This window comes from Rhineura floridana, chromosome 4, assembly GCF_030035675.1.
Source record: "Rhineura floridana isolate rRhiFlo1 chromosome 4, rRhiFlo1.hap2, whole genome shotgun sequence".
Classification (NCBI taxonomy): domain Eukaryota; kingdom Metazoa; phylum Chordata; class Lepidosauria; order Squamata; family Rhineuridae; genus Rhineura; species Rhineura floridana.
Window position 1 is genome coordinate 207,219,036 of NC_084483.1, and position 144,179 is coordinate 207,363,214.

General features: G+C 44.0%; 1 protein-coding gene, 2 non-coding genes and 2 pseudogenes across 3 annotated transcripts; 3 read left to right on the forward strand and 2 right to left on the reverse strand.

The window, feature by feature from the left end:
* The first annotated feature begins 2,234 nt into the window (after window positions 1-2,234).
* Window positions 2,235-58,074, forward strand: LOC133384565 (uncharacterized). The gene is made up of 6 exons (XM_061626503.1): window positions 2,235-2,349; window positions 14,752-14,906; window positions 21,650-21,716; window positions 28,464-28,527; window positions 52,646-53,403; window positions 56,800-58,074. The coding sequence occupies exons 2-6, from the start codon at window positions 14,779-14,781 to the stop codon at window positions 56,839-56,841; spliced, it is 1,059 nt and encodes a 352-aa protein (XP_061482487.1). The 5' UTR covers window positions 2,235-2,349; window positions 14,752-14,778; the 3' UTR covers window positions 56,842-58,074.
* LOC133384583 (5S ribosomal RNA) lies at window positions 32,554-32,672 on the forward strand (annotated as a pseudogene).
* A 366-nt stretch (window positions 58,075-58,440) lies between the features above and the next one.
* Window positions 58,441-58,559, forward strand: LOC133384644 (5S ribosomal RNA; annotated as a pseudogene).
* Window positions 58,560-101,864: 43,305 nt separating this feature from the next.
* Window positions 101,865-101,983, reverse strand: LOC133384596 (5S ribosomal RNA). The gene has a single exon (XR_009762634.1). It is a non-coding gene; the product is annotated as a 5S ribosomal RNA (ribosomal RNA).
* A 29,560-nt stretch (window positions 101,984-131,543) lies between these two features.
* Window positions 131,544-131,662, reverse strand: LOC133384759 (5S ribosomal RNA). Its single transcript, XR_009762688.1, has one exon. It is a non-coding gene; the product is annotated as a 5S ribosomal RNA (ribosomal RNA).
* Window positions 131,663-144,179: the final 12,517 nt, after the last annotated feature.

The window sequence follows — 144,179 nt, forward strand, 5'->3', positions numbered from 1 at the left end:
CAGAGCAGAGATATTATGTGCTGATAGGGTCTTACTCATGTCAGCAATCATGCTGCAGCATTCTGCACTAACTGCAACCCCCAGGTTGTGCTGCATGGGAATTTCTGTGACCTTGGCTGACTGGCAGCAAGGATTTTTTTAGTTTTGGTTAGGAACCCTGACTGGCTGTGGGATGCTGAGTTTTTTGTCTTACTCTTAGGAATCTGGTTGTGGTTGGTATGGTATTGCATTTAGGAGATCATCATTGTCTTTTTCTTTTTCTATTTGCATTTCATTTACCTCTGCTTCCATAGAAGCAGCAATGGTGGTTCCATTCGGTCAGTAGTGTAGCGCCATCTCTGTTATCTTTTCAACGCCTTTTGAAGACTTTCCTTTTTCAACAAGCCTTTTAAGTTGAGACTTATCCCAGTCTGCGTCTGTGTTAGAATTGCTGTTAATATGTTTTTTTAATAATATGGTTTAACCCCTTTTTAAAAGATGTTTTTAAAGCTTTTTTTTTTTTAAGTTTTTAATGTTTTGTTTTAATGTATTTTAAGGTCTGTTTTTATGATGTTTTAAAGTGTTTTTGGCGTTTCTGTTTGCCATCCTGGGCTCCTGCTGGGAGGAAGGCCGGGATATATATCAAACAATAAATAAATAAATAATGCAGAAGTGCAAGGTCCCTTCATGATAGTCACAGACATACCCCCTCTTGTCCTTTTTTCTTCTTCTGGGTTGAGATCCTTCTTAATGCTTTCTCCCACAACAACAGATGTCACAAGGAGTCAATCAGCAAGAAAGAGTCTTCTCAGTGGTGACTCACCTCCTTTATTCTGATTGGCTCCAATCAGCAGGAAAGGACAAGGACTCTTCTCAGTGGCTAACACACTCCACATTCTTTCTGATTGGCTCATAGGTTACTGGAGACATAGAGACCCAGCTGGGACCCTGCTCCCAAAATGTAAGGGGTCTAAGCCCCCCCAGTCCCTGGACGACCCCTGTCCGTATACATCTTTCTGTTAATCATTTGTCCATTCCACACTTTTCCATGCATTTCCCTGTCACTTTCCTAACTGCAGAAAGTCCTTTTTTTAAAAAAAGTGGATTTCTTGCCCCAGGGTGACAGAGTGTTCTAATCCACTTTAATTGGGCAAAGTGAAGTTTCCAGTATGAGTTTGAATCCCACCCATAGTTTACTGTTAGTCTGGCAGTGACTTTTCAGAATCATAAATGGGAAATTAAAATAAGCCTGAAATCCTGAGCATGCTTAAAAATTTATTCCAGCAAAAACCAGTAGGAATTTCTTCTGAGAAAATGTGTTTAGGATGAGAGAGCATTAATGGGGCTATTCCACATTTCCTCTTTCCTAAGTCTAACGCGTGGCACAAAGTTCCCCCACCTCCCAAATGCACTTTGACCTTCTGTGCCCCCCCCTAGAGAGCCTGAGGACATTTTAAATATAATAAATCATAGAATACATAAAGATAGTGAATTTTCAAAATGCAGCTTGTGTAAAATTGTCTTGATTTCATTTAGGGATGAAATCCAATTCAACTTGCATTTAAAGGCAAACCTACCTAATCCACACTTTCTGAAACAATGCAAGAACTGAATCATAGCCTTTCTCAAAAATTCAGACTTTTCCAAAGTTTACAGTATGGTTCTCTGGCCATTTCCAGAAATGGATAGACTGGGGCGAAGGGTGAATATGAATGCATATATTAGTGAAAGCAACATACAAGAATGCCTCATACTAGGCAAAATTGCTTTGAAAAAAATGTGTGTATTAGGATAATTTACTCTAAAATGCTGATGAATTTCCTTGAGGACTTTCCCCCATCCCAAAATCACAAACTCTTTTATGGTTTATTGAATTTATATCCTGCCCTTCCTGCCAAAGGAGCCCAAGGTGACAAGCTGATCAGGAAGCATGAAGAACTAAATATAAGGCTGGAAAAAGACGAAACAGAGAGAAGAAAATGATGAGGTCCACCCATTCCTCATCTCAGTGCAGCTTTAATCCCCGGAGGGTGACCAGAGCTTTAAGCAGTTTTTAGTTCTTTGACACTTTCACCGGCTCCCTTTTGCAGAGGGCGATTTAGTTTCCTGGTGAGTCAGGACAGTTCCACCCTTGGCTCCTTTCACCTTTCTGCAGACAGGCAGGTGGATCTTGGAGCTGCTCCGGGTAGATGCAACCAGGAAGTTGCTGCTTCCCTGCCCAGACTAGCTAGCAGCCACCCACCCACACTTCAGCTCGGGATTTGCGTCAAGGAGCTCTGAGCCCTTCCTTGCCCTGCAGAGAAAGGGCCCTTTCCTTCCTAGGGAGGCGAGAAGCGCAGGTAGCCTGGAGGATTCAGTCCCTTTCTTGCGGTGAGTGTTGCTGGCTGCTGCTGTGTTTGCCTGGACAAGGCAGAGAAAAGTTGTTTTTGTTGGAATGAATGAGAGAGCTGGCAGTCCCAATACTGGCCTCTCCCTAGAGATCTGGCTGGGTGGCATTCAGGAGACACTTGTGTGTGTCAGGGCTAGTTTGTTTTCCTCTGCAGGCCTCCTTCTTCCTCGTGGTACCTTTCGTTGTGCTGTTTGTCCCATAGCACTGTCCTGATTCCTTCTGGGTTGTTTTGATAAGACAGGAGTGACTGTCCTGACTCCTTAACTGATACAATCATGGCTGTGACTTCCGGCACCTTGCAGTTTTGCCAGAACAGAGGACACTTATACTTTACACCCAGGCAAGACTATTGGGCCATCCAGCCCAGTACTAAGTGACAGCAGCTCTCCAGAGTTTCAGAGATGAGTCTCTCCCAGCCCCATTTAGATGTGCCGGGGATTGAGTCTGGGATCTTGATGCGCTACCACTGAGCTACATCCTTTTCCCAGAATGCAAGTGCTTTCTAGCACTACTGCTGCAATAAGAACTGATCTGCGGGAACAGACCAAAAGCCCGTTGAGTCCCAGCAACTTCTTTCTCACAGTGGCCACCGAGATGTCTCCAAGATTAGAGGCTGGGAAGGAGGCAATGGGATGGGTGAGAATTTCGATTCAGTTCGCAATTTCAAGCAGAATGTATCAAACTCGCACTTTCCGAAACAACATGAGAACCGAAACACAGCCATCCTTCGAAATTCGCATTTATTAGAATTTGGGGATGCAGTTGCCAACTAAACAATATTTACAAAAATGCATATATTAGAGAAAAAGTGTGCATAAAAATGGATGAGTGAGTATAACATGCAAAAAGTCATGATATGATGAGGAATGGCTTGCAAAAATGTGTACCTTTGTCAAAACTGTCTCCAAAAATGTGTTGTTTTGGAAAAATTCGCACTAAAATGATGGATAATTTTCATGAGGATTTAAAAAAATAATAATTCATAGATTGCTGAAGAAATGTAGAGAACTGAATTTAACACTGGAAAGATAAGAAACTGAGAGAACTGAAATTGACAGATCTTTCCTTCCCAGCTGCCTTCCTCTTTTGTTTGTCCCTGGGATCTAGAGATACAGCTGTGAATGAGAAAGTTTCATGTTGCCTTTGACAGACTCATACTCTAGCCTTCCCCATCCTAGTGCCCTCTGTGCTGGCTGAGGCTGATGGGAACTGTAGTCCAGAATATCTGGATGGTACCATGTTGGCAAAGGTTGGAGCCCACTGAAGCTTGTAGAAAAAGGCACATCTTGTGGCCAGGAGTTCCACACATTAACCCTGTGTAATGTTTCTCAAATAGTATTCTGACTTAGGTAGTGTATAAAATTATGCATGGCATTGAGAAAGTGGATAGAGAAAAGTTCTTCTCCCTCTCTCATAATGCTAGAACTCGTGGACATTCAAAGAAGCTGAATGTTGGAAGATTCAGGACAGACAAAAGGAAGTACTTCTTTACTCAGCGCATAGTTAAACTATGGAATTTGCTCCCACAATATGCAGTAATGGCCACCAGCTTGGATGGCTTTAAAAGAAGATTAGACAAATTCATGGAGGACAGGGCTATCAATGGCTACTAGCCATGATGGCTGTGCTCTGCCCCCCTAGTCAGAGGCAGCATGCTTCTGAAAACCAGTTGCCGGAAGCCTCAGGAGGGGAGAGTGTTCTTGCACTCGGGTCCTGCTTGCGGGCTTCCCCCAGGCACCTGGTTGGCCACTGTGAGAACAGGATGCTGGACTAGATGGGCCACTGGCCTGATCCAGCAGGCTCTTCTTATGTTCTTATGTTCTTAAAAGATTAAAATGCCTGGGAGCATAAAAAGGTCTTTACCTGGCGCCGGAAAGATAGAAGTGTAGGCGCCAGGCGTACCTCTTCGGGGAGGCTGTTCCACAACTCAGGGGCCACCACAGAAAAGGCCCTAGATCTAGTAACCACCCTCCGGGCTTCCCGATGAGCTGGTACCTGGAGGAGGGCCTTAGATTCTGAACGAAGTGAACGGGTAGGTTCATAGCGAGAGAGGCGTTCCACAAGGTATTGAGGTCCCACGCCGTGTAAGGCTTTATAGGTCAAAACCAGCACCTTGAATCTCGCCCGGAAGCAAATAGGGAGACAGTGCAGACGCGCCAGAATAGGTGTTATATGCGAAGACCGACTGGTCCTCGTCAATAGTCTGGCAGCCGCATTCTGCACCAGCTGAAGCTTCCGAACTGTCTTCAAGGGCAGCCCTACGTAGAGCGCATTACAGTAATCCAATCTTGAAGTTACCAGAGCATGAACAACGGAGGCGAGGTCGTCCCTGTCCAGATAGGGGCGTAGTTGGGCTACCAGACGAAGATGGTAAAATGCATTCCGTGCCACCGAGGCCACTTGGGCCTGGAGAGACAAGGAAGAATCGAAAAGAACCCCCAAACTACGTACCTGTTCTTTCAGGGGGAGTGTAACCCCATCCAGAACAGGGTGAACATCCACCATCTGAGCAGGGAAGGCGTTCACCAGCAGTGTCTCGGTCTTGTCTGGATTGAGTCTCAGTTTATTAGCTCTCATCCAGTCCATTATCGCAGTCAGGCAACGGTTCAGCACATCAACAGACTCACCTGAAGAAGATGAAAAGGAGAAATAGAGCTGCGTGTCATCAGCATATTGATGGCAACGCACTCCAAAACTCCTGATGACCACACCCAGCGGCTGCATGTAGATGTTGAAAAGCATGGGGGACAAGACCGACCCCTGAGGGACTCCACAATGGAGAGTCCATGGTGTCGAGTGATGTTCCCCAAGCACTACCTTCTGGTGACGGTCCGCGAAGTAGGAGCGGAACCACTGCCAAGAACATCAGAAGAGCCTGGCTGCTGGATCAGACCAAAGGGGACCCTTCCAGTATCCTGTCCTCACAGTGACCAACCAGATGCCCATTATGGGAAGCCCACAAACAGGACCTCTCTCTGCTTGTCATTCCCAGGTGCCACTCTTATTCTGAAGCATGCTGCCTCTGACAGGGGAGGGCAAACGTAGCCACCATGGCTAGTTGCCATTGATAGCCATTTCCTCCATGAATATGTCTGCTCTTCTTTTAGAGCTATCCAAGCTGGTGGGCATCGCAACATCTTTGGGGCGGATGGATGGGTTATGAATGTGAATGTTTGAGTGATCTGAATACGATTTGTGAGGAGCACTGAAAAGGGAGTTAATTAAAAAATTATTTGCTGCAGCAGGCTGATCATGGGGGGAAAAGCTATCTAGTTTGAACCACTTTATTGCTTAATGTAGAATTACAGATTTCGGTCAATCTTGTATCTATGGCTGTAAACACACTAGTCGCCTATAGCAAAACCTTTCCATTAGTCACACCTGGAGGGGGAACTGGTTGATTTGCTGATCAGTTGCGAAATCTATTTGAAGCTGAATTTTTAAAAAACGCACTGGAACTGATCCAACAAAGTTTTAAGAGTAAAAAGGGGCAGAGTTTGACTAGTGTCATGTGCCCCCGTTTTCAGATAATTCATTTGCAATCACTCGTGGCCAAGTAAGTTTGTCTTCCAAGATAAGGTCTTTAACAGTGGGTCTGTAAGTGACTGTGGAGGCTGATTCTGGATCCACACAGCCTCCCAAGTGGCAGAACAGGGAGTGCGTCTCTACGCTATGATCCTCTGCCTGGTTTTTGTTCAAATGCTGCATCACTTGTACTTCCCGGAGTAATGAGGTGACATCACTCCTGTGTAAGGAATGCTTTGCATTCCCTTTTGAAGACTCATCAAGGCTTTGAAGTTGACAATGAGGACATTGAACTTGTCAAGGATTATCAACACCTTGGCAAAGTCATTAACTAAAATGGAGACAATAGTCAAGAAATCAGAAGAAAGCTAGGACTGGGGAGAGCAGCTATGAGAGAACTAGAAAAAATGGAAAATGGAATTGGACTGCCTTCAAGTCGATTCCGACTTATGGCAACCCTATGAATGGGGCTTTCATGGTAAGCGGCATTCAGACGGGGTTTACCATTGCCTCTCTATGAGGCTAAGAGGCAGTGACTGGCCCAAGGTCACCCAGTGAGCTTCATGGCTGTGTGGGAATTCGAACCCTGCTCTCCCAGGTCGTACTCCAATGCAAAGATGTATCACTGAGCACTAAAGTCAGGACCATTCAGACCATGGTATTCCCGATCTCTATGTATGGATGTGAAAGTTGGACAGTGAAAAAAGCGGATAAGAGAAAAATAAACTCATTTGAATTAATTAATTCATTTGAATTAATTAATTAAAATCGATATGAATATTTGATGCGGGCATGTCATGGACCACCTGAATAAAGCTCATGGGTCATTGGTGGTCCGCAGACCACAGTTTGGGAGCCCCTGATTTTGGGGGCTCTGGTGCCTCCCTGTGTGGATAGGGAAGGACCACAGGGCAGGGGCAGAGGGCACAGACTTTGCATGCAAAATTTCCCAGGGTCAATCCCAAACATCTTTATGTGGGGCTAGGAAAGACTCCTCTTCAGTAGTGTAGGGGCAAATTCAGAAGTGCAGGGCCCCTTCATGACAGCCATGCCCTTCCCCCTGTTTGCTGCTAGGTTGACAATGAGACCCTTCTTAATGCCTTCTCCTACAACAGCAGATGTCCCTAGGAGCAAGTCAGCATGAAAGGGGAGGGTGTTAGCTACTGAGAAGAGTCTTCTCAGCAGCTGACTCACCTCCTTTCATTCTGATTGTCTCCAGTCAGCAGAAAAGGACAAGGAAGTGGTTAACACTGATTCATGCTGATTGGCCCATAGGATGCTGGGAACATAGGGATGCTGCTGCCTAAAAATGTAAGGGGTCTAAGACCCTCCAAGTCCCCTGATGACTACACCCCTGCTCCCATTAAAACCTTTCTAGACAAAGAATGGTAACTATATTTATTGTAGCGAAAAATGGCTTGCAGTCTCAAGCGGACATTTTGTTGGTTTACAAGTGGAGGTTTCCCAGCTAGATGAACACGTCTCTGTCATGGGTGTCTCCTTCCTTGTTTTTCAATTCATTTGCTATTGTTTTCTGAGCTGTTTTTAACTGTAGGGGTTTGTTTTAGCTGTTTTCATTACAGAGTGTGCATCGCCGTGAGACATTTATGTGGAATGTGAACCTCCAGCTCCATCTGGCCCATGAGGCTGTTTTGACATCTTTAAAAACACATTAAAACAAAACATCTTTTTAAAAAAAGCTTTAAAAACATCTTAAAAAACAGTCCCAACACAGGCGCAGACTGGGATAAGGTCTGTACTTAAAAGGCTTGTTGAAAGAGGAAGGTCTTCAGTAAGTGCCAAAAAGACAACAGAGATGGTGCCTGTCTAATATTTAAGGGGAGGGAATTCCAAAGGGCAGGTGCTGCCACACTAAAGGTCTGCTTTCTATGTTGTGCAGAACGGACCTCCTGATAAGATGGTATCTGCAGGAGGCCCTCACCTGCAGAGCGCAGTGCCCAACTGGGTATATAAGGGATAAGGCGATATTTCAGGTATCCTGGTCCCAAGCTGTGTAGGGCTTTGCAGAGCTTGGAAAAGTTACTTTTTTGAACTACAACTCCCATCAGTCCAATCCAGTGGCCATGCTGGCTGGGGCTGATGGGAGTTGTAGTTCAAAAAAGTAACTTTTCCAAGCTCTGCTTTGTACACCAAAACCAGCACCTTGTACTTGGCCTGGTATTTTAAATAAATATTTTAAATAAGTAAATAAGAACATAAGAACATAAGAAGAGCCTGCTGGATCAGGCCAGTGGCCCATCTAGTCCAGCATCCTGTTCTCACAGTGGCCAACCAGGTGCCTGGGGGAAGCCCGCAAGCAGGACCCGAGTGCAAGAACACTCTCCCCTCCTGAGGCTTCCAGCAACTGGTTTTCAGAAGCATGCTGCCTCTGACCAGGGTGGCAGAGCACAGCCATCATGGCTAGTAGCCATGACATATTTTTGTAGTAGTCTGACAGATTTTTGCCAATGTGTCTTTCATTTGGATAGGATGCTTTGCCATCGTTTGGGGGATCTGTGAGTGGGTCCATATCTACTATGAGACAGTGACCGAATTTGCATCCTTGATTCGTCCAAGTTCAGATATGTGTGGGTATGTTTGAGAAGTGGCAAAAAAGAGTGTGCAGTAAATGCTTGTGCGAATGCAGCTGGTTAGCACAGTAGAAAGCCAGCCATATGCCATTGCCATGAAGCCTGATAGCTTCAGGACAGCTCAAAGCATTAACAAAATGTCTTAACTTTAAAACATACAGTTTCTTACTGCAGCTCAACAAGCTTGAATTTTGCTCAGATGTTAGAAATGAGACCTCCTTTTAGCATGACACCAGGGTGGGACCTTGTGGCTCTCCAGATCCAGTCTGGCCGATGGTCCAAGATGATGGAAGTTGGAGTCCACTAACACCTGGAGGGCCGTCGGAGCCTCAACCCTGCCATAATGCAGCATTTCACTCTTATCTCAACCCTGGAAGCTCATTCTTTGGAAATCAACCGACCACTAAAATTGATTTAGTGATAAAGCACCAGGCCTAGAATAGAGGACACAGTACTGGGCAGCTCCACCCAACATTAGGCAATTTGTTCCGGTAGCAAAGGAAGGGAACTGAGGCGGAATTGCTGGGTGCACTGTGCAGGTAGACTAAGTGAAAATGTGGTGCTGTCCTGGAGCTGAGACACGCGGTGACAGCATAGGCAGATGGAAAAGTGGCATTCCCTTTCTGCCGCTTAGCAATGTCTCTCCTTGCCCTGCTAGTAGAAAAGCAAATTGTGCTTCATCTAATTTCCACCTTTCTTTATTAATCCCTGTGAACCTGGCGAGCGGTGCGTGTGTGTGTGGGAAAAGGATCTATTTCAGAGCATTCAGTAATGAGCTAGTGAGGCAACTGACTGCAATTACCTGCCTGTCAAGCAGGACTTGGCATTCCAGATGTGGCCTTGGAACTGGGAAGGAGGTGGTCGCCCTGGATTGCTTGGTGATGGATCTTTCTAGGACAAGGGCCACGTTCCCAAAGCAGAGCTTGGAAAAGTTACTTTTTTGAACTACAACTCCCATCAGCCCAATCCAGTGGCCATGCTGGCTGGGGCTGATGGGAGTTGTAGTTCAAAAAAGTAACTTTTCCAAGCTCTGCCCAAAAGAGGAGGGACAAAGTGTGTTGTTGTTATGTGCCTCCAAGTCGACTAAAGGTAAAGGTGTCCCCGCACTTGTAGTGCGCGTCGTTTCCGACTCTTAGGGTGACATCTTGCGACGTTTACAAGGCAGACCATATATATGGGGTGGGATTGCCAGTTCCTTCCCCAGCCTTTCTTTACGCCCCAGCATAGGCCGGGTACTCATTTTACCGACCACGGATGGATGGAAGGCTGAGTGGACCTCGACCCCTTTTACCGGAGATTCGACTTCCTCCGTTGGAATCGAACTCCGGCCGTGAGCAGAGCTTTGGCTGCATTACCACCGCTTACCACTCTGTGCCAAGTCGACTATGACTTATTAATTTATTTATTGTATTTATATACCGCCCCATAGCCAAAGCTCTCTGGGCGGTTATGGTGACCCTATGAATCAGCGACCTCCAAGAGCATCTCTCATGAACCACCCTGTTCAGATCTTGTAAGTTCAGGTCAGTGGCTTCCTTTATGGAATAAATCCATCTCTTGTTTGGCCTTCCTCTTTTTTTACTCCCTTCTACTCCTTTCTGTTTTTCCCAGCATTATTATCTTTTCTAATGAATCATGTCTTCTCATTATGTGTCCAAAGTATGATAACCTCCGTTTCATCATTTTAGCTTCTAGTTCTGGTTTATATACAGCTTATATTTAAATAAAATTCCAAGCAGTGTACAACAAGTCAAAACAACTTAAAACAACAACTACAAAAAACAATCAATTAAATACAGTTAACCGAACAAAACATCCTCTTTAGTATCCACCTAATATAAACACTGCATATAAAATTAAGTACAAGAAATACAAGAAAAAATCATAATATACATAATAGACTAAACAGAATATTTCCTACGTTTCAAGGAAAAACAAACATGTTAAACTTGTTTTTAAACATAATAGATTAAACAAATCAGATTTCTTAATCACAGTATAATAAAAAGCAAAACAATTAAAACAGCCGGCCCACATTATAACAGAATTTTGTCCTACTACCGTTGGGGATAGGAAAAAAAATGTTTAGTTTACTCAAACACACCCTTACAAAATCAATCAACCCTTACAGTTGGGTGTCTTTTTGGCATAGGACAATAAACACTTTATAGCCTTTTATGCAATTGCTGAGGTCACCACACCCTCTGATCTGTCCACACAGAGGCAGTGATGGCTACCAACTTGGATGGCTTTAAAAGAGAGTGAGACAAATTCATGGGGATAAGTTTATTAGTGGCTACTAGCCGTGATGGCCATGCTGGGCCTCTGCTGTCGTAGGTGGTATGCCTGTGAATACCAGCTGCTGGGAATCACATTTGGGCACAGTGCTGTTGCACCTGGGTCCTGCTTGTGGACTTCCCTTTAGGGCATCTGGTTGGCCACTGTGAGAACAGGATGCTGGACTTGAGAAGCCAACCTAGCAGGGCTCTTATCTCCTTATGGGGTGAAGTACAGACAGAAGCTGAGGCTATCATACTTTGGACACATAATGAGATGACGTGATTCATTAGAAAAGATAATAATGCTGGGAAAAGCAGAAGGGAGTAGAAAAAGAGGAAGGCCAAACAAGAGATTGATTGATTGCATAAAGGAAGCCACAGACCTGAAATTACAAGTTCTGAACAGGGTGGTTCATGACAGATGCTCTTGGAGATCGCTGATTCATAGGGTCGCCATAACTCATGATCGACTTGGAGGCACATAACAACAACAACAACAACAAACAGCCTTTAAATAAGCTTCTCTTGCATTCTTGGGTATGTGATTGTTTAAATCAGGTATGGGAACATTTGGCCCTCCACATGGTGCTGAACTACAACCCATCACCCCTGGCCAATGGCCATGCTTGTTGGGGCAGATGAGAGTTGTAGTTCAGCAACATCTGGAGCCCCAAAGATTCACCACACCCGGTTTAAAGAGTCCATAGCAGGGGATGTTCCTTTTGCAGGGTGGAGTTTGCAGGTCTATAGGGAAGTACGGGGCTGCTTAATTTGTTACATTTGAGCTAATGTGCTTTTCCCACTGATACTACACGTGGCAGATAACTGTCTGTGGCCAATCCTGGAGCATGTGTCGGTATAAGAAGTGTGCCCCCAAAATGTGTTTACTGTGTACACACATTTCATTTTTAGGGGTTTACATAAAGCACTTTGCATGCATCACTTAAAAAAAATGTAAAATGTGACTGGGGAGCAAAGCAAATTGCAATGCACCTTATGCTTCTACTCAGAAATAATTCCCATTGAGTTTAATGGGGCTTACTCACAAGTGAGTGGGTATAGGCGTGCAGCCTTAGTCAGCTTAGGCTGCAATCCAGAACACACTTACCTGGGAGTAAATCCCATTGAACTTCTGAGTACACATGAATTGGATTGCACCCTTAGTCACTATAAGGGTGATATTCAGTGCTAATCCTACCTCAGAGTAGACTCATTGAAGTTAGCATGACATGACTAATGTAGGCTCATTAATTTCAATGGGCCTACTCTGAGCTGCAGGAATTAGTTGACTATTTTTATTTATTTATTATTTGATTTATATCCCGCCCTTCCTCCCAGCAGGAGCCCAGCTAGACTATAACTGTAATACTTGACTTCTTTCTGGTGTGTAGGCAGTACCTGTATGAAACACTTGTTAGTTGACTTGCAAACGAACAACGCCAAAGTCAGTTGTGTGAATGGTTCAGGTACAGCTGTCAGCCATCTGCACATCCATGAAGGGGAGACTAACTGTTCCTTGACATGGAACAAAATTTGCCTTGCACCGTGTCAGACCCTTGGCTCATATAGGTCAGTGTTGCCTATGCCGGCTGTCAACAGTTCCCCAGGGTCTTAAGGAGGCAACTTCCTGAGCCCAACCTGGAGGAGCTGCCAGTGGTTGAAACTTGAACCTGGGACCTTTAGCATGCAAAGCAGCTAGAAATCTAATCAGTCAGTTCATTGCCACAGCATGCTTGCAGAGTTTTCTTTCTTTCTTTCTTTCTTTCTTTCTTTCTTTCTTTCTTTCTTTCTTTCTTTCTTTCTTTCTTTCTTTCTTTCTTTCTCTTTAACATACAGTCTGCTCACCACCAGCAGCCAGAACTGGGAGTGACAATGAACCCATCAAGGCTGTTCAGCTGGGAGTCGTACATTGCTTCTTTTGCCGCACCCAGACTGGATTGTCCTGTTCGTTGCTTGCAGCAGACGCCACTTGGGTGACTCCAGCGGCTTCTTCCTGGTGGGTCGCTATGCTGTGCTCCTCTCTGGTGTGGAGTCCTTGGAGGAATAAAGGCCTTTTATTTGTTTGTTTGTTTGTTTGTTTGTTTTAGCAATGACGATCTCCCAAGAATGCTGCTGGCCTTAATGCATTGAGTTTGTGCCTCCTTTTCTCTGTTATTTCTTCAATACTCATTTTCATGATCGTCTGTCTTTAAAGAGAAATGAACAAGCAGCCAGTTCATATCTCCTTCTTGGGAGAATGTGTGTGTGTGTTAGTTTTGAAAGAGGCCTGTGCCAGGACCCAAAGATTTATATTGATATGTGCAAGTGTCCTATATTATTACCTCAAGAATGTCTTGATTTTCACTATCTACGTGCTTTAAATTCAATATTCTGCAGCAAAGGGGGAGGGGGGAATTTCAGGTTTGTTCTGGTTAAGGTGCTGGACTACGACCTGGGAGACCCGGGTTCGAATCCCCACATAGCCATGCAGCTCACTGGGTGACCTTGGGCCAGTCACTGCCTCTCAGCCTCATGAAAACCCTATTCATAGGGTCGCCATAAGTCGGAATCAACTTGAAGGCAGGACATACATATCTGGTTATGCAGTTTTCTTTTTATGTCAAGCAGTACTCATGTTTGGAGGCTGTAATTGATGTATAATTTGTTCATTAGATTAATAAATATTATACATATAACAAGTTTGCCTTCTGTCGCCTACTCTGAGGTGTAGCCCCCAGCATGCTGCTACAGAGCCCTGCCAATTGGGTTGATGCAGCCTGAGCTATGGCAGTTCTCTCACTGATCATGTTCACGCCTTCCTGTCCCCATAAGGGCCACTTGGCAAAAGTGTGGGTCCACGCGTGTGCTGGACAGATGAGGAGAAAGAGAGAAGAAAGAGTAGAAGATCAAATGCAAAAGCTCCATGTACACAGAGGCTCCCCAGGCGTCCCAATTTTTTACGGAGGACATGATTTTCTGTTACCAGTCCCTGGTGAATCCTGCCCTTATTTGCCCCCTAAATTTGCCTTGTCTTCTAAGGGGAGGGGTAGCTTCACAACTCTATGTGGCAGCCGCCCATTTCACAGGCTGCAACTGCTGAGGTTAATTTTGAATGGTGGCCAACAATTCTAAGTTTCTGTTAGCCAAATGAACAAATAGCTTCTGGACATTTAAAACCAATGGAGGAAAGAAAGAAATGAATATAACACAGAGAGAAAAGCCTTTAATAAGCAATTACTCAAAGGGTGAAGAGAGGGTCACAGGCAATGGCCCCTCTTGTTAAAATAGGAAGATAGGCAGCTGCCTTATACTGGGTCAGACTACATAACCTCAGGGTAGCCAAGATGCTGCCCTCCTGATGTTGCTGGACTCCATCAGCCCCAGCCAGCATGCCCAATAGGTAGGGATGATGGGAGATGCTGTCTAATGACATCTGGAGGGCAATACCTTGGCTACCCCTAATCTACTCCATCACTTTCTACTCTGACTGGCAGTGCCTGTCCTGATCTATTATAAGGTATTTCCTTATCTATTACTTCAGAACCTTTTAAATGGAGGTAGCACCAGTGGGTAAAGCTTTTAGAGGGCTTTCTGCACACACACAGGAGATGCTCTGCCCTTCTAAAACATGTAAGCGAGGGGAGTAACTCGGCTTGTGATTCCGGGTGTGAGAAAAGGGGTGTTAAGTACACAAGAGGACCCTTGTTGTGTAAGTACACAGCAGCGCAGCCCCAGTTTTCATCTGTGAAATGTCTGCTGGTGTGCATTTGTGTGCATTTTTAAAACCTCTTATTAATTTTAAAAAACAGATACATAATGATACATGACATGACAATTATCATATTACAATAATGTAAATAAGTTGTATGGATTACGTGTATATTCTTCTGAAATGCATTGTTCCAAAGCACAGGTGGGGATGCATTTGTGTGGATTGAGAATCTTCCTTTGGCCTGTGCCTTATAACATTTTATTACAGCCATTCTTATGTCTCTGTTTCCCCTTTCAGTTCCCCTTTCCTTCTCCCTGTGGGCGTATGGCTCCGACACTGGTAGGTACAGCATCTCCCAGGCTCCCGTCTTCCCCACTGCTGCGGGGCTTGGGGTCTGTGGCTCCCGTCGTCCTCCTGATCCTGATGCTGCTGCTCTGTTTTCCTTTTAAGAGGTATGTGGCAGCTTTGGGATGCCAGGGTGGGTGTTGTGATCAGAGGCCCATGACTCCTAGAAATGAGGCCCTCCAGGCTGGTGGGGAGTTTTGCAGGCAGATTCTGCAACATCTCATGGACGCATCAATAGTGCGTTAGTGGTGAATTCATACTGGACTGCCCACACCATCATTGTGCTTTATTAGTTGTTCTGTGATGCTTCTGCAGTGTTCTGCATTATTGCTATCTGGAAGGTCATTCTTGTGCTATAGCGCAGCAAAAGCAGCAACGCACACACACACCAACGCATGCAGCGTGAAAAATGGCAGGATTTCAGAAGAGAGGTTCAAGACATGCTCTGATCGGAAGCAAAGCAGTTTGTCTGCCCTGAAACTTTTGCAGCCAGCAGCAGCCGTGAAAGTGGGTTTGCTTATGACTACCCTGGTACCATCATGAGCTCAAATCATCATGAATGCCCAATGAAATGCACATCTGGAGAGGCCCTCAAACTATGCTTAATAGGTGAACAGGTTTATTGTAGAGCTCCTTCTTACTTAAAGTTCCTTGCAGACTCCTGTTCTTCCTTCCAGAATTCTCTTTTTCCCTTGTCTGCCCGCTCTAAGAAATGAGGTGGGCTAGCTTATAGTTAGCCTAGGTCTGGGTGAAAAAAATTGGTCAGCCGGAAAGTTCCAGTGGTGGCTGATGGCTCTAATGTGAGTGGGGCAGTGAATCCAATCTTGAAGTCCAAACTTTCAAGGTGTTTTTTTGGGGGGGGCGGTCTGGCAGTGAGGAGAGGAGTGGGGGGTAAGAGACATGCAAGCAACCTGCATGTGCTGCTTCCTTCCTCCCAGACGATACGACTGTGGAAGGCCTAGGATCCAGGCGCAGGCGAGCCCAGATAATCCCTGGTCAAATCAGGGCTGATCTGAAGCACCGTCTGTGCACAGCAGCCCTACTCAAAAGTCTTGTGTTGTCCAGAAAATGTAAGCCGGTTCAGCCGGGTGTCAGTGAGGAGTGAGCTCTTTAACTTGAAAATAGCTATTAACAGCTCCTTCAGATGTCTCTTATTCTTCTTTTTGCTGCAACTAATTTGGTCGTGCCTTTGATTCTGTCTTAGATGAAGCTTACGGACAATTTTCATGGGCAAATCTACATGTTGTCAGTGGCACCTGGTCGCTCCCTGCCAGTGACGCTTTGTATCTGCTCTGACTTTTAGTCCAAACTTTCAAGGAAAGTTTCTGAGAGCCATCAAAAAATTTACAACACACACACACAGACACCAGCTATATTTCAAATTGCTACCCCAGGAGCCTTTATATTGTGCTGACACCTTTGATGGAGAATTTTTTTTGTTTCTATCATTCCGGGGTGGGGAACCTCCAGCAACAGGCCATTTCCCCCATACCACACCCGCCTGCCCCCACACCTGACAGCAGATGTAACATCACATGTGGGGCAGACAAGGAAGTGCCTTCCAAGGAACCGTCTGGAGCTTAAAGTGAGCTCCCAGTAGTTTCTTTGCAAGCAGAGCTTGCTGATAGAGCGGATCAGCTAATTGGCGCTGACAGGGATCCCAACTGTGAGTGGTTTGACTGGGGAGTAATTGTAGCTAAAAAATTGTCTGGTTTTGGCTGAATGCTGGCCAATATTTTGAGGTAAACTTCATTCCCATGTTTGGCTGTTCAGCATAAAAATGTCTCTTTTGCAGATTTGTCTACTAACCAATATGTCTTTAGCTACATGTGTACCAAATATCAGCTTTAGCTTGTGGTTCACTTCCCATCTACTGTTTCGGGGAGATGCTTACAAATTGTACCCCTTTCAGATTTTCCAGCTATCAGTGTATCTATGAACACACATGCACCAAATTTCAGATTTGTTGGACATCTGGGAAAAATTATTTTAGGGTTCACTTTGGCCTGATTTGGACAACCATATCCCGATGTACTAAGTCACATCATGCACAAGCCTTTTTGCATGTCCATTCTGACCCTCCATTCCCACAGTTTGTTGTGAGTCCCAATTTATTTGTTTGTTTATTTGTTTGTTTATATCCCGCCCTTCCTCCCAGCAGAAGCCCAGGCAAAAGCACCCACAGACTACGGACCTGCTCTTGCGACCCCATCCAAAGGAGGCAACCAACCAATTATCCGAACTTGGGAACCACCAACCCACAGTGCCTCCGTCTTGCTAGGATTCAGAGTCAGTTTATTGGCCCTCACCCAGCCCACCATCGAGTCCAGGCAGCCGTCCAGGGCTTGCATGGCCTCTCCTGATTCAGATGTTACAGAGAAACAGAGCTGGGAATCATCAGCGTACTGCTGACACCTCGCCCCAAATCTCCTGATAACTACTCTCCAAGGTCGTTTTCAGAAAATAGCATTGGGTGATTGTCTTTCAGCCCCTTGGCAGTTGTGCTGTGGGGTGCCGCAGGGTACCATCTTGTCCCCCATGCTGTTTAACATCTATATGATGGGGGACAAGATGGTACCATGCAGCACCCCACACCACAACTGCCAGGGGGCCGAAAGACAATCACCAATACTATTTTCTGAAAACGACCTTGGAGATAGGATCGGAACCACTCTAAAACAGTGCCTCCAATACCCATCTCTCCAAGTCGGCCCAGAAGGATACCATGGTTAATGGTATCAAAAGCTACTGAGAGATCAAGTAAGAGTAACAGGGTCACACTCCCCCTGTCCTTCTCCCGATAAAGGTCATCCATCAGGGCAACCAAGGCTGATTCAGTCTCATTACCAGGCCTGAACCCAGGCTGGAATGGGTCAGGATAATTTGTTTCATCCAAGAGTACTTGCAATTGCTGCACCACAACCCTCTCAATCACCTTCCCCAAAAAGGGGATACTTGCAACTGGGCGATACTTGTCACAAACCAATGGGTCCAGGGTGAGCTTTTTCAGGAGTGGTCAGATCACTGCCTCTTTCAGGGCAGCTGGAACCACTCCCTCCCGCAGTGATGCATTGACCACACCCTGGATCCACTCCGACAACCCCACTGGGCAATCTTAATAAGCCAAGAAGGGCAAGGGTTGAGAGGACACATTGCTGGCCTCATCATCGCAAGCACCTTATCTTCGTCATCAGGCCGCATCAACTGAAACCATTCCCAAGAAGTTGCAGCAGACATTGCACTGGACACCTCATTGGGGACTACAGTAAATGTGGGTGGGGCACCAAGACTGCTACGGAGGCAAGTAACTTTACCCTCAAAGTGCCTTGCACACAATTCACAATGGGCCTCCGAGGGGTCCTAAACTCCATTTCTTGGAGGTGATGTCGACAGACCCCTGACAATACAGAAAAGTTGCACTGGATGGCTACTTGAGGATGTGATCAAGGCAGAGAAGTGGGCCTTCTTCGCCACCCTCACCACCACACAGTAGGCATGGTTATGATGTTTTACTCTTGCCCAATCAGCCTCACAGCACTTCTTTTGCCACTTGTGCTCTAGCCGTCATCCAGCCTGTTTCATTGCCCTTAGCTCACTGGTGTACCAAGGTGCAGACAGGACTCCACAATGCCGGAGAGGGCGCTTGGGGGCAACCGTGTCTGACGTGCCTCACTGTTCCACAGCGTGACAATGGCTTCAACAGGGTCACCTGCTCTATCTACTGGGAACTCCCCCGGGGCATTCAGGAATCCTGTGGATTCCATTAGGCTCCAGGGGCGGACCATCTTAATCTGTCCACCCCCTGCAGGGAAGGATCGGAGCCATAAGTCTAAACTTCACCAGGAAGTGGTCTGACTATGACAATGGGGTGACATCCACCACCCCCATTTCCAGACCACCCAAAACCAAGTCGAAGGTGTGCGCTGCCCTATGCATCGGGCCGGTGACAACTTGAGACAGCCCCATGGTCATCATGGAGGCCATGAAGTCCCGGGTTGGAACACTAGAGACAGCCTCAGTATGGACATTCAAATCACCCAGCACTATCGTTCTGGGCTCCTCCAATACTACAGCCGAGACTGCCTCTGCCAGCTCAGTCAGAGAAGTTACCGGGCAGCAGGGTGGATGGTACACCAGCAGCGACCCTAGTTTACTGTCTCCTCAGCCTGACACCAGAGAGCCAGTGTGGTGTAGTGATTTAAGGTGTTGGACTATGACCTGGGAGACCAGGGTTCAAATCCCTACACAGCCATGAAACTCACTGGGTGACCTTGGGCCAGTCACTGCCTCTCAGCCTCAGAGGAAGGCAAAGGTAAACCCCCTCTGAATACCGCTTACCATGAAAACCCTATTCATAGGGTTGCCATAAGTCGGAATCGACTTAAAAGCAGTCCATTTCCATTCCCATTTTGGCCCGACAACAGTTGCAGGCCCTCACAGCCAGCTCCAAGACAGAGTGGTTTCCTGGTGACAGAGATGGACGTTCTGTAGACCACAGCAACTCCTCCCCGCCCCCCGTCCCTGCATCCTGTGCTGGTGTTGCACTGAGTATCCAGGTGGGCAAAGCTGGATCAGATCAACTCCTCCCAGTGCATCCACCCAGGTCTCGGTAATGCACACCAAATTGGCACCTTCATCCATGATCAAATCATGGATGAGAGTGGTGTTATTGTGTACCGATCTGGTGTTAAACAACAACACAAATAGGCCATTGGGCACAGCAGATGAGCAATGAGGAACCCATCCATGAGAGGAGTAGGAGCAACGAACAAGGTGCAGATAGCCTTGCCCTCATCTTCTATGGTAATTCACTACCTCCCCATGGCTATACTTCCCTCTACCCGTGATCACCAAAATTGGGGTGACATCTCCCATGTTCCTCCATACTAAGACTCCTCCTAAACACCTGATATGGACCCAACAAGAGCCCACCAACAAAACCTAACTGAACCAGTTATCCCAGTAGGCCTCTGAGAGAATTGGGAACAGTCAGACCCACTCAATATTTTTCACACAGGGCACATCTACTCCCCCTCTGTCTCACACCCAGGGAGGTCCAGCCTTCTGCCAGTTGCAGACATCTGTGAAGGCATCTGGCAACTTTCTCCTATCATTCAGTTCACTACACAGGCTCTCACCCTGCACAGGAACTACACATGCGCCATATGCCCTCCCCACTACCAATCTCCTCCAGATTGTTTTTTTCAAAAAAGAATTAGAAGGTGGTAGTGCCCTCGCCCCTAGGACTCCCCAAGGGGCGACCCTGCCAGTGGCAGCATATCTCTAGGATATCTAGCATATCTCAAATGAATCATGGTTTCCCATTTTGTCCAAACCAAAAACGGTGGTTACCATCTTTGGAATAAGCCAGGATATTAAACCATGGTTCGATGCTGGCTTACAGTGCAATCCTTTACATGTCTACTCAGAATTAAGCCCCATTGAGTAAAATGGAATTTACTCCCAGGTAGGAGTGTATTGGATTGCGGTCTTATTCTGAAGCTGATAATCATAATAAATCTCTAGAAGCACTGCTAGCACTTTGGCTAATTTATCCTATACCCATTTTCCTGGTTAATTTATCCTAAAGCCAGTTTCCTGGGAGTAAGCACCGTTGAACTCGGGTGTCTTACTTTTCAGTAGACAAGTATAGGATTGTCCTTTTAAAGTGTTTAAGTTGGTTTATAGCCTAAGCCTGTCCCATTCCTTCTTCTTGGTAAATGTCAGAAGTGAGTGTGTGTCACATGAGATTTGTTGTAAGCATTTGCTTGCAAATGACAGAAAGAAGGATGAATTTTATCGTTAACCGGAGGATTTTCAAATTTTATTTTAAAAAGAGTCTTTCTGTTTAGACGTTAAAGCTTCCCTCCCCTCCACCCCATGTGCAGAAGATTTTACATTGCTGGTAAGCCTTTTAATACAATTTGGCATTCCCATCAAGCTGAAAGCACCTTGGACAGGTCCTTGAAATGTCAAACTAAAACCCGGAGCAGATTCACTGCCCCACTGACACTAGAGTCACCAACCCCCACTGCATGCTGTGTCGCAGTAGGTCTTGCTTAGAAACAGCCACTTACTTAGATGATGGATATTAAATCAAATAAAATTTTATTGCTTATCGACAGAACAGGCCATACAGGTACACAGACATAATAATAAAATCAGTAACATAAAACAGTGATAAAACACCAAAATAAATACCCATAAAATGTGTCACTGTAATAAAAAGTGATTACCAACATTCTCCCACAAGTTCTGGGCAATGGAGGAAGTACTTCTTTACTCAGCGCATAGTTAAACTATGGAATTTGCTCCCACAAGATGCAGTAATGGCCACCAGCTTGAATGGCTTTAAAAGAAGATTAGACAAATTCATGGAGGACAGGGCTATCAATGGCTACTAGCCGTGATGGCTGTGCTCTGCCACCCTGGTCAGAGGCAGCATGCTTCTGAAAACCAGTTGCCAGAAGCCTCAGGAGGGGAGAGTGTTCTTGCATTCGGGTCCTGCTTGCGGGCTTCCCCCAGGCACCTGGTTGGCCACTGTGAGAACAGGATGCTGGACTAGATGGGCCATTGGCCTGATCCAGCAGGCTCTTCTTATGTTCAGTGTGGATTTGTATATATTCTCTTCAGAAACAGTCAATTACTTCCTTTTGCCCAGGGCCAGTTTAGCAAATTTGGCAGTTCTGTATGATACATAGTAGTCTGTGGATATCCAAAGAGCCTTCCCGAGCTGCTCTGATTTCAGGGCCTTTAGAGTCTGTTTTCCCTGTAGGGTAGTTCTCAACAGCATCACGATGCATGGAATTTCTTGAATTGAAAGGCACATGAATTTCTCTCTCTGTTCCAGGAAGAAACGGCAACTATCAACCAGAACTCTTAAGAGGGACTTAAATGCATCAGATCTCATCAGCGTGGTGAGTCTTTTCAGCAGCTATCTCTGAGGGCAATTTGGAAACTTCAGCCAGATGCTGCCCACTTCCTAAACCAGCCTTTGCCAACTTGGCACCCTCTAGAAGTTTTGGACTACAGCTCCCATCAGCTCCAGACAACACAGCTGGGAAAGTGTTCTGCCCTATGCTGTCTGGGCTGATGGGGGTTGTTGCCTCAAACATCTGGAGGGTGTCATGTTGGGGAAGGCTGTACTAAGATTCTGAGCCCAGTCCAAAGTACTGGCTTTAATCTTTAAAACCCTACACCAGAGGTCTTCCATTTTTATTGGCCCGTGGACACATTTGGATTTTTGAGTGAGTGCCTCCATGGATGTCACACTTTCTGGTCACTTCTCCCCCTGCACCAGATCAGCCCCCAGAGAGATAGAGAGAGAGTGCATGCACCCCCAATTCAATTTCCCGGGGAGATCTGGATGAAAACTGGATCCTGAATAATCAATTTCTGAGCCTTGAAAAGCACATAGAGCTGAAAGAGGAAGTGGGAAAGAGTGTCACACTTTCAACTTCCTCTTTCAAATCTATGTACTTCTCAAGGGAGGAAACGGTAGCCACCCTCATCACTTCATGGTCAAGGGGGCAGTGACTGGGGAGTTCAGAGGCCTCATGGAAACCAGGGAAAATATCAAGGGCCCTATTGGGCGGCGTTGGTGAGACCTGTCCTACATGCATTGGGAGAAGCTACATATCCCAAGTATGACCTCTCTTCTGTATGAATGAATAAGGGGGAGGGGACATGAAAGAGGTGAGTAAAATTATGCACAGTGCAGAGAAAGTCATAATACTAGATCCCAGTGGGATTATCCAATGAAACTGAATGTTGGTTGATGATTTGGGACAAACAAAAGGAGGTACTTCACAAAGTGCAGTGATAAACTATGGAATTTGTTACCTCAAGATTTAATGAGGGCTGCCAACTTGGATGGCTTTAGAAGGGGATTAGACAAGTTAATGGAGGCTGCCATTGGCTACTACTCATTCCCTGGTGATATATTACGTACACTGTTAGAGGCAGTATACCTCTGCATGCCAGCTGGTGGGCATCGTGCGTGGGAGACATTTGTTGCACTCATGACCTGCCTGCGGGCTTCCCAGAGGAGACTTACTGCCCACTCTGCAGGAGCAGGGTGCTGGACTAGATGGGCCTTGGGTGTGATCCAGCAGGTCTTTATGCAAAGATGACAAGGGGTCTGCTTGGAGACGGAGGCATGAAAGACGCTGGAGCAGGCCAGGACCCCAGTTACAGAACAAGATTCCCAGTGCACTTCCAGTTGCTTTCTTTATTTTGACTTTTGTGTGGAATAGTGTTGTTTTTTCGTTATATTCAGGTATGCATCTGTGAATTATTTTTTTTATTTTTAGTTAGGAAGAATTATAAACTACTTAATCAAAGAGCCCTCTAAGCAGCGTACCTAGTGAAATTGTACCTAATTATTTTAACACAGTTAAAATCTACAAATCTGTTAAAAATACATAAAATAATTATTAAAACAGATAAAATCAGCAAAGCTTTTTCAAAACATATATAGGTAACTAAATTATCTGTATGGACATTTTCAGCAGGTATCTAAAAATTACTGCTAGGGGAGCCTGCCTACTGTCAATAGGCAGGGAGTTCCAAAGCATAGGTGGTGCCACTCGACAGATTGACTCCATAAAAGTGTGGAATGAACATGATGTGGCACTTGTAAAGGTCTTAAGTTCTGCAGATTGAAGTAGTCAAGTAGGAATGTGTAGGGCATAAAGAAAGAGGCATAAGAAGCCACCTTACACTGAGTCAGACACATTGGTCCATCTAGCTCAGTATTGGCTACACTGACTGGCAGCAGCTCTCCAGGATTTCAGACAGGGGACATTCCCAGTCCTACCTGGAGATGCAGCCAAGGATTGACCCTGGGAACTTCTGCATGTAAGGCAGATGCTGTACCACTGAGCTCTGGCCCTTCCCCTAAATAAACATCCTTAAGTGAGTTGCCCCCAAATAAACTATGATCCCTAAAGTAAACTCATCCCCAGCTATTAATGGTTTGTTAGTTTGTTTATTCACCATGCATGCAACTTATACAGTACCTGATTCTTCAGTAAAAATATTCTCATTAAAAAAATCTCACTAAGAATGACAATTAGCACATCAGCAACAACAAAGAAAATAAAACAGCAGATACTGAGTAAAACCTAAACAGCTGCTAGAAGGGCAGAGTAAAAACAATCCAGTTGCTACTTGTTTAAATGCCCTGGGAAAATGAGGATTTTCACCTGGTATTAAAAGGACATAAGAGTTTGGGCCTGGCAAGCCTCCTGCAGATGAGGGACTTCCATTAGTGGGATGCTACCACCAAAAAGGCCCTTTCAGAGGCAAGATCCCCTGGAGACCGCACTCTGATTATGATGATCTTACTATGCAGGAAGATTTATGTAACTTTAAAGTTGACAATGAGGACATGGAACTTGTCAAGGATTATCAATACCTAGGCACAGTCATTAACCAAAATGGAGACAATAGTCAAGAAATCAGAAGAAGGCTAGGACTGGGGAGGGCAGCTGTGACAGAACTAGAAAAGGTCCTCAAATGCAAAGATGTATCACTGAACACCAAAGTCAGGATCATTCAGACCATGGTATTCCTGATCTCTATGTATGGATGTGAAAGTTGGACAGTGAAAAAAGTGGGTAAGAGAAAAATCAACTCATTTGAAACGTGGTTGGAGGAGTGCTTTGAGCATACCATGGACTACGAAAAAGACAAATAATTGGGTGTTAGAACAAATTAAACCAGAACTATCACTAGAAGCTAAAATGATGAAACTGTGGTTATCATACTTTGGACACATAATGAGAAGACATAATTCATTAGAAAAGACAATAATGCTGGGAAAAACAGAAGGGAGTAGAAAAAGAGGAAGATCAAACAAGAGACGGATTGATTCCATAAAGGAAGCCACAGACCTGAACTTACAAGATCTGAACAGGGTGGCTCATGACAGATGCTCTTGGAGGCCACTAGGGTCGCCATAAGTCCTAATCGACTTGAAAGCACGTACCAACAACAAAAACTATGCAGGAGGCTGGTATATGTATACTGTTCTATACCACTTTTTTTTCTTTGAGCAAGCGGTTTGTACATTTTCTGAATAAATTAATAAAATCTGTTGTCCCTCAAGCAGCCAGGTTCCAAGGGCTTCAAAAGTCCGTGCCAGCATTCTGAATTGTGCTCAGAAACTTATAGGCATTTCAGATTTCCTCTCCTCTCTCTAGGGCACTGTTATGTATTTAGTTTGCTGAATACTTCTATACTGTGTCTTATTAGCTTTGAAGCTGACATGAGCTTTGGAGGAGATGGGGATAGAAAACAAAATGTGTGCCTTTCTGAACAGGAAGGCCACTTGTTCCTTTGATAACCTGAACAAACAAAACATTAACTCTTAGGGCCGACCTAGGCAGTATAATGGCTTCATATTTGTGTCCTTAATTGCAGTTTTTTTAAAAAACACACAAATTGCCAGTTTCTTGTGTGTGATCCAGACCGTAGGGGGCTTTAGCCCTTTGCTCCCTACTATGGTCCCAATTCAGACAGGCCCCCTATTCTGGGACTTTGGGTGCAGAAAAAAAATCTGCAGTCAGTGGGAGCTTTTTCCCCTTTGTGAATTGCCAGTATAAGGACTTGGTCAGGATCAGGACCATAGAGGGGGCAAAGCATTCAAGCCCACAATCTCCATGCTAGGGTCCCAATGAGAATCAGGCTCCCAGTACAAGAAATTTCTGTATTCCCCTGTCCCCCGGTGCTTAATTTGTTTATATGCCACTCTTCCTCCCAGATATGGGACTAACATATTGGACATATATTTGGACATCCTGGAGAGTGTTGCATCTTCTTTTTTAACCGTGAGGCTTAACATGCCTGATTCTAACGTGGCTGTGTGTGGATTATTAAGGGCACCTTCAGATGTGGCTCTCTCTCTCTTCCTCCATGGCCCAAGCACTGCTTCCTAGGATCTCTTGCAACATAGGAAGCTGACTTATACTGAGTCAGACCATTGCTCCATCTAGCTCAGCATTGTCTACACCAACTGGCAGCAGTGGCTGTCCAGGGTTTCAGGCAGGAGTCTTTTTTCAGACAAAACTGGGGATTAGGGATGAGGTAGAATATCCAACAAAATCAAACCTGGTACCAGATCATTCATTCACATCAGCGACCTAAAAATTATGCAATGTTCTTCTCGGCCGCAAAAAAACTACGTGGAATACTGTCATTTACATAAGTATCTATGAAAACGATTACATAATTTTTGCAACCCGAAAAAAAACACCTGCAGATCGAGTCACCCAAAAACGTGTGCAGCAGATCGAATTGGCATGTCAATGGGCACCATGCAGTGAACTCCATCCCTACTGGGGATGCTGGTAGTTGAACCTGGGACCTTCTCCATGCAAAACAGATGCTCTGCCACCAAACCATCTCCCTTCCAGGGATGATGGGATGCAACTTTCTGACCCCACACGGCTGTGCTTGGTTCCCCTTCCTAAAGGTGACCCAGGCTCCATAGTTTCCACTGTTCCCCAGTAGAAACTAATGTTGGCCACTAGGTGGCAGCAGATACTCAGCAGCATGGTTTCTTTTTCCTTTTGCCTCTGATTAATAACAGGCCAGGCTAAACCAACCTGGTGACTTTCTCTCTCTCTCTCTCTCTCTCTTTCTCTCACACACACACACACACACAAGCACCAGCCCAAGGTGCAGATCGGAAATGTATAAGTCCTTTGTGTCGCTATATTTTAAGTGGGATTCTGTTGCATACTGCCAAATGCAAGTTGCCCAGTTAAAATGGATTTGGGCTTTTGCACAACAAAACCGCTTCCCAAAAACCAGACTTTTTGCAATAAGGAAAGTGCACTGGAAAGTGTGCAATAACAATTGCTTGACGTGATGTTGCCTAACCTCACCACAAACAAATGAAATGAATCAAATAATAATAATTCAAACAAATAAGAATAAATGCTTCAGCCGAAATTGTACGACCCCCCTGCAACATTTGTGCAAATAAATCAGGATGAATGCTCAATAATCAGGGCATCTGGAAGCTATTATCGATGCAGAGTGTCTTGCTGTATGGACTGAGGCCAGAACAGCCTCCCCCAACCTGGTGCCTTCCGGATGTTGTTGGACTACAACTCCCTTCGGTCCTGCCCATTGGCTGTGCTGGCTGTAGTCGTTTAAAACATCTCGAGGGCACCAGGTTGGTGAAGTTTGGATTAGGGGATCAAATAACGTGTTCTCCACTCCAGCAAATCTGTCACACAATATAGTGATAAATGAATGCTTGGTTGATAATTCAGCCTAAATGAAGCAAGGATGGTCTGATCTATGGTCTGATTTATTTTGGCATGGCGACCTTTGTCCCCAAGATGTAGCCTCTGGACTCCAAAGTCATTGGCCCCTCAGCCTCTTGTATTGGCACTAGCAGGAGATAGAAAGTGTGCCAGGAGGAGCCGCCTTTTTCCTTGATGAATTATTTCAGGATGGTGCCATCTTGTAAAAGATGGCCACGGGGTGAGGGCTTCCACTTGGTCTAGGAAATCAAAATTATGTATTTATTAAATTTATATCCCGCCCTTCCTTCCAGAAGGAGCCCAGGGCGGCAAACAAAAACACTCTTAAAACATCTTAAAACAAAAGACTTTAAAATCAATTAAAAACAAAACTTCTTTAAAGACATTAAAACAAAACATCTTTAAATGTATATTCAAACAAAACATATTTAAAACCATCTTTTTTTTAAAAAAAGAAAAGAAATAGTTTTAAAAAAAATCTTAAAAAGCCATAACATCTTAGAGGCATCTTAACATTTTAAATGCCATACCCCATTCCTGGTACCGTGTTGGAGGCCCTTTACATGAGCAGGTGCAGGGAGAGAGTGGCAGGGAGGCTGACTGGGGAGCTGGTTGGAGTATGGATGGAAGTCCCTTGGCCCCTCATCACTTGATGGCTCTCAGCTAGATGGGTGAACTGTCCCTCCCCATTGACAAGCATTGGGTTTATGCTGAAACCAGTTCTGGTCTCCGCACTTCAAGAAGGATGCAGACAAACTGGAACAGGTTCAGAGGAGGGCAACGATGATTAGGGGACTGGAAACAAAGCCCTATGAGGAGAGACTGAAAGAACCGGGCATGTTTAGCCTGGAGAAGAGAAGACTGAGGGGAGATAATGATAGCACTCTTCAAGTACTAGAAAGGTTGTCACATAGAGGAGGGCCGGGATCTCTTCTCGATCGTCCCAGAGTGCAGGACCTAGAGAGGTAGTGGGCTCTCAGACACGGGAGGCATTCAAGAGGCAGCTGGACAGCCATCTGTCAGGAATGCTTTGATTTGGATTCCTACATTAAGCAGGGGGTTGGATTTGATGGCCTTATAGGCCCCTTCCGACTCTACTAATCTATGATTTGAAGTGATGAACCGTGTGCTGGAACTTAGACCTATTAATATTATGTAGATAGATAGACAGTTTTATTACGACCATATGGTCAGCAAATAATATTATGTAATATTTACCAAAGAAAATATGCCACAGCCTCCTCCTTCCCCAAAGGAAATCCAGAAGTTTTACCTCTGGAGGGAGACACAAAGGGCTGATTTCATCTGGACACTCACTGCAAATGTGCTGAGGGCCACAGAGGCTTCCACCTTGGCCTTCAACTTTTTCTTTCTTTCTTAACACAGACCAAACTTGAAGACAGGCTGAACCCAGAAGAGAAGCCCCTTGAAGAAGGAAAGTTGCACGAAGGTAGGCGGGCAGGGTGTGATGGGCTTTTGATGCTGAAGCATGCCGTATCTAAGAGCAAAATGTGAATGAGTCCTCTTTCTGCAAGAGGTTCCAAGAGAATCCCATAAGCTCACAGTTCCCCCCAACCCCTGTTGAGGTTAAGACATTGAGAGCATCTCAGCTTTTTTCTTGCTGCCTCCTCCCTTCCGCCCACAAACCAATCCCGAAGGTCTCCCAGTTGCATTGGATTTATCCACAAGGCATGCTCTTCTGTATGTTCCTCCCTGCCGTCTTTAATATACTGTGCATGTACCAGGTCCCAATGTTGTGTAACATCCTGGTTCAGCCTTCGCCAAAGTGGTGCCCTCCCAATGTTTTGAGCTATAACAGCCATGACGGACATAATCACCACGGCTGTGTTGGCTGGGGCTATATAAATTGTAGCCCAAAGCATCTGGAGGAGCACCAGGTTGGCGAAGGCTGTCCCAGTGTGATCAAGGAACACAAGTGAGGTGGAGCTATGCAGATGAAGGGGCGGAGTCATGCAAATAGCAGTCAGCTTGATGCTTAGTAGGGCTGGGGTCACTGGGGGTTGAGAGAAGATTGAAGCCCATTATTATTATTATTATTATTATTACTGTATAAGTGATTTAGCTGCTATTCGTTTCCACAGGGAACAGCAGTATTTGGCAATTTGCTCGACGTTTACCTGCTAAAAGATAAAATAAAAAAACTTATCTTCCATTCCTGCTATGCTGGACCAAGGCCACTGAGTTCAACTCCCTCCTGAGCCATGGGAGAGTTGCTATCTCTCAGCCAAATCTACCTCACAGGGTTGTTGTGAGAATGAAATGGGCAAGGGGCTAAATCATGGAGGGACAACTTTGCAAAAGGGCAGGTTCACTTGAAACACACTTATTGGGGAAACTTAGTTCGAAATAAACATGGATGGGATTGAGCTGTACATTCTGCTGGAGGTTCTCAATGCCCAGAGCAGGCAGAGGGTTTTGTTTATGTGTGTTTGTGTGTGTGTGTATGTGTGTACCCATCCTCCATCGTAAGGACAGGTATTTTGCTAATAGTATTACAGACCTCTACTGAGTCTCTTCTTTTTGCTAAACAAAACTGCTCCAGCCTCTTGACCTTTTTATTGGGAGGAAATGCACTCAGAACCCCTTGGGCACAATTGTGCATTTCCATCAGTACAGATAAGATGATATAAAACTATTGTGTATGTTAACCTTGATTTTTGGCTGAGAAATTCTGCCTCTTCTAGAACTTCAGGACATAAACAGCAGTTCTTCCCATGCTCTGAAACAACAGGGCGATTCTAGCCTTTTTACAGCAGAATTCTTTAAAAAGAGACAGTGTCGATGTTCTGCTGTTGGGTTGCCTGATCTCTCTGTGGTTGCCACCCATCTCGATAAGCACTTCCTGCTGGGGACTCTTTCCGTTCTGGAACGACTTTTTTAATGATGATGGCAACAGCCCAAGTGTATCATTATCCTGTCACATGAATGGGTGAACATTTAATCTCGCACACTGCCAGCCACGTGGATGTTAATTAGAGATGGTGTAGAATATTCGCAAAATCGGATTTGGTATCGAATTCTGGGATAATCCGCAAGTCCATCTCGTCATCGAATAGGCTCCTACTCTTCGCGTGCGTTCACAGGTGTCAGCGACACCGTACTTTTTTTAAAAAAAAAATCTGTGCCTAGAGTTACGTTATTATTTACGTAATTATTTTTGTAATCAGCTGCTGGTGTATACATTATATAAATTATACAGCAGCATAAGGAATAATGGAAAAATATGTATTTTTCTGTAAAATGAAAAAAGGGAGAACCGGGAATTGTGATAACTAGCAGAACATAATTTATGGCGAATCGTAACTGGCAGCCCATTTGACGAACTGAAAATCAAAACATAATCAGACAGTGAACCCCATTCCTAGCGTTAATCAGGCCATGCCTGACCCAGAACAGGGGGTCAGGATTTACCAAATCTGTCTGTTGCTTTGCAGCCATTTCCCTTGTACTGCTAATCTTCTGTAACCCCTTTGGAAAGGCACTATAAACATTTTGGCTGGTTGTGGCTTCATTTCACTGTAATACACAGGACTTTCCCCAATGAACTCTGGCATGGTGGTCATGGGCGCGCCTTCACCCACCTGTGGCTGATGGGAAATTGTAGCCCAAAATTTTTTGGAGGGCACCAGGTTGGCGAAGCTTGGTGGAGTGGGATGGGCCGTGTGGAGGATAGTGACTCAATCTTGCAGCAAACAGCAACTTTTTGGCCTTTTGAATATGGTCCAACATTCGTTTCTAACTACAAAATGAAGATATGTTTCAGCTGGAGGTATTTTGCTTTCTCTTTGGCTTGGCTTGCTGGCTTGAGGCATCGGAAATAATGTACAACGTTCCTGACTTTTGGAGGGGAGGTGCTCTTGCAGAGTTTAAATCTGAGCCAAGCTCTGTTCCCAGACCTTTTCTGCCCCCTAAGGCATTTTGGTGACCTAGACAAAGGGAGGGGGGGAATCCAAATGTCTCCCCTTCCATTCAGTAACATGGAGAGTATTCCACTAGGACATGGAGAGTTCCCAAACTCTTTTTTCCCAAGGACCACTTGAAAATTGCAGACGGTCTTGGAGGATCACTTGATGATTTCTGTCTCTTACAGCAATTTCAATGCACTGTGCTAGGTGCTGTATGGTTTTTAGTTGTGTAGTTATTGCTTCCTTTATTGCTTGTTGTTGTTATGTGCCTTCAAGTCAATTACAACTTATGGCGACCCCATGAATCAGAGACCTCCAGTAGCATCTGTCATGAGCCACCCTGTTCGGATCTTGTAAGTTCAGGTCTGTGGCTTCCTTTATGGAATCAATCCATCTCTTGTTTGCCCTTCCTCTTTTTCTACTTCCTTCTGTTTTTCGCAGCATTATTGTCTTTTCTAGTGAATCTTGTCTTCTCATGATGTGTCCAAAGTATGATAACCTCAGTTTCATCATTTTAGCTTTTAGTGACAGTTCTGGTTTAATTTGTTCTAACACCCAGTTATTTGTCTTTTTTGCAGTCCATGGTATGTGCAAAGCTCTCCTCCAACACCACATTTCAAACAAGTTAATTTTTCTCTTATCTACTTTTTTCACTGTCCAACTTTCACATCCATTCATAGAGAGAACTTGCATTCCATAGAATTCAAACTGTAATACCATAAAATACAAAATAAGAAATAAAAAAGTTCAAGGCTAAGTTCAAGGTGCTGGTTTGGTGTACAAAGCCCTATATTGCTTGGGACCAGGACACCTGAAATACCCTCTTATCCCTTCTATACTCAGTCGATCACTACGCTCTGCAGGTGAGGGCATCCTGCAGATACCATCTTATCAGGAGGTCCGTTCTGCACAACACAGGAAACGGATCTTTAGTATGGTGGCACCTACCCTGTGGAATTCCCTTCCTTTGAACATTAGACAGGCGCCATCTCTGTTATCTTTTTGGTGCCTATTGAAGACCTTCCTCTTTCAACAACCTTTTTAAGTTGAGACCTTATCCCAGTCTGCGTTTGTGTTGGAATTGCTTTTTAAGATCTTTTTAAAGATTTTTTAAAAGATGTTTTTAAGATGTTTTGTTTTTGAGATGTTTCAAGATGTTTTTAGTCTTTTGTCCTTTGTTTATCACCCTGGACTCCTACTGGGAGGAAGGGGGGGATATAAATGTAATTACTACTACTACTACTACAACTACTAACAACAACAACAACAACAACAATAATAAAAGAAGAAGAAGCTATGCAAATAGAATTAAAAATCAATATGTATGATTATTTGATGCAAACGTGCTGCACACCATCTGAATGAAGCTGGGGACCATTGGTGATCCACGGACCTCAGTTTGGGAACCCCTGCACTAGGAGATGCTCTGTGCAAGCCCCACTGAAATGAGCACTAGTGCTCATGCATAGCTCCCGTTAGGACCACAGGAAGTTGTCTTATACTAAGAAGCCACTTGTCCATCTACTTTAGTATTATCTATGCTCAAAGGCGCCTACAGCCATATTACCCTAAACACGCCGGATCTCGTCTGCTCTTGGAAGCTAAGCAGGGTCAGGCCTGGTTAGTACTTGGATGGGAGACCGCCTGGGAATCCCGGGTGCTGTAGGCTTAGAGGAAGGCAATGGTCAACCACCTCTGAATACCTCTTACCATGAAAACCCTATGAATATATATATAAAAAGAGATTCATAGGATCGCCATAAGTCATCATCGACTTGAGGGCATATAGCAACAACACCAATGTTCAAAGGCAGAGGCTCTCTGGGGTTTCAGACAAGGAGTCTTTCCCAGTCCTACTTGGAGATGCCATTGGGGATTGACACTGAGACCTCCTTCTTGCAAAGCAGGTGCCCTGTCACCCTCCTCCTTCATGTGAATGGGGCTTGCACCAGGGATCTTCCCAGTCGCCTTTTCCTTACTTTGCTGCTCTTAATAGTGTTCCACATCTGTCACTTCAAATGCCAGGGCTCAGTCCTGGAGTTTGTGAGGGCTGATGCCATAATTGGTGGGTTAGTCTATAAGGTGCCACAAGACTGTGTGTGAGAGTGTTTGCTTTTTGTGGGTTTGTGGTTTTTTTTGCTGCAACATACTAAGAGAACGACCCTTCTGGAAAAAAACATAGTCAAAGCAAAGGTTTCCCCCTAAGCTTCTGGGCTCATCATCCCAGCCCGGTGGCTCTTGGGAAACCTACTGAGAAGGCCTGGTGACCCCACAGACCTCGCTCTGTGGTGCTGTCCCCTCCAGGATGGTTTTTGTTGGGTTTGAAATGGAGCTGGGCTGATGTTTTCCTGTCTCTGGGAGCGTGAGAAAGTGTTTTCCTTGTCCCCCCCCACCTTTGGCTGGGAGCGTAGGGGCAGCAGGCAGCAAAGGGGGAAGCGCGCTTTCCTGTTGGAACAATAGCTCCCCATCCGTGAATAGCTTTATGCCTTGTAGGCAATGCTGTGTGGAGAACTATCTGTTTCCCTCCCAGCCCTGGAGTTGGCTGTGCAAGGTTGTCAGACCAAAAAGCCTCCGATTTAATCTTGCCCCCTCCTGACTCATTTGCTTAGCCTGTGATTAAGGTGGAAACAAAACTGCCTGCTTCAATTCTTCAGTTAGCTCAGATAATATTCTTTAATGTATATTGAAAGGAAACAACAGGGTGCTCCACATTGCAAGTATAAAAGCTGAATGGCAGGTTTAAATCTGCACGTTTACTCAGTTTATAGAGCCTAATTGAGGCATCTCCTGTTTAAGCTCAATAAAGATAACATTTGCTAGACTCCAGCTGAAAGAGAGCTCGCATTTGCGACCAAATAGATCTCTGTAGTCTTTTAGGTAAATTTTGCTAAACCTGACCTGCTTTGGCTTTCTACTTTGATCAAGCAGCTCAAGCTTTTCAAGGGTTCTTTTCATTATTTGACCAAGGCTGCAATCCTAAGACATGTCCAATGGAATTCATTGGCTCTTACTAAGTAAGGGTGCAATCCAACTCACCCTTCCACTGGGCTGAGGTGAGTTGGATGCCGCAGATCCCCAGTGGTGCCGGGAGGCCCCTCCACTGCGGCAGAGATGTGGCTCCTCCAGGAGCCTCCCGGTGCTGCCGGGGGTCTGCCAGGGATGGCCAGCCCAGTGGACGGAGGCCTGCCAGAAGCCGGTGGAAGGCCCGAAAATGGGGCATCCCGGAGGCATGGCAGGGGAGGAGCCATGGCAGGGGGATTTATGCAAGATCCTTCTCACATTCAGATCCCTCCCCCGGGTCCCAATCCCCCATTCAGGCCTACAGGGAGTGCTTACTCTCCAGGAGTCTTGTTGGCCGGAGCCAAAGCTTTTCAGCCAGTTTGTGCATGCGGCTCCCGACAGAGCTGACCTTCAGCTGGCCCAGCAGCAACCAAATGAGAGGAGGATCACAATACACGTCTGCTCAGAAGTAAGCTCCATTGGGTTCAATGGGACTTACTCCATGGTAAGTGTGTATTGGATTGCAGCCTGACTTGGTTTGTTTGGTCTAACATAGGGATGGGCAAATCTGTCAGTTTTGATTTCTCTGAGATTCTCATTACTCCTCAAGTTCAGTTCTCTACATTTTCACATCAGGGTGGTGTAGTGGTTAGAGTTTATGACCTGGGAGACCAGGGTTCGAATCCCCACACAGCCATGAAGCTCACTGGGTGACCTTGGGCCAGTCACTGCCTCTCAGCCTCAGAGGAAGGCAATGGCAAACCCCTCTGAATACCGCTTACCATGAAAACCCTATTCATAGGTTGGCCATAAGTCGGGATTGACTTGAAGGCAGTCCATTTCCATTGTTTTTTTAAAAAAAATATTCCTCATGAAAATTCATTAGCATTTTAATGCAAATTTCAAAGCAATTTCCCCTATTATTATACATTTTAAAAATATTATTTTCACTTATATATGCATTTTCATACACACTTTACCCCTGAATTTGCATTTTCGTAGGCTGTACAGTAAAGTAAATCCTAACCCACGGAAGATGTGATGAAAAAAGATTGGGATCAAAAACGTAGCTGTTATAAACTGACAAGAATGAATGTAATACATGAAATAATTTCACCTAGACTCTGATAGCAATTAAGCAACAATGTGTACCTAGTGGTATCAAGGGCAGAAAGAAAAAATCCAAACAGAAACAGTCTATACTGACAAAACAATGACTCGCAAAATTTCGCAAAACCCTAATGCTTGGACTTCCTCAGTGTGCTATGTGCATGAAAACTATTTGGCATGAAAACACGTGTAAATTTACAAACAATAAAACAAGTTTTACATATATAGAAATCAAAGGTTATAGCATCTGCAAATACAAAATGCTTGGTTGGAGAACTGTGTTGCAAAATTCAGAGAAACACAAATTTTGAAGGGTGGCTTGCGGTTCACTTACTGTTTTGGAAAGTGTGGATTTGGTAAGTTTGCCTTTAAATGCAAACTTGAATTTCTCCACCATCCCTAATCTAGCAAGTCTCTCTTCAGTAGTGCTAATCTGCACAGTCAAAATATACCTCTACTCCCTATACCTGCTTTGATTTAGAACACTTTTATCCCATCTTATTTTTTTAAAAAAATTCAAGGTGGCGTACACATTTAAAAACAAGTCCAAATTACACACAGTAGAATTCCAAAACAAAATAGAACTGTAAAGGTCATAAAAACAATAAATGCAGCAATAAACTGAGAAAACACTGCAGCCAGCAGATAAAAAACATCCTGTTTTCAAAAGGCTCAGCCAAATGAATCTGTTTTCACTTGGTTCCTGAAAGGGGAGGCGCTGGGGACATAGGGTGGAAGAGGCATTTTCAGAACCAGAGCACCAACACTGAGAAGGCCCAGTTTTCTGGCACCACCTGCCTGGCCTCATTTGGGGGGAGGCATCCCAAGAATGACCTCCCCAGATGACCCTCATGCATGGGGCAGCTCACATGGATACAAGTAGTCCTTGGCTCCTTCCAGACTGCAGGCTTGCTCAGATGTTCGCACAAAACTTGCACAGAGGTTCTACAATTTCCGTTGTTTCTTGGGCATTCATCCTGATATGTTCACGAGGAGGTTATATATTCAGCTAGTGGCTGTTACCTAGTGGTATAGTGGCAAATTCAAAAGTGCAGGGTCCCTTCATAATAGTCAGAGCCACGCTCCCTCACAGTTACTCACCCTTCTAAAATTAAACAACCTTCTAAGGTTTATAGAATAATCTGGCCAGGCTTGAATACTGCTTGAGAAGGCTTTTTGCAGTGACCAACACTCCCCCCTTTCATGTTGATCAGCTGATAGGACACCAGAGACATAGAGACCCGCCTCCCCCTGAGACCCTGGACAACGACACCCCTGTTGTCATCCTACAATTTCCAGGACAATTTTATTTATTTATTTATTTATTTTATTTTATTTTATTTTATTTTATTTTATTTTATTTTATTTGTATCCCTCCCTTCCTCCCAGCAGGAGCCCAGGGCGGCAAACAAAGCACTAAAACACTTTAAAACATCATAAAAACAAATCTTAAAATACATTAAAACAAAATGGCATTAAAAACATTAAAAAAAACTTTACAAAAGGGTTAAAAACATTATTAAAAACATTAAACAATTCTGACACAAATGCAGACTGGGATAGGTCTCAACTTACAATGCTTGTTGAAAGAGGAAAGTCTTCAAAAGGCGCTGAAAAGATAGCAGAGATGGCGCCTGCCTAATATTCAAAGGGAGGGAATTCCACAGGGTAGGTACCACCACACTAAAGGTCTGTTTTATGTCACTTTCTTTTTCAGACTTTTTTTGCAGTTTGTTTGTTTATTATTTGATTTATATCCTTCCCTTCCTCCCAGCAGGAGCCCAGTTTGAAAAGTTATGGGCAATGGTGGGTGGTGGCTCCATGTCACTAGGGCAGTGAAATCTGTTCCAGGGTTTAGTCCAAACTTCCAGGGGGCTGTCCAAGGTGCTGAGGTTTGGACTAAAACCCTGAGTGGATTCCACTGCCCCACTAACACAGAGCCACCAGTCACCACTGGTGACGGGATCATTGCACTAGAATGTTTGGGATAGCAGCCATGTTTTGTATGGATAAACAGCCCTCTGGGGAGCACCCAGAGTGCAGCAGCATTTCTTGCCGTACATCTCAATGAGAGAAGCAATGCTCTCAATGAGCAGAGGGCCATTCACGCATAGATCACATCAGGGAGGCTTTGGGTTGTATCTAATGTTGGTCCTACTCAGATTAGACCCATTGAAGTTAATGGCCATGACTAACTTAGCTCGATTAGTTTCAGTGGGTTTACTCTGAGGTCACATCCACTCCATACATATAAAGCATAGTGTTGTTGTTATGTGCCTTCAAGTCGATCACAACTTATGGAGACCTTATGAATCAGTGACCTCCAGTAGCATCTGTCATGAACCACCCTGTTCAGAGCTTGTAAGTTCAGGTCTGTGGCTTCCTTTATGGAATCAATCCATCTCTTGTTTGGCCTTCCTCTTTTTCTACTCCCTTCTGTTTTTCCCAGCATTATTATCTTTTCAAGTGAATCATGTCTTCCCATTATGTGTCCAAAGTATGATAACCTCAGCTTCATCATTTTAACTTCTAGTGACAGTTCTGGTTTAATTCGTTCTGACACCCATTTATTTGTCTTTTTCACGGTCCATGGTATGCGCAAAGCTCTCCTCCAACACCATATTTCAAATGAATTGATTTTTCTCTTATCCGCTTTTTAAACTGTCCAACTTTCACATCCATACATAGAGATTGGGAATACCATGGTCTGAATGATCCTGACTTTGGTGTTCAGTGATACATCTTTGCATTTGAGGACCTTTTCTAGTTCTGTCACAGCTGCCCTCCCCAGTCCTAGCCTCCTTCTGATTATAGTTTCCCCAAATAATCCTGGGAACTGTAGTTTAAGGGTGCTGGGAACTGTAGCTCTGTGAGGGGTAAATTAAAGTTCCCAACGCTCGTTGGGGGAAGCCATGTCCTTTAAAAGTGTGTTATATGTGCTTTAAATGTCTGCTGTGGATGTGAACTTAGTAGGATGCAACCTGGAGATGGCATTGGGAGTTGGACCTGACCTTCTGCACACAAGGCAGATGCTCAGCCACTGAGCTGTGGCCCTGCCCCAAACGAGGTGCAGAGCTGGGTGTGTCTGACTCTATCGCTGGCAGCCTGAGGGCACCACTGTCCCTTAGCAGGGCAGCCCAGGACTGTCGTTCTCCCACATGTTGCTGTTCAGTCTTCTGTTAGCATATAGCAGGGAGTTTTTCACTGCCACACATCACTGCCTGGTGCTCTCCCAAGCTGGCGCCCATGAAAGTAGTTTCCTGACCTTGGCCAGCGGCAGGGGTACCTGCCGATCCTTGCGGGAGGGCATCTGCTGCAGAGGTGTGCCAGAAAGGCAGCTGGCATTGAGGGCGTCCTCTCGTTATTCGCCTGGGGAGTCGTTCAGAAGCCTCTTGCAAGATTGGTGTTGTTGTGATTGAAGAAGAGAGCTGAGAAGGGAGGGGAGGCGTGTGCATTCAGTTCCTGGAAGGTGATGAGAGATAAGACAGGGTTCTGGCAGCTGTGGAGGGCAGGCTGAAGCCGGCTTGGAAAGCTGGTGATTGCCGGAGGAGGCAGCGGAGGCTGTCCGGTGAACTTTTCCAAGCAGTCGGAGCTGAGGAAATGCTTTGTCTCCCTGCATTTCCCACCCTGGAAGCTCCAAGGACCCGGTTTGAAATCCCGACACATTTCATTTAGGAGTTGCTTCCTATGAAGCACCAAGAAGCAATTTCACATTAAAGAATAAGGGCATTAAAAACACCTGCAAGAAAGCATATATAAAACCTTTGCAAATATATCTAAAAGTTCAAATCCAGTCAGTGTCGGCTGGTGGCTCTATGTCAGTGGGGCAGTGCTGAAGCACCTTGGACAGCTCCTTGAAAGTTCGGACTAAAAGCCGGAGTGGATTCCACCGTCCCACTGACATCGGAGCTACCAGCCGCCACTGAATGCCCACTGGGATCAAAATCACCACTTAGAAGGCTTGTTGGAAGAGATCTCCAATAGGCACTGAAGAGATAATAGAGACGTGAAGCAGAAAATCTAAATGGTGTCCCTTCCCATGGATTTTTTAAAAAACCCTCCAAGATCTGTTCTGTACAGCATTTTACCACAGACTTGGTGCTGGTTCCATGTCTGTATCTTTTTTGTAGCATCCACACAGAGTCATCCTCATCAAAATGCCATCCCATATTATTTTCCCATTTAATCTAGACTGATAGAGTGGTATTCAGGGGGCTAGCCCCACTCAGTGTAGTAGATCCATTGACGTTAATAGGCATGCCTCACTTAGGCTCATTACTTTCAGTAGGCCTACTCTGAATAGGACTTAGCTGAATGCAACCCATAGTTTCAACTATAGAGAAAGAGAGAGAGAGAGAGAGAGAGAGAGAGAGAGAGAGAGAGTTGATCAGATGCAGAAACAGTAAATCCAGACTAACTGGAAAAATAGTATGGGATGGCATTTTGATGAGGACAAGATTGTGTGTATGGTGTGCAAAACCTGCAGGCCTGAGCAGCATCGAGTCTGGACTCCTACTGGGAGGAAGGACGGGATATAAATCTAATAAAATAAAATAAAATAAACAAACAAGTAAGTCCACAATAAATTGCCATGCAGAAGCATCTTAACATCCTGGTCCTAAGCATTATACGGAAGCAAGCCCTACTGATTTCAATGGGTCTTAATACCAAACAAGCATATATGATACTGTAGCCTAAACTAAATAATTGACCTTTTATTTATTTATTACATTTATACCCTGCCTTTCTTTTCAGGATAGCAACCCAAGGCGGCTTACATATGGTTCCCAGGCGGTCTCCCATCCAGGCACTGACCAGACCTGACCCTGCTTAGCTGCAGCAGGGGGCTGGCCTCATGTGCCTTTGGACCATAGCCTGGGACCAGGCAGGTGTGGGGAACATAAGAACAGAATAAGAGCCCAAATGGATCAGGCCAGTGCCCCATCTACTCCAGCATCCTGTTCTCACAGCGGCCAGCCAGGTGCATCAAGACCTGAGCGCAAGAGCACCCTCCCCTCCTCAGTTTCCTTTGTCCCTCCAGAAGTTGCTGAAATACAACTCCTGTCCCCCTGACCATTGGCCACTGGCCATGCTTGCTGGGGCTGATGGGAGTTGTAGTTACAGCAACATCTGGAGGGCCTAAGGTTCCCACATCTGTTTTAATGGCAACCTGAATGTGTTCAATACAACTGCCACATTCTCCCTCCATAGTTTAAGGCCGCCTCTGGGAGAGGGAGCAAATCCAGGGCAAGGTATAGCCGTGTCGTGTGATGCAGCCACTTGGAATGTTGTGTAACGAAGACTCCTGTGAAGTTCTGGGGTGGGCCTGCCTTTACAGCGAAGCCTTTGATCCGCCCCTGTCATGTTCTCTTTGATTTGGCTTGCATGGCTCTGCGGCGATACTTACCCTAGTGGAGTGCTCCCCACTGGGCTGATGGCCTTAATGTGAGTGCTGTGGTGGGGTTCCCTCTCTCTGAGGGTCCTGAAATTGCACTCTCTGCTGAGTGCATAAGGCACCTGGAATCTGTTTAACGTGGATTATCCGCCAGATGGAGATGGTAGCTTTTAGGGGACATCTGTGGGATTCTGGCTATGCTGATGCCAGAGAAGAGACTATGGCAGCCTTCCCTCAATGTGGAGCCCACTGGCCCCAGCCAGCACAACAGATGGGAATTGTAATCCAATCCACCTGGAGGCACCAGGTTGGAGAAAGGTGGGCTATGGGTTGGGGCGGAAGGAGTTCCCCTGTAGGGCCGAGGAGGAGCTTTCCTTTTGTGTCTCCTGGCCCCTACCTCTGAGGAGCTCCAAGATCGTTTTGATCTTTATTCCTGAGCTCCACAGAGAGCAAAGAGGACACACTGTTTCTCCTCCGCAGCCACTTTAATACTCAGGGTGCAAAGCGACTATGGATGGACCTCTTTGCAGGTGGAGGGTGGCAAGGCGGAGTTTCCTGCCTTCACTTCTGAGACTGAAAAAAACACCTTGTGTGAGATCGACAGCCTTTGCCAACCTGGTGCCCTGCGGATGTTTTGGACCACAACGCCTATCAGCCCTAGCCAGCTGTAGTCCAAAACATCTGGAGGACACCAGGTTGGCAAAGGCTGGAGAGTAAGGTGCTGGAGGTCTTGCCAGGTTGTTGAGAGGCAAAGAGCAATGGATCCTGTTCTCTACTCAAAGACGCCCAGAAGGAAGACAAAAGGAACATCTGCTTCTGCCCTTTGCCACAACACATTGCATAAAATCAAACCAACGCTTCCAGCTACGCCAGGATTCAGTTAGAACAAACCGACATTGCCCACAGTGACTATCTGACAACAAACTGAACTTCAGACATCTTGGGGGAAAAGTTTAAACAATGTTTTTGCCAGGTGCTGATAGCTCCTCAGTGTTGGTGCCAGCCTAGCCTCCAAGGGAAGAATGTTCCACAAGCAGGGCGCCACCGCTAAGAAGGCTCTCCTCTGAGTTCCCGTCATCCAGACTTCACTAGGTGATGGTACAGCTAAAAGGGGCCTCCCCAGCAGATCTGAACTCACCGGCAGCAGGGCATGCCTTCGCAGTGCTGTGACCCCTGTGCTGTTCTCTTCTCCTTGTAATAATAATAATAATAAATTTAATTTATGTGTCGCCTATCTGGCCAGTGGCCACTCTAGGCGACGTACATACAATAAATATAGCAAAATACAATACAAAAATACAGTGTAATAGTATAAATTATAAAACAAACAATACATAATAGGAGGCATGTAAACAAAAAATATTAAGCCTCCCCAGAAATCCCAAAAGCCTGTTGAAAGAGCCAGGTCTTTAAGGCCTTGCGGAACATATTCAGGGAAGAGATGTGCCGAAGATCTTGTGGGAGGGAGTTCCAGAGGGTGGGGGCCGCCACTGAAAAGGCCCTCTCTCTAGTACCCGCCAATCTAGCTGCTTTGGTTGGCGGGACTGAGAGAAGGCCTTGTGTGGCCGATCTTGTTAGGCGGCATGATTGGTGGCGTTGTAGGCGCTCCTTTAGATAAACTGGGCCGAGACCGTATAGGGATTTAAAGGTTAATATCAACACCTTGAATTGGGCCCGGAAAACAACTGGCCTTCCCTTTGCCTGTGCAGTGGCCCTGAGGTGGGGATCACAAACCCATAGCCCTGATTTTAGGCCAGGCTGCCCAGCCTTTTTGCACTGAGGAAAGGACGAGTCTCTATTTGGGGGAAAAAAGTGCTCGATTGGAGTCTTTCATAGTAAACTGCTTTAGATTCGCCATTGGTCCATTTAGCTCTTTGTTTCCAACACTGACCAGCTGTAGCTCTGCAAGGTTTCAGGCCGGAGTCTTTCCCTTTGTGAGCCAGGCCCTCCCCTTTACCTAGAGATGCTGGGGACTACCTGGGACATTCTGCGTGCCAAACGTCTGCTGTCGGGATGGGCAAATATGTCAATTTCAGTTTATCTCCATTTCTTTCTTTAAAAAAAAACCTCATGAAAATATTCAGCAATTTAGTGTGCATATATCTTAATATGCACATTTTTGTATTTGGTTTTCCCTAATGTGCGCCTTTTTGTATGGTGTTTTCACTAATGCATGCCTTTATATGCACACTTCCCTCTAGCATGTGCATCTTTGTCCATGTTTCTTGACTGGAGAACCACATGGCAAAATTCAGATAAGCATGAATTTCAAAGGATGGCTGCTTCAGTTTACATGTTTTGAAAAGTGTGAATTATGTAAGTTTGCCTTGGAATGGGAACTGGATTGAATTCCTCCCCCCTGTCCTTTGAGCTACACGGCCCCCTCTCCCCATCCCTTTAGTGTGCTGCTGCATGAGCCCAGTGCAGCTCCTCGGATAGCAACAGTTAACGCTGCACTCCAGCACTGGCCACATTTCATTCTTTGCTCCTGCTGTTCCCCCCAGGGACACTAGATCTTCCAGCAGTAATTCAACACCAAACTGCTGTTGGCTGTGCGCAAGGCTAAAAACTGTGGGCTCATGGCCAACAGTGTCTCCAGCGGTGCGAGAAAACCCTTTGTACCACGGTTGAGTCCCCAACTCCCTGGGCATGCAGGCGAGGTCTGCAGAGAGTAAGAAGGGGAGACTTTGTGACTCCTCAGCCTGGAGTTGTGGTGTGCTCCTCTGTGGGATGCAGACGTGAGGTGTGTGTGTGTGGGGGGGTGGGATTTGGACATCCAAAGAGCCATGCCTGATGAGTCATTGTGGTTTCCTCGTGAACAGCTCTGCTGAGAAGCCAGCCAGGCCATTTGGAGAGTTGAGACCGCACTGAGTTGCAGGCAAGCAGGCTGTGCGTTGACACGACTTCCCCACCCTGGCTGGAGATCAAGAACAAACATTTGAGAATGGTGCTCACTGAGCACTTTTTAATCCTGGGGAAGAGAGCCACAATCCCTGTTTGCAAGAAAAGTTGTGCTGGAGGTAGGGCAGGGGAAACAAATTTGGTTCAGTTCACATTTAAAGGTGAACCTTCCTAATCTGCACTTTCCAGAACAAGAGACCCAAAACACAGTCATCCTTTGAAATTTGCACTTCTCTGAAATTTGCAATGCAGTTCTTCCAGGCAAGTAACGTGTGCACAAATGCATATGTTGGGGTAAAGTGGACACAAAAATGCATATATTAGTGAAAATAACACCCCAAAATGCATTATAATAGAGGAAATTGTTTGCTTTTTGACAAATTTGTAGGGCAGTCCAATATCTCAGAGAGGAGGGCGGGTCTCCTGCTCCCCTGGTGCATTCACTATAGCTGCCCAATTTCTCTGCTTTTTAAAGTTTGGTAGAAATATCTGTTGCCTATAGGTACCTTCTTAAACCACTAGGTTTTTTGCCTATTAGTGAACAGAGTGTAGACTCATTGACTTGGAAACAACCCCAAAGGTCAGCTAGTGTAATCCTCTGTGGATGCAGGAAGCTCACTGCTGTAGCACCCCTGACAGGTGGGCATCCAGCCTCTGCATAAATATCTCCTGGCAGCTATGCTGCCTGAGACTGATGGGAGTTGTAGTCCAAAACATCTGGAGAGGGCCATACTGGCTGGGGGCAAGACTGCATAAGATGTTTTTGTTCTTAAATCCCAGTTGTAGATTTAATCCAATGTGAGGATTTAAAGGCTTTGGTAAAATTGCATGTGAAAGAATCAAGTTTGGCAAGTCATAGTATCATAGAATAGTAGAGTTGGAAGGGGCCTATAAAGCCATCGAGTCCAGCTCACTGCAGAAATCCAAATTAAAGCATCCCCGACAGGTGCCAGTCCACCTCTATTGACTATCAGCACAACTTTGAAATATAATTGAAGGGTGGGAACCTATCCTAGGGAAAAAAAACTGGATTTCAGAATTTGAAAAGAATGGTATTCTCAATTTCAGGTTCAAACTTGGGAGAAGAGCATATGTTTTGCAGCCAAAAAGTCCTGGGTTCCATCCTTGCCAGTGTGGTGTAGTGGTTAAAGTGCTGGACTACGACCTGGGAGAGCAGGGTTCGAATCCCCACACAGCCATGAAGCTCACTGGGTGCCCTTGGGCCAGTCATTGCCTCTCAGCCTCAGAGGGAGGCAATGGTAAAACCACCTCTGAATACCGCTTACCATGAAAACCCTATTTGTAGGGTCGCCATAAGTCGGGATAGACTTGAAGGCAGCCCATTTCCATTTTCCATCCTTGCCATCTCCAGGTGGGGTTACTCCTCTGAAGCCCTGGAGAGCTCTTGCCAGTCAGTGTGGAAAATACAGAGCTAGATGGATCAGTGGTCTGACTCAGTATAAGGCAATTTTTTATATTCCTATTTGGGAAGGAGCACAGCTTTGCATCCAGATCCAATCCTGGATATTCACAGCTAGGGCTGGGAGGATGTCTGCCTGATAGAATGGAGAGCCTCTGCCACTCAATGTAGACCATGGAAAGTTACCTGGAAAAATTACCTCATTGTGAGGCAGCTTCACATGTCCATACGCCCAGCTTCACTACATTTTGAATTTGTGCAGTGTTGAATCGCAAGCTGTGTGTTCACATATGTGCCAGCATGTGCGCATGGCATTACAAACTCATCTGTGGCATGCACTTTGCAGCAACAGCAGCTGGTTTGAAGCAGCAGTTTTTCTTCTGGTTTGCCCAGCTGTGGGCACTTCGTCACTGTTGCTACTTTTGGGTAGGATTCAATCACATACCAGCAAATTCAGGCTGCACGGTTATAGCTGATAGGGAGCTCTTGCACAACAAACCCGCTTCCATAAAAGATTGGACTTTCTGCAATGAGGCAAGTGACCAGGGAAATGTGGGATAACACTTGCTTTGATGCACCGTCATCTAACCTCCCTGCAAACAAACCAGAATAAATGCTCAATAAACAGGTTGTCTTGATGTGTCGTGTGATACAAAGGGTGTGTGTGTAGCAGAATAAGCAAGCAGGGATTGCTGGTGTTAACTAGGGATGGAAGGATCTGTCTATTTGGGTACTCTCAGTGCAATTCTGTGCACCTACACCTTCCCTCTGGTCTTTCAGCCTTAGTCCTCGCTTCTCTGCTTCTATCGTTTTTTTTTGGGGGGGGGGGAGAGGAGATTTATTTATTAACTAAATTTTTATTCCGCCCTTCTTCCCAAAAGGAGCCCAGGGCAGCAATGGCGTTTATTATTTATTCATTTAGAATTTTATTTTTTTATGAGAGCCAGGGTGGTGTAGTGGTTAAGGTGTTGGACCTGGGAGACCAGGGTTCGAATCCCCACATAGCCATGAAGCTCACTGGGTGACCTTGGGCCAACTGGTCAAGAACATAAGAACATAAGCAAAGTTCTGCTGGATCAGGCCAGTGGCCCATCTAGTCCAGCATCCTGATCTCGCAGTAGCCAAACAGATGCCCCAATGGGAAGCCCACAAGCAGGGCATGAAAGCAACAGCGCTCTTCCCTCCTGCAGTTTCCAGCAACTGGTGTTTCGTCTTTGGCCATTGGATGGGGCCAGGTTGCTCTCCCCCTTGCCTTGACATCTTTCCAGGGAGAGGGGGGAGGCAGCCTCCCAGTCAGTTTTGGTCCCTTGGCCCAATGACAACAGCCTTTCTCTCCCAGGGCAACACTGAAGCTGGTAGTCACTGTTATGTCAAACTTTAATCAGATCTATGTTTTTAAATTCTAAATGAAACATTGAATTCTTACGGGGTGAGGACGGAAGAGACATTCTTTCAAATAGGGCTTCTCTAGGGAATTGTTGGCGGGATGTTCAAACATCTTGCCGTGACACTTAAAATTTTGTTTAACTGTGAATGTTGAAATTGGGGGGAGGTAGGGAGCGTGTCCAGAAAAACACGTTTGTAGAGAGTAGGGATGGAAGGATCTGTCAGTTTCTCTCAGTTTCTCATTTTTCCTGTCTGAAATTTAGTTCTCTACATTTGCTTTTAAAAAAAAATCCTCATGAAAATTCTTCAGCATTTTAGTGCAATTTCTCCTAATAAACACGTTTTTGTGTGGAGTTCTAACTAATGAACATATTTTTGCAACCAATTTCTCCTAATACAATGCATTTTTGTGCGCTATTTTCATGAATATGTTTCATTGTATGCACACTTTCCCCTACGCGATGCATTTTTGTAAATTTTGGTTGAAGAATTGCATTGCAAAGTTCAGATTTAGCCGGCTTTCAAAGGATGGCTGAGGTTTGGCTCTCATGTTGTTTCAGAAAGTGAAATTTGATAAACTCGTCATTAAATAAGAACTGAATTGTCCTCCATCCCTAGTATTATTTATTTTTTATTATTAATAAAATTAATATATTTTATTTATTTATTAGATTTATATCCCGCCCTTCCTCCCAGAAGGAACCCAGTAGGAGCCCATCTGTTAGTATTAAGAGATGTCAGCACAAAGCAGAAAAATCCCCTTCTGTGTAAGGAAGCCCCAGAGTCCTTGTGCCTTCCTTCCTTCCTCCTTTCTTGGACATCTCCATCCTGTTTACGTTTTTAACATAAGAGGCAGGCGCCTATTTTTAGTTCCTCTTTTAATAATAATAATAATTATGGCTAGTATCAAATCAGCACTAGCAAATCTTCCTCCTGCTAGATAGCAGGAGATTCCCATCCCCTTCTCTTGGTGTGTGTATATATATATGCACATAACACCTCACAAGACTAGAGCCAAACCATTTGAGCCCATAGGACTTGCATAGGTCCCGTTCCTTCCAATGGGGCTTAGGCAATGTCTCAGTAGACGCAGAAGTGGTGACTTCTGAGGTTCTATCACACTGCTTGTTTTCAGAATACTAGAAACTTGAGGGCTAGAAACTTCCTCTTTAAAATGAAAGCTGTGATTCTCAGGATGGTAATGGTTTGGTTGTTGTGTTACAGGCTCCTTTTTACTGAAGGGACAGGATGTGAAATGCATTCAGATGCTGGGATGCCCCTGCCCCTCCTCCCATAGTGGGTTTTACCATCTTGGGGGCAAGAAGGAAATTAGCATATGTTGGTCCAAATACAGGAAAGGCTATTGCTGCTAGCAGTCTTTGAAGGTGTGTGGCCAATCTCAGCTACTCTGATTACATCAGAAGAAGCAGGTGTAGCTGTTGCTGCTGTTATATTCTTCTTGGAATATATATATATATATATAAGACAGTTTAGAAAGCAACAAACAGAACTTCACTCAAGCTAGCTCTGGATCCCTATAAGGATTCCGTTAATCACCTAATATATATATATATATATATATATATATACACGTAATTGTGATTAACCAAACAGAGGTTTTTATTATATTAACAAAACGTTTCAGCTTCCGCCTTCATCAGCTGCCGACATACAAATGCTGTTGCCAAGGTGGCAGTTATAGAGCTTTGAGGATGGAATGCTCAGAGGGGCTTCCTTTGCAGAATGTTTGGTTAATCACAATTATGTTTATATATATATATATAAGGTGGATGGGATGAAGTGTTGGTGAATGATCCTCTTGTAATTATTCCATGTTTAGCACTCCACATTCAATATCATATATATCTCTATTAATATGGCTTGGACTCGATGGCCTTATAGGCCCCTTCCAACTCTATGATTCTAATATTCCCATTTTATAGATGGGGAAGTGAGGCTGAGAAAGAATGGTCTGCCTATTGCCACCCAGAGCTAGGAAAAGAATGAACCAGGATTAGAAATCAGAATTCCTGGCAACACAGCTGGCATGGTGGTGTGGCATACAGGCTGGTGCAGTTTGCACAGGAGAGACAGAACCGAGAAAGATCCAGGCCAGGCAATAGTTTAACTGTAAACTGTTGATGTGTAACCATTATAGTTTGTCCTGAAGCCCAAGCTAGGTTGTCAGTTTTTTGGAAGACACTGACCAGAGATTTGGCCTGCTAAACTGAGAGGGATTTGGTTGCAATGGGACATGTGAGGTGGTACTCCCAGAGCAGAGCGCTAGTGAAATTCATGAATACAATCGCAAATAGCTTCTCTTTGTTCTGTGCAATTTCAGCAAGAGCCGGTGGTTTGTGCTTTACACCTTTAGGAGGGCAGTGCTCTTTTGCTGCCCAGACCTTGGTGACTTTGGGTTTTATGGTTTGGCATCGCTCTTTTCCGCTGCGCCTTCTTTCAAGGGAGCCAAGGGCTGTCACCCCCTCCTAGTCCTTAGGGTGGCCTTGGATCAAGCATGCTCTTTAGCTCAGTGGGAGAGCATCTGCTTTGCATGCGGAAAGTCCCAGGTTCAATCCCAGCATCTCTAGGTAGGGCTGGGAAAAGACTCCCCATCTGAAACCTTGGAGAGGAACTGCCAGTCAGTGTAGACGATATAGGGCTAGATGGACCAACGGTCTGCTTTGGTATAAGGCACTTCCTAGGTTCCTAAATAAAACCAGAATAACTAAGGCTGTGAACCCACTAGTGGCCTACAGCAAAGTGTTTCCATTAGTCACACCTGGAGGGGGAATGGGTTGATCTGCCGATCAGTTGCAAAATCTCTTTGAAGCTGAATTTTTTTTAAAAAACCGCACTCAAGCTGCTTCCATCAGGTTTTGCAGGGGTTTGACTAGTAATGTGTGCCCCCGTTGTCAGAAAAGAAAGGCAGAGGTGCATTGGAACTGGCAGAACAGGGAGGGTGTCTCTATCCTAAGACTCTGCTGCAGTCATTTTAAAGTGAACTCCACGTATGACATGTGGGGCCGGTTCTGTGGTTCAAGGCAGCTGCGAGCCTTTCTGAATTGGAGCCATGAGGAGGAGGTGAGGGGGTTAACCTCCCCCCCGTGGTGTCTCCTTGATCAACGCCCCCCCTCTCCCCAAACTAGTGTTAGCTCCATGGGGTGGGTGGGGAGGGAACTATAGTCACAGCCTCTAAAGTCTCTCTGGTTCACAGCCAACCCACTAGACATAGGTGCTCTTAGTTATTTTCTCTTTTGGAGAGAGAACCTGTTAGGCAAGTATCTTTGCCAGACACTCCAATTGACAGCTTTTGCAAACAGTGTTGGAACCTGCTTCTTAGCTTAATACTTAGCAAAAGGAACAGACTTATTACCAGCCCTGGCACTCCGCCAAATGAACATTGATCTTGCTGTGATAGGAAGAATAGCCTAGGTACAAAAAACGGGGGGGGGGGAGAGGAAATAAAAGGGTGGATTCTGCCCCTCCCACTCTCAGGCGTTCCTTGTGGAGTGTGAAATAAATGGGGGCAACGCCCCTCTTGAGGCTGCTTGCCACATTGTGGGGCCAGAGTTTGCTTTGCAGAAAACCTGAATTGTAACAGCAGGATCAAAGGCTTATGTGCTCTTGGAGATGATGGTGGGAAACGGCTATAGAAGCTTTGCAAGTATAGCTGCTTGATCCTCTGTCCACCCACCTTCCCCTCCACCCCCAGTGCCACACCTTACGTCCGTCCCTCATCCTGCCTAGGTGATGGTCCCCACAGCGCTGTTGTGGTTGAGCACATTGCTGCTTATAAAGCCTCGATGCTCTTTTCTGTCACGCATTCATGAGTATTGCGCAAACGTGAGAGTTTTGATTGAAGAAAATTATTATTGATCTCAAAGGGGACTATCCCCTGGTCATGGAGATGTATGGCATGGGGCATTCCAAAGCTTATTTTGGGGCTCAGGGGTGTATAAATCTGAGCTCTAGTTTATGATTCCTGCATTTCAAACATTTGTGCAAACATTTCAGACATTAGTAACCAAGTTCAGAACTGACTGTCAGGAACACCTCCCCCACAATTGTCACTTAAATGACAACTTAAAATATATTTATTTATTCAGGCCTTTGGTACAGAGCTAGAGTGGAGTTTATTATTCATTAAAGAGATTTCTTACCTGCCCTTCACCATCAGGTCACAGGAGGGGTTTCGCGTTACAACGGAGGTTCCCAGACTGTGATCTGTGGACCACCGCTGGTCCATGAACTTCCTTCAGGTGGTCACCACTATGCCCACATGAAATATTTATAATTTTAATTGCATTGTTATTGCTTCTTTAATTTCTTACATGATTATATCATATTTTATTGTATTTCAGTTTCAATTCTTTGGAATGCAAATTGTAATACAATAAAATACAATATATAAGAAAGAAAAGAAGCAATTAAAATACAATTAAAAAGCAAATAGCATCTAGCACAGCGCATCACAACAGACAGAAAAGCCATTCAGTGGTCTGCTAAGACCCTCAGCAATTTTCAAGAGGTCCATTAGGAAAAAAGTTTGGGAATCATTGAGGTACAGCTATATAATCATGTAACATCAAAGTCCAATCAAACAATGTGTGTCAAACAATAGCGGAGGGGCCACAGAAACCACACAAATCTTACCGTATCAAAAGGCCAGAGGTGGACCTTCAGCAAAGGACGGAGACTATATAAGAGGATACTTGGCTTATCTCTACACCTGAACATCAAAAAGACTAAAGTAATGACAACAGAAGATTTATGTAACTTTAAAGATGACAATGAGGATCTTGAACTTGTCAAGGAGTATCAATACCTTGGCACAGTCATTAACCAAAATGGAGACAATAGTCAAGAAATCAGAAGAAGGCTAGGACTGGGGAGGGCAGCTATGAGAGAACAAGAAAAGGTCCTCAAATGCAAAGATGTATCACTGAACACTAAAGTCAGGATCATTCAGACCATGGTATTCTCGATCTCTATGTATGGATGTGAAAGTTGGATAGTGAAAAAGCTGATAAGAGAAAAATCAAGGCATTTGAAATGTGGTGTTGGAGGAGAGCTTTGTGCATACCATGGACTGCGAAAAAGACAAATAATTGGGTGTTAGAACAAATTAAACCAGAACTATCACTAGAAGCTAAAATCATGAAACAGAGGTTATCAAACTTTGGACACATAGTGAGGACATGATTCACTAGAAAAGGCAATAAATAATGCTGGGAAAAACAGGGGGGAGTAGAAAAAGAGGAAGGCCAAACAAGAGATGGGTTGATTCCATAAAGGAAGCCACAGACCTGAACTTACAAGATCTGAACAGGGTGGTTCACGACAGATGCTCTTGGAGGTCGCTGATTCATAGGGTCGCCATAAGTTGTAATCGACTTGAAGGCACATAGCAACAACAAAACTATGGGAAGGAAATATGGGGAAGGGCCATCGCTCAGGGTCAGAGCATCCACTTTGCATGGAGAAAGTCCCAAGTTCAATCCCCAATGGCATCTCTGGGTAGGGCAGGGAAAGAGTCCCTGCCTGAAATCCTGGAGAGCCACTGCCAGTCAGTGTAGGCAATACTGAGCTAGATGAGCCAATGCTCTGACTCAGTAGAAGGCGGCTTCCTTGGTTCCTATATTCCACAATTTGGAAGCTGCTATAGTTGGAATCGTTTAATATTCCAAGCTTGCTGCTTTGTATTTTATTGTTGATGATGTTTTTATTGTTTTATACTGACTGTATTTTTATATTTATTGTTAGTTGCTCTGGTTCCTGTGAGAGGCAGGGCAGGAAATAATAATAATAATAATATTCATTCATTCATTGGTGATCACTCGAGGCCGAGTAAGATTGTCTTCCAAGATAAGGTCTTTAACAGTGGGCCTGTCAGTGACTGTGGAGGCCAGTTCTGGATCCACACAGCCTCTAATAATAATAAACAATAACAAATAATAATCACCCCTCCCTCAATGCATCCTTTGATATTTGCATACCTGGAATAAGTCAGAATTGCGGGCGGACGCACGCACGCACACACAGACACACACACAAAACTCTGGTTGGCAGCTCATTATATAAGTGACATGCTGTGAAGATGAAGCATGATCTCATTCTGTTCTTCTCTTGCAGCTGCACGTGACACTTTCTCAAATTCTTGCTCAGTCTGCTCTTCCAATCAGACAGCAGCCAAGTTCTGGATTTCCCATCCTGAGCTGGCAATATCACTCTGGCCCGATATGCACATTTCGCCTAAAAGTTCTACTTCAGCTTCCTGCTTGTTGTGTTAGCTTTCTTCTTGCAGTGAGCTTTTTTGTTTCAAGGGGTATTTACGTATGAAATGCATTTATAAATATTGGGTACATTTCCTAAATCTCCCCCCCCCCAAAAAAGAGCATTTAAAGTACAATTAAAATGTCTTTATCCACAGGTACCTCCTTGCCTGGACATCATGCTAAGAGGGAAACAAATGGTTTGGCTGCACACCTTCAGCACGGAAATGCAAACTCTCCAAAAGGCATGCACCCAGTTAGCCAAAACCTTCAAAGGCTGGACAAGACCAGAAAATTTGATACGGACCATCTGGGAGTCTTGGGACCCTCACAAGCATCATCATGTCCAAACAAAACATCTCCGAACTCGCTGCAGTTCCGGAAGCTCCCTCTGACACCGAAGGAGGCCCATGTATCTAGACTGGAGCCACTGAGCCAGAGCACAGAGAGCCAAGTTTATGAAAGCATCCGTGATGAAGAAAGGGAGTTGCGTACCAGGGACTGGTCACAAGGGAAGGAGAGCTCTGGTTTGCCAGCCGAGAGCAGCTCAAGCTGTGTTGCAGCAGGGGATCACTTGGCAGGCTCTGCTGAATCAGGTCGGAAGGATGCAAGGACTGCAGGGGCTAATGTCATGCCTAGCAGTGGGCCAGGGCAGCTGGCTACAGCCCTGCAGGGCAGGGTGTCACAGGGCCAGTTGTGGGAAGCTACACCCGAGGGAGAGGCTCCGGTCCAGCCCGCCTGTGACATGGAGAAGAGGCTAAGCGCCATGTATGCTCGAGTGTGCAAGAGGCCGAAGGCGTCGCAGCCTGCGAACCACAGCAAGCCCACGGAGCAGGAAGAGGAAGAGCCTCCGCCCCTCCCAGAGAAGCACTTTGAGATTATCTATGAGAGCCTGAACCTTGACGCCGAGATGCAGGTAGGCTGCCTTGTGGGAGCAGGCCCCACGATGCCCAAGGGTACGCACGTGTGAATTGGCCATTGCAAATAATATTGTTGTTTTGTTGTTGTTATGTGCCTTCAAGTCAATCACGACTTATGGCGACCCTGTGAATCAGTGACCTCCAAGAGCATCTGTCATGAACCACCCTGTTCAGATCTTGTAAGTTCAGGTCTGTGGCTTCCTTTATGGAATCAATCCGTCTCTTGTTTGGTCTTCCCCTTTTTCTACTCCCTTCTGTTTTCCCCAGCATTATTGTCTTTTCCAGTTAATCATGTCTTCTCATGATGTGTTCAAAGTAAGATAACCTCAGAATGTTGATGCGTTCCATTTCTTGCTTGACAATTTCTAACTTTCCCTGGTTCACGCTTCTCACATTCCATGTTCCTATTGTGTGTGTTGTACAACTCCGGATTCTCCTTTCACATCTATGCGCATCAGCCTCTTGGCTTCCTTTTGGCTTTGACCCAGCTGCGTCATTAGTCACAGCGCTACTCGTACTTGTCCTTTGTTCTTCTCCAGTAGCTCAGTGAGTGTCTTCTGACCTGGGTGTCTCATCTATCAGCACTATCTCGTGTTGCATTTTGGATACTCTGTTCATAGGGTTTTCATGGTAAGAGGTATTCAGAGGTGGTTTACCATTGCCTTCCTCTGAGTTTGGATGCATCTTAGTCTGGTGTCTCAGCTTTGACCATTCCGCCTTGGGAGTCTAGCCTCTTGGTCTAGACTCCTGACGGCATTGCTCTTAGCTTCTACAACACTCTCAGTCTGTGAGTTCAAATCCCCGCTCGTGTCTCCTGGGTGTCGAGGGCCAGCTAAAGATCACCCCACAGCGAGTGGCGAAGGGGTTATGTGCCCTGCCACCTGTGCAGCCATGGGCAAGTTGCATAGTCCCAAGGAGCCCAGTTGCCCCCCAGTTGGCAGTTACAGATGAGAAAGGGGCTGGCTTGTGCAGCTGTGGCAAGCTGAGCAGGCCCTTGCCAGCTGGGGAGGACTAGCCTCAGAGAGAGGCAATGGTAAACCCCCTCTGAATACTGTTTACCGTGAAAACCCTATACACAGGGTCGCCATAAGTTGGGATCGACTTGAAGGCAGTCCATTTCCATTTTTCATACAAATTTTAACTGGCGTTGCCATCTAAGCCAAAAATTGTAGTCACCAGCCCCCATATCTGGGGAGGCCTATTTAATTAATTAACCAAATTTATATACTGCTTGTATAGTACAGTGGGGAGGACAGCCTGGCTGGGAGTCTAGAGTCTGCAAGTTCAAATCCCTGCTCTTGTCTCCTGGGCGTCAAGGGCCAGCTAAAGATCACCCCACAGGGAGTGGCCCAGGGGTTAAGCGCCCTGCCACCTGTGCAGCTGTGGGCAAGCGGCATAGTGCCAAGGAGCCCAGTTGCCCCCCAGCTGGCAGTTGTGGACAAGAAAGGGGCTGGCTTGTGCAGCTGTGGCAAGCTGAGCAGGCCCTAGCCAGCTGGGGAGGACTAGCCTCAGAGGGAGGCAATGGTAAACCCCCTCTGAATACCACTTACCATGAAATCCCTATTCATAGGGTCACCATAAGTCGGGATCGACTTGAATGCAGTCCATTTCCATTTTTCCAATAGTTATTATGTTCCCCATATGTTAGTTGTGTCAATATTGTACCGTATTTAAGAGGACATCTTATCTAAGTACTTTCTGTTCTGCTCTAAAATAAGAGTTTTTTTTAAAAAAAATGTATTTAACTTATATTTGAAATATGAAATGGTATATAAATTACATAAATATAATAAAATAAATAAGCATGCTGCTTGTCTTGGGATAATACCCCTGAGCTCATTTCAACCTCTGTTTTGATGGATATTCAGCATGTGACTCAGAGGCTGAAGTGAGCTGATAAAAGGCTTGACAGCTTCTGGTGAAACGAAGGAGGTCTTGACTCGCCCACCTTTCACCTTGGAATTAAGTGATTAACTAAGGTAACATTGTCCAGATTTCTATCAGTGCAGGGTAGAGCTCACAGCTGCGTAGAGAGATGCCGTGATCTGTAAGCAGTATTTTTATTTATTTGATCATTGTTTAGAAAATGCCCTGCTTTTCTTTATAAAATTAATGGATGGACAGATAGCTGGATAGACAGGAACCACAATGTACGAATTTTTACAGAATGAATGTACTATATACCAGTGCAATCATAAAAATAAACCAAATATATATGATATCAATTATTATGTGTTTTATCTGCTTTAAAATATTGTAATTTTAAAGGCAACAATGGAATTAAAATAAAACGTACATGAAATCCAGCTTTAAAACCAGCATCAACAAAACAATTTAAATCTTAAATACAAGTTGTTAAGTGCAGAAACCAGCAAGACAGTAGAGGGAGGGGGAACCTTTCTGCCTCCATGAGCCCTGTGCATGCCATGGTGGAGTCCTTTGCCCCCTGCGTGTCTTCCAGGGCACACACTTGGTCTAAGCAGAGGACTGGCCAGGTCTTTTGACCTCCTGTGGTAGTGAAGACTGAGACCAGACCAAACCACATAGTGCTACAGAGAAGACTGATTGTGGTGTGTGTAGATGCGGCTGCTTTTCAGGCAGAGTTGTCCGCCACTCCTGATCTTCCCAGTGGAGAATGCCAAGTTCCCTGGAAGACAACTTAACAGCCGCTTCTCTAGCGTTTTTCGTAGCTCTTCACACTCCTACCGTAGCAAGCCATGTGTTGTTGTTTTTATGGGGGCCCCTTACATAATACCCTGTGGCTTGGGGAAAGGGGAAAGGGAGGACCCACAGCTCAGTGGCAGACCACTTGCTGGGCATGCAGGAAGGTTCAGTCCCTGGCATCTCCACCGAGAATGATTTAAGGCGATAGACCTGGTGGTAGGTCTGCTTTCTCCAGCGCCCTGGAAAGGTGCCACCAATAAGAGAACACAGCGGTGGATTAAATGAACCAAGAATCTGACTCTGGGTAGGAAAGCTTCATCTACTATGTATTTTTGGAAATTTATTTCTCTGTTTGTCTATGCATTTGGACACGTCTTTAGACATTGTAACCAAATTTTGCACAATGGTTCCTGAGATTAAGGAGCAGGTTTTTATGTTGGGGTACATTTGGATACCATTTTGAATCAAGATGGCGGACTGAGCCTTTCAAAATGGGGCTGATGTTAACCAAATATAAGTTGTCGTAGCCAAAATCTGCATCGTAGTTCCTGAGACGAACTGTTTTTTAGCGACTGATTTCAAAACTGCACTGATTTGTTGTTGTTGTTTCTTAGCATCCCTGAGCAATGCTGGACACTTCCCACAATGCAAGGGAAGGCCGGCAATGGATGACAAGCAGCAGGCATGACATAAAACCTCGGGCTTTTCTTCTTTCTCTCTTTCTGCAGGGAGGTGAGATGCCAAGTGTTGGAGTCCCAGCAGAGGCATGAACCAGGGTAGCCATGAGGGAGGACCAGAGTGGGAAACCTTTTGAGGCACAAAAAGCATTTCAGGAGCTGCTGGACCGTCTGCTGCTCTTCAACCTGAGAGAGCCAGTGTGGTGTAGTGGTTCAGGTGCTGGACTACGACTTGGGAGACCAGGGTTCGAATCCCCACACAGCCATGAAGCTCCCTGGGTGACCTTGGGCCAGTCACTGCCTCTCAGCCTCAGAGAAAGGGAATGGTTACCCCCCTCTGAATACCGCTTACCATGAAAATCCTATTCGTAGGGTCGCCATAAGTAGGAATTGACTTGAAGGCAGTCCATTTCCATTTCCAAAGCTCACCAATAACAATATTGGTCAAGGAACAATATCCAGTCACATCACATCCAAATGTAGCCCCAAGGATGACATTACTACCTCCCTTGCAACCACTCTTCTCCGCCCCCCCCCAGTATTTTATACCTAAATGCAAAAAAGCCAGATGGTCCCTCAGAGTTCTTCTGGAAGCAGCTCCATTGTGAGGGTCCCAGGGCTGGAGGGGGAGGGAAAGCAGGTGGAAACAGCGCCCCCCTGATGGCAAATCCAGAGTCTCTTCCCCCACCATGGGACATATCTGCATTGAGAAATGTGCCCTCTTGCAGACTCTGCTATGTCTTGAAAGTCTTTAAAGTAAATGTTGCAACCGTTTTTAAGAAATATTTTCTGTGGAGTGTATTAAAACAACTGCAATGCAGCAATCATACATTTTTTCTTCTTCTTTGTTTTTTAAACGTTTTGAACGGGCAAGGAAATTCCATGTTGCAATCAGGTGTCGGCCCTGCAGTGACTCTGAGGGGGAGTGACTGAGAGGGACAGAGAACACAGGAATGCCCCTGAAACCTTGGAGGCTGCCTTGGGCCAAGTCAAGCCATCTGTCCTTGTAACTCCGTTTTCACTGCCTGGAAGTGGCTTCAGACAGGGGTCTTCCTTCCTTGCCCCACCAGAAATGCTAGTGGTTGACCTTCACACCTTCTGCATGCAGAAAAGATGCTCTGCCACTGAGGTGTGGTTCTTCCCTGAGAGGGAAGAGTGAGATGCCGCAGGAAAACAAGACACAGGCTGTTTGGGACATAGGAATGGAGGAGTAATTCGATTCGGTTTGCATGTGGAGCTGAATCTATCAAATCTGCACTTTCTAAAATAATATGAGAGCTGAAACATAGCCATCCTTCAAAATTTGCACCGATCTGAATTTTGCAATGCAGCTCTTCAACCAGGGTTTACAAAAGTGCGTGTAGTAGGGGGAAAAGTGCATAAAAATGAATATATTATATATTTATTCAACCTATATCCGATTCCCGCCCTTCCTCCCAGTAGAAGACATGGGCAGCGAACAAACACACTAAAAACACTCTAAAACACCATGAAAACAGACCTTAAAATATATTACAACAAAACATCCTGAAAAACATATTAAAACAAAAAATCTTTAAAAACAACTTTTAAAATATATATATATTAGTGAAAGTAAGATACCAAAATGCAGTACATTAGGAGAAATTGCTTGCAAAAATGTGTACATTAGTCAAAACTGCATAGAAAAAATGTGCTTATTACAAGAAATTCACCTATGAGCATACTACCCTGAACACGCTGGATCTCGTCTGCTCTTGGAAGCTAAGCAGGGTCAGGCCTGGTTAGTACTTGGATGGGAGACTGCCTGGGAATCCCAGGTGCCGTAGGCTTAGAGGAAGGCAATGGTCAACCACCTCTGAATACCTCTTACCATGAAAACCCTAATTCATAGGGTCACCATAAGTTGTAATCAACTTGAAGGCATATAACAACAAACAAGAAATTCACTCTAAAATGCTGAAGAATATACATGGGGATTTTTATTTTGTTTTTTGCAAATTGTTGCAGAAATGTGGAGAAATGAGTTTAAGATGAGAAAAATGAGAAACTGAGAAAACCAAAATGGACAGATCTGTCCATCCCTGTCTGGACACCTTCAGATGACAGAACATACAGCTGCCCGTGAATCAAAGCAATAGCCTGCTGTTGAAACAGTCTCCTTGCCCTAGGTTTAGGAATGAATGGATTTGCGTGTGAGAGAAAGAGAGAAGCCTTTGGAACTTTATTCACTTATGTGATCTCAGGACAACAGTCCTGTGTTCAAGGCCTACTTCTCATTGAGGTGGGCTACCTCTTCAGGCTGCAGGTGGGTGGCCACATGGCTGACTGCTCCTCCGTGCAAAATCAAGTGGCCAGCTCCCTGCACATTGATAACTAGCATGAGGAGAATTAGGCCTGAATCTGCCACAAATGTTAAAGTATTTGGGGTGAAGGATTCCAGAGGGTTCTCTCTACCAGGCCATAGGATGGCCACTGAGAGTAATAAACGTTTGGGGAACATATTTCTACCCATGATTAGGAAAGGTATAAGAATGTAACAGCAGCCGTCAGGCCAAAGGGAGCCCATCTAGTCCAAGAGTGTTCTTGCACTCGGGTCCTGCTTGCGGGCTTCCCCCAGGCACCTGGTTGGCCACTGTGAGAACAGGATGCTGGACTAGATGGGCCACTGGCCTGATCCAGCAGGCTCTTCTTATGTTCTTATGTTCTTAACACCCTGTTCTCACAGTAGCCAAGTGGGAAGACATGAGCACAACCATACTCTCCACACTTGTAATTCCTTTTAGCCGTCCATTTATATGAATAAAGGCAAGGGAGCCAAGGCCAGGTGTTACCACATCCATGCCAACAGTAGCTCCCTCTACACCAGAAGAAGAGCCCTACAGCTAGATCAGGCCAGTGGCCTATCTAGTCCTGCATCCTGCACCACTCACAGTGGCCAACCAGATGCCCCAATGCGGGGCCTCTAAGCAGGACCCGAGTGCAACAGCACCTCTCCCCATTTGCAGTTCCCAGCAACTGGTAACTGCTTCAGACAGTGGAAGCAGAACATGGCCATTGTGGCTAATAGCCATTGGCAGCCTCACCCCCCAAGAAGAATGCCAAGACTTACGTTACATGAGTCATGTGGTCACGGTAGTCTTTCAGTTTGTGAAATGGCTGTTATCAGTCATCATGTGAGAGATTAGCATAAGGACATAAGATCAGGCTGATGTGGCTCAGTTTACAGAAGATATTTCAAACCTTGGCTTGGCAGTGTACTCCCTGGGTGATCTCAGGGAATTGAGTCTCAGTTCACATCTGTAAAATAGGCACAACACAGGCCTGCCACATGAAGTTGTGAACTGTCATACTTTTGTGTAGCTTGAATTCACGTCAAGCGGTTTTGCACAGAAGAACTTCCCAGTGGATTATGCTCCTGATACCAAATTTGTAAATATTTGGACTGTGTACACACCACACATTTAAACCACATTTAAACATCATGACTTCCTCCAAAGAATCCTGGGAATCGTAGTTTACTCCTCACAAAGTTACAGTTCCTGGCACCCTTAACAAACTACAGTTCCCAGGATTCTTTGGGCTCCAAACGTGCTTTCAATGTATGGTGTGTTCGTAGCCTTGGTTAATGATTCACAGACCATCTTATTAAGCTTGGATGTTGAGATGAGAGGCGCATGATTATTCTTTAACATTTTATGACCTTTAGTCGTAAATAAAAATCATAATAATAATTTGTTTTCAACAGCTAGTTGCACTCTAGGAATCAAATAAGAATGCATTTGAATTGCAGGCGGTGTCCCCCCCATGTAGCCCTTCCCTCAATACTCTGACATCAATGAGGCCATTGTCTTCTGCCCCAATTTCGCTCTCTCCTCTCCCCTCCATCCCAAACACTTTTTCTGAGCGCCGGCTGCTATCTGTCTTGCAGACCAAGAAAGGGAGACTATGTTAAGGCACTGTAGGCTGGACCCTGTCACAGAAACAAAGGGAGGCCATTCAGAAATGGGCTCCTGGGTACCCCAGACGTTATGGTCCTTCCTGGGTGACTGGCTGCCCCAGAGCACAGGAAATGGGGGGGGGGGAGACAGGAAATGGCTGAATCTGGCAATTACAGTTTCACATTCTCATGTTTCCACTCTTAAGTTCACTGCCCCACATTTTCACACCAGTTTGCAATTTTTTTAAAAGAAAAGTTCTCACAAAAATTTGTCAGCATTTTAGTGCAAATTTATCCTAATATTAACATTGATGTATGCAATTATATGCACATTTTTGCAAAGCCATTTTCTCCAATGTAATGCATTGTTGTATGTTATTTTCACTAATATAATGCGCACTTTACCTCAGTACATGCATTGTGTACACATTACCTGGCTGGAGGCCTGCATTTCAGAATTTGGAGAACTGCAAATTTCAAAGGATGCCTGTCTTTCGCTTCTCGTACTGTTTTGGAAAGTGCAGATTCTGTAAGTTTGCCTTCAAATGTGAGCTGGATCCAATTTCTCCCACGTTCCTAACTGGGGACAGACAGCAGATCTTAGGAGAGCTAAAAGTGAGACGACAGAACCTCCATCCTTCTCTTTGCCATGGAAACTTGTTCCCTGTCTTCCAGCTCTTTGCTTGGGACTTAAATGGGTTCTGCAGGTTTCTGAAAGGGTACAAACCCCCAGATCCCCTCGTCCACCTGAGATGACAATGGGATGAGTACCTGGACCGCAGGTGATGATGCCTCTTTCATATCAGCCTTTGACACTCTGCAAAGCTGCAGTTTGTCCCCAGTTTGTGATGGGCAGAATCTTGATTTTGGGACATGCAGCAGAGCCTGTTCGCACAAGCCCCTCTAAACAATATGGGACTACCTTACAGGGTGTTTGCGTCAAGATGACTGGGATTACTCATACACCTGAAAAGGGTTAGCGAGCATGTAAAAATAAGAACGATCTCTTCTCCAATGAGTCTACCCTGTGTGTTTCTGCACGAGTCATGCATCTGGACATGAGGTGAGCCCATACATACAGAAAGAGTTCCCTGAGGGTAAGTGATTTCTGTGTGTTTCTGCAGCTACTTTATCATTCAATCTCACCTAACACATAGAGGCAGTGGAACTAACTGTCTCCACAAGAGGTGTGAGAGATACCATGCAGAGAAGCAGCAGGCAGCTTCGTCTGCGAGTAGGTCATTTTTGGCTGGCAGCAGAACACTGCTAGTGAGACATGAGACACTAATGAAATCATGAAAGTGTCTTGCAGGCCAAAGGGGGGAGGAAGCGGAGGCTGCTGTTTGCTGTGTCTCTGTGAGATGTACAGCTCTGACCTTGCCTCTCTTCAGTCTGCCTTTACTGGAGGTTGGTAATTTTGAGGAGACTTTGCATGATGCTCCTTACGCTGAGACACAGTAGAACTGTCCTCCAAGGAGGCTTCCTGTTGCGTCTCTGCATGAGTCATGATTAAGTCTCATTTGATGAGGAACTGTGTCAGGATCGGTGTCTTAGAATAAGTCCAACTCATTGCTTGATGCCAGACATCCAGAGTTACGGCATCCACAGCAAGTCCAGCCTCTGCTTGAAGAGCTATGCAGAAACACTTTGCCCTGCTCCTAGAAGGTGGTCCTAGAAGGTGGCCCTTCTCTGGCTGCCCCTCCTGCCTAAGTTATGGCAGATGGCAACCGCGGTATGGGCCTTCTTGGATGTGGCACCCCATCTGTGGAACTCTCTCACCAAGGAAGCTTGCCTGGTCCCCATGTTGCTCTTTTGACATTAGGCAAAGACGTGTTTCAGTCTTTCTAGCCCATAAATTAAACATGAAAAACAGGAAACAAAAGCAACAATAAGGGGTCACTAGTAATGAACCTCTGTCCCAATGGCTTGGATGCACAGCATGTATCCACTGGGTGCAGTGCATTCAGTATTGTGGGCCCAGTTTTGTGGCACTTCCTTCCAGTGTAGATTAGACAAGCCCCTTTCCTTGTTGAACTTTCCTGCTGAAGACCCTTTTGTTCCAGCAGGCATTTAAAGTCATTTCTGATGTTACAGTTTTTAACTGATTTTATTTTTCTTGTATTGTTGAGTGTGATGTACGCTGCTTGGAGACCGCTGTGATTAAGTGGCATATAAATCTTCTAAAAAAATTAATGAACAAACAAATGAAAATATAAAACCAATCAATTTAAGGTTTTAAATGTCCTCTGAGCCCCCTGAAATTGACTGAGTTCTTATGGCTTTTGCTTGCTGTTTTTCATAGTGTTAGTATTTCTCCTTCCACTAGCCATCTCAGCTGCTGAGTGACAGGCAGGGTTGTAGCTGAACGGAGCGACTTGAGAAAGAAGAGGGAGGTTTAAGCATGCTTGGGGAAAACCCCAGAGGCAACGTAGACCGGTGGCTCTGATGTCAGTGAGGCAGTGGAATCTGCTTCAGGTTTTAATCCAAACTTTCAAGGAGCTGTTCAAGATGCTGAAAGCAGCTTGGGCCACTCCTTGAGAGTTCGGACTAAAACCTGGAACTGATTCACTGCCCCATTAACATCAGAGCCACCTACCTCCACTGCATAGAGGTTTGCAGAAGTGCAAGACGTATTTGTGGGGGTGGGGGAACCATCAGGGGGAGGGCAAACCTCCTGCTGGAAAAACAGCCTGGTGAAGACTGAGCATGCTCAATGGCCACAGAATGCTGAGTGTTGAGGGGTGGTGGTGGACTGAATAGAGTACCCTGGAAGTGGGCATGTCTGGGTGGCTGGCTGACACCTGGAACAAAAACACTCCATGTTGCAACATTTAGGCTTAGTACTTGCCATAAAGGACTCCCCAGGAACTCAGCACCCTTAATAATTATAGTCTGTGAGAGGTAAACTATAGTTCCCAGGATCCTTTTTTGGGGGGGAGAGAATGTGCTTTTAATGTATGGTGTATACACAGCCTTAGTTGCAACTTTCACTTATTTCTGTTGTATTTTATAATGTTGATCATTTTATTTTATGTCAGCTGAGCAATTTCATTTGAAGGGTGGGATAATTGTTGTAACCCGTCCTGGTCCTCATAGTGAAGGGTGGGTAATAAATCTATTATTATTATTATTTATTTATTTATTTTATATCCTGCACTTTCTCCCAGTAGTAGTAGTAGTAGTAGCAGCAGCAGTAAAAGATGTATTAAAATTAATGGAAGGGTAGGCTGTTCTAAGGCAGTTAATCCTTACAATGACCACTTTGAATATAAACCTTGTTTGCTGTAAGAATGAAGTCTGTGCCACCTCTGAACTTTGGAAAAATCACCATCCTACTAGTGAGATTGTCCACTGGGTTGCAAAGCAAATAAGCTGAAAACATTGACTGGATAGCCGTGCAAAACATACAACTGCAGCGTCTGAGAATCAGCCACATGGCCTGAAAACAATGGCAGACAGACAGATGCCGCTCCACAATTCTCTCGTCCATCCATGGTTCACTGCCCTGAACTTCAGCCTGAATCTGCCCTTTTGTAATTTAATAATTGCTGGATTTGAGCATGGGGATTATGGTCAATTAGTGTTCAGTTACATTCTTCTCTCTCTCTCTCTCTCTCTCTCTCTCTCTCTCTGTCTCTCTCTCTCTCTCTCTCTCTCTCTCTGTGTGTGTGTGTGTGTGTGTGTGTGTGTGTCTTTGAATGAGGATGACCATAATTCTCATGCCTTCCTTCCACATGGCAGGCTCTGCCACATCAAATGACAGAGATGGCAAAGCTTTCAAAGAGGAAGACACCATCTCCCCCAATATGGACTAACCTAGGCCTTCAGATAGTTGGGGACCTCTTGCTGGTGGCACTGCCAGTGGATTCAGCTTGTTAGGAGTATCCAGCAACAGGGCCTTCTTTGTGGTGGCAACCCGCCATGGAACTCCCTTCCTGGCGAAATGTGTGTTGAATAATTGTTGTGTTTGTTGTATATAATTTTAAATGTGTTTTAAAATTTTGTTTTAAATTTTGTAATGTTTCGATTAGGATATATGACCACCCTGGGAACCTTTGGGAGGAAGGAATGGATAAGAATTGAATAAATCTGCATCATCTCTGGATGAACACTCCCCCCTCCAGCAATACTACAGAGGAAGTTGCCTTACCTTGAGTCAGACCGTTGGTCCATCTGACCGGCTGCATCTCTCCAAGGTTTCAGTCAGGGGCCTCTCCCAGCTCTACCTGGAGACTCCAGGGATTGTGATGGGGGAGTTCTGAGTAGGCTATAGGCTATATAGGGTTTTGGAGGATTTGGTTCTGGACCCAAGAGGAGTTCCTTTTCTGCTGAACGTCAGATTTCACTGCAAGTTGGAAGCCTAAGCCTTTCCTCGCTTGCAGGAGCTTGTTTTTGCCCTCCTGGCCAGATACGAAGGGCCACAAGTCAGGGGCAAAGCATCTGCTTTGCATGCAAAAGGTCTCACGTTCTATCCCCGATGGCATCTCCAGGTGGGGTTAGGAAAGACCCCCCTGCATGAAACTCTAGAGGGTTGCTGCCAGTCAGTGTAGACAGTATTGAGCTAGATGGGTCAGTGGTCTGACTTGATATAAGGCAGCTTCCTATGTTCCTAAAGAGCACTCGGCTCCAGTTGCCCTCAGACTGCAGAGCTGAATGGAAGGAGGTGCTGCCACTGATCAAGAGCCCATGGACTCTCCGGTAGTGTGGGTTTGTGCACGTCTGTTCTTTCAGTCTGTTGAAGGCAGTGCCTGCCATACCACTAACCAGAGTGAGGTGAGCTGCAGCCAAGGCTTGTTCTACGGCTCACTGCTTGTTTGCGCTAAGCCATGGTTTAGCTGAGTGTTACATGTGTACTGGGCCATTGAGTGCTCCTGGGCAAGTAACTTTCACTCACTGTCAATTCCCCTGCTGTGTGCATGATTTGGACTCCAAGCTTAGACTGAGAAAACACAATTGTTTATGAACTTTTGCACTTTAAAATGCTCCAGACATGATTTGTATTTTTAAATTGCTTTTTTAAAAATGTGTTTTTACATTTGTATATTTGTTTTTAACGTTTTTAATTGTTGTAAACCACCCAGAGAGCTTTGGCTATGGGGGGGGGGTATACGAATGCAATAAATAAAGAAAGAAACTAAACAGAAGCAGAATGTGGCAAGGGACCATTGACTTTGGCTGCAATCCTATGCACACTTAGAAGTCCAAGCCAATGCATAGGATCATACTGAGTCAGGCCATTGGTCCATCTAGCTCAGTATTGTCTACACTGACTGGCAGTGGCTCTCCAGAGTTTCAGGCAGGAGTCTCTCCCAGCCCTACCTGGAGATGCCATTGGGGATTGAACAGAGACCTTCTGCATGCAAAGCAGGCACTCTACCACTGAGCAATGGTGTATTCACGAATAGTTAGCACTGAATTCAAAGGGCCTTATTGCTCCCAAATATGCATGCATAGGATTTCAGACTTCATTGGAGTAATCCTAACTGAACACTGTGGGACTTACTTCTGAGTGTAAAATAACTTTACAGTCTGCAAAGCCTTTTTGGTTGGCATTGAAAAGGATTCCTGGACTGTGGTGCTATGATAGGAGTAAGTTGTATTACAACTGGTGGTGCTTAACTCTGAGCAAATATGCATAGGATGAGGTTGTTGAACTGAACAGAAAGAATCCTCGGTTTAAAGGAACCCAGGTAGCAGGGCTATGCCAGACATCCCAGAGATGCATTTATCCTGCAGTAGATGAAATCCTGAGCTACATTGCCTAGTGGTCTGACTCAGAGCAAGCAGCTGCACATGTTCATACATATAACAGAATCATAAGAACATAAGAAGAGCCTGCTGGATCAGGCCAGTGGCCCATCTAGTCCAGCATCCTGTTCTCACAGTGGCCAACCAGGTGCCTGGGGGAAGCCCGCAAGCAGGACCCGAGTGCAAGAACACTCTCCCCTCCTGAGGCTTCCGGCAACTGGTTTTCAGAAGCATGCTGCCTCTGACTAGGGTGGCACAGCACAGCCATCACGGCTAGTAGCCATTGATTCATTCATTGATTCATTCATTGGCGATCACTTGTGACCGAGTAAGATTGTCTTCCAAGATAAGGTCTTTAACAGTGGGTCTGTAAGTGACTGTGGAGGCCAATTCTGGATCCACACAGCCTCCCACAGTGAGGACATAGGTTTCCAGATGGAAGATGGTCACGATGAGGATTTGCTTGATGTGCCTTCCACTTAGCTCTTTTGTCCCTTTCGCCCTGTACTTGTGCTTCTTCAAAGTCCATAGCACCTTTGATATTGGCCGACCTCCAATTGGGATGCTCATGGGCCAAGGCTTCCCAGTTCTCGATGCTCATGTTACATTTTTTTAGATTAGCTTTGAGAACATCTTTAAACCTCTTTTGCTGTCCACCAATATTCCGTTCTCCATCCTTAAGTTGGGAGTAAAGTAGCTGCTTTGGAAGACGGTGATCAGGCATTCAAACAACGTGGCCGGTCCAGCGAAGTTGATGTTGAAGGATAATTGTTTCAACACTGGTGGTCTTTGCTTCTTCCAATACGCTAGCGTTAGTCCCAAGTAATTAAAGCTGAGTAATTATCTTCCCAAGTAATTAGAGTTGGAAGGGGCCCTCCATGCAGGGATCCAACTTAAAGCATCCCCAACAGGTGGCTGTCCGTATGTTGTATGACAGGAAATAGAGGTAGCAACAATTTGTGTTCTTTGGCATAGATTAGCCGTTGAGCCTTACAAATGGCCTTCCACTGAGTCAGACCATAGGTTCATCTAGCTCAGTACTGTCTGCACTGACTGGCAGCGGCTCTCCAGATTTCAGGTAGGGGGTCTTTCCCAGCCGTAACTGGAGATACTGAGGACTGGACCTGGGACCCTCTGCACACAAAGCAAATGTTCTGCCACTGAGCTATGGTCCTTCTTCATTTTGAAAAAGTAAAAAGTGAAATGTATGTCTCTATGTGCAAAACTGCCCTTCGGTCTTTCAAAACGCTTCTTCTTGCCCAGGCAGCCTTGTGTTGTTTGCTCTGTGCAGGAGTTCTTTTGTAAGATCTTTCGTGTGCCTGATGCCAGCCACATGCCAGGGTTTTTGGCCATGGGAAGCCTGAATGGGGTTGACATTCCAAACTTTTATCAGGGTTGCTGAGTTGTAAATGAATAAACGTCTGATAAGGACAGTCAATAAAACAGCAAGCCAGGGAAACTCTGAGATATTTTGTGGCAGGGGCTGGAAGTATATCATAGCCCTGCTGTTTGCCACAGTCCAGATTGGTGCAGTGGAAAAAGGGGGAAGGGTTACCTATCAGCCTGATTTAAAAACATTATTCCACTTGCAGAAACGGGGGCCTAGCTCAAAGAACTGAAGCATTTGGATTTTTCTACAGCACTGAATTGCCAAACTTAAATGCTAATAACTAACTTCTTTCACGCCTTGCCTTTTGAAACCTGCCTTCCCTCTTTTGAATTTAAAATCCTTGATGCTTCCCCCAACACTGTTATGAATGTGGTGCGAATCAGTTGTGTGTGCACGCATGTGGTTTTTGCCTCTTGGATGACACTCTGGTTTGTGGTTTGAAAGAGCAGCTGTCATGGGGTGTTTCGGAACAGGGGATTGCCCTCTATATTCCTGCGCTGCTTATCTCCCAGCTGAGCAAAGGAGAAGGGAGGTGGGCCAGTGCAGAGAACTGGTTGAAAGCAGGGAGGTGGGGGTCATTGTCATCAAGGGTGTGTATGTGAGCAGCCTAGAAAACAAAGCAAAATCTTGAAGGACCAGTTCTTGGTTCTCTTAGAAACTCTGTTTGGATTTAAAAAGTAAACACAGGAAGAATGCACTGATTAAGTGATAGCAGAGAGCATGCAGCAGAGCTGTATGCCAAGAACCGCTCTGTGTGTGTGTGTGTGTGTGTGTGTGTGTGTGTGTGTGTGATTTGCAACACAACCTATTTTGCTAACCAACCGTCCATTGCCTGCATGAGAAATGTTCTCTCCCCTGGTCAACATTGTTGTGAAAGCTAAGGCAACTGTAAGCACGAAGACACTGTACTCCATATTTATGTGGGGGAGGGTAAAAGAGAGAGAGAGAGAGAGAGAGAGAGAGAGAGAGAGAGAGAATGTTAATGGTTCAAGAATGGTTGGAAAAAACAGCACCACCCTGAACTGGTCCCACCTACCCAGGCTGGCCAATGGGCTCTGCTATACAAGAAGAGCTATAAAAGGCTGCCGATTTGGGTTGTCATCTTGCACGAGCATCACTAGTCTTTGTGGCTGTGGTTTGTTTCTGTGTATCCCTTGGCTTAGACACGCTGGCTCAACTCCTGGCTCACCTCTGACAGGTGCACACTATGGCTTAGCTTTGAGAGTGCCTGGAAGCTCTGTCAATGTCTACAGGGGTTTGGGAAGAATGAAAGGGAACTCCAGATAATCACAGAATTGGAAGAGATGTTGGAGGTCAACTAGTCAAACTCCCTTTTCATTGCAGCTACAGTGTCCCTTCCAGGTGCCAACCTCTCTGTAAATACCTCCAGTGAAGGATAGTCCACCAGTTCCTGAAGCAGTCTGGCCAACAACAGCTCTTACCTTTAAGACATTTCTCCTAATGTTTAGCTGAAACCTGTTTCCCTGCATTTCCTACTCATTCAGAACATAAGAAGAATCCTATAGCAGGATCAGGCCAAAGTGGGCCTATCTAGTCCAGGATTCTGTTTTCACAGTACCCAACCAGACACCCCAAAGGGAAGTCCATTAGTTGTACTCCTGCTTTCTGGAACAAAAGAGAACATCATCTTTCCCCTGCGTTTGTTGACCTTGTCTTCTTAAATGAACTAGGCTTCCTATGGTGAGAATTCCTAAAAGTTATTTTCACTCATATATTCATTTTTGTACACAGTTTCCCCTAATATATGCATTTTTATAAATATCGTTTAGTTGGCAATTGCATCCCAAAATTCTAATAAATGCTAATTTTGAATAATGGCCATGTTTCAGTTCTCATATTGTTTCAGAAAGTGTGAATTTTATAAATTCTGCTTGAAATGCAAACTGAATTGAAATTCTCACCCATCCCTAGTGAAGACATGGCAAAAATTAAGCCCTATGAGCAGATAGCTGGATGGGATCCTTGAGTTACCTGCAAAGGTTTATGAAAAGCAGAAGTGGCAGTGAGCAGGGATGTCGTCAAAACTTTTAGGAATTCTGATCATAGGAAGCCTACGTTTTGCTAAAATCTCAGTATAGGCAGCCTGCTTCTACTCTGTGTATTTGCTTGGAAATGGAAATGAACTGCCTTCAAGTCGATTTCGACTTATGGCGACCCTATGAATAGGGTTTTCATGGTAAGTGGTATTGAGAGGGGGTTTACCATTGCGTCCCTCTGAGGCTGAGAGGCAGTGACTGGCCCAAGGTCACCCCAAAGGGAAGTCCATTAACATGCAAGAAGGCATGATGTCATGAGAAATGGCTTGCAAAAATGTGCACCTTTGTCAAAATTGCCTACAAAAATGTGCTTATTTGGAGAAATTTGCACTAAATTGGTGGAGAATTTTCATGATTTTTTTTTACATTGCAGATTGCGGCAGAAATGTAAAGAACTGAATTTATCATTAGAAAACTGAGAAACTGAGAGAACCGAAATTGACAGATCTTTCCATCCCTAGTCTTCACACATCTCAGTTGGATTTGCTTTAGACATATACATATACCCCTTCTCTGATTGAGAAAATGAGCCATTTTCCTAAATGTTGCTTTTGCAGCAGTAGAGGGAGAATGTCTGCCCAAGCAGCCCTGTTACAGCTGCTCAGTGCAAAATTTGCATGGCTCCATTTGGCACCTGCCTGGATATAACTGCACATTGTGGGCAGGCAGGGAAAAAAGGAGGCTTCATTACATGTTCTGGTTTTAAACAAGATTGTTGTGTCATATATATTTTACTGGCGCGGGTAGGTATTTGGAAGATGCACACACAGACCCCTTCATAATATGAAAAACTCAGAACACATTCTCCTTTAAAGTAATTTATCAACGGTATTTAACACCACACAGGTTAAGCAAAATATTTAATCAAAATATGTACTGCTGGAGATGTAGAAGAAGTAAGGCAGATTTTATACATGTTTTTTGGAGTTGTGTTAAGATAAAACCTTTCTGGAACAAAATTTTAGATGTAATACAGGAAATTACAGGTCAAACGATATCAAAAAATCCTAAAACAACTCTTTTGCGTTTATTTCGGGAAGAAGTTATTAAGATTCTCAATTAGTAGCAACTCTGCTCACAGTGGTAAAAATATGTATCGCTCAAAAATGGAAGAATAACAAACCCCCAACATTGATAGATTGGTTGAAAAAAACTTGGGAAACAGTATTAATGATAAAATGACTTATAATTGAAATGCTGTGGATTATAACCATCAAAATAAATTTTTAGAGAAATGGGCTCTGTTTATACAATTTTGGAATGAAAAGATGTTAGATGAAATAGCCCCATTTAATTTATTTACTTTAATATAGTAACTTATTGTATCTTATTAGTATGTTTAAAAATATAAATGTGTAAAGAGCTAAAAAAAGAGAACACATTGAGACCTATTTTTAATAATAATAATAATGTTGCAAATTTACATAGTGGTAGAGTTGGGAAATGTGTCATGGTGCACCAGAGGGAAAAAAATGTCTGCTGTGTTTCATGCTTCCGCTTCCAAACAAGGCCTTATCCCAGGTACCTGTCTTGTTGTGAGGTGTAGAGATGGGGTGGTGTGTGTGTCATAGCCGAAGTGCTGTTACCATTGTACTTATGGGCCCAATTCCAGGACTAGTCTTCACAGGTCATCCCCGTGGGGAAGTGGAGCAATCAAGCGATTTGTTCCTGATGTTGACTCCAAGTTTCACTTTTACAGGGGCTACTGTGGTACAGTTTGGCTGGTAAGAAAAAGAGAAGTCCATTATCTGATTTACTTTAAAACTGTAAACAATAATTTTAAGAACATAAGAACATAAGAAGAGCCTGCTGGATCAGGCCAGTGGCCCATCTAGTCCAGCATCCTGTTTTCACAGTGGCCAACCAGGTGCCTGGGGGAAGCCCGCAAGCAGGACCTGAGTGCAAGAACACTCTCCCCTCCTAGGCTTCCGGCAACTGGTTTTCAGAAGCATGCTGCCTCTGACTAGGGTGGCACAGCACAGCCATCATGGCTAGTAGCCATTGATAGCCCTGTCCTCCATGAATTTGTCTAATCTTCTTTTAAAGCCATCCAAGCTGGTGGCCATTACTGCATCTTGTGGGAGCAAATTCCATAGTTTAACTATGTGCTGAGTAAAGAAGTACTTTCTTTTGTCTGTCCTGAATCTTCCAACATTCCGCTTCTTTGAATGTCCACGAGTTCTAGTATTATGAGAGAGGGAGAAGAACTTTTCTCTATCCACCTTCTCAATGCCATGCATAATTTTATACACTTCTATCATGTCTCCTCTGACCCGCCTTTTCTCTAAACTAAAGAGCCCCAAATGCTGCAACCTTTCCTCGTAAGGGAGTCGCTCCATCCCCTTGATCATTCTGGTTGCCCTCTTCTGAACCTTTTCCAACTCTAGAATATCCTTTCTGAGATGAGGCGACCAGAACTGTACACAGTATTCCAAATGCAGCCGCACCATAGATTTATACAACGGCATTATGATATCGGCTGTTTTATTTTCAATACCTTTCCTAATTATCGCTAGCATGGAATTTGCCTTTTTCACACCTGCTGCACACTGGGTCGACATTTTCATCGTGCTGTCCACTACAACCCCGAGGTTGTAGAGCTTGGAAAAGTAACTTTTTTTGAACTACAACTCCCATCAGCCCAATCCAGTGGCCGTGCTGGCTGGGGCTGATGGGAGTTGTAGTTCAAAAAAGTAACTTTTCCAAGCTCTGATTTTAACATAACTAGATAAGCAACTGCTGTGACATAAACATCCAGTGGTCATTTGCCCTGTTCCCAACTGTCCTGCAGAGTATGCTAAACTTGTGAGTCTAACTGTCTCTGAGCTTCTGCCCACCACTGCAGCATTTCCAAAACAAACAAATGGGTGTTGCATTCGGAGAGGGTTGCCCAATTCCAACCTAGAAAGGGAGTGACAAAGAAAAACGATATAGAAGACACTTTCAGCATACTGTAATTGGAATGACTGTACCTTAACGTTTAAAAAGTATTAAAATGGTCTTTCATTCTAAGAGGTATTTAAATTGTAGTTTATCTCACCTTTTCTTCATTATCTTAAAAAGACACACTGTCTTCAGGGCATGGTGTCTGCTATAAGGATGGGCAAATGTCTCAGTTTTGGTTTCTCTCCATTACTCATTTTTCAAGGCTTAAGTTTAGTTCTCCACATTTCAACATAAATTAGAGGATTTTTGTTCTTTAAAAAGTCCTCATGAATATTCAGCAGCATTTTAGTGTGAAGTTCTCATAATATACACATTTTTGTATGCAATTTCCCCTGCTATAGTGCATTTTTGCATGTTATTTTTGCTAAAATATGCATATTATGCACACACTTTATCCTAGTAAATGCATTCTTGTACACATTACTTCGCTTGTACAACTGCAAACATTCAGAGAAGTGGGAATTTCAAAGGATGGCTACCTTATGGTTTGCTTATTGATTTGGAAAGCGCAAATTTGATACTGCACTGTCCATTCGCTGCCCCTGAGCAGCTGCCATCTGAGGCAGGTGCCTCATTCTGTCGGGCCAAGCCCTCTGCAGGAATCCTGTCTTTTTACCTGGTCATCCTAAGCCCCATTGAATACAGTGGCCTGGTTTACACATGATGTTAAATTATGGTTTATCATAGAATCGAGCTGATTCGAGCAAGATGGAGGCTGGCATGCAGCGTCGGTGTGAGCTCCTCAGCAAGACGTTAGTATAATCCTTTTTATTGCCTCCGGCAATAATTTTACTTTTTATTTTAAATTTGAGGGGATTCCTGCTTTATCTTACTGGAGTGATAGCTCCTAATCTTCCTGCCTTTTTCTTCTGGAGGTCTGCAATCGTAAATTAGTTATATTGGCGAGACGCTTACTTTTGACTGATACTGAAGAGCCCTGGGTAAGGAAGAACATTATACTCTACTCGACCTTGAGCTAGTTAAACTCCTGCTCAAGCGATATAGACTGTGTCTTCTTCTTGGAGGTTATTTATGTAAGTGTTTGGCTGGCTTAAATAATGGTTCTAACAAGGAAAAAGCTTAAAGAACAGAAGGCTAGCCAGCCAGTACAAACTTTATTACAACAAAATTTGCAGCCTAAAATTACAAACTTCTTTCCTCCTACGTCAGAATCTTCCACCCAGGAGAAGAGACATTCTTCAGCATCTGACTCTGCCTTGCTTCTGCCCTCAACCTTGGATAGGTCGGTAGATTTTATTAAGAACTTTCCTACCCCGAAAGAGGATCTCTACACTATCCCTTTAAGTGTTGAATTAGCAGAGGTGAATTTGTTACATAACACAAGTCTCCCCAGAGCTTGGAAAAGTTACTTTTTTGAACTACAACTCCCATCAGCCTAATCCAGTGGCCTGCTGGCTGGGGCTGATGGGAGTTGTAGTTCAAAAAAGTAACTTTTCCTTTTGCTTCATCTCCGACGCCTCCCCCCTTCTCTCCCCCCACCTCCCTTGAGTCTATGGAAAATGCCGAGGACACTCCCATCTTACCATCTGCCAGCTCCTTAGCTCCATTTCTCATGGTCTTGGAGGAACTTAATTCAATGAAGTCTTACCTTGCCGAATGCAATGACTTATTGAAAACTTTGGCACTGACAGCCAAAACGCTACTGACTAGTAACTTGATCCATCAAAAAAGGGACAACAATAATAATAAACAACGGGAGGAGGCGACTACAAAACAACGAAAGCCTGCTTCTCAACTCGACCATCGGAAGAAACGTAAAAAAGGCAAGAAAGAAGTCAGGAAACCTAAGAATATCAAGAATTTTAAACTTCCTCATTATAAGTAATTAAATTTTAAACCTTTATTTGCTATTTTACAAGCACTAGCCAGTGCTCCTTCTTATTCTCCAAGCAAGTCCTCTCTCCATATGGAAATCGCAACCCATGATAGAAAATCGCCAGCTCGCTTGCAGACCTTGACCTCTAGTGCCTCTCCTCCGAATTCTCTGTTATCAATTTCACCCACCCGCCCTCTTATTCAAATCACTAAAACGTCCCCAGACCCAGCAGTACAAAAACTAACACAGGAAGGGGCAATAGAACCCATTTACTCGAAGAATAACTGGAATTTACCAACTCATTGTGAAGCCCGGAGGGTGGTTACCAGATCTAGGCCCTTTTCTGTGGTGGCCCCCGAGTTGTGGAATAGCCTCCCCGAAGAGGTACGCCTGGCGCCTACACTATTATCTTTTCGGCGCCAGGTAAAGACCTTTTTATGCTCCCAGGCATTTTAATCATTTTAATCATTCTAATCTTTTTAGCTTCTTAATCTTGTATACTAAGTCTTTATTTTTATTTTCTGTCTAAATGTATTTGTTTTTAGGTCATATATGTTTTTGTGATTTTACCCTATGCTGTTTACCGCCCTGAGAGCTATTTGCTAATGGCGGTATATAAATGCAACCAAATAAATAAATAAATAAATAAATAAAATAAAATGTAGTTCTAGAACAAACTAAAGTGGTTCTTCTCAACTATCCTAACTTTTTGAGAAGACGTGGCTATTATCCTAATCAGTTTTGTGATTACCTGAGTCCATTTCTACCAATTCATTTTTTTCATTCTGATATAATAAACATCCTTTTTTTACATAGTAATCAAATTTCGACAAGAGTTATTATAACCTTTAGGAATCGAGAGATAACTCAAAGATTTTACAAACTAAAGCCACATCTCGCTGCGAGGGACCTTTTGATAACACATTGTTTTAAGAACGTGGCCCCTCCATTCCCTTTGGTTAAGCACAAGTCATCTCCAAGACTACTCAAGAATAACTACACCCTTGGTCCCCCCACTCCCCCACCTCGGCTCCAATCTCCCACCTTGCATCAGAGAAGTTCCTTGGCCACCTCATGCAACGACCCACGAGAATTAGAGGATTTACAATTGTTTTAAGTTTTTACTGATCTTCCTAAAGAGGAACAATTTAAAATAATCAACAGGATAGACCGTCTGAAAGCCGACTTACAGTCTTTACTCGTAGTCTCACCAGAATCAACCACTAGAGGTATGCCAATCTTCCATTCAGAATCAGATACAGCTACGCAGGGAACAGCTATACCATCGCCTCCAACTTGGACGGACAGGCGACTACTGGCACCGGAGGAGCTGGGCTCTTCTCCCCAGGCTACCCAGTTATCCCATTTGATACCTTGCTTGGGAAAATTGCCCACTTCCAGTGTCAGTGTCCTTCTACCAGAACTTGACCAGATTCACCCTCTAAATGTTTCAGGGAACTGATATGCTAATACCCCAACTCCCCACCCTCAGCCCCGATCTGGGGCATTTATGTCCAATGCACCTTCTGTATCATCTATTTCAAGCATTTTATTTTGGAACATCGCCGGTTGGAATAACAAGGTGGCGGACAAAGAGTTTTTTTCTTTCTTACAATCATCTGATATTTTATGTCTCCAAGAGACTTGGCTAGTAGAGGAAAACAGTTTATGGGTAGATGGATTTAAAACCTGGTCCAAGCCAGCAAGACGCCTGACCCTGAGAGGCCGTGGCCGTGGTGGCCTGGCAATTTTGATATCCACCAAGATAGATGTTTCAGTATCAGAGGTATCATGTCCAGTTCCGGATTCATGCCAAGCATTGTGTATAACACCTAACGTTGCACTTCCGGCATTTATATGTATAAACGTCTATTTTCCGCCCTACAATACCTCGCAAAGGGTTCAAATTTGGCAAGAATTCGATGACTTTACTGACTTGCTGTATCGAGAGCATCCCTCATGCTTATTGATCGCAGGAGGAGATTTTAACGCCAGACTGGGCCCAAATTACCCGGAGGCTTTTGACGCTCTGGATTTTTTCCCTCTGGAATCGGCCCTCTTACCCCGTTCGTCTCGGGACAATCTAATTAATAAAAATGGACATGCCCTGTTTAGGACCCTCATAAAGTCTCAACTTTTGTGTCTGAATGGCTCAAGGTTTGATATTTCTAAGGGCTATTACACCTTTATTTCTAAAAGAGGAGCCAGTGTAGTAGACTACATCTTGGTCTCCCCACAATGGATAGACCATTTAAAAGAGTTTTGTATTGGCGACAGACCGGACAGCGATCACCTACCCTCGACATTAACTATTTCATCTTTATCCATACATTCGAATCAACCCAAGTCGATGCCGATCCTAGATGCCACCTATGGTCTCAGACGTTTAAGATGGTCTTCAACGACAATGGAAGCGGTGAAGCAACTTTTAATATCTCCGAAATTAATGGAGCTGCGTCAAAAAGCTTTTTCTTCCTCGTGTGATATTTTGCTTATATATGATCAGATTATTTCCCTTCTACAACCGCTAGTCGCCACATCTAAACCTCCCTCTACCAGTGCTCACCCAGGCTTTAAGCCTTGGTACGATAAGATCTGCATGACAAAAAAAAGCAGCTACGTTATCAAATACGATTTACTAGGCTCCATTACTTGGAAGTAGCCATCTCACGACTCCAAAGACTTAAGAAGGAATATAACAACCTCTTGAAAGAGAAAAAATCAATGTATATAGCCACAAACTGGCGATGCTTGGGTACAGCGGTCCTTCAGGGTAAAGATGAGGAGTTTTGGCATCTGGTCCACGGCAGATTGTCCTACAAATTGCCTATAATGGTTCCCCCGATCCTTCCTGAAACGTGGGTTACACGCTTCTGTGCTATTTTTGGAGAGTTAGCTCCCCAACACCACCTCTCACTAGTCCCACCTGCTGAACTCCCTCCTGTCTCCTGTGCAGAAATCAGTAGATTAATTTCATCATTACGCACAGGAAAAGCCCCTGGTGAGGACATGCTCCCTCCAGACTTATACCAAATGGACCCTGTATGGTGGAGCCCCATCTTGGCAGTGCTGTTTACAAAAATTAATGACACGGGGAGCATTCCCCAGGGTTGGCGAATAAGCATAGTCGTGCCGATACTAAAAAAAGGCGATCCTTCAATTCCTACCAACTATAGGCCAATTAGCCTATTAGATGTGGCTGCCAAGATATATGGACGCTATTTAGTACACAAACTCCATGATTGGGAAAAGGATCAATCTATAATAGCCGAAGTACAGGCCGGATTTAGAGAGGGGAAAAGCATGTTGGACCAAGTGTTTATTCTAAAACATTTCATTAAGAAAGTTAAAATGAAGTCAATCCAATCATTATATTTGGCCTTTATTGACTTTGCGGCTGCTTTCGACTCCATCGATAGAACTTTACTGTGGAAGAAACTGGAAAAAGCAGGTATCGATAAAAGATTACTGTGGCTACTACAAATACTGCATCATGATACTTATGTAAGAATTCGATTAGGCCTCAATGGACTTCTTTCCCACAAAGTTCCAGCGAAAAGAGGAGTGAAACAAGGATGTATTTTGGCTCTATTTTTATTTAATTTTTTTATTAATGATATTGTTGAAGTAATGGCCTTTCCTTCCTTTTTTCCCCCCTCGATCAAGGGAAAAAATGTCCCGTCCCTTCTTTACGCTGATGACTTAGTCCTGCTGTCACTGAATAAGGTCGGCCTAAGACGTATGTTACTATGTCTCCAGGAATACAGTGACAATCAACGTCTCCAAATTAATTATTCCAAATCAAAAATTATGGTTTGTGGGAAGAGTAGTAGATCCCTATCCTCCTGGTCCCTAAAAGGCCAGTGTATTGAACAAGTAAAATCTTTTAAGTATTTGGGTATCCATATTAATAATAACTTGTCTTGGTCCCTCCATCTGGAGCATATTAAGTTACAAGCAAACAGGGCCTTAGGCCAGATGAAGAAATTTTTTTACTCTTGGGGTGGCCAATTAGTAAGACCCCTGATTAAGCTGTATGTTGCAAAAATCCTCCCTTCAATTATATATGGAGCAGAAATCGGGGGGCTTTCCTCCCTTTCCTCTCTTGAGTCATTACAAAACTCCCTTCTTAGGCAAATTTTAGGATTACCTAAAGGAACTCCCTCTGCCCACCTTAGAGCAGAACTAAATCTTCCCTCCATGGCAGCTAGGATGGATCTTGCGTTTATACGCTATTGGAAGAAGCTATTATTAGCCCACCCCGAAGTTCTACCAAAGCTGTGTTGGGAAGACCAACTAGAGAAGGGGGGTTGGGCCACTAAATTTCATGACTTAGCATCTATTTACGATCTATCTGACAATTTGCTTAAGAGTCTTAGCCCAATTGAATTGCGTAATAGAATGTATAACTACGACGCACAACAAGATAGAGCGACTATAGCTACGTCGCCTTTTTCTACTTGGTACCCTCTTATTAAAGTCAATCATGCATGGCCTTCATATCTAGACATTTTGACATCTGCTCCCTTACGAAGAGCATACACTGAACTAAAGTTTCAGACCATGCCTTCAATGATCTTACAGGGTAGATACTGTGGCATTCCTTATGTTGACCGCCTGTGTATCAAGGGCTGTACGGCCCTTGAAGATTTAGTACATTATATGCTCCACTGTCCTTTATAACATGCCCCAAGAGCAAGATTTATAACTCCTTTTTTACTAAAAAGCAATATGGCAACTGAGACTCAGACAGTGGTCACATTACTATCAACTCCCCAGGTCCACATAATAATATCAGTGGCAAACTTTGCTCTTGCCGCAAAGAAGCTTAGAGCTAATTTTGTCAAGAAATTTCCCGATAATTAGTTGTTGGGTTTAATATTACTTCTCCGGATTTAATTTGTATTGTTAATTCATTATGTATGTACTTTGTATTTTATGTATTATATTTTGTAACAGCCTATGGCTATATATAATTTAATCAATCAATCAATCAATCATAGAATCATAGAATAGTAGAGTTGGAAAGGGCCTATAAGGCCATTAAGTCCAACCCCCTGCTCAATGCAGGAATCCAAATCAAAGCATTCCCCACAGATGGCTGTCCAGCTGCCTCTTGAAGGCCTCCAGTGTCAGAGAGCCCACTACCTCTCTAGGTCATTGGTTCCATTGTCGTACGGCTCTAAGAGTTAGGAAGTTTTTCCTGATGTTCAGTTGAAATCTGGCTTCCTGCAACTTGAGCCCATTATTCTGTGTCCTGCACTCTGGGACCATCAAGAAGAGATCCCGGCCCTCCTGTGTGTGACAACCTTTCATGTACTTGAAGAGTGCTATCATATCACCCCTCAGTCTTCTCTTTTCCAGGCTAAACATGCCCAGTTCTTTCAGTCTCTCCTCATAGGACTTTGTTTCCAGTCCCCTGATCATCCTTGTTGCCCTCCTCTGAACCTGTTCCAGTTTGTCTGCATCCTTCTTGAAGTGTGGAGACCAGAACTGGACGCAGTAGTCAAGATGAGGCCTAACCAGTGTTGAATAGAGGGGAACTAATACTTCACGCAATTTGGAAACTATACTTCTGTTAATGCAGCCTAATATAGCATTTGCCTTTTTTGCAGGCACATCACACTGTTGGCTCATATTCAGCTTGTGATCAACGACAATTCCAAGATCCTTCTCACATGTCGTATTGCTGAGCCAAGTATCCCCCATCTTATAACTGTGCATTTGGTTTCTTTTTCCTAAGTGTAGAACTTTGCATTTATCCCTGTTGAATTTCATTCTGTTGTTTTCAGCCCAATGCTCCAGCCTGTCAAGGTCCCTTTGAATTTTGTTTTTGTCTTCCACGGTATGCCCCCCAATTTTGTATCATCTGCAAATTTGATAAGCATGCTCTGTATCTCCTCATCCAAGTTGTTAATAAAAATGTTGAAGAGCACTGGGCCCAGGACAGAGCCCTGTGGTACCCCACTCGTTACTTCCCCCCAGTTTGAGAAGGAACCATTGATAAGCACTCTTTGAGTACGATTTTGGAGCCAACTGTGGATCCACCGGATAGTTGTTCCATCCAGCCCACATTTAGCTAGCTTGCTAATCAGAATATCTGATTATCAAACCATGGCTTACCATTATGTGTGAACCCTGCCCAGCAGCATAACTTATGGTCTATTTATTGCTAACAAACTATGATCTGAAGCTATGGTTTATTGTTGGCTTTAACTATGACTTGGCATTACATGTGAACTCAGCTCACTTCCTGAACCATGGCTTGTTTGAGCACCCCACCCTAGACACTCACCAAGCTACAATCTGCCCTGGTTGCCAATTTGTTACCGGGCCAAGTTCAAGGTGTTATTACTGGTATATAAAGCCCTTAACAGTCTGGAACCAGTTTACTTGCGAGACCACCTTACCCCATACATGCCCTCTTGAGCACTTTGATTTGCAGAACAGGCACTGTTATTTATTTATATATTTATTGCATTTATATACCGCCCCATAGCTGAAGCTCTCTGGGCAGTTTACAACAATGTTACAGGTGCCACATAATACTTGTTCCACGCTTGGATGAAATGATGCTTTCAGTGTGGCAGCACCTACTCTTTGAAGCTCCCTGCCTATAAAAGGTAGGCATATTCCTTTTGGCTCCTGCTTAAGACGTTTTTGTGTAGGCAAGCCTATCCAGACATATAGATATTGATCTGTTTTAATTTTTTTAGTTGGTAGCTGTTTTAATTGTTTTAAATATGTTTTCAATTACTTTTTATCTCTTTTATTGATAACTTTAATGTTTTTAAAAAACTGCTTGGAGGTCTTTGCATTCAAGCAGTGTATCCATTTTGTTAAATAAATAAAATAAAAATACAAAGGCATGAGGCAAGAACAGCTGGAAAGCAAGCCAAGCTTTGCAGAAACAAGCCTTGTTTGGTTTGATCATCTGTGTTAACTCATGATTTGTTAAACAAGCCATGACTTGTACAAATCATACTGTAAGTATAATTAGTGTTATGTACGAACCAGGCCAATGAGTACACATGCAGGGCTGTGCTGCACTGCCCATCGATTAAATAATTAGTTAATTGAAACTTTATACAATCAATTGTTATTTCTTTAGTGACATGACAGTCCTGAAAACAAGGTATTAAAGTCATTTGCTTAATTTGCACAATATATTCTAGTGACAGAATTCAGACATTTTTGGCACAGAATCTGGATTTTTGGACTCCTAAACAAATACACGAGAGCCAGTGTGGTGTAGTGGTTAAGGTAGTGGGCAATGAGCTGGGAGACCAGGGTTCGAATCCCCACACAGCCATGAAGCTCACTGGGTGACCTTGGGCCAGTCACTGCCTCTCAGCCTCAGAGGGAGGCAATGGTAAACCGCCTCTGAATACCCCTTGCCATGAATGCCCTATTCAGAGGGACGCCGTAAGTCAGGAGCGACTTGAAGGAAGTCCATTTCCATTTCCAAACAAATACACAGAGTAGAAGCAGGCTGCCTATACTGAGGTTTTAGAAAAACATAAAATAATTTTAAATATAATTAATTATATATAATTATTTTTTTAAGCACAGATCCATTTATTTTGAAAAGCAAATATATTGCTTTGGAAATAACACATGGGGAGGAAGAAGGGTGGAACCTATCTTTGAGGCAACCTTTCCCCACATGATCTTCAACAAGCCTTTTAGGTTGAGACCTATCCCAGTCTGCATCTGTGTTAGAATTGCTTAATATATTTTTTAATAATGTTTTTAAGCCTTTTTAAAAAGTTGTTTTTTTAAAATATTTTTAACTCTGTTTTGTTTTAATGTATTTTAAGATCTCTTTTTATGATGTTTTAAAGTGTTTTAGCGCTTTGTTTGCTGCCCTGGGCTCCTGCGGGGAGGAAGGGCGGGATGCAAATTAAATAATGAATGAATGAATGAATGAATCTTTAAAGCTGCTTGTGTTCCACAGGCCAGCACATTGTGCTGCATGATGTGAGGACATCTGCTCAGGAAGGAACAGGGTCTTAGCTGCAATGGCCCTAAGGCAGTAGAATTGCCTTTGTACTGAGGTTTCTAGTTGTTCCTGTCTTTTAGATCACTGAGGTTTAATTTTTCTTGCTGCTGTTGCTGCTGATAGAGATTTTGTGGTTGTTTCTAACTTTCTATTGGGGTTGTGGGTGTTGCATTTACATTTTACTGTTTTTTAAAAAATAGTTCTGTGGTTTAGTTGCTATAATCTTTGCCATAAGCTGTCTGGGGCTTTGGAAAGGCAGGGTATAAATGGTATTAAATGCATAAGTGCCATGTATTTATTCAAATTATCCAGTCAAATCCTTGGCTGCAGCTCTTTAGTGACAGCACAAGTGGCTTCTCTTTGCTTGTTGTGTTTGGCTGCTGCTGCCCAAGCTAGCTCGACTGAGACCGCACAACAGCAGCTCTTCTGTGTGAAAATTACCCATGTGTAGAATACACAGAATCCCTTGGTGTCTGATGACTCTAGCAAGAGTTGGCCTGAGTCTTGGGTGCAGATCAGTCAAAATGCACGTACCTGCCTTGTAGCAGTGACACAACAATGAGTAAGCCAGCTGTAAATTTCCTAGACCCCTTATCCTGGTGTGATTCATCTGCTTTGCCCCTACCAACCCTGAAGGTATGTCACAACATCCTCAAGAGTTACAGAAAACTTCCATGTCTTGTGCTCTCTGCATGGAAGGGACCTGCACTCAGTCACACGCACGCACGCACAAGTGCACCTACAATCTGTTACGTCTCTTCCTCTTAGTCATGAGAGGATGTTAATATCTTGAATCGGCAAAAAAAGGGCTTAGGATGTTGTCACCACTACCAACATGAAGACTGTTCTGGCTGATCATTTATGAACACGGGGGGCTTGTGTGTCAGCTGGTGAGGGAAGGCAGCTGATGGTGATGTAACATGAGACTTCATGCCTAGGAATGTGGGAGAAATTTAATTAAGTTTGCATTTAATTTGCACTTTCCAAAAAATAGAGAAACAGAGCCATCCTTTGAAATTCGCAGTTCTCCGAATTTTGAAATGCAGCTCTCCAGTCAAGTAATGTGAGCAAAAATGCATATAATAATAATAATAAATAAAATTTTATTTTTAGGCCGCCTATCTGGCCGAATGAACGGCCACTCTAGGCGGCGTACATAGTTAAAAAACAACATATAATACAGTTTTCACATATAAAACAATGTCAATCCACCAACCTACATCTATACACTGTAAACTAAAACTATCTAGGAGACCTGTATGCCCGCTGAAATAACCAAGTTTTCAGTCCTTGGCGGAAACTAACCAGGGAGGGGGCATGGCGAAGATCGTATGGCTTTAAAGTGTAAATAATGCTAGTAATAATTTGTTACCCGCCCTTTAGGGCTGGTTGCAGCAATTTAGCGTGCATCCTTAAAAACAATTTAAAACAGCTTACAATAATAAACATCACAAAAATAGGAGGGATCCTAAAAATATACATCTCAGGTGTCAAAGGCCAGGGTAAAGAGGTGTGTCTTCAACTTTCACTGAAAACTGTATAGTGGAATTTCCAGATGCACCTCTGGTGGGTGGGAGTTCCACAATTTAGTGGCTGCCACAGAGAATGTCCAAGAAGTACACATATATGCTGTCCTGGGCTCCTGCTGGGAGGAAAAGATGGATATAAATCAAATAATAAATAAATAAAGAAATTAGTGAAAATAATATAAAACTGCATTACATTAGGGAAAATATAAATTCTACAGAAAGCATGCTTTGCAAAAATGTGTATAGTAGGCAAAATTGCATACAAGAATGTGTGCATTAGGAGAAATTCAAGCTAAAATGCTGATGAAACTTCATGAGAACCTTTAAAAAAAAAAAAACCCTGCAAACCCAGGTGGAAATGTGTAGAATTGAACTTAAGACTGGAACAATGAGAAGCAGATAAAAAGCAAAATGGACAGATTCGCCCATCCTTACGCATGCCAAATGCACTACTGAACAGTGTGAGAAATGTGCTTCTGACTGAGTCAGGTCCATAGGCATAGAAGGCGTAGTGCGAGGATCACACCCTCAGGGAATGGACAAGGGTGGGGCAATGGTTTATAGTGGTGTTGTACAATAACCCCCAGGGGACCCCCCCCTTTGTCTTTGTGTCAGGCTTTCCCATCCTGGGACCGTCCAGAAGTTCTGGAGTACAACTCCCATAAACCCCACCCAGCATGCTGCATGTGGGGGGGAGGCTCTGATGGGAATTGTAGTCCAAAACATCCAGAGGGCACCAGAATAGAGAAAGCTGCCCTGAACCTGATTATCACACTCCTTCAGGTGCCCCATGTAGGCAATATAGTCTGTGCTTCAAGATTAGGCAGGACATCGTGTGCTTAAAGGGTCTTTCTTTGTCCTGCTCCCATAATTCCCATGTCCTCGAGTCCCACTCAAGTCTGAGTATTTTTAAAACTGCTGTAATGTTTTGGTAACTGAGTTAGGTCTTGCTAGCTGCATCTAAACTGGCTGGGGATGGGATTTTGAGTGATTGCTTTAATCTGTTTGTACATAAATAAACTACTCTGAACATGCCCGATCTCATCTGATCTCGGAAATTAAGCAAGGTCAAGCCTAGTTAGTACTTGGATGGGAGACCGCCTGGGATTACCGGGTGCGGTAGGCTTAGAGGAAGGCAATGGTCAACTACCTCTGAATACCTCTTACCATGAAAACCCTATGAATATATATATAAAAAGAGATTCATAGGCTCGCCATAAGTCATAATCGACTTGAAGGCATATAACAACAACAATATATATAAAATCGTACATATTTAAATAAATGTATAATCTATATTCACTAATAGGCAAAAAACCTTGCGGTTTAAGAATGTACCTATAGCCCACAGATATTTCTACCAAACTTTAAAAAGCAGGGAAATTGGGCAGCTATAGTGAATGCACCAGGGGAGCACGAGACCTGAACTCCTCTCTGAGATATTGTACTGCCCTACAAAGTTGTCAAAATGCAAACACAATTTGGGTTGGTCTTTCACAGTCCAATCCACTTGCTGTGTAGCTTGGAAGAATTTGGTAACATGTGCCTCTGAGCATATGGTGAGTGGTGGCAACACCTGCCATCTCCAAAGATGGAGAATTATATTTTTGTATGTTTGTTGGTGTACTTCTTACTTTGCTTCTTTCCTGTGTTACTAATGTTTCTACAGAGAATCTAAACTAGAAAATTTTATTTCCCTCATTATTCATCCTAGAAATCTGTGTCAAATTTATTTTTATTAATTTCAAAGCCTTTTTATTGGTTAATGTCATATGATGGTGAAGATAGCCTTTTTTGTTTCAAACTGGAGGTTATGGTCTATTTCTATTTTGGGTGCATTAACAGTTGGACCTGAAACTGCAGTTTAATGTAAAATCAGACTGATTACAATATGCTGCTACTTTAGCAATGGCTCTAGTTGTTGGAAAAAAGAGGATGCATGTTTTCAGCCTGCTATGTTTAAACCACTTTAGTTAAGGTAAGGTGTTCATGATCAATTAAAAACATAGAGCACACCTAGAATTTTGCTAGAATATATTTCACCTCCCACTGTTTTATCTTGTGCAAATTGAGACACTTCTAAGGTCCACTGGAGATTATTTTGCAGAAGTCAGTGCCATTATTCCACAATTATGTTTGGAGTTTTTTTAGTATAAATTTTGCAAAGTGTTGCTGTACTTCACATATTCATAGAAACAAAAGCAAAAGAAAATGATTTCCTATAGAAAACTTCACTAAAATTGCAAAGTAAATCAGACATATTTAAAGTGACCATCTGAACTATATCAACTGTCTTAATAATGTTGCTTCCTCCCGGCTAAAACAAGATCAGCACAGGACATATCTTCTATTATTTGGGCTGATTACAGGTGTTGCCACCACTCACCATATGCTCAGAGGCACATGTTACCAAATTCTTCCAAGCTACACAGCAAGTGGATTGGACTGTGAAAGACCAACCCAAATTGTGTTTGCATTTTGACAACTTTGTAGGGCAGTACAATATCTCAGAGAGGAGTTCAGGTCTCGTGCTCCCCTGGTGCATTCACTATAGCTGCCCAATTTCCCTGCTTTTTAAAGTTTGGTAGAAATATCTGTGGGCTATAGGTACATTCTTAAACCGCAAGGTTTTTTGCCTATTAGTGAATTTCCCTGCTTTTTAATCTGGGAGGTAAGAAATGGGATCCTGTGCAAGTCTGCTGAGAATGGATTGATCATTTGCATGCTTATTGAGTTAAGTGGGATTTACACACACAATCATGCTTAGGATAGGTGAAACTGACCACAGGGGATGGGGAAGGGAGGAGAGAGAGGCGGGAGGGGTGGAAAGGCAGAGGGGAGGACTGGAAGGGGAGCAGGCAGGAGGGGGAGGGGAGAAGAAGGACAGATGTGGTCGTTTGCATGTTTATTGAGTTCAGTGGGATTTACTCCCGTGCAATCATGCTTAGGATAGGTAAAACTGACTGGGGGGGAGGGACGGACGGCTGGAGTGGGCAGGGAAGGCGGAAGAAGGAAGAGGGGAGGAGAAAGGGAGAGGAAAGGGGAAGGAGGGAAAAGGCAGGTCTGATCATTTGTATGATTATTGAGTTGAATCGGATATACTCCTATGCAATCATGATTAGGATAGGTAAAACTGACCAGGCTGGGCCTGCCAACCAAGACGTCTTCTGTATCTTTCACAGTTGGGCAGGGGGAAGGGACAATTCTACCTTGTGGTTTTTCCCATTACAATGTTGCAAGAACACCTGCACTTGGCTGACTTTCTCTTCTCCTAAAGATACAGGATCAGTCTCAGGCGCTGAACCTGGCAACCCTACCTCCCACCCAAATTTAAAACAAAGCTGTCCCTGGCCACATCCACACCAGGCCTCTATTACACTTTGGACAATCATTATTTATTTATCTATTTATTTAGTGTATTTATATACCGCCCCATAGCCGAAGCTCTCTGGGTGGTTTACAATAAATAAAAACATTAAAAACAAATATACAAATTTAAAAACACATCTTTTAAAAACAATTTAAAACAATTTATCATGGCTTCTCTCAAAGCCATGGCTCAAAGCCAATCATGGCTTCTCTTAAAGAATCCTGGGAAGTGTAGTTAGTGAAAGGTGCTGAGAGTTGCTAGGAGACGCCCTGTTTCTCTCACAGACCTTCAATCAGAGTGGCTGACTGTTAACCATTCTCTCAGGGGAATAGGAGTCTCCTCTCAGCACCCTTCACAAACTACACTTCCCAGGATTCTTTGAGGGAAGCCATGACTGTCTCAAGTGAAATCAAGTCTGGTGTGGGTGTGGCCCTCTGATTAGCCAAGCCCAGCAGCTGTGAGGCTTTTAGAACTCTGACAGTTGGTTCTTACTGAGCATGCTCCGCGCTATGATTGGGTCCCAGCCAAAATTTATTAAATTAATTAAAAATCAGCCAGGCATTTTTTAAACTTTTAAACTGCAGCAGATGAAGGTCAGAGTATGGGGCAACGTCAGTATTAGGATTACAGGTACTCTGTGAACATGGCTGATTTTTAATAAATGACAACAGATTATAACTCTCAGAGAAAAAAGTCCAAAAGGGCTATGAGGTTTCTCTCTCTCTTTTTACACTTTGAACTGTCTATTCTCTCTGACTGTTTTGTGTATCGCCATGAAAATTGACAGGGTTGTTAAGCAAGCGTTTCTGAGTCGAGGACTATAAGTTTTGTAAGGTTTTGTTTTGAAATGAGTTTATGGGAAGCATCAGAATGGCATGGGGGGTATTTTCCATTTAACATTGCGGAATGCAAAAAATCCCCGCTGACTATAGTATACAGCCACTCTTGTGGCTGTATAAAAAGTTTCCACTTGCAGAAAATTATAAACAGCTCACATAGAACGCCACCTATAAACACATGCACACAGAGAGCCTTTTAAAAATGATCTAAAATTAATAGGAAGGTGCCAAATCCTCCTGTATGCCAGGAAGGGGATCCTAATATGGCATAACTGAACATTAGGGAAGGTTCGTAGCTTGGAGGTAAAGCACCTGAGTTTCATGCAGAAGCTCTCAGGTTCAGTCCCCAGTAGGGCTTGGACTGGGAGTGACTCTTGCCTGAAACTCTGGAGAGCCGCTGCTGGTCATTGCAGACAATACTGAGCTAGATGGACCAGAATGGTCTCATTCAGTATAAGGCAGCTTCCTGTGTTCCTATTCCCCCCCCCAAAAAAATTCTTGCTTTGTTCTTCCCGCAGTGGGAGCAGGAGCAATGAACCACAATCCCTGGCTTAGCAGTACATCCAAACTGGGGATTGTGGTTTGTTTTGTTCCAAACAAGCCATGATGAGAAGCCAAGGTTTGTTTGAGTGAAGAAACCCACAATCTCTGGGGGGATTAACAATGGTTTATTGCAGACTTCCCCAGCCTAGAGCCCTCCAGATGTTTTGGACTTGATCTCCATGGTTTGAGGCAGCACACTTCTAAATAACAGTTCCTGGAAGCTGCAGGAGGGGAGAGTGTTTTTGCGCTCAGATCCGGCTGTGGGCTTCCCATAGGGCACTATGAGAACAGGATGCTATACTAGATTTATTAATTATTTGATTTATATCCCGCCCTTCCTCCCAGTAGGAGCCCACTGGTCTGATCCAGCACAGCTCATAACTCCCGTCAGCTCCAGCCAGCACTGGAGTTGTAGTCCAAAAATCTGGAGAGCACTGGAGACGTCTGGTTTATTGTGATGTTGTGACTGCAGCTGTTGTATCCAGACATTGCCTGGAATAAGAAACTCCTTGCCTACAACTGGGCAACCACTCATGTATATGTCAAAGGGAGACGAGTGATATGCCCATTCCATTACATGCCATTTTGTTGTTGTTATGTGTCTTCAAGTCAATCACGACTTATGGCAACCCTGTGAATCAGCGACTTCCAATAGCGTCTGTCGTGAATCACCCTGTTCAGATCTTGTAAGTTCAGGTCTGTGGCTTTCTTTATGGTATCAATCCATCTCTTTACATGCCATTAATAACAGTAAAAGACCACATGTGGGTTTTGTACTCTGATGTCTAAGAGTACACAACCTTGTGTGTGTGTAGAAATACCCAGACTTCCTTACCACCAAGTGGGCCCAGTTCTGGCAAATGCATGGTAGGGGTAGGATAACTTTTTTAAAAACATTATTTAAATCTCTTGCAGCCAGTGGAGTTCTTTGCTCCCACAAGTGTTCAGCAGAGACTGTTTGGAGGCAGGCAGAAAATATTAGGAGGAGGAGGTAGGAAGACTGGTAGTGTAACATTCCAGAAATAGAGCCAGAGGGAACGTTCAGTGTGCCACAACAGGATTTCATGACTGCTTTTGCTTCAGAACGAAAGGGGAATTGGGAAGGGGTTCGTTTTTCACTCCGTTGCTGCTGCTGATCTAAAGAAAGGAATGCAGGAGGTTCCTAAACTGTAGGGCTCAGTCCAACATCCTAGGCTGCATTGTTTTTGAAATGCAAGACTCATTCTGTGTGTGTGTATTTACAAAACGGTGTCAGTGGCTGTGGGTTAATTTGGCCTCTAGAGAGGGATCAATTTAGCATGTGGCCAACAAATGTCCCCGAGCGAGAACCGCAAGGGAAGATTTGGGAAGGAGGCCAGGAAACTGGAAAGGGGGTGGGGGTGGGGGTGGGGAGGACTCTGACCAAGATTGCTCAATCTGGGAGAGCGAAAGAAGAGGAAGATATTGGGGGGGGGGTAGGGAGGAGTTACCAAGTTCACCCTTGCACTGCCAGCCTTGTGTTAAAGCTGGAACACACTTTGGCTTTGGCTTTCTATGATGCTCAGCCAATTTTGCTAGGATTTGAAGGCAAGGAGTTGTGGGTGGGTGTTTTTTTTAAAGGAAGGAAACGTGCTGCAGTTCTGTGCAATCCCTCCATGCCAAACACCACAACTGCACACAGCACACACATTCCCCAGAGTCCACAGACCGAAGAAAACACAAGCCAGGGGGCGGCCACATGGGGGAAGGATGTTTTTTAAAAAAAACCCAAAAACCTGTAATGAAATACCGACTCTTTGTGCAAGTGCTGCTCTCCCTGTCCTGAACAGGGTGTCTTCTAGAAAATAGTAGTGCAGCTAAGGTGGGGAACAAAGCCCCAGGCATAGCCTGGACAGTGTTGCAAAAAAAGAGGAATGGAAGGATATGTGATAATACTGAGTGATCATTAGCTGCCTTTGCACTAGTAGGACTTGCTTTTCAGAGCTGCCTACCAGGCTTGCTCCTTATTAAAGATTTTTTAGGCAGGATTTTCCAGATTAATATATAGTCTGTTCCCTACACCCACAGTAAACAAGGAGTTGTTTTTATTGATTTGTAATGACCTTTTGTAACTGCTTTGAGAGCTTTGGGAGGAGTGATAAAGCAGGCTAGAAATCTTTAAATGAATAAAGTTTTATTTTATTTAATTATATCCTCCCTTTCTTCAATCATGGAACTCAAGGAGGAATCCTTGAGAGTTCTTAAACGGTCTTCTGTCCAGGTACTGACCAGCCCGGCTTAACTTCAATAAAGTGAACATCAGCATTATCTGTCCTCAGATCTTGGAACATTTAAATGTATTTTACCTATTTAAATATTTCTATCCCACCCATCACCAGGGCAGCATCCAATGTTTTAAAAGACATCAGTGTACCTTTCTAAAACCAATTAAAACATCAATACAAACTAGAATTAGTATAAACAAATGTTGGGAATGTTGTAAGCAGGGGTGCAGTCATCCACGTTCTTGGGGGGTCTGAGACACTTTAATTTTTGGGGAGCTGGGTCCCCCATGTCTCCAGGATCCTGTGAGACAATCAGCATGAAAGAGGAGTGTGTTAGCCACTGAAAAGAGTCTTCTAACATGTCTCCTTGACCTTTCCTGCTGATTGGAGCCAATCTGAGTGAAAGCAGGTCAGTCAGCCACTGAGAAGACTCTGCTCAGCAGCTAACACTCTCTCCTTTCATACTTATTGGCTCCTAGGGATGTCTGTTGTGGGAGAAGGCATTAACAATGATCTCATTCCCAACTCAGCAGCAAAAAAGGGGGAGGGGGCATGGCTGTGACTAACATGAAGGGACCCTGCACATCTGAATTTGCCACTACACTACTGGTTGCAAGTCATTCTGAGTTTCTTTTTTGGGGAAAAAAGACCAATAAATAGAATAAATAATAATAATCTAAAAACCGAAGACAATGTAATATTTTAACTAATGTAATAATGTAATTAAATTATGCAGCATTTTTAATTAAATAATGTAATTTGTTTTACCTTATTTTAATACTGTATTTTTTAAATAGTTGTAACCCTCCTGGGCCCTCTTGCAGCAGCAGGCAGCATAGAGCAGCTGTTGTGCTTACCTGACCTCCCGGCAAATGAGTCGGTGCTGCTTACTAGGAGGGGAAGGGGCAAGGCACTGGGGAGGGTGGTGCATTGTAAGCACAACAACAGGAGTGTTGGATTAGCTCCACTGGAGCGTTTGCGCAGTGCTAACCACACCCCTCCTAGTAAGCCACAGCAACACACCTGCCAGGAGATCAGGTAAGCTCCTCTGCCCCAATACACCATGTGTTAAAACACTAATTTTAAGCATGGAGAAATTATGCTTGTATTCCACAATGGCAGGTGACAGATGAAGTCAGGTATCAGGTTGTTCAGAGGCTTAGTGATGACAGACAGCAAATCAGAGTATTACAGCTTGGAATTAAAACCTGACAAGGTTGAAGGCTATGGTCCCGGGTATTCTGCTTGAATATGGGAGGTACTGTGGGTATAAAACAACATTCCCGCTCCAAACATAGAAATAGGTAGTTATTGTGGTACTGCTAAAAAATTGCACTGCACATTCTTGATGTTCCCCTCGCCCCCATCAGGAAACTAAAATGACACACAAATGTAGTTTCTGGGAATATTTAGCATTTTAATTGGAGAGAAATGTAATATCTGAACTGCTGCAGAAATGGAATTTTGGCCAAAGACACAAGTTCTGCTCCTAAGATTTGAACATGGGGACTTTGCCAAAGCTGAAATCCACGCTGACAACCTGGCCATGTAACACTCAACTGTATAATTTTTCTGACATTCAAAGACAAAACTGATTTTTTTTGTTTTTGGCTTGGGACTGGATAAAAAGAGTATAAGCAAAGTCACACCTGTGATTAGAAGGGAAAGAATGATCTGATATAAACATACTTGCTATGAAAACTGGAGTTTTGTTACAAATTGGAACAGTTGATTTTAATCAGAACTTGTCAGCTGAAAATTTGCTCTTCTGATTTTGTCTTTTTACATGCTTGTCCTCTTATCTTTTTGTGGATTTTTTAGTCTACTTTGCTGCACTCATATTGTTGTTAACAAATAACATTTTAATTTGATCTGTTCAATAAGATTTTTTAAAAATTAATAATCACATTGTTAAAAATACAAAGACCGTAAAGGGCAGTTCCCTATGCCTGTACAATGTTTCTCAGGAAGGGAATCTGAGAAAATGCAGCAAATAGTGATAACAAGAGACAAGGTTCTATGCTTTATTGCCAAATTAAAACTGACAGATTTCTGGATCTGGATGGTGTCCATCTGATAGTTCTTAAATTGCTGTTCTTCTAACAAAAATATGTATCTTATCTGTAAGATCAGCCTCCATACCTGTGAGGAAGGGCAATAATAATAATAATAATAATAATACTCTTGGAGGAGACCGATTATCTGGATCCATTTCAGTCGGATTTCAGGCCTGGTTTTGGCACGGAAACAGCCTTGGTCGCCCTGTATGATGACCTTTGTCAGGAGAGAGACAGGGGGAGTGTGACTCTGTTGATTCTCCTTGATCTCTCAGCAGCTTTCGATGCCATCGACCATGGTATCCTTCTGGGGAGACTGGCTGAGTTGGGAGTGGGAGGTACTGCATTGCGGTGGTTCTGCTCCTACTCGGCAAGTCGCCTCCAGAAGGTGGTGCTTGGGGAACATTGCTCAGCACCCTGGACTCTCCAGTATGGGGTTCCGCAGGAGTCAGTTCTGTCCCCCATGCTGTTCAACATCTACATGAAACCGTTGGGTGTGGTCATTCGGAGCTTTGGCGTGCATTGCCATCAGTACGCTGATGGCACGCAGCTCTATTTCTCCTTTTCATCTTCTTCAGGTGAGGCTGTCAATGTGCTGAACTGGTGCCTGGCTGCAACAATGGACTGGATGAGGGCTAATAAACTGAGGCCCAATCCAGACAAGACTGAGATGCTGCTAGTGGGTGGTTCTTCTGACCAGATGGTGGATATCCAACCTGTCCTGGATGGGGTTGCACTCCCCCTGAAAGAGCAGGTTTGTAGCTTGGGGGTTTTCCTAGAACCATCTCTGTCACTTGAGGCTCAGGTAGCCTAGGTGGCACGGAGTCCCTTCTACCAACTTCAGTTGGTGGCCCAACTACGTCGCTATCTGGACAGGGATAACCTAGCTTCAGTTGTCCATGCTCTGGTAACTTCTAAATTAGATTACCGCAATGCACTCTACGTGGGGGTGCCTTTGAGGATGGTTCGGAAACTGCAGCTTGTGCAAAATGCAGCGGCCAGATTGGTAACAGGGACCAGACGGTCCAAACATATAAACCGATTCTGGCCCGCTTGCATTGGCTGCCTGTATGTTTCCGAGCTCAAATCAAGGTGCTGGTTTTGACCTATAAAGTCATACACGGCTTGGGACCACAACACCTGATGGAACGCCTCTCCCGATATGAACCCACCCGTACACTACGTTCAAGATCAAAGGCCCTCCTCCGGGTGCCTACTCCAAGGGAAGCTTGGAGGGTGGCAACAAGGGAGAGGGCCTTCTCAGTGGTGGCCCCCAAATTATAGAATGACCTGCTTGACGAGGTGTGCCTGGCGCCAACACTGTTATCTTTTCGGCACCAGGTCAAGACTTTCCTCTTCTCCCAGGCATTTTAGCATGTGTTTTAAATTTTTATATTGTTTTAAATTTTAAAATTGTGTTTTAAATTGTATATTTGTTTTAATGTTTTTGATTGCTGAAGCCCAGAGAGCTTCGGCTATGGGGCGGTATACAAGTGAAATAAATAAAGAAATAAATAAATAATAACCTTTTAAAAAGGGATCCTGTAATTACAGGCCAGTAAGCGTAACATCTATTATGTGAAAACTGGTAGAAAACATTATTAAAGATAGAATTACCAAGCATATAGAAGAACAAGTCTTGCTAAAACAGAACCAGCATGGATTCTGCATGGGTAGGTCCTGTCTCACTTATGTACCACAGTTCTTTGAGAGTGTAAATATGCTGAAAGATAGAGGAGGTCCAATTAATACTGTGTACTTAAGACTTTCAAAAAGTACTTCACCAAAGACTCCTGCCTCTGCTGGTCTATGACCGAAATAAACCATTCATTCATTCACTCCTGCCTGAGTAACCTCAGCAGTCATAGGATAAGAGGAAAGGTCTTCTTATAGATCAGTGACTGGCTAAGGAACAGAAGCAGAGACTAGTAGGCATAAATGCACAGTTCTCCCGATGGATGGATGTAGAAAATGGAGTCCCCCAGTGACTGGTACTGGGACCTGCATCTTTTAACTTGTTCATAAATAATATAGAATTTTGGGTGAGCAGTAAGATAGCCAAGTTTGCAGATGATACCAAATTGTTCAGGGTGGTTAAAATGAAAAGGGATTGTAAGGAGAACTTCTCCAGACTGGCAAATGGTAGGGTTGGAAAGATCTCTCCATATCAGTTCTCTCAGTTTCTAATTTTCTCAATCTTCAATTCAGTTCTCCACATTTCTGCAGCAATCTGCATTTTTTTTTAAATCATGAAAATTCTTCAGTGTTCTAGTGCAAATTTCTCCCAATAAAACATATTTTTGTAGGTAGGTTTGCAGAGCTTGGAAAAGTTACTTTTTTGAACTACAACTCCCATCAGCCCAATCCAGTAGCCATGCTGGCTGGGGCTGATGGGAGTTGTAGTTTTAAAAAAGTAACTATTCCAAGCTCTGGGTTTGACTAATGTACACATTTTTGTAAGCAATTTCTCATCTTATAATTGTATACTATTTTCACCCATATATTTATTTTTATGCACACTTTCCCCTAACATATGAACATAAGAACATAAGAACATAAGAAGAGCCTGCTGGATCAGGCCAGTGGCCCATCTAGTCCAGCATCCTGTTCTCACAGTGGCCAACCAGGTGCCTGGGGGAAGCCCGCAAGCAGGACCCGAGTGCAAGAACACTCTCCCCTCCTGAGGCTTCCGGCAACTGGTTTTCAGAAGCATGCTGCCTCTGACTAGGGTGGCACAGCGCAGCCATCACGGCTAGTAGCCATTGATAGCCCTGTCCTCCATGAATTTGTCTAATCTTCTTTTAAAGCCGTCCAAGCTGGTGGCCATTACTGCATCTTGTGGGAGCAAATTCCATAGTTTAACTATGCGCTGAGTAAAGAAGTACTTCCTTTTGTCTGTCCTGAATCTTCCAACATTCAGCTTCTTTGAATGTCCACGAGTTCTAGTATTATGAGAGAGGGAGAAGAACTTTTTTCTATCCACTTTCTCAATGCCATGCATAATTTTATACACTTCTATCATGTCTCCTCTGACCCGCCTTTTCTCTAAACTAAAAAGCCCCAAATGCTGCAACCTTTCCTCGTAAGGGAGTCGCTCCATCCCCTTGATCATTCTGGTTGCCCTCTTCTGAACCTTTTCCAACTCTATAATATCCTTTTTGAGATGAGGCGACCAGAACTGTACACAGTATTCCAAATGCGGCCGCACCATAGATTTATACAACGGCATTATGATATCGGCTGTTTTATTTTCAATACCTTTCCTATTTATCGCTAGCATGGAATTTGCCTTTTTCACAGCTGCCGCACACTGGGCCGACATTTTCATCGTGCTGTCCACTACAACCCCGAGGTCTCTCTCCTGGTCGGTCACCGCCAGTTCAGACCCCATGAGCGTATATGTGAAATTAAGATTTTTTGCTCCAATATGCATAATTTTACACTTGTTTATATTGAATTGCATTTGCCATTTTTCCACCCATTCACTCAGTTTGGAGAGATCTTTTTGGAGCTCTTCACAATCCCTTTTTGTTTTAACAACCCTGAACAATTTAGTGTCATCAGCAAACTTGGCCACTTCACTGCTCACTCCTAATTCTAGGTCATTAATGAACAAGTTGAAAAGTACAGGTCCCAATACCGATCCTTGAGGGACTCCACTTTCTACAGCCCTCCATTGGGAGAACTGTCCGTTTATTCCTACTCTCTGCTTTCTGCTTCTTAACCAATTCCTTATCCACAAGAGGACCTCTCCTCTTATTCCATGACTGCTAAGCTTCCTCAGAAGCCTTTGGTGAGGTACCTTGTCAAACGCTTTTTGAAAGTCTAAGTACACTATGTCCACTGGATCACCTCTATCTATATGCTTGTTGACACTCTCAAAGAATTCTAATAGGTTACTGAGACAGGACTTTCCCTTGCAGAAGCCATGCTGGCTCTGCTTCAGCAAGGCTTGTTCTTCTATGTGCTTAGTTAATCTAGCTTTAATAATACTTTCTACCAGTTTTCCAGGGACAGAAGTTAAGCTAACTGGCCTGTAATTTCCGGGATCCCCTCTGGATCCCTTTTTGAAGATTGGTGTTACATTTGCCACTTTCCAGTCCTCAGGCACGGAGGAGGACCCAAGGGACAAGTTACATATTTTAGTTAGCAGATCAGCAATTTCACATTTGAGTTCTTTGAGAACTCTCGGGTGGATGCCATCCGGGCCCGGTGATTTGTCAGTTTTTATATTGTCCATTAAGCCTAGAACTTCCTCTCTCGTTACCACTATTTGTCTCAGTTCCTCAGAATCCCTTCCTGCAAATGTTAGTTCAGGTTCAGGGATCTGCCCTATATCTTCCACTGTGAAGACAGATGCAAAGAATTCATTTAGCTTCTCTGCAATCTCCTTATCGTTCTTTAGGACACCTTTGACTCCCTTATCATCCAAGGGTCCAATCGCCTCCCTAGATGGTCTCCTGCTTTGAATGTATTTATAGAATTTTTTGTTGTTGGTTTTTATGTTCTTAGCAATGTGCTCCTCAAATTCTTTTTTAGCATCCCTTATTGTCTTCTTGCATTTCTTTTGCCAGAGTTTGTGTTCTTTTTTATTTTCTTCATTCGGACAAGACTTCCATTTTCTGAAGGAAGACTTTTTGCCTCTAAGAGCTTCCTTGACTTTGCTCTTTAACCATGCTGGCATCTTCTTGGCCCTGGCGGTACCTTTTCTGATCTGCAGTATGCACTCCAGTTGAGCTTCTAATATAGTGTTTTTAAACAACTTCCTTTTTTTTTCCAATTAATTTTTATTCTAATTTTCAAAACCAAAATAATACAAAAAGAAAACAACACAAATCAATAACTAATACAATACAAAAAAAATACATATATATAAAAATATTGACTTCCGATTTGTCATCGTTCAGCTATAAATCTATAATATATAACAAACCTATCTCTTAATAGATTATAAAATCACCTTCCTCCAGCGGTTATCTTAGTTGGTTTCAAATCTCATTAACATCATATCATTTTAATATTCCACAAAAAGTCAAAGAGAAGTTTCCAATCCTTGAGATATATATCAATCAATTTTTTTCTAAATAAACATGCCAATTAATCCAGCTCATCAAATCTACTAAATCCAGTAATTTCAAAACACTATAATTCAACTATAAATCTATAATATATAACAGACCTATCTCTTAATAGATTATAAAATCACCTTCCTCCAGCAGTTATCTTAGTTGGTTTCAAATCTCATTAACAACATACCATTTTAATCTTCCACAAAAAGTCAAAGAGAAGTTTCCAATCCTTGAGATATATGTCAATCAATTTTTTTTCTAAATAAACATGTCAATTAATCCAACTCATCAAATCTACTGAGTCCAGTAGTTTCAAATCGCTCTTCTGTCATTATCCATATTGGGTCCATCTTCCATCTTTACGCACCCAAAAATCTTGCTGTCATAGTCATATAATAAAAGTCTGATAGGAATTTCCTCCATCACAGATATTTTCTTACCATCAAATCCAAACGTAACACTGAAGTATTGTTTCAAAGCCGCATCTCTGCTCCTCTTTTCCACATGATACACTAGTACATTTCTTGAAGGTTTTTCCATTGACACAAAACAGGGATTAATTCTATTAACTTTCTCCATTTCAAGTTCCATCAAATCCTTCCAGTCCAGGAATTTTTTTGAACCGATAATATCTTTATCTCCAATCTCTTCAATTCCTTCAGAGACAGCGCTGTATTCCAAACTGTAATATTTATCTCCAGGATCCGTCACAACCAGGAAATCCAAATCTTTTTTCATGTCCATATTTAAGCCAATCTCCATAGATTGAACCTTGCCTTTAATTTCTCTTTCATCCTTTTTTTGTTTTCCAGATCTATCTTTATTCTCCTTTCTCATAGAATCCTGAGTTTCTTTCAGCTCCTGTCTCATTTCATGAAATTCAGTTCTCCACTCTTGTCTATTATTTCTCAGTTCTTGTTTTATTGAGTTAATCCCATCCATTATTTTCTGAAGCATGTCTAGAAATAAAGTCCCTTCTTGTACATCCATGATCTTCTTAATTGCCATTCTTAAAACCAAAAGAACAAAACTCCTTCAATTTTCAATGTCCCAAGCAAAGAGCAGTTTATTTCTTTATCCAGTTACAAAGGAGTTAATCTTTCCAACCAACTAACGTCACACGCTAGACAGTCCTTATCTCTTAAATGTCCAGAAGTGCAAAAACAGCTTTTAGTTCACAGCGTTCAAATAACTAGTAGCAGAGAGAATGAGCAGATTCGTCAACAACAACAACAAAAAAGTAGATCAGAAAAAATAGTCCCTTATATATATTACACAAGTGTCTTGTAAATCAAAAAGATTTCTTATCTCTCCCAATCAGAAAGCTCTCATCCATTGTAATCTTTAAAACGCAATTTTCCATGTCAGCTTTTTGCAATAAAAAAAAAAGATAAGCTATTTATATTTTCTTCCCCCTTAGTTCCGTAAATAAAGAAGGAAAGTCTTACCTCATCTAGGTTATCTTAATTGCTGTTACTTTGACAAATCTCTTTAGCTATATAGATAAGAAAATGATAAATGTAGACAGGAGGTTTGCCTGCTAGTCCGTTAAAAAAAAACGGGTCACTTATCCATCTGAGCTAGCATAAAATCCTCGCTCTGTCTGAACTGCTGGAAGACAGACAATTCTGACGAATTCCAGGCTCCAACAATCGAAACAAAACTATGTGGCAGATCTCACGCTTCTTCCTTATCCAGAAGAAATCATCCCCAGTCAGAAAAAACCCTTCTGACTGAATTTAAAACTGGATAAGTTTCATCCAAGACGGGAGCCCGTCTCAGAGGCAGCACAGGCGGAGGGATCCTCCTGGGAAGTCTGTTTTTAAACAACTTCCAAGCATTTTCGAGTGATGTGACCCTCTGGACTTTGTTTTTCATCTTTCTTTTTACCAATCCCCTCATTTTTGTGAAGTTTCCTCTTTTGAAGCCAAATGTGACCGTGTTGGATTTTCTTGGCAATTGGCCATTTACATGTATGTTTAATTTAATAGCACTGTGGTCACTGCTCCCAATCGGTTCAACAACACTTACATCTCGCACCAGGTCCCGGTCCCCACTGAGGATTAAGTCCAGGGTTGCCGTCCCTCTGGTCGGTTCCATGACCAACTGGTCTAGGGCATAGTCATTTAGAATATCTAGAAACTTTGCTTCTTTGTCATGACTGGAACACATATGCGGCCAGTCTATGTCTGGGTAGTTGAAGTCACCCATTACTACCACATTTCCTAGTTTGGATGCTTCCTCAATTTCATATCTCATCTCAAGGTCTCCCTGAGCATTTTGATCTGGGGGACGATAGATCGTTCCCAGTATTAAGTCCCTCCTGGGGCATGGTATCACCACCCACAACGATTCTGTGGAGGAGTCTGCCTCTTTTGGGGTTTTGAGCTTGCTGGATTCAATGCCTTCTTTCACGTATAGAGCGACTCCGCCACCAATACGTCCTTCCCTGTCCTTCCGATATAGTTTATATCCAGGGATAACCGTATCCCACTGGTTTTCTCCATTCCACCAGGTCTCCGTTATGCTCACTATATCAATGCTCTCCTCTAAGAACAAGCACTCCAGTTCTCCCATCTTGGTTCGGAGGCTCCTAGCATTAACGTACAGGCACTTGTAAGCAGCGTCTCTCTTCAAGTGTCTTTGGCACTTGTGGTTTGGCCTGTGGTAATTTTGCTCTTCTGAATTTATATCCTGTGCCCCTGCTCTCACAATGCCTACTTCTAGGCCTACCCCTTTTAAAATTTCATAATTTCTTTGGTTTTTATCCCAGGGGGGAGGTTTATTCCGAACCGGACTTTTCTCAGCTCCTGTCGGGTTTCCCCCCTCAGTCAGTTTAAAAGCTGCTCTGCCACCTTTTTAATTTTAAGTGCCAGCAGTCTGGTTCCATTCTGGTTCAAGTGGAGCCCGTCCCTTTTGTACAGGCCTGGCTTGTCCCAAAATGTTCCCCAGTGCCTAACAAATCCGAACCCTTCCACCCGACACCATCGTCTCATCCACGCATTGAGACTGCAAAGCTGGGCCTGTCTGGCTGGTCCTGCGCGTGGAACCGGTAGCATTTCAGAGAAAGCCACCTTGGAGGTCCTGGCTTTCAGCATCCTACCTAGCAACCTAACTTTGGCTTCCAGGACCTCACGGCTGCTTTTCCCCATGTCGTTGGTGCCAACGTGCACCACGACCACTGACTCCTCCCCAGCACTGTCTACCAAACTATCTAAACGACAGGCGATATCCGCAACCTTCGCACCAGGCATTTTTGCATTTATGCATTTTTGTTATCATTATTTGGTTGGTGAACTGCATTGCAAAATTCAAATAAGTGTAAATTTCAAAGGATGTCTGTGTTCCGTTTCTCATATTGTTCCAGAAAGTGTGAATTTCATACATTTAGCTAGATATGCAAACTGAATCAAAGTTCTCACCAAGGCAATTCAATTTAAGCAAGTGTAGTTCTGCACATGTTGTTATATGCCTTCAAGTCAGTTGCAACTTATGGCAACCTTATGAATCTTTTTTGGATATATTCATAGTATGTATTCAGAGGTGGTTGACCATTGCCTTCCTCTAAGCCTACGGCACCCGGTATTCCCAGGCAGTCTCCCATCCAAGTAGTAACCAGGCCTGACCCTGCTTAGCTTCTGAGATCAGATGAGATCAGGCATGTTCAGGGTAGTATGGCCATAGGCATAAAAGTTCTGCACATTGGAGCAAAATATCCTGATTTCACATATACCCTCATGTGGTCTGAAGTGGCAGTGACTGAGCAGGAATGAGACTTTGGGATCGTAGTGGATAGCTCAATGAAGATGTGAATCCAGTGGGCCGCAGTTGTGAAAAAGGCAAATTCCATGCTAGGCATCATTAGGAAATGATTGAAAAAAACTAACAATATCATAATGCTGTTTTATAAATCTATGGTGCAACTGTCTACAGTTCTCGTCATCTCATCTCAAAAACAATATTGTTTTACACCACAGCTGCCATCAGCACAGCTGTGCTGGCTGGGACTTATGGGGATTGTAGTCCAAAACATCTGGAGGGCACCAACTTGGCGAACACCTAGGCTAATACTCAGTGTTCAGAACAAGGCTGAGAGGAAGTGTGGGATGTGATTAATGTTTAGAAATGTGAATTCTTCTATCTAAATACAGCTCGGTCACTGACATCATCTGAGAGTCAGTTATGTGTTTACAGATCCCTTTTCCAGCTTCCCTTAATAGGTTTTCTGTGCTGCATCTTTAAGGGAACAAAACTTCACTCCTCTCTCTCTCTCTTGGCTTCCATGTGGGTGTCTTTACAGCAGAGCGAGCCAAGCCAAACAATCCAGATCCCCTCCCTCCCTCATCACGTTTATATATCCAGCCTGCTGAGACTGGATCTTTCTGGCTCAGAAAATATTTGGCAGCTGTGGTGAATGAAAAAAGAAAAGAGGCCATGTGGGTTTGGTTCCTATTTCTCTTGTTAACCACAATGGTGGTGAAAGTTCTCAAGTCACATTATAGAATGCTCTCCTTAAAATAAAAAATGAAGCTTTCAGAAAAAGAAAAAGCAATTCCAACAGTGTTTAGAAGACAGAAGTGCTAATGGCATTCACTCCTCTCTTGCACAAAGTCTGGTACAGTTTTTTTAAATTACCTTGTCCACAGGTTCAAAATATATTTCATTGGATGGATTATGCAAGCTGCCATTTCTCATGGGGTAACAATAATGTGAATGCTGCTGATAAACTATGTGAAGAGCATGGAGAACTTAAGAAAAAGTTTGTATATGGATTAGTATTGCTGAGAGTGTGTGTGTGATGTAAAGCCATTATTGAACAATCTGGGTTCAAATCCTTGCTCAGTTATAAAGCTGAATTGGGTGGCACTGGGAAAGCATTACCTCTTAGACTAACCTACCTCACAGGGTTCTTGGAATTATAAAATGCTCCTCTAAGGTCCTGGAATGAAGGGTGGGATATAAATGCAACTCATGCAAAATGTTTACTTTATATTATAGGCTGGTTCACACATGCGTGTACACCAGATGACTCTCAGCCTAATGTGTGAATTGCCTAATGTGTGAGATGTATTGCATGCTGAACTGATACTGCGCGATATAAAAGTTTTACTTTGATTAATCTGCAATGGTTTATTCATACATGTAGACTTGCCGGGCCCAAGATACCTGAAACTCAGGTCGTAAGACTTGGGGGCAGAGCAGGGATAGTTAACCTCTGGCTCTCCAGATGTTGTCAGAATCCAGGTCCCATCAACCTCAGTCAGGGTTAGGGTTGCCAGGTTCCTGGCCTGAGACTGATCCTGTATCTTTAGGAGAAGAGAAAGTCAGCCAAGTGCAGGTGTTCTTGCAACCCTGTCATGGGAAAAACCACAAGGTGGAATTCTCCCTTCCCTCTGCACAACTTTTAAAGATACAGAAGACCTCTTGGTTGCCAGGCCCGGCAACCTTGTGGTTTTTCCCATTACAGGGTTGCAAGAACACTTGCACTTGGCTGACTTTCTTGTCTCCTAAAGATACAGGATCAGTCTCAGGCCAGGAACCTGGCAACGCTAACCCTGACTGAGGTTGATGGGACCTGGGTTCTGACAACAGGCCAGGGATGGTGAGAGCTGTAGTTCAACAACATCTGGAGGGCAATAGGTCTGCCACCCTGGAGTAGAGCCTTAGAGCTAGCAAATGGAGCCTCGAGGAATAGGGGCAGGTTCTAGTAGCATATGGCAGGTGGTGGGTCAGGGGGCAGAGCCTGACTGCACCTGGCAGCTTAGGGGTAGAGCAAAAACACTCAAGCCAAGCCAGAGCTTGGAAAAGTTACTTTTTTGAACTACAACTCCCATCAGCCCAATCTAGTGGCCATGCCGGCTGGGGCTGATGGGAGTTGTAGTTTTAAAAAAGTAACTTTTCCAAGCTCTGAGCTTCCTTGTATCTGGCTGCTCACCCTGAGCATTCATTCCTCCTAGAGCCCCTAAGAAAGAAACTAAAATATCGACCTTGAGGTCAACCCTGAGACCCGCCAACCATAGATACAAGCAAATCATCATTTGATATTACAGTCAATGGGCAATGAACATGCATGTGTAAATCAGCCGGTCCAGCTAATCTTTAACATCTGTTTATCATCAGTACGCAACTACACATGCATGCTGCAGGCAAGAGTAGCAATTCCATGGGGCTGCCCTCCCCGCACCCCCCACTAGGACAGCTGTGCTGGTGTGAAAATTGCCCAAGCCCCTAGGATCAAAACATCCACATATCACTGGAGTTATGTGGGAGCCAATGACAATTGAGTGCCCTTGCTGCAGTCGCCACACCTTAAAATGGTAATGTAAAAATTGGGGTCTAAACAGTAGAATAAGCAACGTGGAAGTGCTCAGAAAGTAACTGTAACTTGGAGCTGCAGTAAGTGCTGCTGGCTATCAGCAGAGCGTCAGTTTTGCATGCAGAAGGTTCCAGGTTCAATCTCCATTATCTCCAGGTAGGCTGGGAGCGTCCCCTGTCTGAAACCCTGTAGAGCTGCTGCCAGCCAGTCAGCATAGCCAATACTGAGCTACGTGGGCCAATGGTCTGACTCAGTATAAGGCAGGTGCTTGTGTTTCTGAAATCCTTTTAAAGTTTTCCAGAGGCCTCTGGCTGGTCCCCAGAGAAAAAGAATGCTGGTCTCTCTCAGCCCTATCTGGAGATGCTGGGAATTGAATCTGAGGCTTTCTGCATGCAAAGCATATTCTCTACCAGAGCTATGACCCTTCCTCATCTTTGTGTTGCATTCGACCTTCTGCCTTACGTCTCCTCACCCACCAGTTCAAGCAACTGACAGCAAGGACCTTGAGATGGAGAGCACCTGACCTGGCACTGATATGGATTTGTTTATAGCCTCCCCAGGGTTGGCCTTGACAATGGTACTCAGGTCTTTCAGTCCAGCTCTCCACTTCCGGAGATTACAGTGATTCTCACAAAATTTGGCATGACTCTGGCCCACTTTCATTGTGAGCCTAGCAGCTTTTTGTAGCTCCAGTTTAGAGCTAAAGGCCAAAACCAACAATGTCAGGAAAGCCACCAGGACAAGTCTCTGCTGTGATAAATGCACACCGTCACTGGATGGATGTAGAAACACACTGTTTAAGCAAAGTTTTAGAAGAGATCTCTACAGGGTTGCTGTTGAGCCATCCTGGCAATATATATATATTTTCCTGTTGACCCCGCTCCAGACTCTGCCCTTGATCCATCCACTATGTTCTGTCTTGTTTCCATTCCTTCTCATTCTCTGGTGCTATCCCAGAGATTAGGAATCAGAAGCTGGTAAACTTAAACTTTGGAATGAAGACATGAGAACTCCAGTTGAACACTGATTTGTGCTGAATGTGTAGTTAAGTGGAATGAAACTATTAATGGTGTTTAAGGCTTCTGTTATTATACAGCCACAAGAGTGGCTGTATACTCTAGCCGGCATGGGTTTTTCACATTCTGCAATGTTAAATCGAAAATACTCCCCATGTCATTCTGTTGCTTCCCATAAGATCATTTCAAAACAAAACCTTACAAAACATATAGTCCTGATCTAAGAAACACTTGCACTAGACCGGGTGGCTCCGAAACGTCCTCTCCCCCTGAATAGAACTCAGACCGCACCATGGTATACACCACGGTTGCGGGGTTTGAGGTAGGAGGTGAGACGGCTAGAACGCCGGTGGCGGAAGTCTCGCTCCGAGGACGATCGGACACTGGTTAGAGCAGCAATAGCAGCCTACCAAGTGGCAACAAAGGCAGCAAAGAAGGGCTTCTTTGCTGCCTCTATTGCATCCGCAGAATGTTGTCCCAGGAGGTTGTTCCAAGTGGTCCGAAGCCTGGTCGGTCCAGCTGCCCAGGAACCCATGGAGCACTCTAAAGCCTCCTGTGACGCATTTGCAAAACATTTTGCTGATAAAATCGATCACCTGAAGAGCATAATTCCGCACGCCATGGACACAGGAAGCGGGCCAGAGGCGATCAGTTGCGATCCGGTCCGGTGGGATCGGTTTCAGCCTCTTCCCTCTGAGGAAGTGGACAAGGTGCTGTCTACTGTGAGACCGACCACTTGTTTGTTTGACCCTTGCCCCACGTGGCTCATTGTGGGCTGCAAAGAGAGACTGAGCGAAGGGATCATGTCGGTGGTAAATGCTTCCTTGGAAGAGGGTGCATTGCCATCCGCCCTCAAGGAGGCGGTAATAAAGCCCATCTTGAAAAAACTCTCCTTGGATCCCCAAGATTTAAACAACTTTCGCCCAGTCTCCAATTTACCATTCTTGGGCAAGGTGATCGAACGTGTGGTGGCCAAACAGCTACAGACACACTTGGAGGAAACAAATTACTTAGATCCATTCCAATCGGGCTTCAGGACTGGATATGGAACTGAAACAGCCTTGGTCGCTCTGGTGGATGATTTAAGGAGGGTGTTGGATAGGGAAGAACACTCCTTCCTCGTCCTCCTGGATCTCTCAGCGACTTTTGATACCATTGACCACGGTATCCTCCTGGATCACCTGGAGGGAATGGGAATTGGGGGGACTGTTTTACAGTGGCTCCGTTCCTATCTCTCTGACAGGCACCAGAGGGTGGCATTGGGAGAGGAGGTTTCAGACCCTTGGCCTCTCAATTGTGGTGTGCCACAGGGTTCTATCCTCTCCCCCATGCTGTTTAACATCTATGTAAAGCCGCTGGGAGCTATCATCACGAGATTTGGGTTGCAGTGTCACCAATATGCAGATGACACTCAGCTCTATCTCTCATTTAAGTTCTCACCGGAGTTGGCTGTGGAGACTGTTTCCAAGTGCCTGGAGTCTGTAAGTGAATGGATGGGAGGAAACAGGCTGAAACTGAACCCTGACAAGACCGAGGTACTGCTTGTGGGAGATAAGAGAAGGATAGGAGATATTGACCTGACGCTGAACGGGGTTAGATTGCCCCTGAAGGACCAGGTTTGCAGCCTCGGGGTCATTCTTGACTCCCAGCTGTCCATGGAGGCTCAGGTGTCAGCGGTGAGCCGGGCAGCTTGGTATCAATTACATCTGATACAGAGGCTGCGACCCTACCTTCCGGTCCATCTGCTCCCATGGGTGGTGCATGCCCTGGTCTCCTCTCGCTTAGACTACTGTAATGCGCTCTATGTGGGGCTACCCTTGAAGACGGTCCGGAAATTACAACTGGTACAGAATGCGGCGGCACGGTTGATTAAAAACAGCCGCCGCCGGGATCATATCACCCCAGTGCTGGAAGATCTGCACTGGCTACCAGTTGTGTACCGAGCCCAATTCAAGGTGTTGGTGTTAACCTTTAAAGCCCTATACGGTGTCGGTCCAGTTTATCTCAAGGAGCGCCTCCAGCATCACCAAATATGCCGCCTGCCGAGATCTGCCTCACAAGACCTTCTCTCGGTCCCACCAGTTAAGACAGCTAGGCTGGTGCGGACCAGAGAGAGGGCATTCTCAGTTGTGGCCCCCACCCTCTGGAACTCTCTGCCATACGACCTTCACCATGCCCCCTCCCTGGTAGGTTTCCGCCAAGGATTGAAAACTTGGTTGTTTCAGCAGGCATACAAGTCTCCTAGATAATTTTAGTTTAAAGTGTATAGATGTAGGTTGGTGGATTATAATTGTTTTATATGTTAAAACTGTATTATATGTTGTATTTTTAATTATGTACGCCGCCTAGAGTGGCCGTTCATTTGGCCAGATAGGCAGCCTAAAAATAAAATTTTATTTATCATTATTATTTGCTTAACCCTCTACGTTTTCATGGCAATACACAAAACAGTCAGAAAGAATCAAGAGTTCACAATGTAAAACAAGAGAAAAAAATCCAGATCCCTGTTGGACTTTTTTCTGTCAGTGGTCTCATAATTTGTTGAAATTAATTAAAAATCAGCCATGTTCCGAGAGTACTTGTAATCCTATTACTGACCTTGCCCCATATTCTGACCTCCATCTTCTGCAGTTTAAAAGTTTAAAAATCCTGGCTGATTTTTAATTAATTTAAGAAATGTAACATTGTAGTCAATGATAGCGCAGGCATGCTCAGTAAGAACCAACTGTCAGTGAACTAAAAACCAGTCTCACAACTGTTTGGCTTGGCTAATCAGGGCCACATCCACATCTGTCCTTTATTCCAGTGTAGACAGTCCTGGCTTCCCCCAGAGAATCCTGGGAAGTGTAGTTTGTGAAGGGAGATGTAAGAGGCTTCTATTCCCCTGACCGAGCTACAATTCCCACAGTTCCCTGGATTGGACTGTGAAAGACCAACCCAAATTGTGTTTGTATTTTTACAAATTTGTAGGGCGGTACAATATCTCAGAGAGGAGGTCAGGTCTCCTGCTCCCCTGGTGCATTCACTATGGCTGCCCAAATTCCCTGCTTTTTAACATTTGATAGAAATACCTGCTGGCTATAGGTACATTCTTAAACCTCAAGGTGTTTTGCCTATTAGTGAATAAGAATAAAATCAAGTGCATACTTTCCCTGTTTAAAGCATCTCTCCCGAGCTGGAGTTAAAGGGGAGGGCGGCTACCAGTGTTTCACGTTCCAGTACATCTGCTTTGCAAAATGTACTGGATGCTTGCGATGCGCTGGCCAAATAGTACAAATAGAAAACAACGATCCAGAACATTCCATCTGTCCAAAAGAACACACACCATCCCGTGTGAATTTATAACTTGGCCTTTTTGAATGAAATTTGGAGGGCTTTCTATCTGTAATGTGGAGTGGAAGGGTGCCTGAGAGTGTTTTGAAGACTCTGCAAACAGCAATTATATAACCAGCTGTAGCTACAACCTCTCAAAATTGCCACTTTCAATAAAAATGCAGTTGTTACATAACAGGAGTGTGAGATGAGAAAATTAGGGTACATGAACAAGACCATGAAATGTGGATTACCCTTCCTCACTTGTGTTGTGCTTACCATCAATAGTTAAAAAATAGTGCTAAAAGAAATACATTTTCTCCACCCATACAGTGCATGTTTACTAATAAAATAGAGATCCTAATCTGTTAAGCGTCTAGAATGAGGGGGTGGAAGATTAGTTAATGTAGAGTATTTGCCCAGAACCTCCAGCATTTCAGTGAGCAGGTTTTGATCTGCTAATTTTGTTGTTGTTCTGCTGTTTTTTAAACTTGGTTTTATCTTGTGTTTTACAATATTATTTTCATTGGTATGCTTTTATCTTGTTGATCCTGCTTTGTTTTTGTAAGGCACCTGAAAGCATATGGCTGAAGGGCACCATATGCAGTTATTAATTAGGATGGGAAATTAGATTCAGTTTGCATTTAAAAGTGCACCTAGCAAATTTGCACTTTCCAAAACTGTAGGCGAACCAAAACACACGCATCCTTCAAGATCTGTACTTCTCCAAATTTTTCAAGAGTTCTTCAGCCAAATAATGTGTACAAAAATACTATAGTAGGATAAAGTGTGTGTAAATAATACACATTTTACCAGGCATTATATTAGGGAAAATTGCTTTGCATAAAGATGTGTATTAGATAAAAATGCATAGAAAAGTTATGTATATTAGGAGAAATTCACTCTAAAATGCTGATCAGTTTTCATGAGGGCCTTTTTTAAAAAAATTGCAAACTGGTGGAAAACTGAAGAATGGAAAAATGAGAAACTGAGAGAAACCAAGATTTGCCCATACCTTTTGTTAATAAACAACCCCCCTTTTGCTGACAGCATAATCCTATTGCTGGTTATTTGGAAACAAATCTCATTGAGTTCAGTAAGGTTTCTTCCCGGGTAAGTGGCTATAAGATGGTAGGCAGTGACAACAAATACAGCATGGTCATACACAACAAACTACAAAAGTAAAAACCACTTTACAAGCCAGTGTGGCGTAGTGGTTAGAATGTTGGACTATGACCTGGGGGACCAGGGTTCGAATCCCCACGCAGCCATGCAACTCCCTGGGTGAACTTGGGGCAGTCACTACCTCTCAGCCTCAGAGGAAGGCAATGGTCAACCCCCTCTGAATACCACTTACCATGAAAACCGTATTCATAGGGTCACCATAAGGCAGAATTGACTTGAAGGCGGTCCATTTCCATTTTCAAGGGATTTCTCGTCATTTAAAAAGTAAACATTTCGGTCCCATATATTCACCATCAGTAGAAGTTTGAGTTCATATACCCACATTATAACACTGTGTTTACTGCCAGCGTTTAATATTTATGATAGGTTGTACAAAAGAACTCTCCGAGATGCGTTGCACGTGCTAATTTTTTTACTTTAGAGCACAGAATGTTGGCAGAGATTCAATTCTCATTGAAAAGCACAGGGGGAAGTTGGTCATTGATCTACTACTAGAATGCAGAAAGTCTTAGCTCATAGGTAGGCTTGTATTGCTGTTGTTTCGTTTTTAGATGTTACAAAATTAGCTGGGAGGGCCCATAGCTTCGGAGTGGTCCACATGCATTGTGTACAGAAGGTCCCAGATTAACTCCCTGCCATTTCCAATTGAAATGATCTTGTGTGGCGGGGCTAGGAAAGACATCTGCCTGACACCTTAGACTAGAAACTCTGCCAATGAATGGTAGGACCAAAAATCCTCCAGCCTTTTAGGTAAAAGAGTTAATGTGTTTCCACTTTCACTCATGCAACAAAACGCATGGACACTTTAAGTTAAAGTACTCACATCAACCTCTGCATCATGCAGTAGAAGTAAATACATTCTGCAATCATGTATTGTTTCACATATTGTTTTGCTTACAAATTCACTTCCATACATGAGGCTCTATAGACTAGAGCCACTACGAGACAGAATAGGCAGTAGTGGACTAGATGGACTGATTATCTAAGGTTACTTGATGACCTTAGACCTTGCACAAATTAATGCTGTTAACTGGGCATTTATCCTGATCTGCTTGCAAAATGTTTGCAGGTAGGTTTATACAACATCCAGTTTACTGAGGATTCATTCAGATTTGTTTGCAGCCAGGTTATGTGATGTCTCATCAAGCAATTGTCGTCCCACTTTCCCCAGTGCATTTTCATGCCACTTTCCTTACTGCAAAAAATAAACATAAAAAAAATCTGATTTTGGAGGGGGGGTGGGGAAGTGAATTTGTTTTACAAGAGTGCCAAATCCACTTGAATTGCGCAACCTAAATTTGCCGGTATGTGATTGAATCCCATCCGCAAAATAGCAATAGTCTAGAAGCAGCCTAACATAGCATAAGGCTGCTTCATATCTTCAGTTATTTTGTCAAGAAGCACAGCGCTGCTCTGGGCTGATTTTTCCTGCTGTTCAAAATCCATCTCACTGTGATTATTGTGATGGAAATTCCAGATTTTGCTAGAAATGGGGTGAAGTTAACTAATAAGTTGATTTTGTGATGATTAAGCCTTCTCGCCAGGGACAGACGTCTGCACTGGGGACTTGTGAGTGAATCCTGTCTTCTAGACAGTGTCCAGGAGCTACATGAAAAAGCCTTATACATAGGGTTGCCAGGCTCAGGGCCTGAGACTGATCCTGTATCTTTAGGAGAAGAGAAAGTCAGCCAAGTGCAGGTGCTCTTGCAACTCTGTAATGGGAAAAACCACAAGGTGGAATTCTCCCTTCCCCCTGCACAACTTTTAAAGATACAGAAGACCTCTTGGTTGCCAGGCCCGGCCTCTATAGCTTTAAAAGTTGTACAGGGAGAAGGGAGAATTCCACCTTGTGGTTTTTCCCATTACAGCGTTGCAAGAACATCTGCACTTGGCTGGCTTTCTCTTCTGCTAAAGATACAGGATCAGTCTCAGGCCCTGAACCTGGCAACCCTACTTATTCAGCACATGTGGAGCCTGAGTATGAAACCAGGAGGTGTTGATTATTCCCAGACTGATTATCACTTAGTACAAAAGTGTGGGTTTTGTGTATGTGTTGTTATGGTTTATTCCTCCTCCCCCTGTCCCCCCATTTGTACCCTGCCTTTCTAAAACAAAACACCCTCAAGAATGTTATAATAATAATAACAATAAAATATATATAGCACTAGCAACAGTTAAAATATAAGACAAGAGACCTGATGAATCAACCACCTACTAGAATAAAAACTTCAGATGGCAAGGGAACGCACAGCAGAACCAAGTTCTCAAGATTCATGTGGGAGGAAGCCCCAGGTTGTTAAGCATGGACTATCAGGAAGTAAAAATAGCTGGTTGGAAACACTTTGTGGTACAGTAACAAAGGGGCACAGCTTGGAAAAGTTACTTTTTTGAACTACAACTCCCATCAGCCCAATCCAGTGGCCATGCTGGCTGGGGCTGATGGGAGTTGTAATTCAAAAAAGTAACTTTTCCAAGCTCTGGATACATGCGCAAACACAGAGTCAGGCTGTTTCCACATGTGCTTATGAGCAAGGAAGGGCATCATTTAAAGAAACATTGTTTGTTGTGGTGTGTTTAAGATACTGTCACTATTTTGTGAAACAGTATCTCTGTTTTCTGTTAATTAACTGCAGTTGGCACAAAGACTGCCCTCTGAATGTGTGCCTTGTGGACAAGCAGTCATTTAGTGCATCAATTGCTGCAACAATGGCTTGCTCAAGATCACCCATTTAGTGCCTGATGATCCAATACAACCTACTAACCGAACAATCCAACTCAGGGAAGCTGGCAGAAGGAGGGCGAGCGGAGGAGGAGCCAACGGGAACGTCATCGGCATCCATTTGCTGTTCAGGCGCCTCTGGGCTGGCTGAATGCTGGCTCAGCCAAAAGCTTGTGTGCAGGGACCTGAATATAAAAAACGTCTCCCATTAATACCCCTACTGGGGAGTAAGCACTCTCCATAGAATTCCATTGTAATTATTTTTGTAGACCCACCTTTCCCCCAGTATAACTTTTGCCCGGTTTGAGACCTACAGGAGCACTCCGAATGCAACTTGGATATCGCGTAAGTCCCCCACCCATGGCCCCTCCCTCCAACAAGCCTCTGGAATGCCCCCTTTGGGGGCCTTCAGCCAGCACCACTTCCACTGGGCTGAGCATCCCTGGCGGCCCCTTGGCTGTGGCTGAGCTGGGATAAGGGGCTTCTGCCAGTGGAGCCCAGCAGAGATGGGACCCTGCTAGCTCAGCAGGGGGTCTGCCATATCCAACTCCCCCCTCAGCCCAGAGTCAATGTCAGTTGGGGCTGGTTCACATATGAGCCAAGATCCACATTAAAAATGCTGCTTTTTCCATCGCGAGTGATTTTGACAGTTCACATACTTCTGCCCTCGCTACAAATAAATTGGCTGTTTTTCTTTTTAGCATTCACACGTGTTCACGTTTATTGCTATCAGCGTTTCCTTGTTGCTGCACCCACACGTTAGCATGTTAACTGCGGAGGCGGGGAAGGGGCGGTGTTTCCCTAAACAAAGGAATAGGTGCTTGAAAGAAAGGGAATTGCTCCCACCCATGGCTGTTAGGCTGTCCCTGCGTGATATTGGTGTGCCTTTGGCACCCCGGGACAAGCCTCAGCATGCGTTCTGGGAAACATAAACCCCCCCCCAAACAATGATCTTTAGAGAGATATTAAAAGCATTTACTAAAGGAAGCATTGACTGTTTAATATTATTGTTCTCCGTGAGTGGAGCAGATGCTGGGATGAGATGCCAAGGCAGCTCCTCTTTCCCCTGCGCTTTTGGGAACTTATAAATTACCGCAGCGGTGCCTTCGCCAGCCTCCTCTTGCTGTGGCTGCGCACACTCCAACCCTAGGTGTAGCTCCAGCGAGTGGCGCATAGCGGCTTGCGGACCCCCCCTGCAGCTCAAGCGAGAGAGCCAGCGAAGACTGAAGGGGAGTCTCCCTCTCTGGTGGCGGGGTGAGCAAGATTTCCCCAGGAAGGAATTTCCCGAGTTCCAGCTCTTCCCTGCTACCCTCGGGGAGTTGTTGGTGTCACTGCAGAAGAGAGAGAATTAAGGGGTGGGGAAAAAACCCACTCACATCACATGCAGAGAGCTTTCACAGAATTAGATATTCTAGGGTGAATAAATTGGATGAATGCGATTTTGTTTAAAGGAGCGGGGGAGGAAATGTATTGGGGGGAAGCGGGAGAAAGCGGGAGAAAGCGGGAGAAAGGAAGGCAAGAGTGACTGGAAGTTGCTTCGTCAACAGCAGGAAACAAAATGACGCCCAGAGACGGTTAAAGGGGTGGAGAAAAGAGAGGATCTAATGGCAAAGAAACTGCACAGTCAAAAAAAGGCGCTTAAAAGTTAATACACAGTAGAAGCGCACTGAAGCAGGTGTGGATTTTAAAAGCAATTTCAGGTTTTTCTCGCATCGATTTAATCCAGAGTTAAAGGCAAAAGCAGCTGAATGTAATTGCTTTGGCAAAAACGTCATGCAAATGGTCCAAATTAAAAGGATCTGCAAAAAGCATCAGATCCAGATTATACCAGCATCTGAACAGGCCCTTGGATTGCTCCCTAATATTCCTGTCATTTGCTGTTGGATTCCTGTAGATTCCTGCTTTCCAGTGGATCTCTCGAGAGCTCCAGCCAAAGCTTCATTATAACTTATGGGTATTTCTTAGTGCAGGGTTGAGCTTCATTCATTCAGGTGATCTGTGACATGTCAAAATACAATTAAAAATCATACCTCACCTACCACAGTGCATTACGATTGCTACAACAGGCAGAAAAATAATTAAGTCACCCACCAAGACCCTCAGCCATTTTCAAGAGGTCCACAGGGGAAAAACCTTTGGTTTTAGTATCAGTAGGATAGTATCACCCTCAGTCCATGAGTGAGCTATTTGGATCTTTGTTACTTATTATGCTGTGAGGATTTCTACGTTTAGGTAATATAGTGCCAAAGTAACAGAATTGGTAAGGCAAATAATTATTTATTTATGTCATTATAAAAACTTATATCCCACCCTTCAGCCATAGACCCCAGGGTGGGCTGCAAAAATAAAATAAACAACATAAATGTTAAAATTAAAATAGCTTGTATTCCCTTTAAACTATTTGGGCTGATCGGTTAACCTTTTCTATACTAAATCCGAGACACTGGTTTCAATCTAAACTAAAGTGAGCAATGAATTGTCAGATATAACCACTCAGTATGAGAAATGGAAATGGACTGCCTTCAAGTTGATCCTGACTTATGGCGACCCTATGAATAGGGATTTCATGGTAAGCGGTACTCAGAGGGGGTTTAACAATGCCTCCCTTAGAGGCTAGTCCTCCCCAGCTGGCTAGGGCCTGCCTGGTGCGAAGGTTGCGGATATCGCTCGTCGTTTAGATAGTTTGGTAGACAGTGCTGGGAAGGAGTCAGTGGTCGTGGTGCACGTTGGCACCAACGACATGGGGAAATGCAGCCGTGAGGTCCTGGAAGCAAAATTTAGGTTGCTAGGTAGGATGCTGAAAGCCAGGACCTCCAAGGTGGCTTTCTCTGAAATGCTACCAGTTCCACGCGCAGGACCAGCCAGACAGGCCCAGCTTCGCAGTCTCAATGCGTGGATGAGACGATGGTGTCGGGTGGAAGGGTTCGGATTTGTTAGGCATTGGGGAACATTCTGGGACAAGCCGGGCCTGTACAAAAGGGACGGGCTCCACTTGAACCAGAATGGAACCAGACTGCTGGCACTTAAAATTAAAAAGGTAGCAGAGCAGCTTTTAAACTGACTGAGGGGGGAAACCCGACAGGAGCTGAGAAAGGTCCGGTTCGGAATAAACCTCCCCCCTGGGATAAAAACCAAGAAATGATGAAATTTTAAAAGGGGTAGGCCTAGAAGTAGGCATTGTGAGAGCAGGGGCACAGGATATAAATTCAGAAGAGCAAAATTCCCACAGGCCTAACCACAAGTGCCAAAGACACTTGAAGAGAGACACTGCTTACAAGTGCCTGTACGCTAATGCTAGGAGCCTCCGAACCAAGATGGGAGAACTGGAGTGCTTGGTCTTAGAGAAGAGCATTGATATAGTGAGCATAACCGAGACCTGGTGGAATGGAGAAAACCAGTGGGATACGGTTATCCCTGGATATAAACTATATCGGAAGGACAGGGAAGGACGTATTGGTGGCGGAGTCGCTCTATACGTGAAAGAAGGCATTGAATCCAGCAAGCTCGAAACCCCCAAAGAGGCAGACTCCTCCACAGAATCGTTGTGGGTGGTGATACCGTGCCCCAGGAGGGACTTAATACTGGGAACGATCTATCGTCCCCCTGATCAAAATGCTCAGGGAGACCTTGAGATGAGATATGAAATTGAGGAAGCATCCAAACTAGGAAATGTGGTAGTAATGGGTGACTTCAACTACCCGGACATAGACTGGCTGCATATGTGTTCCAGTCATGACAAAGAAGCAAAGTTTCTAGATATTCTAAATGACTATTCCCTAGACCAGTTGGTCATGGAACCGACCAGAGGGACGGCAACCCTGGACTTAATCCTCAGTGGGGACCGGGACCTGGTGCGAGATGTAAGTGTTGTTGAACCGATTGGGAGCAGTGACCACAGTGCTATTAAATTAAACATACATGTAAATGGCCAATTGCCAAGAAAATCCAACACGGTCACATTTGGCTTCAAAAGAGGAAACTTCACAAAAATGAGGGGATTGGTAAAAAGAAAGATGAAAAACAAAGTCCAGAGGGTCACATCACTCGAAAATGCTTGGAAGTTGTTTAAAAACACTATATTAGAAGCTCAACTGGAGTGCATACCGCAGATCAGAAAAGGTACCGCCAGGGCCAAGAAGATGCCAGCATGGTTAACGAGCAAAGTCAAGGAAGCTCTTAGAGGCAAAAAGTCTTCCTTCAGAAAATGGAAGTCTTGTCCGAATGAAGAAAATAAAAAAGAACACAAAGTCTGGCAAAAGAAATGCAAGAAGACAATAAGGGATGCTAAAAAAGAATTTGAGGAGCACATTGCTAAGAACATAAAAACCAACAACAAAAAATTCTATAAATACATTCAAAGCAGGAGACCATCTAGGGAGACAATTGGACCCTTGGATGATAAGGGAGTCAAAGGTGTACTAAAGAACGATAAGGAGATTGCAGAGAAGCTAAATAAATTCTTTGCATCTGTCTTCACAGTGGAAGATATAGGGCAGATCCCTGAACCTGAACTAACATTTGCAGGAAGGGATTCTGAGGAACTAAGACAAATAGTGGTAACGAGAGAGGAAGTTCTAAGCTTAATGGACAATATAAAAACTGACAAATCACCGGGCCCGGATGGCATCCACCCGAGAGTTCTCAAAGAACTCAAAGGTGAAATTGCTGATCTGCTAACTAAAATATGTAACTTGTCCCTTGGGTCCTCCTCCGTGCCTGAGGACTGGAAAGTGGCAAATGTAACACCAATCTTCAAAAAGGGATCCAGAGGGGATCCCGGAAATTACAGGCCAGTTAGCTTAACTTCTGTCCCTGGAAAACTGGTAGAAAGTATTATTAAAGCTAGATTAACTAAGCACATAGAAGAACAAGCCTTGCTGAAGCAGAGCCAGCATGGCTTCTGCAAGGGAAGGTCCTGTCTCAGTAACCTATTAGAATTCTTTGAGAGTGTCAACAAGCATATAGATAGAGGTGATCCAGTGGACATAGTGTACTTAGACTTTCAAAAAGCGTTTGACAAGGTACCTCACCAAAGGCTTCTGAGGAAGCTTAGCAGTCATGGAATAAGAGGAGAGGTCCTCTTGTGGATAAGGAATTGGTTAAGAAGCAGAAAGCAGAGAGTAGGAATAAACGGACAGTTCTCCCAATGGAGGGCTGTAGAAAGTGGAGTCCCTCAAGGATCGGTATTGGGACCTGTACTTTTCAACTTGTTCATTAATGACCTAGAATTAGGAGTGAGCAGTGAAGTGGCCAAGTTTGCTGATGACACTAAATTGTTCAGGGTTGTTAAAACAAAAAGGGATTGCGAAGAGCTCCAAAAAGACCTCTCCAAACTGAGTGAATGGGCGGAAAAATGGCAAATGCAATTCAATATAAACAAGTGTAAAATTATGCATATTGGAGCAAACAATCTTAATTTCACATATACGCTCATGGGGTCTGAACTGGCGGTGACCGACCAGGAGAGAGACCTCGGGGTTGTAGTGGACAGCACGATGAAAATGTCGACCCAGTGTGCGGCAGCTGTGAAAAAGGCAAATTCCATGCTAGCAATAATTAGGAAAGGTATTGAAAATAAAACAGCCGATATCATCATGCCGTTGTATAAATCTATGGTGCGGCCGCATTTGGAATACTGTGTACAGTTCTGGTCGCCTCATCTCAAAAAGGATATTCTAGAGTTGGAAAAGGTTCAGAAGAGGGCAACCAGAATGATCAAGGGGATGGAGCGACTCCCTTACGAGGAAAGGTTGCAGCATTTGGGGCTTTTTAGTTTAGAGAAAAGGCGGGTCAGAGGAGGCATTATAGAAGTGTATAAAATTATGCATGGCATTGAGAAAGTGGATAGAGAAAAGTTCTTCTCCCTCTCTCATAATACTAGAACTCGTGGACATTCAAAGAAGCTGAATGTTGGAAGATTCAGGACAGACAAAAGGAAGTACTTCTTCACTCAGCGCATAGTTAAACTATGGAATTTGCTCCCACAAGATGCAGTAATGGCCACCAGCTTGGATGGCTTTAAAAGAAGATTAGACAAATTCATGGAGGATAGGGCTATCAATGGCTACTAGCCATGATGGCTGTGCTCTGCCACCCTAGTCAGAGGCAGCATGCTTCTGAAAACCAGTTGCCGGAAGCCTCAGGAGGGGAGAGTGTTCTTGCACTCGGGTCCTGCTTGCGGGCTTCCCCCAGGCACCTGGTTGGCCACTGTGAGAACAGGATGCTGGACTAGATGGGCCACTGGCCTGATCCAGCAGGCTCTTCTTATGTTCTTATGCTCAGCTTGCCACAGCTGCACAAGCCCACTCTTTCTTGTCCACAACTGCTAGCTGGGAGGCAACTGGGCTCCTTGGGACTCTGCCGCTTGCCCACGGCTGCACAGGTGGCAGGGCACGTAACCCCTGAGCCACTCCCTGTGGGGGTGATCTTTAGCTGGCCCTTGACACCCAGGAGACACGAGTGGGGATTGGAACTCACAGACTCTGGACTGCCAGCCAGGCTCTCCTCTCCACTGTGCTATACCAGCTGTTTGTATAAGCCATACAAATGTGTTAATTTACAAAGGAAAAGGTGGAAGACTCAATAGTGTGCCAAGCCAATGAAAATAAGCTTTTGTGAAACTTGGAAGCTAAGCACAAGGTTTAATGGAAGGTTCATGAAAGTCTTAGAGACTTATGCTACATAGTCTCAAGTGATCCTTAAATTGTCTCAGATAAACAAGCTTGAAAAACCTGTATAATAGTTACTTATGCAAAATAAAAATTGACTGTTATTTCTGGATATTCCATGTCAAACCATGATTCTTTTCTGCTTGCATGAAAGCAGAACACACACTTTAAATATTCTCACAAAACATCTGTATAAATTAAATTGTGCTGCGCATTAAAATACTATGTAAAGGGAGCCACAACGTCACTGAACCCATCCAGAGTCTAAAAACAACTGCTTCTTGTGTCACTGACATCTGTTATACTTCCATTGTTGCTTTCACATCTCTGCTGCTTCAGTTTTTTCTTGTACCACGTTTCTACTCCTGTTCGCTCTCCCCTATCACAAATGTCTTATCCCTTCCCAACATTTATTTATTTATTTATTATTTTATATCCCGCCCTTTCTCCCAGCAGGAGCCCAGGGCAGCAAACAAAAGCACTAAAAACACTTCAAAACATCATAAAAACAGACTTTAAAAGACATTAAAACAAAACGTCTTTAAAAATCTTTTAAGACATCTTAAAAAAAAAAAGGTACAGAGTCAGGACAGTATGCTGCCAAATACCAGTTGCTGGAAAATGCAGGAGGGGAGAGTGCTCTCACACTCGGGTCCTGCTTGCAGCCTTCCTATTGGGGCAATCTGGTTGGCCACTGTGAGAAGCAGATGGGCCACTGGCCTGCTCCAGTCCACGGCTCTTACGTTTATGTTCATACTGCTTGACTGAATGCTCCTCCAGACCAAATATTGAAAACAAATCAAATCCCTGCAGCAGGAAAACTAGCACATCAGCAAGAATCTTCTTCCTGAGGCGTTAATTTTACAAGCACAGAGGGGAGTTGAATGCGTGGAAGCCCATTGCATGAGGTAAGCCCCCTGCCTACTTTCTGAAGCGATACAACTATGCACAACTTGACTACTTGTCAGGACTAGGCCTCTGCCATAGCCTTACCCCTTAGGAAACAGGCTTGATATTTTAGGCTGTGAGGGGATGATGAACGTGTGTGAAATAGTGATTTTTTAAAAAACCAGCAACCAAATCCCTCATGCAGACAGATGGAGATCTTATTTATTAATTAATTTATTAAACTTATATCCCGACCTTCCTCCCAGTAGGAGCCCAGGGCAGCAAACAAAAACAGTAAAAGCATATTTAAAACATCATAAAAACAGGCTTTCAAATACGTTGAAACAAAACATCTTCTTCGCAACAGGCGCCTGAGGGGGGAGCGGGCGACCTGCCCACTGGCTCCTGCGCGAGCGAAGGAGGGGGAAGGACGAGCAGCACTCCCTTCCCGCCTGGCGAGCGCAACAACAAAACCCTGCCCACTTCATGAGAGAGAGAAAAAGGCGGGCTCCTTTAGTGCTGCCTCAGCAAACTTGAGCGCGCTCTCTCGCAGCCGGGCTCGTATTACTCCTCCTCCCGCCTCTGATTGCACTCGTGTTGGGATTGGTTACGCTTCGCTCCTTCGTCACCCGGGTCTCTTTAGCGATTGCTCCCTCTCTCTCTCTCTCTCTCTCTCTCTCTCTCTCCCTCCCTCCTTCTTCCCCCGCTCCTCTAAGCCTTTCTCCTCCTCCCCCTCGGCTTGCTCTCGGATTGGCTCGCTTCGCTTCCAAAAACTCCTCCCTTTTCGTTTCTGATTGGGCGCGGTTCCCAAGTACTGGGAGTCCTGATTGGCTGCTATTCACTCGTGTGTTTTTTTTTCTCGCCTCGCCCCGCCCCTGGCCGTTGCCTTCCTTATGGCGCGCGCGAACGTGTGGCTCTGGCTGTTCTCGTCTCCTTCCACGTGGGGAGTAGCACGTAGTCACTTTCATCTCGGGCTGGGCGGGGCGAGCAGGGAGCAGTCACGTGGCAAAGAGGCAGAATAGTGACCTCTGGATGGGAGAATCGGAGAGATTTCCCCGTGTTTGCAAAGAACTTCTGCGCATGGACCAAATGGATGGGGGAAGCCTCCAATGCAAATATTTTCTCCCCCCTCCCCCACGGGCCAGCAGGGAATTTCCTTTGCAAAGTCATCTACCTTAGGCACCTAAACGCGCACGTCGTCTTCACCTTGCAGCTGCTGCCCGCGCCGTTCTCTTGTCCTCGCCACCCTTGCTCACAGTGTGTTGTTGTTGTTGTTGTTGTTATGTGCCTTCAAGTCAATTACGACTTGGGGCGACCGTATGAATCAGTGACCTCCAAGAGCATCTGTTATAAACCACCCTGTTCAGAGCTTGTAAGTTCAGGTCTGTGGCTTCCTTTATGGAATCAATCCATCTCTTGTTTGGCCTTCCTCTTTTTCTACTCCCTTCTGTTTTTCCCAGCATGATTGTATTTTCTAATGAATCATGTCTTCTCATGATGTGTCCAAAGTATGATAACCTCAGTTTCATCATTTTAGCTTCTAGTGACAGTTCTGGTTTAATTTGTTCTAACACCCAATTATTTGTCTTTTTCGCAGTCCATGGTATCTGCAAAGCTCTTCTCCAACACCACATTTCAAATGAGCTTATTTTTCTCTTACTGCTTTTTTCACTGTCCACGTTTCACATCCCTACATAGAGATCAGGAATACCATGGTCTGAATGATCCTGACTTTAGTGTTCAGTGATACATCTTTGCATTTGAGGACCTTTTCTAGTTCTCATAGCTGCCCTCCCCAGTCCTAGCCTTCTTCTGATTTCTTGACTATTGTCTCCTTTTCGTCAAAGGAGCGAGCATTTATCTGAGTTCCCAAATGTGCACTCCAGTCTCCAGGAAAGTGCAATGCAGAGAGGCATAGGGAGGTGCCTTGGAATCATAGAATAGAATCAGTTGGAAGGGACGCTTAAAGCCATCGAGGCCAAACCCATCCTGAATGCAGGAATCCAACTTCTGTTGAGCTGACATGGGTTTGCTTCAATCCAGTTTCCCATAACCTAGACTTATCTTTCCTGAGTCAGAACACTGGTCTAGACAGTATTGTCTACACTGACTGACAGCAGCACTCCAGGGTGGCAGGCAGGGAGTCTTCCTCAGTCCTGCCTGGAGATGCTGGGGATTGAGTCTGGGACCTTGGGCATACATTCCCCCCTCCCCACTGTGTTCTTTTCCTTTTTCCTCTTTTTTGTGGTTGTTGCAATAGGCTAACCCTGCAACTCTTTAAGTATATATTTACTCAGAAGTGAATGCCATTGTGTTTCAGGGGAGCGTACATCTAGGTAACTGGGTTCTGTTTCAGTTACGTGTTCCATTGAGTTCTGCTATATCTTTCCAGAGATATTCTGGAATAAAAATATTAAAGATTGTTTTCTAAAAAACAAATGGCAGGTTTTCCCTCTCTGTGTTGGGTGAGCTCACATTTTCTTAACCTTGCCAAAAGCCAACTGTGAGGTTTTGTTAATATGCAAGTTTATTTAAACTGGATCAGTTAAAAAGATGAGTGAGTGATTAACCAACTAAAATTTCCGGAATTATTTGGCAGTCTTAGTTGCACCTTCTGTTTACCTAAAACAACATAGTTCGTTGTGGGCCCAATTTATTATGGCATATAACCTTTTGTGGATTGGAGCCCGCCCATCCACTAATACTTTTGCCATGATGAATCCATTAGTCCTTTAGGTGCCCTTTAGATCCTGAGACTGCTGTTTTGCTCCAACAGGCTAACAGCTACCCTTTTGGAAGGACAGTGCCTTGCAAATGTAGTCAGACCCCTGACCAATGCTCTCATATTACTGAATTAGAAATGGTACATTGTAATTTTGTTCTGTATATTTTATTTTGAAACACTGAAACTCAAAATCAATTATTGTAAGGTGACAGTGGTTTTATGTTGGGAAAAGTTTGTAAGAAACATAAAAAACAACATGTTGCTTGCATAAGTATTCAACCCCCACTCCACATTAATATTTGGCAGAGCCACCTTTCGCTGCAATAACAGCTTTAAGTCTTTTGGGGTAGGTAGGTAAAAGCTTTGCACACAGTGTTCGATGCATTTGGGCTCATTCTTCTTGGCAGATTCTCTCCAGGTTGATCAGGTTGGTTGGATGTCATTTGTGAACTGCAATTTTCAAAGAGTGCCACAGATTCTCAATGGGATTGAGATCAGGGCTTTGACTGGGCCACTATAGGGCATCCACCTTCTTCAGCCATTCCAATGTTGCTTTGGCCTTGTGCTTGGGATCATTGTCCTGCTGAAAACTGAATTTCCTCCCAAGCTTCAGTTTTATAGTGGACTGAAGCAGGTTCTCTTGCAGTATTTCCCTGTGTTTTGCTCCATCCATCCTTCCTTCCAGTTTAACAAGATGCCCAGTCCTTGCTGATGAGAAGCATCCCCACAGCATGATGCAAATGCTATGTTAGGCTGCATTAACAGAAGTATAGTTTCCAAATCACGTGAAGTACTAGTTCCCCTCTATTCAGCACTGGTTAGGCCTCATCTTGAATACTGCGTCCAGTTCTGGTCTCCACACTTCAAGAAGGATGCAGACAAACTGGAATAGGTTAAGAGGAGGGCAACAAGGATGATCAGGGGATTGGAAACAAAGCCCTATGAGGAGAGACTGAAGAACTGGGCATGTTTAGCTTGGAGAAGAGAAGACTGAGGGGAGATACAATAGCACTCTTCAAGTACATGAAAGGTTGTCACACAGAGGAGGGCCGGGATCTCTTCTCGATCGTCCCAGAGTGCAGGACACGGAATAATGGGCTCAAGTTGCAGGAAGCCAGATTTCGACTGAACATCAGGAAAAACTTCCTAACTCTTAGAGCCATACGACAATGGAATCAGTTACCTAGAGAGGTAGTGGGCTCTCCGACACTGGAGGCCTTCAGGAAGCAACTGGACAGCCATCTGTCGGGAGTGCTTTGATTTGGATTCCTGCATTGAGCAGGGGGTTGGACTTGATGGCCTTATAGGCCCCTTCCAACTCTACTATTCTATGATTCTGTGAAGACACAAAACTTCCTTCAGCCTTAGACAGCATGGGCAAAAAGTTTGGCTTCTCTCAGTTTCTCACTTTTTAAGTCTTAAATTCAGTTTCCATATCATTTCTATATCAGTTTGCACTTTTTAAAAAGAAAAGTCTTAATGCAAACTCAACAGCATTTTAGTACGAATTTATCCCAATATACATATTTTGTATGCAATTTTGCCTAATATACACAGTTTTGCAAAGCAGTTTCCCCACATATAATGCATTTTAATGTTTTTTTCACTAATATATGCAAATTATGCACATTTTCCTAACATACTGTTGTACAAAAGTTTTGGCTAGAGAACTGCATTGCCAAATTTGGAGAAGTGTGAATTTCAATGGACAGCTGCACTTTCGTTCATAAATAGTTTTGGGGAAGTACAAATTAGGTAGGCTCTAATTAAAATGTGAACCAAATTTCTCTTGCATCCCAAGTGTTTCATGGACCTTAGCTACCCCACTGCCTCAGGGATGGTACAGTACCCTGACACACACTTTTTTTGGTGACAGTACTGATTGTTGATACAGAATACCAGCACCTCTTTTTTTCTATCATGGCAACCATTTTGTGTTGGCACTCATGGCACTTTTATCATGTGGCTACAAAAAAGGCAAACACTATATTAGGCTGCATTAACAGAAGTATAGTTTCCAAATTGCATGAAGTATTAGTTCCCCTCTATTCAGCACTGGTTAGGCCTCATCTTGAGTACTGCGTCCAGTTCTGGTCTCCACAATTCATGAAGGATGCAGACATACTGGAACAGGTTCAGAGGAGGGCAATGAGGATGATCAGGGGACTGGAAACAAAGCCCTGTGAGGAGAGACTGAAAGAACTGGGCATGTTTAGCCTGGAGAAGATAAGACTGAGGGGTGATATGATAGCACTCTTCAAGTACTTGAAGGATTGCCACATGGAGGAGGGCCGGGATCTCTTCTCGATCGTCCCAGAGTGCAGGACACGGAATAATGGGCTCAAGTTTCAGGAAGCCAGATTCCAGCTGAACATCAGGAAAAACTTCCTAACTGTTAGAGCCACACGAAAATGGAATCAATTCCCTAGAGAGGTAGTGGGCTCTCCGACACTGGAGGCCTTCAAGAGGCAGCTGGACAGCCATCTGTTGGGAATGCTTTGATTTGGATTCCTGCATTGAGCAGGGGGTTGGACTTGATGGCCTCATAGGCCCCTTCCAACTCTACTATTCTATGATTCTATGATCACGATGTAAGTACTGATATCTCATTTTTTACCAGGAAAAAAAAAGCACTGATGCTGACCCATCACCGCAGCTGAAGTAAAATTCAACAGAGAATCTGGTTGGCTTCAGAATGTCTAATGGGGACATCTTCCCCATTTACGTTTGGTAGCAAACTCCCTTGGGAACATGGGAAGCTGCCTTATGCCGACTCAGACCATTGGGTCATCTAGCTCAAAACTGTCTACACTGACTGGCAGAGGCTCTCCAAACTTTTAGGCAGGAATCCCAGCCTTGTCTGGGGATGCTGGGAATTGACTTGCTGGAACCTTCTGCATGCACAGCAGATGCTGTACTACTAAGCTACAACAAGCTTTGTGGCGGAGGAAAGTCTTCACAAATGGATGAATAAATACACAGTGTAGATGTGCAGATGTGAATTAAGAGAGAGGGCCGTATTAGCACTGGCACCACATAGTTATGTTAGTAGGAGTGGGCTAGGGTTGCCAGGCTCAGGGCCTGAGAATGATTCTGTATCTTTAAGAGAAGAGAAAATTCAGCCAAGTGCAGGTTTTCTTGCAACACTATAATGGGGAAAACCACACGGTGAAATTCTCCTGGTGAAATTTTCCCTTCCCCCTGCACAACTTTTAAAGATACAGAAGACCTCTTGGAGGCTGGGCCTGGCAACCAAGAGGTCTTCTGTATCTTTAAAAGTTGTGCAGGGGGAAGGGAGAATTTCACCGTGTGGTTTTCCCCATTACAGTGTTGCAAGAAAACCTGCACTTGGCTGACTTTTCTCTTAAAGATTCAGAATCATTCTCAGGCCCTGAGCCTGGCAACCCTAGAGTGGGCAGAAGCTGAGCTCACCAAGAGAAGGAAGAAAGAGGTAAGATGGGGTTTTTTTTGCTTGCCTTGTTTCCCCCCCCCCACACACACACCTGGAAACAATTTCTTAAGAGCTAAATTTGGGATTTGCCTGGAGCATAACATATGCTAGTAAACAGATGCTAAAATATCTTGCCAATGGTAATTCATACAACCCTATTTGTTCCGCTACAAGGCAATTTAATTTATTTATTTAGTGTGTGCTGTTACCCTTGCTGATAAAGAAATCTATGTGGAGTTGACTTGTAGGAAGGGCCCAGCATGCACAGAAATCAAAAGCCAGATTAAAACCCGTTTGCCAAACTATATTACAAACTCCTTCCATGTCTTCGTCTTGTGAATGACTCAGTAACGCATTGGAGAATTCAGAAGTGCAGGGTCCCTTCATGATAGTCACAGCCAAACCTTCTCCCTTTTTCTCTTTTGCTGCTGGGTTGAGGATGAGATCCTTAAATGCCTTCTCCCACAACAGACTTCCCTAGGAGACAATCAACGTGAAAGGGGAGTGTTAGCTACTGAAAAGAGTCTTCTCAGTGGCTGACTCACCTTCTTTCACTCTGACTACAACCAGCAGGAAAGAACAAAGATGCATGTTCGAAGACTCTTCTCAGTGGCTAACAGACTTCCCTTTTATGCTGAATGGCTCCTAGTGTGCTGGAGACAAAGGGACACTGTTCCCCAAAAAGTAAGGGTCCTAAGACCCCCTGGGACCCCAGACAACTACACCCCTAGATTGAATTAAAATAGTTTCTTGTGTGATGAACTGTTGTGTGAATCTACTCAGGATAGTAGACAAAAACTGTGGCCACTGGAACAGAGCCTGCTCTCATGGGCAAACAATCCTGTTTTGACTGGCACATGTGAAAGGATAGCATTACTCCAGGTAAATAGGTTCAGGAAATAAACAGAGATGTTGATAACACATGGCAATCGTTTCATCAAACACTAGTGAGACAACGGAAAGAGGAACTTGTCACAAGACCTCATCGAAGTCATGCATACACTGGGTTGGAACCAGACCAAGGCTTGCAATCCTACCCTGCTTACCTGGGAGTAAGCCCCACTGAATTCAACAGGACTTCTGTTTTGGCCTTGGTAGTCATCCTTAGAGCAGACCATTAAAATCGGTACTTCAAGCATGACTTAATTTGACTCTGGATCAATCTCACTGAGTTAAAAGCACAGAGCAAGTGAGCCTGAAGCAGTAACATTTTCTTTAAACCAAAGTGGTTTATGTGAGTTTCTGAACAGGCAAAAATTGCGTGCTAGTCCATTAGAAAAAAATGGAAAAAGTAACATAATAGCTTTTGTGAAACATCACAAAGAATGTGGAAAATTTGCTTGCAAAAATTAGTATATTTGGAGAAATAAGTTCTAAAATGCTGGTGAATTTCTATAGGAATTTGTTTTTTTTAAAAATCACAAACTCTTGTAGAAATGTGAACTGAATATAAGACTGGAAAAATGAGAATCTGAGAGAAACTGGAACAGACAGATTCATCCCTGGCTATGTGACGCATAGCAGTCTGACCTCCAACCATTTGCGGATTGCTCGGTGCCTCCAGCTTCTATTGCCTAAGATGGATTGCATTGCTGTGTAGGGTTGCCAGGTTCTTGGCCTGAGACTGATCCTGTAACTTTAGGAGAAGAGAAGGTCAACCAAGTGCAGGTGTTCTTGCAACTCTGTAATGGGAAAAACCACAAGGTGGAATTCTCCCTCCTGCACAATTTTTAAAGATACAGAAGACCTCTTGGTTGCCAGGCCCGGCAGCCTGTATGTTTCCGAGCTCAATTCAAGGTGCTGGTTTTGACCTATAAAGCCTTACACGGCTTGGGACCACAATACCTGATGGAATGCCTCTCCCGATACGAACCCACCCGTACACTACGTTCAAGATCAAAGGCCCTCCTCCGGGTGCCTACTCCAAGGGAAGCTCGGAGGGTGCCAACAAGGGAGAGGGCCTTCTCAGTGGTGGCCCCCAAATTATGGAATGATCTCCCTGACGAGTCGCGCCTGGCACCAACACTGTTATCTTTTCGGTGCCAGGTCAAGACTTTCCTCTTCTCCCAGGCATTTTAGCATGTGTTTTAAATTGTTTTTATACTGTTTTAAATTTTAAAATTGTGTTTTAAATTGTTTTTAAAATATGTTTTTTAAATTGTATATTTGTTTTAATGTTTTTGATTGCTGTAAACCGCCCAGAGAGCTTTGGGTATGGGGCAGTATACAAGTGCAATCAATCAATCAATCAATCAATAAAAGTTGGGGAGGGAGAATTCCACCTTGTGGTTTTTCCCATTACAGAGTTGCAAGAACAGCTGCACTTGGCTAACCTTCTCTTCTGCTAAAGATACAGGATCAGTCTCAGGCCATGGACCTGGCAACCCTAGTGCTGTGCTCAGTGGCAGGTCTGACCCTGCTAAGCTGGTATAATGTAGTGGCTAAGAATGTGAGAGCAATGAACTAGAAGGTCCCCAGTTCAAATGAGACCATCTCCCAGCCTCAGCATTCCCATCTCTAATATGGGAATAATTAGATTGTTCTGCTTTATTGGCTTGTTGTAGAAGTTATTGAGAGAATGTAGGTGAAGCATTCTGTACTAAATATTTTGTTAGCACTTGGAGCTTTTTCATCTATGGCAGAAAAGCTACTTTTTGGGAGGTGTGGGAGGGAGATTTCAATGGAAATACATCTGCAGTAGAAAAGATTAGGTAGCCCATAGCTATCTTTAAATGTGCAGCCTTTTAGCTCATCGGCAGAGCACGCGCTTTGCACATACAATATTCCATGTTCCATTCCCCACATTCACTCCAAACGTGCCTCAGGTAGCAGCTATTGCTGGAAAGAATTCTGTGTGAATCCTCAGACTGCCAGGTATTGCAGACATTCCTTGGTCGGTTGGATCAATGACACTTTATAAGGCAGCATCATGTGGCTGTTTTGTGGTTTTGTAACATCGTTGTTGAGGTAAAGATGCATGTGACTGTCACATATCGCTTGTGCAAGAATGGATGGGGATTGTCACTCCCAGCTATGGATGGGGAAGAAATTCAATGCCCACTTAAAGCCGAATTTATCAGATTTGCAGCTTTCTGAAACAATATGAGAACCAAAACATAGCCACCCTTCAAAATGCATCTGACCAAATGGCTTTTAGAAAAATGCATGCATCGGAGAAAGTGTGCTTAAAAATGATTATATTATTTTATTTATTTATTACATTCATATCCCACCCTTCCTCCCAGAAGGTGCCCAGGATGGCAAACAAAAACATCCTAAAATATCTTAAAAACAAAAGACTTTAAAACATTAAAACAAAGCATCTTGAAAAACATCTTTTTAAAAAAGCTTTAAAAGTGAAAATAACATACAAAATGCATTATGAGAAATTGCTTGCAAAAATGTGCAATTTAGGTAAATCTGAATACGAAAATGTGTTTATAAATGAAATTCTCACTAAAATGCTGGAGAATTCTCATGATGATTTAAAAAAAATAGCAAAATGCTGCAGAAATGTGATGAACCAATTTTAAGACTGGAAAAACCAGAAATGGAAAGAACTGGAACTGACAGGTCCTTCTGTCCCTACTTCCAGTGCAAAATGCAAGCAAAAGAAAAAGGCACCCCTCCTCCCATTACAAAGGAGGAGTACTTTGGAAAAGGGCGGATGGGTGGAGAAAACGCGGTTCAATGAAACTTGCATAGGAGTAGAATTATATCTCCAGGAACTTCAGAAAAGAATGACATGCGGATGTGCCCCAAGGCTGGAAACTCTTTAGCAGTTCAGCGAGGCGAGCTGAAATACAAAATCATTAAAACTGAGAGGGTGTGGATGAAGATATTGGATATGCAATTAAAGCATTATTAAGTTATATAACACTGTAGCAGTAAAAACTGTCTTGGACTAATTCTCACTGTGAATGTTTGCCACTCTTATTTAATCAGCACAATATGTATGTGTGTGTACTTAATTTTTGTTGCAATCCAGTGGTAATTTCTCCTGTACAAATAACATTGAAATGAACGGGAGTTTTGCAAAGATATGACAGTGTACTGGATTGTGCCCTGAGTCGAAAACATAAGAGACCACCTTTTATTCACAGAAAGCTAATACCTGGCCTGGCCAAACAACTTGCCTCAAGTTCCGTTGAACCTTTGACATAGCTTTATATCCTTCCTTATGCAGAAAAAACAACCCAGAATTAGTCTCCCAGAGGCAGTGACACTGATGAAGAGGAAAAGAGGTATCTTTCAATGAGACCTGGGGTAAGAATATGTAAGATTTTGATCTACACCAAATCCTTCAATGAGCAGAATGGAAAGGTGGCTAGTGTTTATCCAAATACAATTGTTAAAAAAAAAAACTTGATTAAGTTCAGAGGCAGTGCATGGGTACAGATGGACGAACCATTTTGGTTTCTCTCCATTTATCATTTTTCCAATATTAAGTTCTCCACATTTTCACATCAGTCTGCAATTCTTTTACAAGTCCTCCTGAAAGTTCATCAGAAGTTTAGTGCATTTTTCTCCTAATATACACGTATTTATATGCAGTTTTGCCTAATATATTGCATCGTATGTATGTACTTTTCCCTATACAGGAATACCCCGCATTAACGTATGCAATGGGTCCAGAGCGAGTACGTAAACCGAAAATGTACTTAAAGTGAAGCACTGCCTTTACTGTACGCATGTTTGTAGTTGAAAACTGATCGGGCGGTGGCTTCATGCCGTTAACTGTCCGTTCTTGCTAAGCGAGCGTACGTAAACAGGGGAATGGTGCTACTGTAAATATGTCCTTACTCGCAAGTGTCCTTAAAGTGAAGGTCCGTATAGTGGGGTATTCCTGTTATATGCCTTCAAGTCGATTATGACTTATGGCAACCATATGAATCTTTTTTGGATATATTCATAGGGTTTTCATGGTAAGAGGTATTCAGAGGAGGTTCACCATTGCCTTCTTCTAAGCCTACGGCACTGGGCATTCCCAGGAGGTCTCCCATCCAAGTACTAACCAGGCCTGACCCTGCTTAGCTTCCGAGATCAGTCGAGATCGGGCGTGTTCAGGGTAGTATGGCCATAGTTTCCCTATATCAGGGCCTAATATATGCACTTTATGCACACTTTCCCCTAATATACACATTTTTGTACACATTACTTACTTGGAGAACTGTATCACAACACTGGAATTTCAACAGTGTGAATTTCAAAGGATACCTCTGTTTTGGTTTGTGTATTGTTTCAAGAAGTGCAAATTTAGGTTGGTTCGCATTAACATGTGGACTGAACTTAATTCGTCCCCCATTTCTAAGTATAATGATAGGGAAATTTAAAAGCCAGAAATGGAAAAGCCATAAGGGCCTGCAAGGAAGCTTTAATTCTGCATTATTGTGAGGCAGTGAAAATCCTGTACAGCGTACATTTATTGCACCTGATGTTAGCAGTTCACAAATGATCAAGCAAAACCATGATTTATAATTTTCCCATGATGAAAATCTTAGTTTCAAGGATTCTCATATGGTTATTGTTTCTTCCAAGAAAATTAGAGCTGCATTCTTGGGGTTATTTTATTTTCCCATCATAATAGCCCTGTGAGGTATGATAAGCCAAGAGATAGTGACTTATCAAATAAGTTTCGTGGCTGAGCAGGGATTTTAAGCCATGACTCCCTGCCTGAAATCCAACATATGATTCACTACCATAGTCTATGATGCAGTGAATTCTCCTAACTCTGTTGTAATCAATTGCAGGTGGTGGAGGGCATGCTTGAACCCCACCCTCCACAAAAAGGCTTCTTTTAATAGTCAAATCCTCTCCCTGACATGTTAATTTTCTCTGTACAGGGCTTTATCTGTGGGAGAGAAGGCAAACATGCAATGGTCTCACGTGTGACCTGGTATACACCAGGAAAAGCTTTACACACTTGGTTTTGCTGACGGCATCAGCTAGTCCTAATTTGCTTTCAGGGAGTTTGCTGTTGTAGCTCAGAACTTTGCTTCTCGAAGGGCTCAAAGAAACCCTGAACACCATCTAGCCCCCATCCACAGCATATTCCACTTCTGGATATAGATCTTACAGGGAAATGTTTGCCTGCTCACAAGCTGTAGTTCTTGTTTAAGTTTCTCTGTTTCAGCAGCCCCCACACATTCAGCTTGGATTGGGTTTGGTGGTACCTTGAATCTTGGTTTCTGCAGCAACAGCAACAGCAACAGTGCAGCACCATAAGAAGGTATCGCAGCTGGGACTTGAGTGCCAGCCAATATCACAAGAAATAACAACGACAAACAACAACAATAGAATCACCTTTTACAAATGTTTCAAGGCAATTTACAAACATACCATAAAAACAGCTAAGATCAGTTTTAAAACAGTACAAAATGAACACCTAAGGCAGAGATCTTTTCATCCAGGTGGAGACGCTGGTCAAATAAAAAATGATATTGGGGACAAGTTACATTTCCTTATTAGAAGATCAACAGTTTCACACAAATTCTTTAATAACTCTTGGGTGGATGCCTTCTGGACCCAATGATTTGTTAGTTTTTAATTTGTCAACAGGGTCTAGAACTTTTGTCTCTCGTTGTCACTGCTATTTGCTGGAGCTCCTCAGACTCCCTTCCCGAAAATTTATTTATTTTATTTAATTAAGCTTATATACCGCCCGACTAGCAACAGCTCTCTCCAGGATCTGCCCTGCATGTTCCATTGTGATGCCACCAGATGCAATGATCCAACTGCATCCTTAGTCAGTTTCCTGCATGCACGCGTGCAGACACACACACACACACACATTCTTAATTTTTTTAGTGATATGCATCTCAATTTATTTTACATCCCTTACAGTCTGTGTGCATTTCTTTTTTCAAAGTTTGTGTTCCCTTTTGCTTTCTTCATTCAGCCAAGGCTTCCATTTCCTGCAGGAAGCCTACTTGCCTCTAACAGCTTCCTTTATACTGTTTCTTAACCACACTGTCGTCGTCCTCTTGGACTTGTGGCAATACCTTTCCTGACCTTCGTATACATTCTAGCTGAGCTTCCGTTCTTTTGGTTTTGAATAAGCCACAGGTTTTCAGGAGAGACTTTATTTATTTAAAAGATTCCTTACCCATCAGGTCCCAGGGTGGGTGATAGCCATATACTCATTTAACATTAAAATACAACAAAATACTGTAAAGCAAACCAAATAATGTACATCAAACAATAGCAGTGGTCTGACAGAAATCACACAGATTTTAACTGTCAAAGGCCAGGTGAGGGCGGATCCCAAAGAGCAACCACAGATCCCTCCTGTCCATCGTACAGTTTGATTAAATGCTTAATAACCCTTCCTGTGAAATAAAACTACTTTGTTAAGAATCATTGTTAGTGATGTAAAAGCGACTGGGGTTATTAGGGAAAAGGTCAAAAATAAGCACGTCTCATCATAGTATCACATCCACGTTTGGGAGTATAGTAATAAAAAATTAATTTTGTTGTCTGCCTCTCACCCAGAATGCAGCTCCTGAGGTGGATTACATGAATTTAAAAATACAAAACATACACAAAACCATACATAAACAAATCTATAAAATCCTTAAAATTCAGTACAATAGCATAGAGGGGTAGAAATTTAACCAAATGCTTGAATAAAAAGATGGGTCTTCAACAGTCATTAAAAATGGGAAGAGAGGAAGCTGATCTTACCTTACAGGGGAAGGCATTCCATAGTCTAGGGGCCACGACAGAGAAGGCTCAGTTGTGTAATCCTTGTTGTGTTGTTACCCTGAAAGGCTGTAGAGAAAATGCGGAGGAGGCCACCTGAAAACAGTAAGGGGCGAGGGTTATGCTCTTTTTGTGCTAGGCACTCATGGTAAGGATCAGACTGAATGTAGGCTCCCTTGCTTTTGGACTTTACACAGAGTAGTCCACCTCTGCCTTTTCATTCAGCACCAATGGCTGGGAAGGGTATGCTTAGCTGGCTTCCTAAATGTCCTGTGGAGGAAAACGTAAAAGTATTCCCCAGTTTTCATGCATCCTCTTCTCTCCAGCCCCCACCAGTTCCCCCTCCCTTCCTCCTCTACTCAGCACCCTTGCCTCCTTTCCATGTTTGTTACTGTCTTTGGTCTTGGGAACCTAAAGGGGACATGAAGCCTTGTGCTCTAAGCTGATTTTATCTACTTTTTCACCAGATTGGGAGGATTCAAGGAGAAGCCAGGTTGCGTGCTTGACAACTGCACTGTGCAGCCTCAAGAGAACCTACGAAGGCTTACCTACCTTCAGTCTCCCCCATCACAGTCTTTTCTATGTTTGTTTCCAGGTTGAGGAAGGACCACAGCTCAGTGGCAGAGTGTCTGCTTTGCACGCAGAAGGTCCCAGGTTCAATCCCCAATGGCGTCTCCAGGTAAGCCTGGGAAAGACTCTCTGTCTGAAACCCTGGAGAGCCATTGCTGCCAGTCAGAGCTTGGAAAAGTTACTTTTTTAAACTACAACTCCCATCAGCCCAGTCCAGTGGCCATGCTAGCTGGGCTGATGAGAGTTGTAGTTCAAAAAAGTAACTTTTCCAAGCTATGTTGCCAGTCAGTGTAGGCATTACTGAGTGAGATGGACCAATGGTCTAATGGTCTAATAGCCACTGTTCCTAACAAGGCACCTTGTTGTCTTCCAACCAGAATATGTGACCACCCAAGAATTTGTATTGAATCTTTCTGAGAAGGTTGGTCGTAGAGCCCTACACCTTGACTCCCAGGTCATAATGAATAATTAACAGCTCACTTCTGTTCCTTCTCCCTACTTTGGAACAGGTGATTATTTGCAATTCAGCCCTTCCATTTTTCTCTGATTCTGATTTTGCTCTCCCTTCTATCCTCACACAACTGGTATAGCACAGTGGGGAGGAGAGCCTGGCTGGGAGTCCAGAGTCTGAGTTCAAATCCCCGCTCATGGCTCCTGGGTGTCGAGGGCTAGCTAAAGATCACCCCCACAGGGAATGGCTCAGGGGTTACATGCCCTGCCACCTGTGCAGCCGTGGGCAAGCTGCATAGTTCCAAGGAGCCCAGTTGCCCCCCAGCTGGCAGTTGCGGACAAGGAAGGGGCTGAGGCAAGCTGAGCAGGCCCTAGCCAGCTGGGGAGGACTAGCCTCAGAGGGAGGCAATGGTAAATCCTCTCTGAATGCCGCTTACCTTGAAAACCCTATTCATAGGGTCGCCATAAATCGGGATCGACTTGAAGGCAGTTCAGTTCCAGTTTTATCCTCATATGGCCCAAACCTTATTTTTTTGGAGTTGCCCCACTGTGCTTAGGGTTCCATTACAGCCCCGGATCCCTAGGGCAGGAATCATAATTTTCCTCTGCCCTCCCCTTCTCCCCCGCCTGTCTTTCTCGCTCCTTCTCCATAGGCAGGATGGTGTCTGTGAAACCTGTGCATCTTGCCGCTCTTCCATTCTCTAATAAATACAAACCTTTATCTTTTCCCCAAACTGGAGCCTTTCTATTGCCATTTTCTCTCCCTTAAATTGGTGTGCAAGGCCATACCCTCATGGGGTGCCCTCTGCAAGACCCAAGATTGTGGGAATCCAACCTACATTGGTGACAGGCATACGTTTCTGGCTTGGCATGGATCAGACCATATGTCATCAAGGAGGCATGCATTCTGGACTGTTGATTTGTCGTTCGGAGTATTATGCTGCTCTGTTTTTAATGTTTTGTGTTTGGTATTGTCTTGTTATTTTATTGCACAGCGCCCTGGAAGTACGTGGGTGAAAGAGCAGGGAAATATTTTCTTTCTTTCATTGTCACCTTTGGTCAGAAAGATTTTGCAAGTTTTTAAACAATAATCTGCCTCCAGTCTTGGGCAGATTTCATAAGGACTTCACTGAATGTCACCTGGGTTAAATCTCACCTGTTGGGGAGGCTAGCATTTCCTCCTGCTTCATAATATATTGTCTCACTGTGCTTTGCAGAGTAAGCTGGAATAGCACCGTGGGGAGGAGAGCCTGGCTGGGAGTCCAGAGTCTGTGCGTTCAAATCCCCACTCGTGTCTCCTGGGTGTAAACAGCCAGCTAAAGATCACCCCACAGGGAGTGGCTTAGGGGTTACGTGCCATGCCACCTGTGCAGCCGTGGGCAAGCTGCATAGTCCCAAGGAGCCCAGTTGCCCCCCAGTTGGCAGTTGCGGACAAGGAATGGGCTGGCTTGTGCAGCTGTGGCAAGCTGAGCAGGCCCTAGCCAGCTGGGGAGGACTAGCCTCAGAGGGAGGCAATAGTAAACCCCCTCTGAATACTGCTTACCATGAAAACCCTATTCATAGGGTCACCATAAGTCGGGATCGACTTGTAGGCAGACCATTTCCAAGGGTGCCTTGCAGGAGACGGCATCCTGCAGATACCATCCCAACAGGACGTCAGTTCTGCATGATGGATGTCAGAATCAGGGCTTTAGTGTGGTGGTGGCACCTACCTTTTGGAAATTCCTCCCACTGCATATCAGGCAGGTGACTTCGCTGTTGTCTTTTCAGCGCATGCCTAAAGATGTTTCTCTTTCAACAAGCCTTAAAAAATATTTATCACACTGTCTTGGATTTGAACTGATTTTATATATGTGCTGCTGTTTTAAAAAACTTTTTTATATTTATAATTCTTTTTATATACACAATTGTTTTAACTATTTTTATACTGTATATGTAAGTTTAAAAATATGTTATTATATTGCAAATTGCTTTGGGATGCCTCATGGAAAGCAATTCATAAATCAAATCATCATCATCTTGCATTTGTTGTAAGGTCCTCAAGTAGGCTGTTGCCTTTCCTTTGCTCTTGGAAAGGTGAAGAACATGTATAGGCATGGCTAAGAAACTTGTGCCAAAAAGACAAAGACCTACAAATGAGTTGTCAGATCAGTACATGCTTGCTCTGGCCTATAGTCAAAACAGGGCGGGCAATGGCTGTGACGAAGGATAAGATAGCTTAAAAATGACTGAACGAACGAATGAATCCTATGTATCTTGGATAGTGTCAAGCAGGTCTCCTGGGAGGCTCAAGACATCTCTCTCTCTCTCTCTCTCCCTCTCTTTCTCTCTCTCTCTCTCCCTCTCCCTCCCTCTCTCTCCCTCTCTCTCTCTCTCTCTCTCACACACACACACCCTTTTAATTAAAGCTGGGCAAAATATAGATGTACTCCTTGCGTTAGAGCAAAGAAAAGAGCTTTTCTGTGCCAAATCTGGTTAGAAAGCAGTAAGGAGAATTATTGGGTATGGACGGCTGCCAGGTGCCACTTAGTTCCTTCCTTCCTCTTCTCCCTTCCTCTTCTCCCTTCCTCTCCCTCTTTCCTCGTTCTGCTCACTGCCCCTCCTGTGCAGCCAGAGGCACTGAGATGAACGTACCAGCACAAAGCTTCCCTCCTGCACATTTGAGGACCACATGGTAGGCTGTGAGGAGGCAGGCTGCACCGAGGTGAAAGAGATGCTCCATGTGTGGGGAGGGAGGGTCTCTCTTTGTGAATCAAGCTTAAGCTGGAACTGGCTCAGCCAATCCACCAGGCCACATGCCACCTTCAAGACCTGGTCTGCAAAAATCAGGGATAGAAATTTTTGAAGCGTCCATTCACTTAAAGAAGAGGGGGAAAGGGCACATCCCGCCTGACAGTCCACATATAGCCCCATGTATTTATTTATTGCATTGATATACCGCCCCATAGCCAAAGCTCTCTGGGTGGTTTACAACAATTAAAACATTAAAAACAAATATACAAATTAAATAAACACATTTTTAAAAAACAGTTTAAAAACACATTAAATGCCATTGTCATTTCTTGTACATGCCCCTTGCCTGCTGTGCACATACACACACCCCCCAACACACACCATACATTTGAAGCACACTTAAAGCACGTGACTTCCCAGCAGCCCAGGGTGAATGACCGTTTCCAGGATTTTTTAGGGGAAGCTATGTGCTTTCAGTTTTTGGTTTCTACATGTTAGGGCCAAACAGGTTGTGACACTAAATGCTTTGTTAGATTTAACTGGGTCCTTTTTGTTTTAAGCGCAGTAGTAATGTTTGGTTTGTGTGTGATAATTATCTGGACCGTGCAGCAGGCAGAGAGGGGGGATTTAACCCTTTCCTCCTGGTGGAGGCTGCTGCCCATTGGGACCGGTGAGGAAGAAGGCAGGGAGACGAACAGGAGTTGGAGCCAGAGCCAATGGCAGGCGGAGCTGACTCATTCTAGTTGCATCCTCATCCTCCTAGGCTATGTGCACACTAGTTGCTTAAAAAGCAGCAAGACCGTTTTGTCTGAGTGTGGTTTGAAATGAATCGGCACCTGGTTGTATACATCTTTAATGTTTGATGGAATACACCCAGCTCCACTGCTGGTGTCGCTTCTTTTAGGCAAAGTGTTTCCATTGGACATACCTCAGAGCTGCAACAATTTAATTGACCAAACAATTTTGAAGTCGATGTGAAGCTGGCTTGAAAGGAAAACACAACCGATCTCAAAAATTCCAGATAAGAACATAAGAACATAAGAGCCTGCTGGATCAGGCCAGTGGCCCATCTAGTCCAGCATCCTGTTCTCACAGTGGCCAACCATGTGCCTGGGGGAAGCCCGCAAGCAGGACCCGAGTGCAAGAACACTCTCCCCTCCTGAGGCTTCCAGCAACTGATTTTCAGAAGCATGCTGCCTCTGACTAGGGGGGCAGAGCACAGCCATCATGGCTAGTAGCCATTGATAGCCCTGTCCTCCATGAATTTGTCTAATCTTCTTTTAAAGCCGTCCAAGCTGGTGGCCATTACTGCATCTTGTGGGAGCAAATTCCATCGTTTAACTATGCGCTGAGTAAAGAAGTACTTCCTTTTGTCTGTCCTGAATCTTCCAACATTCAGCTTCTTTGAATGTCCACGAGTTCTAATATTATGAGAGAGGGAGAAGAACTTTTCTCTATCCACTTTCTCAATGCCGTGCATAATTTTATACACTTCTATCATGTCTCCTCTGACCCGCCTTTTCTCTAAACTAAAAAGCCCCAAATGCTGCAACCTTTCCTTGTAAGGGAGTCGCTCCATCCCCTTGATCATTCTGGTTGCCCTCTTCTGAACCTTTTCCAACTCTATAATATCCTTTTTGAGATGAGATCTTTGATTAGAAAGGAGCAGACAGGCCTAGTACCTGCATGTATTGTATTGTAATGTTGATGTATTCCATTTCTTGCTTGACAATTTCTAACTTTCCCTGGTTCATGCTTCTCACATTCCATGTTCCTATTGTGTGCGTCATGCAACTCTGGACTCTCCTTTCTCATCTGTGCGCATCAGCCTGTGGGCTTCCTTTCGGCTTTGACCCAGCTGCATCATTAGTCACAGCGCTACTCGTACTTGTCCTTTGTTCTTCCCCAGTAGCTCGGTGAGTGCCTTCTGACCTGTTGCATCTTGGATACTCTGTTCATAGGGTTTTCGTGGTAAGAGGTATTCAGAGGTGGTTTACCATTGCTTTTCTCTTGAGTTTGGATGCATCTTAGTCTGGTGTTTCAGCTTTGACCATTCCGCCTTGGGTGCCCCTGCTAGGAGTCTAGCCTCTTGGTCTAGATTCCTGACGGCATTGGTCTCAGCTTCTTCAACACACTCAAATCCCCTTGGGGGATTGGAATGCAAATGTAGGGAACATAGAAGAATTAGGAATTGTGGGGAAATGGGGCCTAGGAGACAGAAATGAAGCAGGAGAAAGACTTACTGAATTCTTTGAAACCAATAATTTGTTTCTTGCGAACACATTTTTTGAACAACTGAAAAGACGACTGTACACGTGGACATCACCAAATGGTCAATATAGGAATCAAATTGATTATATAATTGGTAGCAGAAGATGGAGAAGTTCCATACTTTCTGCAAAAACAAGACCAGGAGCAGACTGTGGTACAGATCATGAACTGGTCGTATCGAAAATCAGAGTAAAGCTAAAGAAGACCAACAAAGCACTCATAATGCCAAAATACAATTTAAATAACATCCCAGAAGCATATAAAGATCAAATAAGGAACAGGTTTAAGGCTTTAAACTTAGTTGACAGAGAACCAGAAGAACTATGGAATGAAGTCAGAGACGTTATCAGAGAAGAATGCAAAAAGACAATACCTCTAGTTAAAAAGAGAGAAAGACCTCAATGGATGACTGAAGAAACTCTTCAGATGGTTAAAGAGAGAAGGAAAGCAAAAGCAAAAGGAGATAGAAACACGGTCAGAACCCTAAACGCAACAATACAGCGACTAGTACATAGGGACAAAGAGAACTATTACAATAGTTACTGTATAGAAATAGAAGAGGACAACAAAAAGGGTAGAACAAGAGCCCTGTTCCAAAAGACTAGAGAAATGAAAGGAAAATTTAAACCAAGCGTACGGATGTTGTATAATCAACAGGGGGACACACTGACTAACCGAGATGAAATAAAAGGAAGATGGAAGCAATACACTGAAGAACTCTATAAAACAGAATGACAGATTCATTCATGGAGGAACCATATGATGAAGAACCAGAAATTTTAGAATGTGAGGTGAAAGCTGCTCTTAAAATACTTGGAAGAAACAAACCACCAGGAATAGATGGCATACCAATAGAGTTGCTACAAGCTACTGAGACTGAATCTGTCCAAATTTTGACTAAAATCTGTCAAATATGGAAACCTAAACAATGGCCCAGAGACTGGAAGTGTTCCATATACATCCCAATTCCAAAGAAAGGGGATCCCAGGGAATGCAGTAATTATTGAACTATTGCCTTAATATCCCATGCAGGTAAAGTAATGCTCAAGATTCTACAACAATATGGAGCGAGAAATGCCAGACATCCAAGCTGGATTTAGAAAGGGAAGAGGTAGAGAGATCATATTGCAAACATACGTTGGATAATGGAACGAAGCAAGGAATTTCAGAAGAAAATCACCCTGTGCTTTATAGATTACAGCAACGCCTTTGACTGTGTAGATCATGAAAAACTATGGAATGCTTTAAAAGAAATGGGGGTGCCACAGCATCTGATTGTCCTGATGCGCAACCTATACTCTGCACAAGAGGCTACTGTAAGGACAGAATATGGAGAAACCGATTGGTTCCCCATCGGAAAGGGTGTGAGACAGGGGTGTATTTTATCACCCTATTTGTTTAATCTATATGCAGACCATATCATAAAGAAAGCGTGATCAGACCAAGATGAAGGAGGTGTAAAAATTGGAGGGAGATATATCAATAATTTAAGATATGCAGATGATACCATACTTTTAGCAGAAACCAGTAATGATTTGAAACAAATGCTGCTGAAAGTTATCTATTCCCTAGACCAGTTGGTCATGGAACCGACCAGAGGGACGGCAACCCTGGACTTAATCCTCAGTGGGGACCGGGACCTGGTGCGAGATGTAAGTGTTGTTGAACCGATTGGGAGCAGTGACCACAGTGCTATTAAATTAAACATACATGTAACTGGCCAATTGCCAAGAAAATCCAACACGGTCACATTTGACTTCAAAAGAGGAAACTTCACAAAAATGAGGGGATTGGTAAAAAGAAAGCTGAAAAACAAAGTCCAGAGGGTCACATCACTCGAAAATGCTTGGAAGTTGTTTAAAAACACTATATTAGAAGCTCAACTGGAGTGCATACCGCAGATCAGAAAAGGTACCGCCAGGGCCAAGAAGATGCCAGCATGGTTAACGAGCAAAGTCAAGGAAGCTCTTAGAGGCAAAAAGTCTTCCTTCAGAAAATGGAAGTCTTGTCCGAATGAAGAAAATAAAAAAGAACACAAACTCTGGCAAAAGAAATGCAAGAAGACAATAAGGGATGCTAAAAAAGAATTTGAGGAGCACATTGCTAAGAACATAAAAACCAACAACAAAAAATTCTATAAATACATTCAAAGCAGGAGACCATCTAGGGAGGCGATTGGACCCTTGGATGATAAGGGAGTCAAAGGTGTCCTAAAGAACGATAAGGAGATTGCAGAGAAGCTAAATGAATTCTTTGCATCTGTCTTCACAGTGGAAGATATAGGGCAGATCCCTGAACCTGAACTAACATTTGCAGGAAGGGATTCTGAGGAACTGAGACAAATAGTGGTAACGAGAGAGGAAGTTCTAAGCTTAATGGACAATATAAAAACTGACAAATCACCGGGCCCGGATGGCATCCACCCAAGAGTTCTCAAAGAACTCAAAGGTGAAATTGCTGATCTGCTAACTAAAATATGTAACTTGTCCCTTGGGTCCTCCTCCGTGCCTGAGGACTGGAAAGTGGCAAATGTAACGCCAATCTTCAAAAAGGGATCCAGAGGGGATCCCGGAAATTACAGGCCAGTTAGCTTAACTTCTGTCCCTGGAAAACTGGTAGAAAGTATAATTAAAGCTAGATTAACTAAGCACATAGAAGAACAAGCCTTGCTGAAGCAGAGCCAGCATGGCTTCTGCAAGGGAAAGTCCTGTCTCAGTAACCTATTAGAATTCTTTGAGAGTGTCAACAAGCATATAGATAGAGGTGATCCTGTGGACATAGTGTACTTAGACTTTCAAAAAGCGTTTGACAAGGTACCTCACCAAAGGCTTCTGAGGAAGTTTAGCAGTCATGGAATAAGAGGAGAGGTCCTCTTGTGGATAAGGAATTGGTTAAGAAGCAGAAAGCAGAGAGTAGGAATAAACGGACAGTTCTCCCAATGGAGGGATGTAGAAAGTGGAGTCCCTCAAGGATCGGTATTGGGACCTGTACTTTTCAACTTGTTCATTAATGACCTAGAATTAGGAGTGAGCAGTGAAGTGGCCAAGTTTGCTGATGACACTAAATTGTTCAGGGTTGTTAAAACAAAAAGGGATTGCGAAGAGCTCCAAAAAGACCTCTCCAAACTGAGTGAATGGGCAGAAAAATGGCAAATGCAATTCAATATAAACAAGTGTAAAATTATGCATATTGGAGCAAAAAATCTTAATTTCACATATACGCTCATGGGGTCTGAACTGGCGGTGACCGACCAGGAGAGAGACCTCGGGGTTGTAGTGGACAGCACGATGAAAATGTCGACCCAGTGTGCGGCAGCTGTGAAAAAGGCAAATTCCATGCTAGCAATAATTAGGAAAGGTATTGAAAATAAAACAGTCGATATCATAATGCCGTTGTATAAATCTATGGTGCGGCCGCATTTGGAATACTGTGTACAGTTCTGGTCGCCTCATCTCAAAAAGGATATTCTAGAGTTGGAAAAGGTTCAGAAGAGGGCAACCAGAATGATCAAGGGGATGGAGCGACTCCCTTACGAGGAAAGGTTGCAGCATTTGGGGCTTTTTAGTTTAGAGAAAAGGCGGGTCAGAGGAGACATGATAGAAGTGTATAAGATTATGCATGGCATTGAGAAAGTGGATAGAGAAAAGTTCTTCTCCCTCTCTCATAATACTAGAACTCGTGGACTTTCAAAGAAGCTGAATGTTGGAAGATTCAGGACAGACAAAAGGAAGTACTTCTTTACTCAGCGCATAGTTAAACTATGGAATTTGCTCCCACAAGATGCAGTAATGGCCACCAGCTTGGACGGCTTTAAAAGAAGATTAGACAAATTCATGGAGGACAGGGCTATCAATGGCTACTAGCCATGATGGCTGTG

Excerpts from the sequence above, each read along its gene's own strand:
- LOC133384565 (XM_061626503.1), top strand. The coding sequence starts at position 14,779 with ATGGCTCCGACACTGGTAGGTACAGCATCTCCCAGGCTCCCGTCTTCC. Across the intron at positions 14,907-21,649 it reads CTCTGTTTTCCTTTTAAGAG|GAAGAAACGGCAACTATCAA; the intron begins GTATGTGGCAGC and ends TCTCTGTTCCAG. Across the intron at positions 21,717-28,463 it reads CATCAGATCTCATCAGCGTG|ACCAAACTTGAAGACAGGCT; the intron begins GTGAGTCTTTTC and ends TTCTTAACACAG.